Source organism: Mus musculus, chromosome 3 (genome assembly GCF_000001635.26).
Source record: "Mus musculus strain C57BL/6J chromosome 3, GRCm38.p6 C57BL/6J".
NCBI classification, from domain to species: domain Eukaryota; kingdom Metazoa; phylum Chordata; class Mammalia; order Rodentia; family Muridae; genus Mus; species Mus musculus.
In genome coordinates, this window is record NC_000069.6 from 79,633,279 (window position 1) to 79,777,457 (window position 144,179).

Genomic DNA, 144,179 nt, shown 5'->3' on the forward strand with positions numbered 1-144,179 from the left:
ATGGCTGACGTGTGACATGTGACTTCCCTACACAGAGACTGAATGATCACTGTCATATACCCGCTTTCTGCCTCTGTCGTGTATCTGATAAGCGTGCTGTGTAGTGGTGCAAGGACTCCCTTCCCTCCGAAACCTTTAAGAGCAGATGCTTTGCTTTGGCTGACGAGAATGAAGCTTCCCGCTTCAGACTCAGGCTGTACCATCCGCTGTGGCATTGCGTCTGCCTAAAGGAAAATCCAACATGGTGTCTGTCTGTCTTGAACCCTTTCTCTCTCCCTTTCCCAAATCTAATTGACTGGAAAAAAACTAGTTAACAAGTTATGTCTGATGTACCGGCTGTTTAAACAAGGCAAAGCCACCTTACTATGACAGCCATATCTCTTTGGAGTAAAAAATATGCAGAAAGAATATGAAACTCTTTATAAAGCTGAGTGCCTAAACCAACAAGTTTCTTCTTTTTATTGAAATTAAAACTGTTGAGATTATAACTATATACTGTAAAATCCACCCATCTAAAGTGTACAATCCACTGGCTTTTACTGTAATGTCTTAAGTCCCATTCTCACGTGCAATTTAAATTATGCAAACCCAGGAAGACGCGTTCCGTTTCACTGCTACCCCTACAAGAAGTTATCTCTACGTTACTGTCCATCTCTAAGAATCTACTTAATTCTTGCCACGCTATGTAAGTGAGGCCACTTAGCGTTTGTCCCTTGATCCCTGGCTTCCATTATGTCTTCATGCTATAGCATTGATCACGCCCTCATTTCTTTTAATGGCAGGAAATGGATATGTTCCACAGTTTGTTTTCCCATTCTTCAGTTGTTGATATTGGCTTTCCATATTCTGGCTCTTATAAAAAATACTGTAAGAAAAAATCTTGGTCCGGGACCCGCCGAACTTAGGAAATTAGTCTGAACAGGTGAGAGGGTGCGCCAGAGAACCTGACAGCCTCTGGAACAGGCAGAAGCACAGAGGGGCTGAGGCAGCACCCTGTGTGGGCCGGGGACAGCCGGCCACCTTCCGGACCGGAGGACAGGTGCCCGCCCGGCTGGGGAGGCGGCCTAAGCCACAGCAGCAGCGGTCGCCATCTTGGTCCGGGACCCGCCGAACTTAGGAAATTAGTCTGAACAGGTGAGAGGGTGCGCCAGAGAACCTGACAGCTTCTGGAACAGGCGGAAGCACAGAGGCGCTGAGGCAGCACCCTGCGTGGGCCGGGGACAGCCGGCCACCTTCCGGACCAGAGGACAGGTGCCCACCCGGCTGGGGAGGCGGCCTAAGCCACAGCAGCAGCGGTCGCCATCTTGGTCCGGGACCCGCCGAACTTAGGAAATTAGTCTGAACAGGTGAGAGGGCGCGCCAGAGAACCTGACAGCTTCTGGAACAGGCAGAAGCACAGAGGCGCTGAGGCAGCACCCTGTGTGGGCCGGGGACAGCCGGCCACCTTCCGGACCAGAGGACAGGTGCCCGCCCGGCTGGGGAGGCGACCTAAGCCACAGCAGCAGCGGTCGCCATCTTGGTCCCAGGACTCCAAGGAACTTAGGAATTTAGTCTGCTTAGGTGAGAGTCTGTACCACCTGGGAACTGCCAAAGCAACACAGTGTCTGAGAAAGGTCCTGTTTTGGGCCTTCTTCTTCGGCCAGGAGGAGGTCCAAATACAAGATATCTGCGCACCTTCCCTGTAAGAGAGCTTGCCAGCAGAGAGTGCTCTGAGCACTGAAACTCAGAGGAGAGAATCTGTCTCCCAGGTCTGCTGATAGACGGTAACAGAATCACCAGAAGAACAATCTCTAAACAGAGTCAACTATAACTACTAACTCCAGAGATTACCAGATGGCGAAAGGTAAACGGAGGAATCTTACTAACAGGAACCAAGACCACTCACCATCACCAGAACCCAGCACACCCACTTCGCCCAGTCCAGGGAACCCCAACACACCTGAGAACCTAGACCTAGATTTAAAAGCATATCTCATGATGATGGTAGAGGACATCAAGAAGGACTTTAATAAATCACTTAAAGAAATACAGGAGAACACTGCTAAAGAGTTACAAGTCCTTAAAGAAAAACAGGAAAACACAATCAAACAGGTAGAAGTCCTTACAGAAAAAGAGGAAAAAACATACAAACAGGTGATGGAAATGAACAAAACCATACTAGACCTAAAAAGGGAAGTAGACACAATAAAGAAAACTCAAAGCGAGGCAACACTAGAGATAGAAACCCTAGGAAAGAAATCTGGAACCATAGATTTGAGCATCAGCAACAGAATACAAGAGATGGAAGAGAGAATCTCAGGTGCAGAAGATTCCATAGAGAACATCGGCACAACAATCAAAGAAAATGGAAAATGCAAAAAGATCCTAACTCAAAATATCCAGGAAATCCAGGACACAATAAGAAGACCAAACGTACGGATAATAGGAGTGGATGAGAATGAAGATTTTCAACTCAAAGGTCCAGCAAACATCTTCAACAAAATTATTGAAGAAAACTTCCCAAATCTAAAGAATGAGATGCATATGAACATACAAGAAGCCTACAGAACTCCAAATAGACTGGACCAGAAAAGAAATTCCTCCCGACACATAATAATCAGAACATCAAATGCATTAAATAAAGATAGAATACTAAAAGCAGTAAGGGAAAAAGGTCAAGTAACATATAAAGGCAAGCCTATCAGAATTACACCAGATTTTTCACCAGAGACTATGAAAGCCAGAAGAGCCTGGACAGATGTTATACAGACACTAAGAGAACACAAACTGCAGCCCAGGCTACTATACCCAGCCAAACTCTCAATTATCATAGAGGGAGAAACCAAAGTATTCCACGACAAAACCAAATTCACGCATTATCTCTCCACGAATCCAGCCCTTCAAAGGATAATAACAGAAAAAAAACCAATACAAGAACGGGAACAACGCCCTAGAAAAAACAAGAAGGTAATCCCTCAACAAACCTAAAAGAAGACAGCCACAAGAACAGAATGCCACCTTTAACAACTAAAATAACAGGAAGCAACAATTACTTTTCCTTAATATCTCTTAACATCAATGGTCTCAACTCGCCAATAAAAAGACATAGACTAACAAACTGGCTACACAAACAAGACCCAACATTTTGCTGCTTACAGGAAACTCATCTCAGAGAAAAAGATAGACACTACCTCAGAATGAAAGGCTGGAAAACAATTTTCCAAGCAAATGGTATGAAGAAACAAGCAGGAGTAGCCATCCTAATATCTGATAAGATTGACTTCCAACCCAAAGTCATCAAAAAAGACAAGGAGGGACACTTCATTCTCATCAAAGGTAAAATCCTCCAAGAGGAACTCTCAATTCTGAATATCTATGCTCCAAATACAAGAGCAGCCACATTCACTAAAGAAACTTTAGTAAAGCTCAAAGCACACATTGCGCCTCACACAATAATAGTGGGAGACTTCAACACACCACTTTCACCAATGGACAGATCATGGAAACAGAAACTAAACAGGGACACACTGAAACTAACAGAAGTGATGAAACAAATGGATCTGACAGATATCTACAGAACATTTTTCCCTAAAACAAAAGGATATACCTTCTTCTCAGCACCTCATGGTACCTTCTCCAAAATTGACCACATAATAGGTCACAAATCAGGCCTCAACAGATTCAAAAATATTGAAATTGTCCCATGTATCCTATCAGATCACCATGCACTAAGGCTGATCTTCAATAACAAAATAAATAACAGAAAGCCAACATTCACATGGAAACTGAACAACACTCTTCTCAATGATACCTTGGTCAAGGAAGGAATAAAGAAAGAAATTAAAGACTTTTTAGAGTTTAATGAAAATGAAGCCACAACGTACCCAAACCTTTGGGACACAATGAAAGCATTTCTAAGAGGGAAACTCATAGCTATGAGTGCCTTCAAGAAAAAACGGGAGAGAGCACATACTAGCAGCTTGACAACACATCTAAAAGCCCTAGAAAAAAAGGAAGCAAATTCACCCAAGAGGAGTAGACGGCAGGAAATAATCAAACTCAGGGGTGAAATCAACCAAGTGGAAACAAGAAGAACTATTCAAAGAATTAACCAAACGAGGAGTTGGTTCTTTGAGAAAATCAACAAGATAGATAAACCCTTAGCTAGACTCACTAAAGGGCACAGGGACAAAATCCTAATTAACAAAATCAGAAATGAAAAGGGAGACATAACAACAGATCCTGAAGAAATCCAAAACACCATCAGATCCTTCTACAAAAGGCTATACTCAACAAAACTGGAAAACCTGGACGAAATGGACAAATTTCTGGACAGATACCAGGTACCAAAGTTGAATCAGGATCAAGTTGACCTTCTAAACAGTCCCATATCCCCTAAAGAAATAGAAGCAGTTATTAATAGTCTCCCAGCCAAAAAGAGCCCAGGACCAGACGGGTTTAGTGCAGAGTTCTATCAGACCTTCAAAGAAGATCTAACTCCAGTTCTGCACAAACTTTTTCACAAGATAGAAGTAGAAGGTATTCTACCCAACTCATTTTATGAAGCCACTATTACTCTGATACCTAAACCACAGAAAGATCCAACAAAGATAGAGAACTTCAGACCAATTTCTCTTATGAACATCGATGCAAAAATCCTTAATAAAATTCTCGCTAACCGAATCCAAGAACACATTAAAGCAATCATCCATCCTGACCAAGTAGGTTTTATTCCAGGGATGCAGGGATGGTTTAATATACGAAAATCCATCAATGTAATCCATTATATAAACAAACTCAAAGACAAAAACCACATGATCATCTCGTTAGATGCAGAAAAAGCATTTGACAAGATCCAACACCCATTCATGATAAAAGTTCTGGAAAGATCAGGAATTCAAGGCCAATACCTAAACATGATAAAAGCAATCTACAGCAAACCAGTAGCCAACATCAAAGTAAATGGAGAGAAGCTGGAAGCAATCCCACTAAAATCAGGGACTAGACAAGGCTGCCCACTTTCTCCCTACCTTTTCAACATAGTACTTGAAGTATTAGCCAGAGCAATTCGACAACAAAAGGAGATCAAGGGGATACAAATTGGAAAAGAGGAAGTCAAAATATCACTTTTTGCAGATGATATGATAGTATATATAAGTGACCCTAAAAATTCCAACAGAGAACTCCTAAACCTGATAAACAGCTTCGGTGAAGTAGCTGGATATAAAATTAACTCAAACAAGTCAATGGCCTTTCTCTACACAAAGAATAAACAGGCTGAGAAAGAAATTAGGGAAACAACACCCTTCTCAATAGCCACAAATAATATAAAATATCTCGGCGTGACTCTAACGAAGGAAGTGAAAGATCTGTATGATAAAAACTTCAAGTCCCTGAAGAAAGAAATTAAAGAAGATCTCAGAAGATGGAAAGATCTCCCATGCTCATGGATTGGCAGGACCAACATTGTAAAAATGGCTATCTTGCCAAAAGCAATCTACAGATTCAATGCAATCCCCATTAAAATTCCAACTCAATTCTTCAACGAATTAGAAGGAGCAATTTGCAAATTCATCTGGAATAACAAAAAACCGAGGATAGCAAAAACTCTTCTCAAGGATAAAAGAACCTCTGGTGGAATCACCATGCCTGACCTAAAGCTTTACTACAGAGCAATTGTGATAAAAACTGCATGGTACTGGTATAGAGACAGACAAGTGGACCAATGGAATAGAATTGAAGACCCAGAAATGAACCCACACACCTATGGTCACTTGATCTTCGACAAGGGAGCCAAAACCATCCAGTGGAAGAAAGACAGCATTTTCAACAATTGGTGCTGGCTCAACTGGTTGTTATCATGTAGAAGAATGCAAATCGATCCATACTTATCTCCTTGTACTAAGGTCAAATCTAAGTGGATCAAGGAACTTCACATAAAACCAGAGACACTGAAACTTATAGAGGAGAAAGTGGGGAAAAGCCTTGAAGATATGGGCACAGGGGAAAAATTCCTGAACAGAACAGCAATGGCTTGTGCTGTAAGATCGAGAATTGACAAATGGGACCTAATGAAACTCCAAAGTTTCTGCAAGGCAAAAGACACTGTCTATAAGACAAAAAGACCACCAACAGACTGGGAAAGGATCTTTACCTATCCTAAATCAGATAGGGGACTAATATCCAACATATATAAAGAACTCAAGAAGGTGGACCTCAGAAAATCAAATAACCCCCTTAAAAAATGGGGCTCAGAACTGAACAAAGAATTCTCACCTGAGGAATACCGAATGGCAGAGAAGCACCTGAAAAAATGTTCAACATCCTTAATCATCAGGGAAATGCAAATCAAAACAACCCTGAGATTCCACCTCACACCAGTGAGAATGGCTAAGATCAAAAATTCAGGTGACAGCAGATGCTGGCGAGGATGTGGAGAAAGAGGAACACTCCTCCATTGTTGGTGGAATTGCAGGCTTGTACAACCACTCTGGAAATCAGTCTGGCGGTTCCTCAGAAAATTGGACATAGTACTACCGGAGGATCCAGCAATACCTCTCCTGGGCATATATCCAGAAGAAGCCCCAACTGGTAAGAAGGACACATGCTCCACTATGTTCATAGCAGCCTTATTTATAATAGCCAGAAACTGGAAAGAACCCAGATGCCCCTCAACAGAGGAATGGATACAGAAAATGTGGTACATCTACACAATGGAGTACTACTCAGCTATTAAAAAGAATGAATTTATGAAATTCCTAGCCAAATGGATGGACCTGGAGAGCATCATCCTGAGTGAGGTAACACAATCACAAAGGAACTCACACAATATGTACTCACTGATAAGTGGATACTAGCCCAAAACCTAGGATACCCACGATATAAGATACAATTTCCTAAACACATGAAACTCAAGAAAAATGAAGACTGAAGTGTGGACACTATGCCCCTCCTTAGAAGTGGGAACAAAACACCCATGGAAGGAGTTACAGAAACAAAGTTTGGAGCTGAGATGAAAGGATGGACCATGTAGAGACTGCCATATCCAGGGATCCACCCCATAATCAGCATCCAAACGCTGACACCATTGCATATACTAGCAAGATTTTATCGAAAGGACCCAAATGTAGCTGTCTCTTGTGAGACTATGCCGGGGCCTAGCAAACACAGAAGTGGATGCTCACAGTCAGCTAATGGATGGATCACAGGGCTCCCAATGGAGGAGCTAGAGAAAGTACCCAAGGAGCTAAAGGGATCTTCAACCCTATAGGTGGAACAACATTATGAACTAACCAGTACCCCTGAGCTCTTGACTCTAGCTGCATATGTATCAAAAGATGGCCTAGTCGGCCATCACTGGAAAGAGAGGCCCATTGGACACGCAGACTTTGTGTGCCCCGGTACAGGGGAACGCCAGGGCCAAAGGGGGGGAGTGGGTGGGTAGGGGAGTGGGGGTGGGTGGGTAAGGGGGACTTTTGGTATAGCATTGGAAATGTAAATGAGCTAAATACCTAATAAAAAATGGAAAAAAAAAAAAAAAAAAAAAAAAGAAATAATACATGAAAGTACTTTTCTGAGTCCTATTTTTAATTCCTTTGGGTTTGTGTCTTGCAGTGAGATAGGTCATATAATAATTTTATTCTAAATTTTCTTTTTGTGGAAAGGCCAAATTTTCCTACAGTGATTGTCATTTTGCATAGGTACACATCTGAGTATGGGTTTATGCATATGAGTGTGGGGTCCCAAGAAACCACAAGAGGGTGTCAGGTCCTCTGGAGCTAGGGTTACAGGTTGTTGTAAGCTGACCAATGAGAGTACTGGAAACAGAATCTGGATTTCCACGAAAAGTAGCAAGAGCTCTCCCAACCTTTTTGATGCCTAAGGTTTGAACTTAGACGAAGCAGTTTTCCCCCTTTTGTTGTTCTCAGTTTTTCAGCGTGAGGAATCCATCACCAAATCCCATATCTCAAGGAATTATCCCTGTGTTTCCTTCTAAGAACTTTGGAAGTTACTTTTAGGTAAACATACAAAGTAATGACTTTAGATGGCATTTTCGTGCATGTGTGCACTGTGTTCTCACCTCCCACCCTGCCAGCCTCTGCGACTTTGACTCCTCCACATGAATACTACCCTCTTCCCCGACTCCCCTCCCCATCTTTCTCAGTACCTCTCAGTACTTCTTCCCTTCATGGTCCCCTTTGTAGTTTCATTTCACATACATTTGCATGCTCTCTCTCTCTCTCTCTCTCTCTCTCTCTCTCTCTCACACACACACACACACACACACATATGAGAAAGAGAGTGAGAAAACGAACTTATAGAATTTATCTTTTGAGTCTGGATTATTTCATTTAACATATACATAATGAAACTTTATTCAGCCACCGAGCAGGGGGAAAAAAAGACATTTTCAGGAAGATTCATGTAACTGGAGATTTCAATGTTAAAAAATAGGATGCAAAATAAACACAAAAATCAGTAGTGTTTCTATGTACACATGATGAACTTACTTCAAATGAGGTTTCTTACAGATATATAGGAAGGCTACTGAATATTTTGTCAATATGTAAAGTCTTTTCTTTCAATGAATGTCTAGGCTGTTCCCTTTTTCCTGATTTTTGGTGAACATTACAATAAGTATGGATATACAAGTATCTCTGGGTTATGTTAACACTGAGTACTTTGGGTGTATGCCCATGAGTTGACTGGCTAGGTCACATGGTGTATAGATTATATTTTGAGTAACATTATAGGGAAAATGTTGAGGTCCGTGAACTTTCTAATGGAATCTTTAGGGTCTTTTAAATGTAGCTCTGAGTTGTCTACAATAGGGATATATTAACTTCTCCATCATATTTATGGCCATTTTTTATTTCTTTTTGTTTTTTATTTCAAGCTACCACTTTGAAAGATATACTGAATAAGAATTATGTAAGTGGGCACTTGTAGGAGGCACTGCATAGAAACAGGAACATAGGCACAGGACAAAGTGTTTGAGGAACCAGACGTATTAAACATGCGAGCCTATTTCTTCAAAGGAAGAAAATAACTGACACCGGTTGCCTAGGAAGCTGGGATGGGTGTTGTCCGACAACCTAGTGATCCTTTTGCTGGGCTGTGGAGCAGGCCTTCCTGAATCCTCCCACCCCTGCCAAACCTTGAGCATTGCGGAGGCCCTAATCCTGAGTCTGTCTCTCAGTGAGTAGAACCCAACTTACAAAGGAGGCTCAAAGTCCTTTGTATCCTCCATCAGTAATCGATCATTATTACAAATCCTTCCTCCTTAGGCCTGAGCACTGTTTATCAGCCAATCCAATCCATTCTTATTGTAAAGATCATACATGCTTTGCTACTTCTATAGGGACTTTCATCGTGATAACTGTCACATGGAAACCTTCCCCTAAAGTTTTACGGTGCTTAAATGTGTAAGAAAAATAAACTCCAAGGTCAGGTTCTGGAAATTTAGGGCCAGCACCTGCAAAATTGGTGCTGATTTGAGTTTCATTCTTCACCTCATGTGGATGGTTTACCTGCTGGCCATGATGCTGCCCAGGTCTCCATCAGGCTCTCTTATCTCATTCCCTGTGTTAGAGGTGATGCCATTTCCCATTTAGTTCAGTTACTTACAGCTTTGTTTTATATGACCTTTATTAGGCTAGTTTTGGCTCCTTCAATTCTTAGTTTCCACGGGGCTTTTATTATGAAGGTTGTCAAATTTTTTCAAAGGTGTTTTGTGTGTGTGTGTGTGTGTGTTGAAATAATCACATGATATCTATCCTATGTATTATATTAGATTTATTTATTTGTGTAATGGATTAACAAAGTTACCTACCTGGATAAAACAAACTTAGTCATGGTGTGCAATCTTCCCAATCTGTAATCTGTCCCTGACTTTGATTCATTGATGTTTATTGAGAACCATTACATCTATGATCAAAGAATTGATCTATAGTTTTGTTCTTTTATTGTTTTTTTTTTTCCCTAAGGTTTTGATCAGGGCTGTGTTGGGTTTGTAGAGTGTGTTTGCTCGTGTTCCTTGGATTTTCATCTGAGGAACAGTGTGAGTAGCACTAGTGTTAGCTTTTCTTAAAGTTTTGTTTGCAGGTTGTGGATATAAGTTGTTTATATCTTCTTGATTTAATTTTGTTAGGTTACATGTGTCTTGTAACCCTTTTAAACAATCAATTGAAACATGAAGGCTTATTTCTGAATTGGATTTCATTGATCTAAATGCCATCAGTCCTGCTTCTCTGGCTTACCCCTTTGCAATATTCTACCTACCGTCCTGTTCTGTTTCCTCATGATAACACTAACTTAGAGCGAAGCCACTGGAGAACTCAGTATGGAGTGACAGAACAAATGCTGGTTCTGGGTTTATAACAAAGCTTGCCTCCCTCCTGTGTGTGTGTGTGTGTGTGTGTGTGTGTGTGTGTGTATGGGCATGAGTAATACATGTGTGTGGCAGTCAGAGGCTGGCAGTAGGTGTCTTCCTCAGTAGCTGGGCAACAAGCCTTCAGGGTCCTCCAGTCTCTACCTCCTCAGCACTGGGATTAAAAGTATGTTCTACCATAGCTGGCTTTTTAATGGTCGTACTAGGAATTCAGACTCAGTTGGTTGTGTGCGAGCAACAAGTACTTTAGCAATTGAACCCTATCGTAAGATCTGCTTTTCCAAGTGAGAGCCAGGATTTTTCGATGTGGCTGAGGCTGGCCTCAAACTTGTGACCCTTCTGCTTTTTCCTCTCCCATGTTAGGACTACAGGTCTGTCCATGACATCTGGCAACAAAGCCTCCTTTAATAAATATGCTGTGTTGACTCTCAAGTGTGGTGACTCAATGAAGAATGCAAAGGATTCATTAAGCAGCAATGTTTCTATTTTGCAAACAACCACATTTAAAATTGCGTGTGTGTGTGTGTGATGTGCATGTGTGCACACACATGCCATGGTGCGCAAGTGGAGGTCAGAGGACAGTTTTCCAGAGTCTCTTCTCCCTCTACCCTTCCGTGGGTTCCAGATACTGAGCTCAGGTCACCATGCTTGTGTAGTAATCACCTTTCTCCACCGAGCATCTCGCTGACCCCAAACATTTTATCTGATGCCGTTATCTTTGAGTATCATAACACTTTAGAGCTTAGTTTGTGCTGTTAATAGTTCAACATAATATATAGATTAAAAAGGCTCTATGTTGTGTGCTCAGCACTTTACTTCCATGCAGTGTGCATAAATGCATGCTAGAAATAGATTTCCCTTCATCAGCTATGCAAATATGTAATAATACACACACACACACACACACACACACATTGTCAGCATAATTACTTCTCTCTGTATGAACACCAGCTACCTGTCCCTACCTTGGGCCACTCTAAGCTAACTTGTCTTAGATGTCGGCATATCCCTTCATATCGGCAAATCCCTCTAGAAGCACTTCACAGCATTCTTGAGACTAAGATCCAGTTACGAATAAGAATTGAGTCTAGATGACTGAGAAACTAGCGACAGATCACAGGGGTCTGTGAAAGCGCCTGGCTTCATGAACCCAGAGGACATCTCCTGCAAGGGCCACATTTCCACCCAGATGAATGATGGAGCATATGCCTTCTGAGTCTCTTTCCTGTCAACAGACCTTCTTTGTCTGTAGTTGTGCCAGAGTTGATGGATCATTTCCTTGAAAGGTCTAGTGGTCAACGTGTAGATAATTGGGTTCAAAGCACTGTTGATAGGCAGAATAAAAATCACCACCCAAGAGGTAATAGAATCTGGAAGAGAAAGATGAAACAGCTGAGTGATGATTGGGGGTTGTAAGGCATATCTTGCATCCTTCGTCTTCAGCCTCCCTTTTCTTTCATTTGACATAATTAAACACCAAGTTATTTACAGGATGTCTTTCTGTAGTGTCAGTGTTTAAAGGAATGCCAGTGCTCTGGAGGCTTTCTCTGAATACATCAGAGTGCCAACAAAAGAACACTACTGGGGGGCATTTATGCAGTTATGACATAGCATTATGAGTCTATTTAAAGACCAACCACGCTATTTAGCATTTATCATCATTTGCAAATGTTTTAACCAACAGAAGATACATGCAGTATTTCTCAGAATATGTAGATTTATCTTGAATGAATTTCTTGTTTGTTAATGTATTTGACTTCCTTCTGTTTTCCTTTATGGCACAGCTAGGGATTGAACCGAGTGCATTGTATGTGCTAGATGAACACCCAACTGGCTCCCAGACCTGTTTATTTTAAAAGTAGGCACATTTTTAAAGTCTTGCATAAGTGTGTGTGTGTATGTGTGCATGCACATGTGTGTTCATGTGTGTTCATGCATGTGGCCAGAGGTCAATGCTAGCTAGGCTGGCTGGCCAGTGATTCCTGGGATCCCCTCATCTCTGTGCCCTCCCAGGGCTGGGGTTATTGATGTGCTACTGCACGCTTTGCTTTGCTTGTGGTTGCTAGGGAACCTGACTCCTGCTTGTGTGGCAAACATCTTGTAGACTGAGCCAGCTTTGCAATATATTGAGGCTTTTGACCAAATATTTATTTCAGTGAAATATTGTTGAGTAGATTAGCAATACAGGCCTAAAGACCCAACCAATAAGAGCCTGAGACAAGTCAGGTGTGATGGTGCACATCTTTAATCTCAGCACTTGAGGCAGAGGCATGCAGATCTCTGTGAGTACAAGGTCTTCCTGATCTACATAATCAGTTCCAGGACTGCCAAAGTTACATGGAGAAACTCCTGTCTTAAATACTGCCCTTGCCCCCCCCCCAAAAAAAAAGAGGCTGAGAAAAGTACATGGCCATTCTGAGCTATAGAATGAATGAAGCAACTTAACACGACTATGCCTCAACATAGTGGGGAGAAAGATGTAGAGATATAGTTGGGCGGTAGAATACTTGCCTAGTGTTATAAGGCTCTAGGTCCAACCCCTAGTACCACAAATGAACAACCCAAAGTACAAAGCAAAGCATTACAAAAACAGAATCCCCAAACATATTTAAATCCATCATTTTTGGGAGAATAATTTTGATTTTTTTTTTGTCTGTCTGCCTGTCTGTGTATGCGCCACATATGTGTGGGTATCCAAGGAGGTCAGAGAAGGGAGTCAGATACCCAGGAGCTGGGGTTGCAGTTGGATGTAAGGGTCCTCATGTGGGCACTGGGAACTGAACTTTTGTTCCCTGGAAGGAGAGCTAATACTTTCAACTACTGAGCCATCTCTGCAACTTCCTAAACCTATCTTAAAAATCACCTTTGCATATATATATATATATATAACTACCAAATGCTCAGGTTCTTGTCATAATACTATTGTCCCTCTTATTCTTCATAAATTGTCAGATTCTATTATCATCACCCATGTGATCAAACAAAACTAAATTATGCATATGTAGATGCAAAAATGTGAATATATACTGGATTGCATATGCAGTCATTAGGGATACTTGTATATTTTTTGATACAATATGCATGACATAAACTTTGCTCATTAACCTTTCAAAATGTGCAGTTCTGTGGTGCTGAGTACATCTACATTGTTAGCATCCCTCACCACCCTGGTCTCAGAATGTTCTCATCTTCCCAAAGGAAACTGTGCTTGTTAAACGATGTTTCCCACTCTCCCCTTTCCATCCTCTAGCAACCACTGGTCTATGTTCAGTCTATGAATTTGGCTGTTCCAGGAGTCTCATGTAAGACCAATCATAAAACATGTGGCCCTTTCCTGTCAGGGCTATTTGCTCCACACAATACCTTCAAGATTCATGTATAATGCAGTACATGCCAGAATTCCTTCTAAGGGCTGATGAGAAGGCTCAGTGGGTAAAGGTTCTTGCTACCAAGTCTGACAACCTGAGTTTGATGCTCAGAATATACATGGTGAAAGGGGAGAATTGATTTCAGCAGATTGTCCCCTGACTTCCACAGGTGTATACACACACACACACACAAAGTAAATAAATGTAAGAAATTTTAAAAAGCGCTTTCGTTTTTTATAAACCCGAAGAATGATCTATGTATATGCTTGCTACATTTTGTTTGTCCGTCAGTAGACACTCTATGATCCATGTACCTGTTTGCTTTGGTTTATTTGCCCATCCATCTGTAGACACCATACTGCTTCTGCCTATATATGCCACTGTCAACATAGGCGTGCTGATATCTATTTTAGTCCTGGCTTTCAATTTCCTTCTGTATTTACCCAGAAGTGGAATGGCTGGATTGTATGGCAACTCTATAGCTAATATTTTGCAATCTCTAGCACATTCTTCTACAGTAGCCACCCCATGCTCAAATCCTACTATCAATGTACAAGGTGTCAAATTTTTCCTCCTCACCAACATATTCACGTTATGTCACTCAAAGTAACAGCCATTGTGATGCATGTGATGTATATTATTTTACAATGCCGTGTTGTTATCTATTATGTCACCATCTGGTGCAGTGTCCTCTAGCATATGTATTGTAGGGAGAAACATTTCTCCAAGTCTAAAAAGTAAATAAATTCATGATTGGGTAATTGTTGTTGTTGTTTTGAGGTCGTTTTAAGCAGGCAGTCAATTTAAGCAATGCATACCATTTGTTTTGGTCATTTTGTTTTCACGATATAGTTTGTGTTCCTAAGAACTGTGCTATTAGGCATTTATGGAAAGAACTGAGCAGTTCCTCCGGGTAAGCACTTCACCAACAATGGAGCCAGAGTCCACACCACTCTGACTAATAATTCCTGAAACGAGTTGATGTTTAAGAGTAGTAATTGTCTTTTTAAAAAGAATAGCTCCGCACAGATTTACTCTCTCCAGGGAAAGATTGTACCTGGTATTTCCACCTGAAGCAGTGAAAGAAATTTCAGTATGAAGATGGGAATCCAGCACAGCGCGTCGGTGAAAACGATAAAGAAAAAGCGTTTGGCGAGAACCACCTCCTTCTTCACTTGCTTCTGTATTTCGGTTACTGTTACGGAGCTTTGATGAACACTGTAAAACATGCTTCCATAGGAGAACACAATGATGATAAATGCCACCAGGTTAATACCTGTTTAGACCATGAAGAACATTAGTAGTGTATGTTAGCATTCTCTTAAGACAAACAGATTTAAAAAAATGGCTTTAGATGTTACTATTAAGGCCACAGAACCAATAAAGTGGTATTTATTTATCCACTTGTTTACTTTGTGACAAGGCCTTACTGTGTTGTTCAGATGAGCCTTCAACTTGATTAGGTAGCCTAGGCTGGACACCAAAATACAGTCCTCCTGCCTCAGATTATAAATGTGTATCAGATCTCCTTCCTGGCCTCCATTTCCAATTATACAGTCTCATCTCTAGCACTACCTCCAATATTGTCTCAAAGGGTCTCTCTGTCTTTCCTCTCTGCCTCCATTTGCTGGGGGTTCTGCAGCTCCTCTGGACCCAGGCTTCCTCTCTCACCCCATCTCTTTTGTGTCAGCCACCAATACCCAGAGGCGCTCTCTACCTAGGCACATGCTGGCCAGTGAGAATCAAATAGGCAATCTTTACTCTCCTTCCTGTCTTTGATTCCAGTTCCCTAGTCTCATCCCTAGCCTAGTAGCAGACCATCTGCCTTCTTCCCTTCCTGTTCTTCTTTGATTCCACTCTCTGGAAACTCAAACAACCCTCACAGCAGACCCAGCTTTCCTCCTCCCTCTAGTTCCTTTCAGCTCCATCTTCCTTACAGTCTATCCCTGTTCCTTCATGTTAGCTCCCAAAACCTAGAAACACATTCAGCCTGGGACTCCCGGTGGCCACACCATGCAGGGGAATCAAAAGCACTCCTTACCAGGCAACCCATAGCCACCACACTCTTCTAAGATCCAGAGAGGGCAACAGAAACTGAGGAGTGGAACACTCAGCCAACAAGGACAAGACCTGATATCAATGCATAGAATCACAATGATCCCAAACCCTGATGCCTGAATGCCAGCGCAAACACAACCCCACAGTCATTAGCAGCCAAGACAATGTTTCTCCAGAATCCAGTAACCCCACTGCAGTATGCCCTTAAAACAAAAGAAGGCAATATAGGTGCTGCAAAAACAATTATTTCAAAATAGCTACTATGAATATATTCAAGGACCTCAAAGAGGATATGAATAAGTCTACTAATCAGTTTGTGAGAACACTAACTAACAGTAGAATGAAATGATTCAAGACATGAAGTAGCAATAGAATCACTGAAGAAAACCAAAACTCAGGTAAAACTGGAAATGAAAATTTTAGGGAGTCAAACAAAAACCTCAGAAGTAAATGTTCAACAGAATAGAAGACATGAAGAGGAAATTTAGGGCATTCAACACAAGATATAGAAGAAATGGGTACCCTGATCAAAGAAAATGTAAACTCTAAAAAACCCAAGCACAAAACAGGAAATCTGGGACATCATGAAAAGACCAAATCAATGACTGGTAGGAATAGAGGAAGGAGAAGAAACCCAGGCCAAAGACAGAGAAAATGTTCTCAACAAAACCATAGAAGGAAACTTCCCTAACCTTAAGAAGGAAGGGCCTATCAAGGTACAAGAAGCATACAGAATACCAAATAGACTGAGCCAGAAAAGAAATTCCCTATGACACATAATCAAAACATTAAAGGAAACCACCTAACATATAAAAGCAAACCTTCTGGAATAACCCCTGATTTCTCTCAGTGGAGACTGACAGTCAGAAGAGGCTAAATGGATGTTTTTACAAACTTTAAGAGACAAACACAAATGCCATTTCAGATTACTATAGCCAGCAAAACTTTCCAGTCAGAATAGATGGAGAAAGAAAAACATCCCCAACAAAACCACATTTATCTATGAAATCCTCTGGAGAAGTCACTAAACACTACCCCTTTGAGATTAAATCTCCCTTTCACAGGGGTCTCCTAAGGCCCGTCAGAAAACACAGATATATACATTATGATCTATAATAGCAGCAAAATTATAGTTATGAAGTAGCAATGAAAGTAATTCTATGGTTGGGGTCACCACACATGAGGAAATGTATTAAGGGTCACAGCATTAGAAAGTTGATAAACATTGGGTTAGAAGGACAGAAGTTTGTAAGCAATGGAAGTCATAAATGAGTTTCATACTGCGAGATACCCTAGCAAGAGCTGGGACCCAGGAAGGCTTGCAATGCAGGATTTCTTACCAAGAAAAATTACCACTGAATAAATCTGGGCTCCAGTACTTCCCGTGTCTTCTGAATGAAGAGGAAAGCATACTCCATTGGTGCCATAGTAGTTTTTGAAAAATTCCTTATTGCCAAGTGGAGCAAAAGCCACTATAAACCCAATAATCCAAATGAAAATCAGAACCGTGATTGTTCTGCATTTTCGAGGCCTTAAACACCGAAAAGGATACACAATGCAGATGTACTTTTCCAATGTCAGAAATGTTAAAAGTAAAACGGATACTTCTGTGGACAGAATGGCCAACGACCCCATGAACTGACAATGAACACTCTCCATCCACGGCTGTGCGTGCTTATTGTACTCTCCCCGAAACTTGAGGTCAAAGGCACCAATCACAAATAGATACACCCCCATTAGGCAGTCAGCACCTACAAGGGTCCAAAAGTTATAGGTTCAGAGAAACAGATAGTATGCATATCTTTACACAAAACATTTTAAATGACCCTCTTCTCAATATTGCCAAGACATTTTATTCTCTCTCTTTTTTTTTAGATTTATTTTATTAATATATGTAAGTACACTGTAGCTGTCTTCAGACACTCCAGAAGAGGGAGTCAGATCTTGTTGCGGATGGTTGTGAGCCACCATGTGGTTGCTGGGATTTGAACTTTGGACCTTCGGAAGAGCAGTCGAGTGCTCTTACCCACTGAGCCATCTCACCAGCCCTATTTTATTCTCTTAAGAATTCATAAGTTGGTTAGACAGCTTGGCAGTAGAGTGCTTTCTGAGCATGAATAAGGAAGAGCAGCCAGAGTTCTTATCCTCTGAGTCAACTCTCCAGCCTCCTGAAATCCATTTTTTAATTGAAAAAAAAAATGATACCATAGATTCTAATTATGCTTTCCCTGCCCCTAACTCCTCCCAGATCCTAACTCGCTATCCACCCAACTCCATACCCTTTCTTTCTCTTTTAAATAACAAAAAACCCAAGAAATACACATAGAACTAAAAAGCAACTCAAAATATATAAGCAAAAGAACAATAAAGAAAAAAAAGCCAACACAAAGCAATATGAGACCAAAGTCTACAAAAAGACCATTGACTTTGCTTGTGTTGACCAAATACTCCCTCAGGGGCCTGGCCTCAAGTGTAGTTAATAGACCCAAATGTGACTCCATTGGAAAAAACTAATTTTTCTCCAATGTGAGCGTTGACTCTCTATTTTTTTTAACAGTGTAGTTATCCTTCAGCCCTGTGTAGGAAAATTGAACTTGACTCAGAATTTTGTAGCTAACCATACAGAATTGTAGACATTTTGTGAATTTTGTTTCTCACATAGCTTGCAGAGAAAATAAATTAGAAGTCAGACTTTGCACAGTGTCTGTGATAGTAAACGTGGCCACTCACACAATGGTGGGCGTTGTAGGGCTTACTTACTCGAGGGGCTGCAGGTACACCCTCAGCTCTGGGACCCAGGCTGTAACATCCTGAAGTCTGATTTTTTTGTTTTGTTTGTTTTTCTTTATAGTCCTCATTTAATGTAATACTTTACAATCACTTTTTAAAAACTTAAAAATAAAATCAATCTCACTTGGAGACATTTCCATATTTACATATTTTAAGCTGTGAGTGAAAATTATTCTAGTTGTTCAGAGACCTTAAAAAAGACCCAGCTTGGGTCCTCTGGAAGTGTGTGCTCCAGCCCCACAGAATTTATTTTCTAGTAGCAACGATTTCAAGCCTTGTTCTTTTTTATTCAGGAAATACTCACAGCAGAGAGAAATGATCGACATGGCATGCAGCTTGTTCTCAGATCTGATGTATGGTCGCATACAAATAACAAAAATGTTTCCAAAGCAGGTAATGGCAGATACAACCCAGACAAAGACTCTCTGGATGATGCTTGCCAAGAGGTTCTCTAGAGATGAAATCCCATCCGTGTTGGGCTTACAGCTGCGCACATGTGGTGCGTATCCACAGTACTGAAATTTCTTAAAATAGCTGGTTACAAAGCGGAGACAAAATTATAACATATTTAACTTAATGTCATCATTGACATATGTTTTCAGCATTTCTTGGTAGAAAATGTATTCATATAAGATTCAGTGGAATAGAAAATATTTCCTTACCAATCTCTCATAATTCTGAAGTTCAAAATTTAACTCTTAATCAATCACTTGACTTTATAGTAAAAGCATGTGTGGGTAAGAACTACAAGCAGGCATGACGAATGCATGCTAGACATGTCTTAACATATGCATAACTGATTAGCTAGTGAACAAGAGAAGGGACTTATCCAAAGAAGCCTTCAATGGCTGTTTCCAGAATTCAGCCCATACAAACCAGTGGTTCTCAAACTGTGGGTCACGACCCCTTTGAGAGTTGAATGACCCTTTCACAGGGGTCACCTAAGACATCAGAAAACACAGATATTTACATGACAGTTCATAACAGTAGCAGTAATACAGTTATGAAGTAGTTCTGAAGATAATTTTATGGCTGTGGGTCACCACAACATGACAACTGTGTTAAAGGCTAGAACTGGTATAAACGCATGGTCATGAAGCTCATAGCTTTGCCATAGCTGATCTTACTGCTTAGCTCTTAGGGGGAAAATTAAATTCTCTCTATTTGCTGCTCCCATGGCTTTTCAGTTACAAAAGTTATAATACAACATTACATTAAGTTATTATCTATAACTACTAACCACATCCACCACTCACACTAGATTTTGAAACACGATGAAGAATTGCATGTTGGTTGAATTTTTTCATCTATAGAGAGAGATACCTGCTAGGATAACGACATCACCTGAATAAACAAGAATTGCTCTTATGTCAGCAGCAATACGAACACCACTTCCTGGGTGTGTTTTAGATACCAGAAATAAGTTCTCTAACGAACTCCATGAGATCAGTGCTAGCAATATCGTAATAGGAGATTAAGCCTTCAGTGGAGGAGAATTGTTGGACAGGAAATTTTCTAGTGATAGTAGAGATTGGAATTCAGACTGTGTCAGTCTGCCTTACAGGCAAAGAGTGGTGGCAAAACAGAAACGATCTCTATAGCATCAACAGCTGCAGTAGTAAATGATACAAGGTGGAAGTCATTTTGTGCCTTGCACACGGGCAGGGCAGTTGCTGCTATGTCCATCTGGTTGTCTGCATTTCTCTATGAGCTATGATGGGGTGGAACAGAATATAAGGATGGGTGTGCTGTTTCTTCTTGTTTAAGAGTCTGAAGCTGAACCACTTTCATCAACAGAAACTCAGTGGGTCTTGCCTAGCATAGACTCATCTTTTAGCAATAATGACTTTATCTCTTCTGAGGGGAGCCATCCTCCAGCCACAGGAATCTTGGTGGGTGTTCAGTAGAAGCCTTCCCTAGCTCAGGGTAGGCAAATACCCTAAGAGAACCCCTGAGTCTTGTTGATGGCATGCAAATGGCTTATTTCAGCAGGGCTTGGCTAAGACCACTGTTCAACTCTTGTTCCCATGATTCCTGGCCATGTCTGGCTCTTCTTTTTACTTATTTCTAGATTCTGTGAGCTGCACTAGTTTCTTGCAATAAACTCTTCTTGACCAGACTGCTTTGTTGTGAGCAAGCAAAAAAGCTTATGAAAGCTTTGTCTCTGAGGAATCTTGGGAAATAGAAACAATGCCCTGTGCTAGACTTACAGCACAAGGAAGAATACAGAATGGTTGATAAGACAGTTCTAAAGTATTGAAAATTACCACAATGTGAAGAACAGTCTAGCGCTTGCTATGATAGCAACTCAACTCAAAATATGTATAAGGTATATATATCACCAATGCAAAACCAGACACAACATATAGAATTCACAAAGGTTATCATTTCATCCACATACTTTCTCCAACCATACTCTGATATTACGGACAATTTTCCCTGAGGACGGGTTCTCCCATCTTCATTAATTTGTAACAATTATTTATATCTATTAAAAACATGTTTGTACATTTGTACATCATATATGTATATTATACATTTATATGACATATAAATGCATATTTAAAACAATAAATAATTGCTACAAATTAATGTGTGTGTTGTGTTATATTGTGTGAGATGTGTGTATATATCTGACTCATGTGTTCCATGCATGGATGAATAGGTCAGAGAATAGCTTCAGGTGTTGATCCTGACTTTCAACCTTGGTTTTGAGGCAGACCTTCTCTTGTTTGTGTCTGCACTTCACTTTCCAGGTTATGTGGCTCCCAAGCTTCCAGTTGGACTGTCCTGTCCCTGTGTCCCAGCTCACTGGAGGAGTGCTGAGATCACACACACGCCCCTTCTTCTGTGTTTTACTCGGGTACCGGGAATCTGAACTCAGGCACTTTGACCTGCTGGGCCACCTCTCCAGCCTCTTTGTAATTCTTTTATATACATTCTTATGTCCTCATCTGGTGGTACTTACGCAAAGTGTACACATCACTAGCTTGCTGGGTAAATATCAGCATCTGTGCCTGGTACCAGAGATGATGTGTGTGCTCTGTATGATTCAGTTGGCCCCTCTTACATTCGTGTTTCTTGGTATTTTTAATTTTTCCCATAAAATTTTATCAGAGTGTGGAAAACTAAAATCTGTCCGGTTAATGTCAAACTTTAAGCATTTAACTATTGAATACTGATGTCTGAGACTATCTAGGCTGCTGAAAAATCCCATAGACTGGGAATTTAAACAATTAACATTTATTTCTCACTTCCCCATGCTGGGAAATCCAAGGTCAAGGCACCAGCATATTAGATATCTGGTGAAGTCCTGCTTCCTGATACATTTTTACTATGTGAACTCACATAGTGGATGGTGCAAGAGAGATCCTCCCTCTGTCCCTTTCTCCCTCCATCTTTCTTTTCCTCCTTCTTTTCTTCTTTTCTCTCCTAAAGTTTGATACTTTCAACTTTTTTGTTTTCCCTCTTTTGTGTGTAATTCACGGTAAGAGGGTTACATGGTTATAGGGTCCCATGGCTATAGGTTATTATGGTTGTAAGCTCACATGGTTATAGGCTCACATGGCTATAGGCTCACATGGTTATAGGATCACTTGGTTATAGGCTTACATGGTTCTAGACTCACACAGTTCTAGGCTCACATGATTCTAGGCTCACATGGCTATAGGCTCACATGGCTATAGATTCTCATGGTTATAGGGTCACATGGTCACAGGCTCACATGATTCTAGGCTTACACGGTTCTAGGATTTATGAGAGGTCTAAACATCCTTTGTTGGATATTTGAAATTTCTATTCCTTCACACAGGTGCTGGTTAACTCAGGTCCTCATGTTTTCATAGCATTTTCCCCATCTGAGCTATCTCCCCACCCAGGACTCCTCCCTCTCCCCCTGTCTCCTTCCTCTTGTGGGAATCCATCAAACCCAGTGCTTTGATGTACTAGCTCTAGTCTTTCTTAAATTCATTTTTGTTTTGAGACAGGGTATCACTATGAAGCCATGAGTAGCTTTGAATTCTCCATATAGACCAGGCTGACTCCCAACTTAGCGATGCACCATCTCTGTTTCCCAGTTGCTGGGTTTGAAGGTGGTGTGCCACCACCCTGTTTTTCAATTCTCTTTAAAAGGGATACTGACGCTTCATGAAGGATCTGCCCTCAGGAGCTAATCAGCTTTTCCAGGCTTCACCTTTTAATAATACCATCACTTTGGGGTTAGGATTGCAACCTACAATCTGGAAGAGGGACACAAATACTAACCATACAGAGACAAAGTAATAGAACTTGTTAATATTTTATTTATATTTAGTATGTATATATTATATGGGGACATAAAAATTAAAATCAAGGTGAACAACAAGAAGACATCTACTTACATGTGAGAGAGATTTATGAGCGGTCTAAACATCCTTTGTTGGATATTTGAAATTTCTATTCCTTCAAGGCTGCTAAAAATACCAAGTAATAGTCAAAAGCACATATGTTAGCCACAGCATAGTAAGGCAATTATTTTTGTGAAAGACAATGCAGCAATGTGCCCTTAGTTAACATTGTTCTAAGTGAAATACTTAGTCTCAGCCTCTCTAGACACTTCCTTGGCTCATAGCCATGTATATCCTTAAAAAAATATCTTCACAGTTCATGATATAATACCTAATGCATGCTAACGAGTCAATAAATGTTTGTAGAATAAGTGCATACATTATATTCTGGACATCTTTAATTTTTCCAATGCCTTTTAAGTCATACTTTTTATCTAATAAAGAGCTATTTTACTGTAGAATAGTTAGATAAGAGGAACCGAGGCTTATCTTTTAAAGACAATTAGACATTAACAGAGCTTTTGGTGTGTGTGTGCGTGTGTGTGTGTGTGTGTGTGTGTGTGTGTGTGTGTGTGTGTGTGTTGGGAGTCATGATTAACATAGTCTAGAAAATTGCATTTGAGGGTAATCTTTGTTGTCATCTTGACACACTTGGGAAGAGGGAATCCCAGTTGTGGAAACAGCCTCCATTGTTTTGGCTAGTGGGCGTATCTGTGGTGCATTTTCTTGATTAATGATTGACATCGAAGTGCCCGCAAGCCAGTAAACAGCATTCCTCCATGGTTTCTGTTTCAAGCCTCGAGTTCCTGCTTTGGCTTTTCTCAATGATGGATTGTAACCTATAGGCCAAATAAACCCTTTTCTCCCCAAGTTTATTTTGGTCAGTGTTTCATTGCATCAATGTTCTTTTATAACAAGCTAGGAGAGATACTTACAGTAAATCTCAACTACCCAGAATTAATGGAGCAATGAATATGCCCCATACATTCAGAGAACACAAGTGCACAATTCGGTATCTTAATCTTGGTGCCACAGAGAGATGTAGAGGCTCATTTTCATTTAATTTTTAGTTTATTGACACATGATATAGGAGCAATTCTATATGTCTATAGTCCATCAAGGACTCATATATTTTTGTGGAGCTTGAAATAAAACATAATTAAAAGATACAAGAGCATGTATGCTATTAGTATTGAAGTAAAACTGTACAAGCATATACTTACAGAGACTTGAGTTTGGCAAGACAATCGAATTGATTTACTTCAATTTTCTGGATTGGGTTATAAGAAATATTCCTGAGTTAAAAAAAAAAGACAGCCATAAGTCATTCCTAAAAATTGTTTGGAGAAAGAGAATATATTTGTTGACTTTGAATGAATTTGAGATATTTACTAAAAAAATGTAGTACAACTCAAAGTATATTGAAAATTTAAATGTCAGCCCTGAGACCATAGTGGAAGACCTCCATGAAACTGGCCTGGCAGTGATTTCCTTTGGATGTGATTTCCAAAACATAAACAGTAAAAGCAACAAGAGCCAAAGAGGACCACATCAACCCCAAAAGCTCCTTCACACCATGAAAGGAGGCGACTACAGCATAGAAAAACGATTTGCAAGGCACTCTCTCATTTTTCTCTCTCTCCCTCTAGTTTTGTTCTGCACACACTGTGGTAAACATGCACTCCACCTTTGAGCCACATCCCTACCCCTGCAGAGCATCCATTGAGGATGGATTAATATCTAAAAAAATATAGGGGACTAAATGCAATTGAAAAAAGACAAATAATCTGATAAAGAAATAGACAAAAAACATGAGTAGATATTGCCTAAAAGAAGACACACAAATGGTCAACAGATAGATAAAGCAACCTCAGAATCAGTATTCATCAGAAAAAATTACTAATTTATTTATTAGAGACAGAGAATAGCTGAGGATGACATTGTATGTCACTAGATTTGGCCTTGACTTTTGAACTTCTTAACTTAACATAAAATTCTATTGGTTATACATTAGGCAGGCTGCTGTATTTTATTATAGTAGCAGAAGATGAACTAGATCAACAGCAATAAAGGGAAAGATATTCTTGTTCATGGCATTGGAAAACTCAGTCCATATTAAAGTTTACGAATTTATATAAGACATCAAAGGTGCCCAAATAGCAAAAGCAGTATTGGAAGAAAAGAACAGCATTAGGGTTCCCACAGTAATGTACAGCTGGGTAGACCAAAGAGCTCAACTATAGAGTCCACAGACAACCTGACTCAGACATAATCAGATAACTTTTGATATAGGTGTCAAAGGCATTCAACAAGGAAAGGACTTTTTTTTTTTTTTTTTAAATAACCAGTGTTGGGAAAATTGGATAACCTTGTGCAAAAGAATAGAATTAGACGCTTACTGGACCATGTCCCCAAGCTTACTCCAAAAGGATGTACCTAAAGGTAAAGCTATCGAAATAGAAGAGAATTTCATTGAGTGGATTTGACAGTGTCTTAGATATGAAACAAAGTTTAGACAAGAAAGTAAAAGATAGAAAAGTGGCAGTATGTTAAAATTAAGGAAATGTCACTCATAATAGAGGGGAAAACACATGTGAGATCTCTGTAGGACATAGGACTGTCTGTAGAAAACACAGGATACGTAAAGAATTAAAACTCAACAACTGCAAAAGGAGATCACATAAAAATGAATGAAGCACGTGAGTAGCTTTTCCCTCGGAAGACAGGTAAGTGACCAAACACGTGGGAAAAAAAATCCTCAACACCACTGTTTGCGGAGCAGTGAAAATCAGATCCTCAAAGATTCTCAGCTAAGGTGACTGTGAGCCAGAGAAGTGCAAATAACAGGTGTTGGAAGATGGTGGAAACTGGAGCCCTGTGCACCGAGAGAGATGTACACTGGCACAGCTCTGATGGGAAATACAGTGAAACAGAGCGGAGCTAGAACTACCGTGTGACCCAGTCACCTAATTTCTGGGGGTATACAAGTGGTCTCTGGTTCAGGATTTTTTTGCTTTACAACAGTGTAAAAGCAATGTACCGCTACTGGAAGCCATGCTTTAAGGGTAGTTGTATGGTTTAGCGGTAGAGTCCTTTGCCTAATATGCATTATTCATCCCTGAATACAGTATTACTGCCTTGATACAGTACTATTGAGAAAGGGAGGTACAAAGGGATTAGTAAAAAGGGGAGCTCCTCTAAGATCTTCTCTCGGGCTGCAGCTCCCAGACAGCCATCGAAACTCAACAGTACAAAGCAGATACTCTACAGTACACGGGTTCCTAATTCACAGTGGTGGAGAGAGTATTAATATTAAATGAGCTTTAAAGTGAATAGTTCTGATTTATGATGCCTTCATTAGGTAAACTTAAAGGTTGCTGTGAGTTAAGAAGGAACATAGAACCCAAATAACTGAAGGTGGACCTCCAGACATGAACGGGCACATGTGTTCATAACAGCATTATGCAAACTAGCCAAAAGGTGGAAGCAATCCAAGTGTCCATGGGCTGGAGGATGACTGCAGCCTTAAGAGCAAAGAGAATTCTGACACATGCTACAATATTGATGTACCTTGTTGGTATGGTAAGAGAAACAAGCCCGTCACAAAATAGCAACTATGGACACAGAGCAAGAAGAATGGTGGTTGCCAGGACTGGGGCTTGATGGATGTGGAATTCGTGCTTGATGGTTATGGGGTTTCATATTTGTACTAAGTAAAAAAAAAATCTATGGAGGTGGATGCAGGTGAGAGTTGAACAGGAATGTGGAAGATCTTGATGTAATCCAGTGATACAGAAACAGATGGATAACCCGAATGCTATGTATAGTTTACCACAGTTGAAAAATAAGATAAAGAAATGAAGAGGTAAGTTAATGTCTTACAATTGCGACAGCTCCTTCAGATCCTTAAATATGTTCGGTGGAAGATTTTCAATCTTATTACTTCCTAAATCCCTAGGGAGACAATTGCAAACATGTCATATTGGTTTTTGAAGACTCCATTCATTGGTAGAAAAGTCATTTGAAAACCATTTACAACTTTCCAACAGTGCCTTTGGTAAATACCAAGAGAAGAACTATCTCCCTGGTGTGGGGATTGAACTCACAGCCTTGATCCTGCTCAATGTGTGCCCTACTTCTGAGCTCCGCCTCCACATGCATGAAGTCAAGAGGCTTTAGAAGAGGGAGTGAAATAAAAGCTGTTCTATCATGAGCCAGGGATGGTAGCACATATCCCTAATGCAAACATTTGGGAAGTGGAAGCAGGAAGGTCAGAAATTCAAGGATATCCTCAACACTACAATGTACTCGAAGCCAGAATGGGTCTAAAAATCTTCTCTCTCCATTTTGTAAGTTCTAGTCCATATTTCATCCTTTCTCTTCCCCCTTTCTCCTTTTCTGTTAGAGAAAGGATACAATTTGAAGCCCCGATTTTTCTTTTGTCCGGGTTTCTTACAGTTACCTCAAAATATGTAATTTGAGGTTCAAGTTTCTTTCAGAGAGATGCACAGGCTCATACTCTCCTGGGCGGGACATATGTGTGCAGAGGGGGAACCTAACATGATGTCACCTTGGAGCTATAAAGGGCTTTCAGCAGCATGGTCTGTGAAGTGTTGACATGAGAGAAGCTCTAGCTTCTTTTAAACAAGAAAAGGTCTCAGTGAGCTTGAGTTAGGAGATTGTGAGCTACAACAGGAAAAGTGACTTCTCCCACCCACCTCCAGGGGTCAGGCAGGAGGAAAAAACAACCTGTGGGAAAGTTAAAGGCAGGAATCCTGCCTCTTTGGAGCAATTAAGCAGAACATTGTACGATGCATTTTATTTATTAACCTTACCCTGGCTTTATTCTTTGTTCAAAGCTATGTTTTCTTTATCTAACTTATCTCAAATATTTGTTTCATATTTTATTTTGTATTTACGTTTGTAAGCTATCTGAATTGTTCTGTGACCCATGGGCACATATACTGTTTGGGAAAAGGAAATTAATATTTTAAATTAATATAATAAATATTATATGTGTAACTAATATGAAGTAAAACTGGAAAAGAACATTCTTAATGCATATTTAGTTAGACTTACAATTCATCTAGTTTCTGGAGGTGTGTAAATGCATGTTCATTTAAGTAATTGATTTTGTTCTTCCTCATTACCCTGAAAATTAAAAAAAAACATGTTAACATGTGGACATAATTATAATATGATTACTAAATGTAACTCTTGAAAGATAACATAAAAATCATGAATATAGAGTACATTCTCATATTAGGATATTTTGAATAGTATGATTGATTAATATCTGGTTTATTTATTTAGGAAACACAGTCTCAACTATGCAGCCCTGTCTGGCCTCAAACTCACAATCTTTCTGTGTCAGCCTCTTGAGTGTTGCCACTACAGATGTGTGCCAACATGCCTAGCTTCAGTCTGAGTTCATTCTTAAATTTCTCAAATCTTTTAATAGGGGTGATATGAAAATATAATGCAAATCTGTGATTAGAAACGGAGAAAGACCGCTTCAGAACAAAAACTGAGTGTCTTGCAGCTATGAGCACAGGCATTTCGACTTGCCTCCTCAGTCTGAAAGGTGTATCTATCTAACAAAACGCTCCATGCACCACAGACCTCTTATTTGCTAGTGCATGGCATTAGGATGAAGTCACCTAGGGTTTTACTGCTGTGAACAGGCACCATGACTAAGGCAACTCTTATAAGGACGACATTTAATTGGGGCTGGCTTACAGGTTCACAGATTCAGTCCATTATCAGCAAAGCAGGAAGGAACATGGCAGCATCCAGGCAGGTATGGTGCAAGAGGGGCCGAGAGTTCTGCCTCTTGTTCTGAAGGCAGCTAGGAGACGACTGGCTTCCAGGCAGCTAGGATGGGGGGTTCTTAAAGCCCACATCCACAGCGACACACCTATTCCGAGGCCATACCTGCTCCAACAAGGCTGCACCTCCAAATCGTGCTGCTCTCTGGGCCATTTTCAAACCATCACAATTGCCTTAATTAATATAAGAAGACCTAGCCTGAGAGTGGGCCGCATCATTTCCTTGGAGCCCAGGACTGTATAGAAGTAGAGAGGTCTGGCAGAAGATTAAGCACACATACATTATTTTTCTCTGCTCTTGAGCAAGGAGGTGATGGGGCAAGCTGCCTTAATAAGTCCTGCCACTATGAATTCTCTGTCATGATGAACTATAACCTGGAATTGTAAGCTAGAATAAATGCTTTGTCCACTAAGTTGCTCGTTGTCAGGGTGCTTTATCACAGTATAAGTGAGAAATGGACATCTATTTTCTTCCCCTGAGGTCTAATGTACTCGTTGCAGATATTTAAATACTATGTGACATGTCTTCAAGTAGCTTTGTGCTAGCTCTACATATTTAACTCTGTCCATCACTACAAAACATTGCCACCTTCTCCCAGTAACTCTGGACCTAAACCATAGACACCTACCGGGAGAAACCCAAATGATTTTATTTTTCTGTATAGATGTTTAAAAGTCAATGCCAATGGTTATTCCTGAGAACATACATATAAGTGAGACTACATAGATTGAGCAGGTTATATTTATGAGTGGGTTATATATTTATATTTAACAAGATCTATCTATCTATCTATCTATCTATCTATCTATCTATCTATCTATCTATCTATCTATCTATCCATCCATCCATCCATCCATCCATCTATCTATCTATCTACATCTGGCTGGCTTGGGGATCACTATGTAGATCAGGCTAGCCTCAAACTCTTAGAGATATGCCTTTGCCTCTGGAGTACTAGGATTAAAGGTACTGATTTGTTTGTTTGTTTGTTTGTTTTATTCTTGAGATTAGAATTACATCACTTCTCCCTTCCCTTTCCTTCCTCATACCCCTTCTTGCTTTTCCCCTAATCCATATTCTCTTTTTTCACGGATTGTTTCATATATGTATATATGTATATTGCATATATATACATATATATATAGTTTCATTACATATAGATATTTTCACTACCTATTTATCATCTATCTGTCTATTATCTATCCACCCAAGTTTCACATAAAGGATTCATTTGGTTTGTAAGGAAGGTCAACATAACCTTAAAAAAGATAGTACTTACAAAACAGTTAAATTATTGCAGGAAATAAAAGTCAAATTTCTTAAATTATGGATACGGTTGCCTTCAAAGTCCCTACAACATAAAAATGGAACACAAATTAAATTCATAGACAAAAATAAATTGGCTAGGAATTATTTGCTACCAAATAAAACATCGTTTCTTTACATTCTGTTTACAATGATTTGTATAGCAGCTGAATATACATATATACTATATATATCTATGCTGTATACATGTAGTATTATTGCCTGTCATCTGTAGCAATAGTTAAAATGATATGAGGTTTATCATATTCCCCTTTCCTTTCTCCCTCTAATCTCTTCCATTTTTCCTTAGTTCTGGTCAAACTGCTGGCCTCTTTTTCTTTGATTTTTACTGCTACATATGCACACATATACATGCATAAATAAATACAATCTTCTGAATATATATATATTCAGCAATATATATATATATATTTCAGAGCTACCTATTTGCTATTGGATAACCAATTAGTTGCTCATCACTGGGGAAGACTAATTCTCCCTCTCTTAGAAGTCACTAGTTGCCTGTACTTCTCTAGGCGTGGGGCCCAGTGAAAGTTTCTCCTTTGGCCTCAGTGTGTTTATTAGTGATATCATTTAGTTTTGGCACTCTTTCTGCACCTTCCCCTTGTGATATGTTCTTTTAGTGACATGGGTGTGGAAGCTGTGTTGGGGCTGGGCACACCATGATCAGTTGTTTTCTGCATTTTTACAGTTGTTTTTTTGTGTTAGTCTTTCTGAGAGAATATTTAGTTCCTGTTTCCCCATCTTAAGTAGTCCTAGAAAAGATTCCTAGCAGCCTGCCATTGCTGTGAGCCATCGTATCTGTCCTTTCAGGCAAGCATCCCTTGTTCTTCACTTCAAGCTGGGGAGCTGCCTAGACATTCCCCTGGAATGCCTGTGCTGTGGGGAGCTGACATCACACACACGGAGTCTCTTCACAGCATCAGAAGTTGCCTTTTATTTCTTCCACTGCTGGAGACCAAGTGCGCTTTGCCCATAGTAGACGGATGCCCTACTACTGAGCTATATTCTCAGCTAGAATTGTTCTTACATTGCACCTCTCCTTTGACCCCAGCAGTAGGGGTATGCTAGAACTTTGCAGAGCACATGGATATCCTGCCCTCAACACTGTCCTTAGGTCTAAGGGCATCACATACTTAGTTTACTGGTTGCCAGATGGCATGAAGTTACTCAGAAGCAACAGTGACTCGTGCAGGGTAAAAGTGTGGGAGAGCTACTAAAACCTCCATGGAAAACTTGCAAAGCTCTAGAGAAAAGCCAGTGTCTTGTCAGCACCAAGGACACTGTTGGCCTTGCTTTGGGAACTACACTTTAGTCGACATTGACAGAGTTAAATATATCCGAAAGATTGGGAAGATCAAGAATTAAGGGATCTCAACACTGAATACATTGGAGAAGGTTATGTTTACTCTTGGAGAGCAACATAAAAGGAGCGTATTTGAAGTCAGGCTGTAGAATGAACAGCAGACCGCTCTTCTGGAGGAAGAGTTCTTCATTCTATGAAAGTGGCTGCTAAACGCTAAGAGAACTGTTTCGTTAGTCGTCTTGGTTCAGGCTTTTGGTCTGGTCCTGCTCCTTTTATCTTATTGCTAATGGTTATTCATGAACATACCACCAGGTGGCAGTGTTCCATGGCAAATCAAAGTATGCTCTCTTAAAGTTGCCTGCCGCAGCTCCCACCTGTAATCTCAGCAGTAGGGAGACTGGGACAGGAGGATACATGCAAGTGAGTTTAAGGCCAGCCTGGGCTACATAGTGAAATCTTGTTTAAAAAATAGTCTCGATTCACATTTTTCTTTTTGGGTGCTTAGGATTCAACCCAGGATCCTTTGCACTAAGTTAGCACTCAACCATCAAGCTGCCTCTCCAGCCGCACAGTGTCCACAATGTTAACTGTTGATCGCTTCTGTAAAGCACTGCTCGATTGTGTTTAGTTATTAAGTCTCTCATTATCTTCCTGAGTTTATTGCTCAGCATGTCTACTTTGCTGTAAATTTGGATACAAAACAGTCAACTTTTGAAAATTTCTTACAAAACAGGAGGTAAAGGAAGTTTTCTTGATTCCGGTAGGCAGTTTGTTGATTGAACTTTTCAATAGTAATTTTGGTCATTTCTTTAGGAAAACAAACAAACAAACAAACAAACAAACAAAAAACAAGGACCTCACTCTGTACCCCTGGTTACCTTGAATTTCTAGTGATCTTTCTTCTTCATCCTCTTGCTTTAGCCCCCTGAGGTTATAGGTGTGCGCCACCACACCAGGCCAAACCCATAACAGGCTTATTTGCTGACTGACTGAATGCTAACTCGTGGAATGATAGTTACTACTATGCAAAGCCACTGTGTCAACATATTACACAGAACAAGTAAGGAACTTTCTCAAAACATCCCACAGCCCCAGTGTATCATGATTAGTGCTAATCAATACATTCTCATCACTCAGAATTTAGGGATAAAACTAAACAGTGTAGCTTTCTGCATCAACTTAATAGGTGAGTGACTGACAGGGGGAAGAGGAAGTGTGACACAGAGCACGTAATGTCCCCTCCTGCTTCCTTCTTCCAGTGTGACACAGACCACGTAACGTCCCCTCCTGCTTCCTTCTTCCATATTCCAAAATACTTTTCTCTTTCAGGTATTGCATTTTGGTGAAAGTTTAGAGACATTGGCCAATGAGGGTGTTAATATAAAAATACAATAATAAAACAATGTAAAGAAACTTGATACACTAGTTACCTGGCACAGAAGACCCTTGGTATCCAATATGAGTTAGGCAAATTCAGAAAATGTAGCAGATAGATAAATAGATTGATAGATGGATAGGTAGATGGATAGGTGGATAGATGGATGGGTAGGTGGATAGGTAGATAGATAGATAGGTAGGTAGATGGATAGGTAGGTAGATGGATAGATAGGTAGATAGGTAGATGGTAGATAGGAGATAGATGGATAGGTGGATAGATGGATAGGTGAATAGATAAATAGATAAATAGATAGATAGATAGACACATAGGTGGATATATGGGGGGATAGGTGGATAGACAGACAGACAAACAGACAGACAGGGCGAGGAAGATTGACTTACAGCCAGTGCAGGCGGGGCATGTGCTGACAGAGGGGTTTGTCAGGCAAACGGGTGAGGGCATTATTCATCAGCACTCTAAAAAGGAAAGAAACCATGAAAAAAAATCACATTTTCTGGTTCTTTTATGTCTCCAGGCAAACACAGTGTTATCGTTACTGTTCAGAAACTTTGAGAACCCCCTACTACAAGTCTTTCCCACCACTTTTTCTGGGCACACCCTGCAGTACTGAAGTGCTTTGGTAGTAAGAACATTTTTACATACATCGGTTTTCCCTCAGGGAACAGTAACATTGGTCTCTGAACAAAAGCCTGCACCCTCCACAGCAGGCTGGGCAAATGAGGTGACCTGTGTCGGAGGCTTTTCCTTTGCTGAAGCTGCTGCACATGAGGGCAGGTGCTTAAGCACACATCAGTACAGTGCAATGGTAGCCTGTGCTCAGGTCTGGTCACCAACCAGGCAGACCTTTACATGGCCTTAGAGAATATGCTCAAGGTGGTTTAGCGGAGAAAGCTTCTTTCAGGCTTTAGTAATTATAAATTAATGCTACGATGCTTAAACTTTTGCTGTTTTATTTTTGTCTCTTCAGTTGGAATACTTTAAAATTTTTATTACACTGATTTACTTATTTATTGTTGTGTCTGTGTGTTCGTGTGTGTGTGTGTGTGTGTGTGTGTGCATGTGCCTGTGTGTGTGCGTGTGTGTGTGTGTGTGTGTGTGTGTCTGTGGTGTCTTGAACATGAATGACCCCCATGGATGCAAATGCTTGAATCCTTGGCCCATAGGGAGTGGCACTATTAGGAGGTGTGGCCTTGATGGAGGACGTGTGTCACTATGGGGTTGGGTGTCTCAGAAGCTCAAGCCAGTTCTCCCTCTGATGCCTGCTGATCATGATGTAGAACTCACAGCTCCTTCTCCAGCGCCTGTCTGCCTGCATTCCATCGTGTTCCCTGCCATCGCCAGTCCCAGTGGTTTCCTTTCTAAGAGTAGCTGTGGTCACGGTGCCTCTTCACGGCAATAGACACCCTAAGTAATACCGTATGCTACAGTTTGTATGCAGAGTTGACAGCCTGCAGGAGTGGATCTTTCTACCATGTAGGTCCCTGGGAATTGAACTCAGGTTGTCAGGCTTGGTGGCAATCGCCTTCTCTCACTGAGCCATCTCACATCCCTGTTAGTTTTAACTGAGTACTTACAAGAGAATAAGAGAATTTAGTCCGTAAAATGTGAGTGGGGAAATTCGACTGAGGTGATTGTCTTCAATTATCCTGTCAGCAACAAGACAACAGAGTTATGTGGGTATTTTCAGAACCTTAAAAAACAGTATAAGGAAATGACGCACAAATGAAACATACAGCCATTCCAGTCTGTGGAGATCTTCAAAAACTCCTGGCTTTAGGAAGGTTATTCTGTTATGACTGAGGTACCTGGAAAGGAGACATAACAGCAGTGAGTTTATTATTTTTGATGTTTTACAAGAAGGGTAGTAACTACAGCCATTGCTTCTCCTATACCACGTTCACCACATATCACTTCCTGCCTTTGAACTTCTAAGGGCCTATATCATTTATTATGTCATTTCTAGCTTTAAATTTCCCACAGTTGGCTAATGAATTGGTCTACGTTTTAGTGACCTACTCTGCTGTCTTCTAGATAGGTATCAGCCTGTGATCAGTCACTCAAAGGCTTTGTCCCCGGGGGGCACTATTGGGAGTGGCTGAGGACCTTTAGGAAGTAACCCTGTGTATCTCTTCAGGTCATTTGGGATGGCCTTTTCTGTGGTGTTCTTAAACGATGTCTTTCTCTTCCTTACTTTACAGCCATGAGGTGGGTGAGTGTTCTGCCACGAGTTCCCACCCCCTTGGGCTGCCTTATCACAGGCTCAGAGTCATGGAGTCAGCCAATCACAGGCAGACATCAAAAGGGAGAGTCAAGATCTTTCCTCATTATAACTTAATTATCATAAGGATTTTGTTATATCCCCGACAGAGGATTAACAAATGGGGTAGTTTTAACAAGTGTATCAGCCTATTTGTCGAAGGACATTGAATCCGGAGAGGCAGACAGGGTGTGGAAAGGTAATTAGGTGACATGAAAAACCCAGAGGGACGTGTACAACACGTGGTTACTCATTTGCAGAAGGCACCTGATCTGTAAAGATTGGGAACTGAGGACTACAGGGGGACGGAAGGGGAAAAAAGGAGGCGCAGTTAAGAAGCGTCTCGGATGAAGAAGACTGAATCTCACACTTTGAAACCACAGACTGTAAAGACGGTAGAAACAGATTTGTTGGGTAACGATCAAGAATGGGGTAGTGAGGAGGTGGAGCAAGACAGGTAGGATAAGATGCTAAATAAATAGGACCGCTGAGATGGCTCAGCAGGACAATCTGCTTGCTCCAAAACATAGTGACCTGAGTTGAATCCCCAGGACCCACATATTAGAGCGAGAAAACTGAGGTGACAAATTTGACTTCCATGCTTGCCATGTCCCACCAGTGCACCACCCCACCCCTCCCAGGCAAGAATGAAATACAACTAGAACAAAGAAAACCTAAGGCAAATGGGAAGAATGAGACGCAGGCAGGGAATCATTGGTTCACGCAAGCTTTAGATACACTTATTTGTAAGAGGCTGCTTGTAAGGATGTGGATGGATGCACGGAACTTTGAAAGTCTCTTAAAAAAAAAAGTGTTCCCTGGGCTGGAGAGATGGCTCAGTGATTGAGAGCATTTGCTGCTTGCTCTTCCAGAGGTCCTGGTTTCGATTCTCTGCATGCACATGGTAGTTCATGTGGATTCGGACTTCCACCTTGCCTTGAGAGTCTAGGGGATTTGATCCTGTTTTCTGACACTCTTGGGCACTCAGTGTACACGGGGCACAGACACACATGCAAGCAAACCATCCATGTACACAGAATTTAAAAGGAAAAAAGATGGCTTTCCTTTTCCACCACGATACTCAACTTCATACCCATTTGGATAGTTAGTATCAAAACAAACTATCTGTGATGGTTTGTATATCCTTGGACCATGGAGTGGCACCATCTGAAGGTGTGGCCTTGTTGGAATAGGTGTCACCTGGTTGGAATGGGTGTGTCACTGTGGGTGTGGGTATAAGATCCTCACCCTAGTTGCCTGGAAGTCAATCTTCCACTAGCAGCCTTTGGATGAAGACATAGAACTCTCAGCTCTGCCTGCTCCATGACAGCCTGGATACTGCCATGCTCCCACCTTGATGATAATGGACTGAACCTCTGAACCTGTAAGCCAGCCCCAATTAAATGTTGTTTTTTATAAGACTTGCCTTGGTCATGGTGTCTGTTCACAGCAGTAAAACCCTAACTCAGACACCATCCAAGCAAGGAAAGGATGAGAGTGAGAGAGAGGGTGATGGTAAGGCTGAGGGTGAGGGCGGCAGCTGGGGGTGGGGGTGGATCAAGGGTGATGGCAAGGCTGAGGGGGAGAGTAGGGGTGGGGGTTGGGGCCAGGGGGTGAGGGGGAGGGAGAGGGTGATGGTAACACTGAGGGGGTGGGGTCTGGGGGGGCGAGGGCAGGGGTGGGGCGGCGAAGGTGCCGGCAAGGGCAAGAACAACTAGAACTCTTCAGTGTTGTTGTGTGAGATTAAAATGGTGTGGAGGAAGGAGTGTAGAAGATAGTGCTATAAAGGAGTAATGGAGAAACTAGAACTCAGTGAGTGAAGGGGTGGAGATGGGAGGGTAGGAGGAGTAGGGGGGTGGGGATGGAGGTCAAGGTACAGGAGGGAGTGTGTGTGTGGGGGAGTAACTAACTCCAAAGGTCCTTTGGAAATCCATGTTACTGTAGAAACTTTCTAAAGTGTAGACATAAAAAGAGTTTGAATGGAGTCACCACACGGTGGAGGATAACGATGCCTTCAGGAGACATCATACACTACCATGTCCCCCGACCCTCGCTCCCCGTACCAGGAATGAGATATATTTTGGGGGGACTTTGGCCAGAGAGGTTCCATAGACAACAGCAAACACTAGAAGCTATTGGCAATGCTATTAGGTAGGTTCCACAATTGGACACTAACACCCTGTTGCTGCAGATACCACACCAGTGGCACAGAACATGGGGAAATCTAGTTGTCACTCAACTGGAAACTCTGCCTGCCCTGGGTGTTTTTAAAATCTATTCCCATAACAGCCGGGAGTCGCCACTATCACAGGAAAGTAGAGGGAGCCGGTGCCCAAGGCTACTCCCTGCCTAGTGACATCAAGGCTTAGCTGGAACACAGTGTGCCCCCAATCCCATGCTCCCAGCCCTCCTGCCACACTGTCTCTTCAGCACTACTTGCAGGTCCCCTGCCTCTCTCCTGACCAGGAGAACTGGTTTGGACTGGACTGGACTAGCCTGGAATGCTGATGGTGCAGGGAGCCGTTTAGCCACCAAACTTACAGTTTAGTGAGGCTGCGCAGTCCTCTGAAGGCAGAGACGCTCACGGAGTGAATCCTATTGTTTTGCAGGCACCTGTGACCAAGAGTAGTCAGAAAGAAAACAATACACTAGTGTCAGCTTCACAAGATAAAAGACCCTGGCACATGTAATCGGAGGTGATGGTGGCACACGCGTGTGCCAACAGCCTTGTCCCTGGCACCGCTGGTAAACCTCCTTAAATGCATTTTACTGGAATTAGAAATTGACCTGAGTGGAAAGGGAGAGACAGTGGGATAACTGGCCCAAACTGGCATTTTGCTGTTAAATTCTTGTGTGCTTGGGTCGGTGTTTATTTGCAAGTTGAAGCTATACATGGAAATAATATCAAGCTGCCCTCCGTGCCTGTTTCTCTGCTCAGGTTAGTGCAGCTGTCAGACCTCACCAGGGAGGAGGTTTCCTTGTGCAGTGGATTCTCAAAACTGATCCAAGTGCAGAGAACATGTGTCATGGAGCGTTCGGCTAACTGGGACGTCTCTGCCACAGCCCAGTCTAAGGCCCAGGGACCGTTGTGGAGGAGGAGGTACAAAGACTGTAAGAGCCGGGGCTGGCGAGATGGCTCAGTGGTTAAGAGCGTCGACTGCTCTTCCGAAGGTCCCGAGTTCAAATCTCAGCAACCACATGGTCGAGTTCAAATCTCAGCAACCACATGGTGGCTCACAACCATCTGTAATGAAATCTGATGCCCTCTTCTGGAGTGTCTTGAAGACAGAGTGTGCTCTGTACTTGACAGAACCACTGCTCATGAGCTCAGGGAAGCCAATGCTCTGAACAAAAGCAAGCCAGTCAATGTTTTAGCATTGGGGAGGAGAAGTGAGGGGGTCATGAACCCCTGCCCTTAGCTGGTAAGGTACTGGCAAGAGATGGTTCCCAATGGGAGGGAAGATCCAGTTTTCTTTACAAGTGTGGGCTCTGGTAGGTTAACTCTGCTCCAGTGGATGACCCCTCCCCCACCCCAAGTTTACGGGCAACACAAATTAGACTCAGTGGGTCATTAAAAAAAAACACAGAAAGAAGTCACATAGCTGGGAGAGATATGGAGGCAGGGGTGGATCTGTGGGATGAATATGATAAAAATATATTGCATGAAATTCTCAATTAGTAAAACAACTGCAAAACTTTGAAGTTGTAAAGCTACACCAATAGGAGCTAAAGTGGTTATTTAGAATTAATTTTCTAGACAAGAACTAATGCAGAGAAAAGCACGCACTGATCACATGGGCCTAAAATCCAGGCTTTTACATTTTCCTGTTACATATTCAGATTTATAAGTGCTCACATAGAAACAGACAAAAAAGTATTTGTGACATATGATACCACAAATCTTATCGCAAAGCAACCCCAAATCCTAGTAAATCGAATTGAGTCTGAGTAATCTGACACCGTAAACCTTGGTCTCAAAAGCCATTGAGACAACCCGTAAGGGGTTTAAACGGCCAGTGAACTAGACTGGAACGTCACACAGGCTTACAGAGTGACCTCGAGTCGCCCTGGACGTTTGGACTCCATACATGACTGCATATTAGAAGGAACAGGACCCAGGGCTAAGCTCTCCCGTTCCGTGCACCCGTGCGCAATGTTGCAGCCCTGTGGTTGCGAGGGACGATGAAGCAAAGATGGTGGGTCTGGAATCCACATTACTATCGTTCTGGAGACTGTCTCACATTTATATATGACTTGTTAGCAGTAAAAGAGAGAAAGCAATGTGAACGGACTTCAGTTAGTTTGATTCACAGGCATCCCCCTGATTCCACCAGAAAAACGCAGCTACGGAATTGATTCTTTCCCGTGACATGTGGTGGCCCGGTCACGTGAAAGGTAACACATCCTATTTCCTGATACACAGGGAGACTTGAAGATGGAGTGTTGTGTTTTCACCTGTAGTGAGCGTCTAGTAAGCAGCAGATTGCACTGTCTGTATATGGAGCCAAGGTGTGCCTCTAGAAACCGGGCAGAAGGTTTTGTCGTTAGGCTCTTTGGATTGTTGTTTGAAGTGATTTGCAAAAATTCAAAGGCTCATGCCTATAATTCGAGTACTTGGGATACGGAGGCAGGAGGACTTCTCTTAGTTCTAGGCCAGCTGGATCTTCACAGTGAGACTTGTTTCAAAACACAAGCAGGGGATGGAGAGATGGCTCAACAGTTGAGAGCATTAGCTGCTCTCCCAGAAAACCCAGGGTCCATTCCCAGCATCTACAATGTGGCTCACAACCATCTGTAATTCCAGTTCCAATGAATCCAAAGCCTTCTTCTGGCCTGCACAGGCACAAGGCTTGCACATGGTGCACAGATAGACATGCAGGTAAAGCACTCACAAACAAACAAACAAACAAACAAACACCAAAATGTTTTTGTGTATCTAAATGCTATAGAACTGATACCGATGCCATCTAAATATGTGGCCACCAGGGGGAGCTAGATATCAGGAAGAGTCTTTGGGCATCGGAGGATTCAGGGAGTTGCCCTGAAAAGCATTTTTTTTTAAGCTGAGAAATTCTGAAAAATAGATTGTCATTGGAGTTTTATTTTCGAACACGAAATAAATCTTTTAAAATATCTGGCACTTTAGAATAGTTTATTTTTATGAACTAATTTTTCATTTGGATTCCCTCTGGTTCCATCTATTTATTATTAAAAAAAAAAAACACCAAGTTTATTACACAGTTTAAACTATCAGAAAGACAGACAAATCTCTGACAACATAAGGCAGGACCTTGGCCTCTTGAGGATTATGCCTTTCTTTTTATTTTGCTATCAGAAGATAAAACTGAAGAATTATGTCTGTCATGAGCACATGATGTCAGAAACATGGACAGACATATTTGTGTCTTTTCACCCCGTCATAAATTACTGAATAACAACACATTTGTAAGATTTATTGTTTTTGTTGGCTGTAGTTTATAAAATAGTTCTGATAGCTCTTTACAGTAGTAGTTCTCAACCTGTGGGTCACACATCAGAAATTTATGTTATGATTCGTAACAGTAGCAAAATTACAGTTATGAAGTAGCAACTAAATAACTTTAATCTTGGAAGTCACCACAACACGAGGAACTGTAGTAATGGGTTACGGCATCAAGAAGGGTGAGAACCACTGCTCTACAACATAACCACGGCAATCACAGGTTCTTCTATTACCAATATTAACGCTTAGGTAAACCCCCAACTCACAACACACACACACACACACACACACACACACACACACACACACACACACACACACGCAGGGAATTACAGGATTATAAAGAGGTTAAGGAGGCTGTAATTCATGAGGGCTTTACTGAAGGCAGAGACAGACCTGATAGAGATGGTTAGATGAAACATAAGGAAATATAGTTGGAGATTTGCTGAAGGCAGGCACAGAGTCAGTGCTGACCGGCACAGGAATAGGAGGAGGCGAAATGCTAGATTTGGAAGGATGGATGGGAGGCAACCTGAATGAATCTTGTCAATTGTTGGTGACTGTGCTGAGCTGACATCCTTGGGACAGCTGGGAGTTCCCTGTGTGTGGGTCCCTTGGCCTAGCACAGGATGGTCAGACGACAGGTTTAGCTGAGGATGTCTCACTCTCTGTTGGTCTGGTGCTTCAGTAAGTCTGGACTTCATGCTGTGGTCTGAATACACCACGCACCCACAAATCCCCAAACAACTTAGGTGGCTTTCTTTCACTTGCACAAGTAAGTTGCTTATCAGTCAGTGTCTCACGGCTTGCGATGGGCAGGCAGTGGCATGTATGCACACAGACCTGATAGGGTTAGTTAGCTTTGTTCTCAGTACTGTGACAAAACACCCGACAAGGAACAACTTAGCAGAGGGCGGGCTTATCCTGGCTTGCAGTTTGAGGGAACACAGCCCCTCGAGTCAGGGAAGGCAGGGTAGGAGGAGCAGGAGGCAGCTTGTTAGCTGTTATCTCCAGCCAAGGAGAGCTGAGGCAGAACAGGAAACAGGCTACAAAATCCCAGTCATCCATTTCCTCCAGTGAAACTCCAACTCCTCAAGCTCCATAACCTTCCACCACAGCGCTGCCCAGTTGTTTAAGCACTTGAGCCTAAGGCGTTCAATTCATATTCAAACCACAACCCTGAGGCAGGATAACCTGCCTCTGCTTCCATACTCAAACCAGAACCAACTGCTGCTGCCTTGTTTAAATGCCCCACTCAGGGCAAGGAACAGTGCAAGGACTTAGATTCTTTCCCTTGGCAAGAGTAGGGACGGGGTTGGGAGCGTGGCTACACTGTCTTCAATCCTATAGGCGGAGGTATCACCTGGGTGTTTGGAGGAGGAGAGGGGTTTGGAGCCCTCTATCCTTCAGTCCTGATCAAGTGAGGTGATATAAACCCATTCAAAATCACTTTCTGCCGGGCGTGGTCAAAATCACTTTCTTCTAACCAGATGCTTTTCCTGATGGTGCTATCGCAACCTGCAACCTGTCCCATGGTGTCTCTCAAGCTCTGGTTCCTTCCTGGAAATAGTGGATCTTTCATTTTGAGCAACATGAGCAGATCGGAGTGCTGGCTGCTGCTGTCCTGGACTGACTGGCTGACCACTCCTGGACTAAGGTCTTTTCCTGGAAGAGCTCCCACTGGTTCTGAGGAGTGGTTGGGCTCCGGTCCACTTTTTCTTCGTTAAAAACTTTTCCTGGAAAGAGTTCCAACAATTCATGGATAAAGTTTTCAGAGGCGACTCCCACGTCAGCATCCCCTTAGATAGCCATTTGCTTGATACTCTGCTCATTTCAACTCTCATATCAGAGACTCTCAGAGAGAGAAGAACCTAGATTAGCTGCTGGTGTGTCATCCACATTGTGACGAGGCCATCTAGAGTACACCCTGAAATCTCTTCCCACAGACAGCCCTCCAGGAGAAGCTGCTTACATAGACTATCATAAGCAGAATCATGGGTGTTTTGCTTGGGAGATGGTCTTTGCAAGCAGGAGGAGGTAGCTCATGGCTGATGCTTGGTCATTTGAGGGCTATGAGGTACCAGCATATCCTCTTAGAGGCCAATCTGATGTGTGCTGTTGAATATATGTCCTGGCTGAACTCTTCGCTATCATACGTATGTGTCAATCAAGTTCACATTTTTCTGATGTGACTTTGGAAATAAAGTCTCAAACCCAGAGGACTGACAGAGTAAGAAAATGCCACCCCTTCCTGCTTTAGTATCGGCCTCAGCCCTCTTCAGGACCAGCCTGCTCCAGGCTGCGCAGTGTTGGTTATATACTGGGGATATACTGTTGATTGTAGTGTGTTTATACTAGCTCCATCTATTTCTTAAGAAAGTGCACATCTGTATTAGTACACCAAGATGAAATCAAGGTGTCCATAAGCAGGGTCCATAAGTTCCAGGATGTTTTCTTGATAGTATGTTTCAGGGACAGAGCCTCTAAGTCCAAGAAGTAAATAACTATTTATGGCTCAATCATAGAGTTGACCTAAATCATACAGAGATCACCTTGGATATTGCGGATGTTGAGAATACATTCGTGAAGCTCACCTGAAGAGAGGCAAGCAGCCCAATGCTGATCAGGGCCAAGATAGAGAGTGAACTTCCTCAGCTGAACTTGCTAACATATGGGAAAATTCTGTGGTGGTTTGGATAGGAGTGTCCCCCCCATAGGCTCACAATATTTGAATGTTTGGTCATTAGGGAGTGGAGACAGGGATTAAGAGGTGTGGCCTTGTTGGAGGAAGTGTGTCACTGCGGGTAGGCTTTGTGGCTTTAGACGCTCAAGTCAGGCCCAGTGTCCTGTTCTTCCTGGTGCCTGTGGATGTGAAACTCTCAGTTACTTCTCCAGCACCATGTCTGCCATGCTTCCTGCCATAATGACAACAGACTGAACCTCTGAAATGTAAACCAGCCCCGATTAAATGATTTCCTTTATAAGAGTTGTTGTGGTCATGGTGTCTCTTCACAGCAATAGAATATCGACTAAGACAAATACTTCATGATTTAAACATTTAAAAACAAAAAAACCAAAAAAAAAAAAAACCAAAAAAACTAGTGGTGCTGTTTAAAGCCAGAGTCTCGCACATACTGAGCAAGTGCTCTTCCCCAGAGCTACATCCCTTGCCCACTATTTAATAATGATACCGGATCTTGCTGAAGATCACCACATCTTTAAAAATTCTTCTAAAAGATTGATTTTATTTTTAGTTACACTATGGGGGGGGGGGAGTTGTGTTCATATGTGCATATGAGTGGGTCTCCCTAGAGGCCAGAGCTCTTGGATCACTTGAAGGTGGAGTAACAGACAGCTGTGAGTGGCCAACTTGGGTTGGGATCTGAACTCTGGTCTTCTGAAAGAGCAATACTCATTCTTAATTTACACACCTCTACAGTCCCTATTTCTTCTTCCTTTTTCTTTTGCACTTATTTATTATTATATGTGCACACACACACACACACACACACACACACACACACACACACACACACACATACACACCATTCAGTATACACAGAAGTCAGAAGACAACCTTTGGGAGTCATCTCTCTCCTTCCGGGGGTTGTTCTCAGATCATCAGGTTTGGTGCCTGTGCTGGGTAGTTTTATTCTACTAAATCATACACACACACACACACACACACACACACACACACACACACACACACACACACATATTCTGTTACTCTAGAGAACCCTGACCTGTTGGGGTTCACGAATCACCTCACAAACCACAGGAATACTAATCTCAGTCAGACAGGGATACTTTATTGAGCATCCACCCTAGGACTGGTTGACCAGGGTCATGGTCTAGATTTGAGAACTGAACTGTGACCCCGAGTTAAGATCCTACAGGGCTTTTAAAGCCTGAGATCTACAAATATCTGTGCCGAGTTATTCTGCCAATCTGGGTTTATAGGTAGGGGGATTTCCTTAGGAACATGTCTGTTGTTGTACCCTTATCCTGTTCCCACTGTTGGGGTATTCAGCTGTGGCAGGGGACTTGCCATATCTAACATCCACGTCTTAACTTGCCAACCAGGATGTCAGTTACCCACGTACATGTCTCTTTCTGCCAAGTAGGATGTCAGTTCTTGGGGAGGTCTTGGGAACTTAAACTCTACTTGACCACTACACAAAATGGAAATAATTTCTTATATTGGTGAAGGTGTCTGTCTTATGTTTGGGTCCATCCCAAAGGAAGGCTATACCATAAAAGTTTATACATATATTCAGCAAGTGCTATTGGGTGGTTGGTTTGGGTGGATATATATATATATATATATATATATATATATATATATACAGTTTTATTGACTTCTATCATGATTGGTTTCTAAGGGCACAAAACATAAGAGAATATGTAATCAATTTATCATTAGAAAGTTTCCTAGCAACAGCAGAAATGTATGAGAAAGTTTCCTTATAATGGCAGGGTAGCAAGGTAACAGTTACCTAGGCCTTAACATTTTACCTAGGCCTTAACAGACTGATATGATTAATATACACTGAGCCATCATGGTTGCCCTAAGTTTGACACACTTTTCTCTGAGATGAGCATTGAGCTGACCCATGAGAGGGGAAAGCAGAAATACATATTTCCGTTCTGTGAAGCATGGCGGAGGACCCACAGCACGCATGCTCCCATTTACTTAGGGAGGTTTTTCTAGAATGTCTCCTAAGAGACACTCAGAAGTTTTACTTGCAAGTCTTCAGCTAAGGGATAAATACTTTCTCGAGGTGGGAATTGTCAGACTTAATATGTAATATGATGCTGTTACAGAAGTAAACAGGTACACAAGACTGAAGGTTGACAGTAAGCCCAGAGTTAAAGTTTTCCTTACAGCTTCTGCAGCTCATGGTACTTCCTGAAGCCGTTGGGAGGGAGTGTTCTTATGAAGTTCCTCTGCAGGGACCTGAAACACACACACAGTTCAGTCTTGCTGAGTGGCTCTTCACTTTCATATCTTACTTCTCATTATGACAGTGACGATCCTGGGCTGGATTCTGAACCGGATGCACTATAGCCTGGTTTAATGATGTGTTTTGAATGAATGACTCAGAAAGCCTGACTAGTCACACTTTCTCCAAGTCAGTCTGGGAGTCTGAGCCACCACTAAACCATCTCTCTTCTTACTCCTAGCTTACTGAGACTTCCTACCAGCGTTCTGACTTAGCTTCCGAACCAAAGGCAGCCTTAGAGACTTTCTGTGTTTATATTGTGGAAAGAGAAATTGTTAACTATTTGAATTTGGTTTAATGACCCAGGTGAAAGTTTGGTGTGCTCTTAAAAGAGTGTTTATTTATCCACCCTTCTGTTCCTTCCTTCCTTCATTTATCCATTCTCTCAATAAACGCCTGTTAAACTCCCACCATGTTCTTTTGTAAAGAGCATCTCTGCCCTCTCTGTGGATGACTGATATCTAATTTATCTATAAATTAGAGGATTCTCTCAGAGAATCTTATCCCTATTCCCTAGGGCTAAGGAGGCAATTTGTTGTCTATTGCGTTTGTTCGTTTACATGTTTGTTTCAAAGTGATTATTTCAGTGTGTTGGGAATTTTGGGGGGTATCTAGGAGAGTATGGAGCTGATACATTTTCCCCTTTTCATGCGAGATTAGGACTTCAAAGACTGTGAGGAAGCGCACTTAATATCCCTAAAAAGGGGTACAAGTGAGATTCTATGAGAACCCCCAAGCACTCTTGAGTGGAATGGTTTGAATGCAGGAAGGGAGGTTCATTTAGGAACTTTCGAGAAACCTCTCTTGTAAAGCTGGATCCTTATTAGCACATGCCTAGGGATTCTAAACAAATTCTTTCTAAATGATACAAGCGAAGAGGGATGGATATTACTTTCATTGACCAGGAAAACCCCGCATACTTTCATCATGTCAAATATCTTTATATCTTGAATTTAGACGCCCTGTTTGGTTCTTCACCAAGCATTGTATACAGTGTGCGCATGTTGTACGGAGGAAGCACAAGCCAGGGCTCTCCTTTTTACTGGCTATGTTCAGGGATCTAAAAGTCAACTCTCAAACAAAGTTAACATTTATTGAGCTGGGACAAGGTTTAAATATTTATAGCTATCTGTGTTTGCTCACCTCACTCTTTAGAATTTATGTGAAACATTTTCAAAAAGCCTTGACTTCAATAAACACTCATTGGGTGATTAGCTTCTTTGATATTTTACTTACATGTGACTTAGGCCATTTCTGACATTTCCCTAGAAGAGTTGCAGCTTCAAATCTGGAAGAACGAACTTACTAGGGAAACGTGTGATATTTAGTCTTGTAATGCATTTACACTAAAGCCTAGAGCTTTTCACCCCCTCTGGGACAGAACAAACAGACTGGAACAAGGTGTGAAGTAGAGCCAGGGATCTGCAAGAAGAGTCTATATGGACAGCTGGAATCAAGTGGTTTAGTCAAAAGTAAAAGACAATGCTGTATAACTGTATTTATCGCTATGTATAGAGTCAGACTTGCAGTGTACGTGTGTGTGTGTGTGTGTGTGTGTGTGTGTGTGTGTGTGTGTACAGTCCTGATATGAATCCAAGGCCCTGTGTATATTAAGCAAGTACAATATTACTGAGTCAATACTTCAAGTCTGATAGTACTGTTTTCTTTTCTCTTCCTTCCTTCCTTCCTTCCTTCCTTCCTTCCTTCCTTCCTTCCTTCCTTCCTTCCTTCCTTCCCTTTCTTCCTTCCTTCCTTCCTCTCTCTCTCTCTCTCTCTCTCTCTCTCTCTCTCTCTCTCTCTCTCTCTTTCTTTCTTTCATTCTTCTTTCCTTCTTCAGAAATAGCCAAATATTGTAGATTTAAATCTCTGAGCATTATACCTACAACTACGAATGCCTGTTGAATATCTACCAAGCAACCTGTTAAAGTTAAATTGAAATAACAAATCTAACAGTGGTGTTATGATCGTTCCCATTTACTGGGACCTAGCCTCCCACTCTTCCATCAATCTGAAGTCCAGGGCAGGTGCCCTGAATCCACTTTATAGTTTCTTCACTTGTCTTCTTGTAGAATATGATCTTAGGTTTAGTTTTTAACTCTCCTTCCATCTCTCCTCCCTCCCCCTCCCTCTTTGCCTTCCTCCCTTTCTCCCTCCCTCCCTTCTTCCTTTCCTTTCTGGGTTAAAGCTGGCTGATACATATCTAATTTTGTATGCATACCATAATAATTTATCTACATTATTTACTGTTTCCCCCACCTCCATCCCTCTAGCATTCTTTCTCTGTTCCTTTCTTTCACAAAGATTAGTTGGTTCACTGGCAAATAAATTCCAATATTACTTGTGGGAAAATGAAAAAAAAAAAAAACAACTGAGGTTGGCTGCATCAGACTTTCATTTGGATTTTGCAGTAATTTGATGAAAGTAGTGGGGTTGATAATTCTCTCTCTCTCTCTTGTTAGAAACGAATTCGTAGAAACTCTTTCTAGGACCTCCATCAGCTTCTTTAGAGTTACCATTACTTTTTTCTCTAGCAGGACTAATTACTAGGATAGGCTGGGGAGGTGAGAAGGGAAGGACACAGAGGATGCTTCCTCTTCATCTAGGAAATGTCACTTCCTTCAACTTCCCTCAGAGAGCAAGCTTTTGTGCATGACATTCCCCTGGGTCTCAGTGTATGTTCCCGGACTGAGGTCCACTGGGTAACACCCAGATTCTGTGAACTTGACGGGCTCTGCTGCAGCTCCTTTACCTGGGTGCCAAGCATCTGAGTTGCCGTGTAGGTTGTTTGAGAAAGGCAAGACTTGCCAACACCTGTATAGTCAAGGGTTACTCTTACTGTGTCTGCGTGAACCAAAAAGCCAGAGTCACAAGATATTAAAACACATGGATGAAGTCCCCACACCAACAAAACCCAAAGCCCAACCAACTCAATAAAAAGATACCGAAGTTTCTATTTTCCATTGAGGTCTTTAAAAAAAATCTGGACCAACATGTGTGCTTGTGTGCTGCTGAAGTCTGGCTAAGTCAAATAACCTTGACTAGAAACTTAGCACCACAAATGCTAAGCTCAGCAGGACACTCTTTATACGACTCTTTCTTTTCTATATGTAAGTCTGAATTGTGTATGAAAAGATGACAACATCAATATGACAGCATCAAAATGTGATTTAGAAGTTAATTTAAATATGAAGTTCTGGGAATATTTTTTCCAATTTATTTTATTTGTTTCTCTTTATTTGTACACAAGCATACACGAAAACTTCCTTGTGTGTAATAAACTCCAAAACAGCTCTTGCAATAAGCATCGAATAAAAATTCTGTGTAATGAGAAAGCTGTAAGAAGTATTTATTTAGCCTTACCCTCCCCACCCCCCAGTAGCAATTGAAACGGATGGCGTCTTTTGCTTAGATGAAATACCGTGAATAGTCAACACTTCACAGAGTTGTTTATGAAGTAACTTAAGGTGAGGTCTATTATTTAAAAGCGTTTCAAGCCATGCGTGAAAAATTCATTATAACTGATTTAGGGAGGAAACCGTCTTTGAACCAAAAAAAACGCATTCTTAGTGATGACCCAGGGTCGGCCCCAGGGGTCCACTGCAGCACTATTCAGCCTTATTAAGGACGAGCCAATCTTTGCTACTTACATTACAGTCACATTGGAAGAAACTGATGGGACAGCTCGTAAATTGGCTTCATCACAGTCAAGTTCTAGATCTCGGCACAAACAATGCATGGGCACAGAGCCAACCACTGAACAGAGAGGAAGCGGGAAGGAGTAACAAAGTGGGGGGCCGGGTGGGAGGGGGGACGAAGAGAAAGAAAGGCAGAGCCATGAGTATTGCCTGCTATGCAAGTCTATCATGCTTTACCTAAGCACTTGGGTGAATGCTTTAAATTAAGGTTCCATTGTTTGCTCTGAATTTAAGGTCAAGACCAGGCCAGCCTAGGAGTAACATAAGATAATATACACGGCGAGGAGCCAATCCCTCTTTCCTTCTTTTCCTTTTAAAATGATTTTTAAAATGTGTGTGTGTGTGCGCTACCATGAGTGTAATAGATGTGTGTGTGTCTGTGAGTCCACGGGTGCCCCAGAGAACACCGGACCCCTTGCAGCTGGTGGTGACTGGTTATAGGGGCCTCTGCGGATGGGAGCTGGGGAGCCAGACTCTAGTCCTTTGCAGGAGAAGTAAGTGCTCTTAACCACTGAGAAACCTTTCCACTCCCATGTCAGATGTTTGTTCAGATAATGGAATGCTGACTAACGTATGGGTGGGGAAAGCAAGGAGTTTCCTGGATTTCTCACCATCTTTTAAGTTTTCCCTAGACATAGGAGATAATGAAATGGCTTGCATAGTGAGATGGACTAGTGACTGGAGCAGCAGGGGCAGAGGAGCCATCTTCCCTAGTTTGTCTATTGGTTTTGTTTTAATAGAGAACTGACATTCCATTTGTTGCAAAATGAGTGAAATCTTCTGCTTCTCTCATCAAAGGGAGAAGTGATTGTGTGTGTCTGTGCATGCGTATGTGTTTTGTGTGTGTGTGTGTGTGTGTGTCTGTGGAGGGGGAGGCTTTTATGTCCATTTGAAAGCTTCTGTTTGATAATAAGTACTGAAAGTAATAAATAAAGTCTTTGGTGGGAGACTAAATGATTTTAACCAGAAGCTAGCAAGGAGACATAAGCACAGAGTGATAGGCTTTCCTCCTTTTGAAAGGGTTTTCCCTGTACAGCTCAGGGCTGAGAGCACAGAAGCCTGGCAGCAGCTCCCGCGTGTCCTGCAGAGTTTTAAATGAGCTATTATTGTTTAAAAATAAGCAAGTATATGTAAAGCATTGCAGTTTTAGTGTCTCGGAAGAAGTCAGGAGACATGGATACACATGTTCCTGATTGACAACAGCTAGAAGTGGTTTCTCTGGTGCACCGCGGCACTGAATATTTATAGCTGTAGCTGCTGCTACGTGGTTCCCAGCACCAGGACTCAATAGATGATGGGGGGCGGGGGAAATACACTCACTGTCTTGAAAGTGTCCGTTCTACATTAAGCAGAAACCACACTGTAGGAGTTACATGGATTACAACTGCTGCTAGACTACTTAGCTTTGTGAATGGGGGGCTCTAGTAGATTCTAGACCTGTTGAATCCCATCTGTAAGATGTCCCAGCCCCACAGGATGGCCAAAAGTATCCATCCCATCCTTCATCTTCTCAACACTCAGTATCAGTGGAAATAGGTTGGGCAGAGAAGCATTCGTCCCCCAAGTGAAGTTTTAGGAGTTATTCAGACTATCTGTGACAAAAAAAATCCTCTCAATATTTTAAAACTATCTTTTGAAAAACTCCTGGATGCTGTCATGCTCCAAAATTGTACGCGTTCTGCAGAATGTGGTGACACACACCCGTGATCCAGAATTTGGGGGGCAGAGGCAAGAGGATTGTGGGTTCAAAGGCACCCTGATAATTTAAAAAGTATATTTAAAAAATGTTCATGTAAGAATTATAACTGGGTTAAAAAAGGATTACTGCACGAGCAGGTCAATGCTTATAGCCAATGAATACATAATTTCTCCCTCAAATCCCTCAAAGTTAAACTTTGATTATGTAAGATAGCATTGGCTATCTTACCTATGGTGCTTTCTATGACATTTCTCTGAAGAGGTGACTTTAAAATGCGGATTGCTCACATTCTTTCAAGTATGTGAAATATTTTTGAGCCGATCTTAGGTTCGTTTTTAACATGAGGAAAGTGTTACAACAGGAACCTTAATTTAAGTTTCACCCCACTGTTATTTCATGTACTGCTTGAGATGTTTAATTTAGCAGTTGTAATCCCCACTCTAAAGAAATCTAATTAAAAATTGAGCTTTTTTGATGTCTTCTAAGCATCAACCAAAAAATTACTCCTGTATTGATCTCGATCCATCACTTATTGTGTAGTGCCATACTTCTTGAATAATTACTTGTGACAAATCTCTTCCACAGGGTCAGGGTAGGCAAAACTGGGTTCTTTTCTGACTCCCTCTGTTTTCTCCTACTGTTTTTGCTTTACAAACTATAGTGTGAGCTATGACAGCTGCAGTTCCCTCCTTGACCTTAATGGTCTGAACTTTGGATGCAGCTGCTGATTCATTCATTCTCTCTCTCTCTTCCTCTCTCTCTCTCTCTCCCCTCCCCCTCTCCCTCTCTCTCCTTCTTCCTCTATTTTCTCTCCCTTCCTCCCTCTCTCTCCCTCCCTCTCCCTCTCTCTCCCTCCCTCTCCCTCTCTTTCATTTTGTCTCTTTCTTTCTTTCTTTCTCCTTGTTCTCGCCAGTGTTTTTGGACACAGGCTCCCACTGTGTGGCCCAGGATGACCTTGAACACCAGATCTGCTTCGAAGGCTTCTGGTGCTGCTGACTTTACGCCATTGTACCACTGGACATCTTATGTTTGACATATGTGCAGGCGTGCACCATTAGACCAAATGGAGCTCTTTCTTACGGATTTTCTTTTTTTGCTATTACCTTCTTTTGCCATTTAACAATGTCTTTTATAACTCGTTAATGTGTGTTGATGACTTAATTCTGTTAATAACTATTCTTTAACTTTAAATTAATAAAATATTTTTGGAATATGGTAAGATAGAAGATTCAATTCAATTTATTTTTGGATAGGGTTTGATGAAATTTTAATTTAAATGTAAGGAATGAAAACACATAAAATACAAAAATGAAATTACATTTTAACATAATATATTTAGTTTATGAATTTATAATATATTAATAACAATGCTATGCTTCCAAAAGGTTTTTCAGCAATATTAGGAATTAACCCTAGAACCTTATACGTGCTAGGCAAGTGTTCTGCCAGAGAGCTGCATCACCAGCTAAACCTTGACCTTTCTGATGATCAAATTATTTGACTCCCCACCTTTGAGAGGCAGGTGTGATGCTGACAAAGGTTGCTGGGCAACTGTATGACTCACGGGAGAGAAGGGCATACATTTACATTGGGGATTGTTGGTAGTCTTTTAATCTCATTTGAGTAGTGAAGACAAAGACATGGTATCAATGTGAAAAGCTAAACTTTAGATTTATAGTAGAACAACAAGGGAAAGAACACAGCAAAAGGGTCGCCCCTCCCCAAACCCTTGGTTTATGAGTAGAGTTTTGAAAATTACAGGTCCCAGGCACACATGCATATTTGCAGGATTTATTAACTAGACAAAACTTATTTAAAAGAAATTATTTTAGTACAGATTCCTATTTGAAAACATGATGAAGCCACTCTCCAGGCTTTCTCCCTCCCACACCGCAGGCACTACCTGCAAGTGCTCTGCAGGGACTGCAGAAGTGAGCTGTAGGGAGAAAGGCTCTCAAAGGCCCATTGGCGCCATGGCTGGAGACTGCAGGTGCCTTTCATGTGTAGACCCAAGCAGCTGCTCTGCCTCTCCATTTTCTTGTTTTCCCTCACTGCACTGTTTTTCTTTCTTTCTTTCTTTCTTTCTTTCTTTCTTTCTTTCTTTCTTTCTTTCTTTCTTTCTTTCTTTCCTTCCTTCCTTCCTTCCTTCCTTCCTTTCTTTCTTCCTGTCTTTTTTTTTTTAATCATAATTTTTTAAATTGATTCTTTGGGAATGTCACACCATGCACTCCAGTCCCACTCATTTCCCAGCCCTTCCGTATCCACCTTCCACCCTTGTAACCTCCCCCATGAAAAGAAAATAAAAATAAAATTAAAATTAAAAAAAAAAGAAAAAGGAAAAAAAAATCACCTCTGATGGCCAAAAGGACATTATATAAAATAGCAACCCTGACCACGGACATTGATTTTGTTTGCAATACCTGGTTTGATGAATTACTCTTAAAAACAGAATTCCAAATTGAAGTTTTCTTTCTTAAGATGCTTGCAACTAGAAAACCATACTTGACTTTCAAAAGCAAACATTTAAAATAAAATGTTGTAGCCAAAAGGTAAAAGCATGGTGTTTTACCAGGACTTCATCAAAGAGGGGCCTCAGCTGCGTGGTTACTTACAGCATTCGGAAGTTTCTGCCTCAAAGGAGTTAGTGGAAGCCAGTTTATAGTAATTAGCAAAATATTTGTCCAGTTGCAGAGACCACCCATTGTTGTCTCCTGAAAAGAAAAATTCGAAAGCGAAGAAGTTAAAAAAGAAAAACAAGCTGATATATTTTGCTATCTTGACAAAATAGTTCCTCTAAAATAAGGCAGTGAATCGCGAAGTTAGTTTGCTAATTATCATCAAGGACTGGCTACGGGTATGCGTTTCTGTCCCCAGTCGGAGGCCTGGGGTGGCCCCAGTCTCCATATTTATCAAGCTCTGTAGTAGCTTCCTGCAAGTCTTATTTACCACACTCAAGCCAGCGATGGTCATATATGCTGCAGTGTGGTATATCATTCGTTCTTCACGTTGTTTTATGTTTCCCTAAACCATCTTCATTACCTGAAACTGAGTCTTGAAATGTCTTTATTCATCTAAACTGGTTTTGGAGATATACAGACATGGATAGGTGGCTGTGGTGGCTTGAATGAGACCGGCTCCCAACCATTCATGCTTAGTGTCCAGTTGGTAAGTGGTTTAAGAACAATTAGGAGGTGTGGCCTCATTGGAGTAGGTGTGGCCATGTTGGAGTAGGTGTGGCCTAGCTAGAGGAAGAGCGTCACTGGGGGTGGTCTTTGAGGTTTTAAAAGGCCACACCAGGTCTAGTGTCTCTTCATCTTTGCCTTTGCCTTCAAATCAGGATGCAAAGTCCTCAGAGCCACACCTGTCTGCTTCCTTCCATGATGATCATAGGCTAATTCTATGAAACTGTAAGCAAGCCCCCAATTAAATGCTTTCTTTTATGAGTTGCCTTGGTCATGATATCTCTTAATAATATTAGACAACCAAGGTGGGTAGGATGATTATATTTAACGCATGAAGCAGCGGGCCAGAGAGGTGTCTCAGTTGGAAAAGGGCTTGCTGCACAAATTCAGGATCCTGAGTTTAGTTTCCAGAATCCACATTAATACAAACAAACAAACAAAACTAAGGACCAAAACCAATGAAATAAAACAAACGTGGGTGTGGTGGTGAAATACCCACAATGTGAGGACTCCCCCACGTTCAGGAGAGGCGACACCCCAAAATCACCCACAAGAAACGGTCTTGCTGCAAACTGCAAGAGGATTTATTCAAGAGTGCTCTCGGGCCCACGGTCATACACCACCCAGGGGTAGAGGACCTTGGTGCCCCGAGTAGCTGGACAAGGGGGTATTTAAAGGAAGAAACCACAACTCAAGGAGGTGGGAAGGGCGTTGTTGGAAAATACGAAAAATACCAGTTAAGAGTCACAAGGAAGTGCAAAGTTACAAGAGTCACGAGGAATACCTGGTAATTGTGAAGGTTATTTCTCAAGACAGTTTCTAAGAGGCCCTAACAATAGCACATTTGCATAGCGGGTTTTGGCAATGGTCAGGGTGACTTTCTTTGAATGAACACTCTTTGAACCCAGGAAGGGGGTGGGTGGAGGAATGTCAATATCTGTTTTATGATTAGCAGACCTTGGAGCAATGAGTCACAGAGGTCACATTCCCAAGCCTGGGCTTAAAGGCCTAGAATTTTGTTTTTACTTTGTTACACTTTCAGTGGCATGTTCTTGTGATTCCCGATTAGGGAAGAGAAGACAGAAAAAGTGAATATAAGGAAGAGAGCTGACTCGAGAGAAAGACCATACTGCAGGCAGCAGAGCTGGAGAAAGCGGCCACTGGAGACTTTTGAAGTTCAGACTGTCCCATCAAGAGCTCTAGAGGCTGGACATAGAACTGAATGATTTGGTATTTGGCTTGTTGGTCTTTGTTTCTGCTCTGGTCTGCCCCTTTCTTGCTATGAAGCTTTTCTGTTAGAATGGGGGCAGTTATTCTGTGCCACTGTATATTAAAACTCATGTGTAACTTTATAAAAGTTAAGGCATTGGCTCTAGCGTCGGAAGATGTTGGACTTTTAAATGATGTTGAAACTGTTAGAACCTGTATAGACTTTTGAAGTTGGAATGGACTCATTCTGTATTATGGGATGGCCATGAGTCTACAGGGACAAAGAACAGACAGTTATTGCCTAGCATATAATTAGGTGTCAGGCTGGTAAGGTGGAAACTTGTGGTAGTTTATACTGTCAACTTGACAGACCCCTCGGTCACTAAAGACCCAAGCTTCTGGGCATATTTGTGAGGGATTATTGGACTGGGTTATTGAAGTGGGAGGACCCACACTAGATGTATGTAGAACAACTACAGAACTAGGTTAGGGCTCCAGGCTGATTTACTGAAAGAAAGTAAGCTGAGTATAATCACTTATCACCCTCTGTCCCCTCTTTTTCTTCAGCACTGAGGACTGAATCTATTCCTGCCTATGAGGCCAATGGTCTACCAGTCACTACTCTGTGCATCTTGACTGTGGATACAATGTGACTGGCTGCCTCAAGCCTCTGTCCACTGGGGCTGCTCTGCTCTAATGAACCGTTCTCTTGAGGACTAAACCTGTGTTTGGTTAGTCACATTTGCCAGACAATTTGTTGAAGCAACAAGACCCTCCTCCTAAGACTTGCACATCCTCTCACGGAGTCCTCTGAAGCTGTGAGAGGAAAAGCAACCTTGGTTATATGAACAAGCAGACTAGGGTAGAGGACTGGTTGTGTGTGTGTGTGTGTGTGTGTGTGTGTGTGTGTCTTTGGATTGAATCTATAGTGTGTCCATATGTGTCTGTTAGGTTTTGAGGTGTGTGGCATTAGCATTTCCCCTTTTCTAGACTTGGCTGTTTGTTGACTCCTTTGTGAACATTTAGTTCTATTCTTTTAATTAATGCAGAGGCATTGAGGAATTGAAATTTGAGTTTATTATTATTAGACTTGAGGAAAGTGTTGAAATTTATAAAGTGTTACCAAAAATTTTCAAAATATATTTATTTTTCCGAGTAGCATTGTGAGGTGTTATTATGTATTTATGAAAAAAATGTGGAAATAGATGACTCACTGGTCTCTGGTGACATTGAGGGACTGCTGTTTCCTCCTTTTTTCCTCTTCTTACCCTCTTTCCTTCCCCCCTCATCCCTTCTCTCCCTCTTTTCTTTCTTCTTTTGATGTGGTACTATAGATCAACTCAGGGATTCACAAACACACACACGAGGGTAGTGCTCTACCCAAGTCTGCTTGTTCTTACAACCAAGGTTGCTTTCCCTGTCATGGCTGCAAAGATGACTTAGTGAGAGGATGACCAAATCTTAGGAGGGTCTGCAGATCTAACATTTCAGGCTGCAGAGCCTTGAGTAATTGTGGTCCTGGATGGCTGCAGCTTACCTGGTCAGATATTCCTAGTCAGAAGCAGTGTGGGGGGTGGGGCTGAGGGGAAGCAGGTGACAAGGCAGCTCTCTGGAACACAGGGCTGTTTAGTAGGTGACATTTCCTTGCTGCCAAGAGTGATAGGCATGCCAGTGACTGACACGATGTTATTTGCAGTACTTCTTTAGCAGGTCCTATATTTAACTCAGCTTTTTTACAAGTGGACTATTTTAAGTTGTCACATTTTTACTATACACTGTGGAGTGACTTAGCTTAATCGTGGGCTTGGTGCCCTTTTGTGGTTATTCGTCTCTCATGACTGCCCTCTTGCCCTTCTTCTGATTTAAGGCATGCAGTGTATGTGATTATCTTAGTTTCCTTACTGTTGCTCTGTGATAAAATACGCCGACAAAAGCAAGTTAAAGAGAGCTTATTTTAGCTGCCAGGTTTCAGCCCATGGCTTTGAGGAAGTCATAGCCACACAGGAGCTTTGTCAGCCTTTTACACTGCACCGAATTAGTTCATACCGCTACCCCAGCTCTCTTTCGACGCCTTTACAAGACCCAGAATACTTTGCCGAGGGAATGGTGTCATTCCTCAGTTAATCTAGTCTAATAACACCCCCCCCCGCTGTGGTCATGCTCAGAGGCCTATTTATCAGACAGTTCTAGATTTTGTCCCAGTGACAATTGGCATTGGCCATCACTGTGGCCTTTGTTTCGGTAATTTTGTCAAACAAGTTCAAATGGTGTAGTTACTCAAGTCTTGTTGCTTGCTCTATCTTTCTTCTTCTTCTTCTTCTTCTTCTTCTTCTTCTTCTTCTTCTTCTTCTTCTTCTTCTTCTTCTTCTTCTTCTTCTTCTTCCTCCTCCTCCTCCTCCTCCTCCTCCTCCTCCTCCTCCTCCTCCTCCTCTTCTTCTTCTTCTTCTTCTTCTTCTTCTTCTTCTTCTTCTTCTTCTTCCTCTTCTCCTTTTTTTCCTGTTATAAAATGCCCTTAGAGGGGATTTTTCTGGGACACCATCTTGGACCAGGTGGACTGTTGGGGACAAGCACCCACAGACAGTATTGACCTTGTAGCAGGTGTTACCGAAACATATGTGTCCCCATAAACTCCACCACATGCTGTCTGCCTCATAACAGGTATAAAAAAGTCTTAAATATTTACACTCTCATCATACTCCTTTATGGAGTCATGGGGTGGAAGAACTCTTCTGCAGGTGACAGGCTGAGTGTAGAGCTGACCATCGGGGAAGGGATGGCAATGGCATCTATTATTGTTATGGTTAGCATGAGTGGTATGGGGAGAGGGAGTGGGGTTGGTGGATGTTAGCGATGGGGAAGCCTGAAGCCTGAGTAGTGGTGGAAGAACTGGATACAGATGAACTAACTGCTAGAGCAATACAGGGGTCAATGAGGTAGTCGTTAACCATGGTGTTGGTGGACTCCGTGTTCATTTTGCTGAGGATTCTTCCCCTACAGCATGAGTGACTGTTGTGCTGGTGAACTTCTCAGAGGTGACATTGCTGGGCAGCATGCACCATTATGGAGGGGAATCCCTGCACATCTGCTGTTCCTTTTGAACTTCTTCCTGTCAATTTCGGTGACTGCTAAAGCTGAGCTGCTGTAATGATAAATCCATGATAGGCTCACGATAAAGTGTTGTGACTTTAAACCAATTGCCATGTCTGGGATAGTGTCTTTAACACACTGAGTGGACACTTGAGGTTGGAATGGAGCCATTCCAATTCTTTCTCGCTCTCATTCTTCTTTTCGTTCTTTCTTACCTTTCTCTCCCCCACCACACACACATACAGAGAGCAGTGGCAAGAACAGAAAAAGGTGAAGTCAGAGCAGCTGCAAGGAATTTTTGGCTAGTAGAAACAGTACAAACCTGCTTATTCTTCTTGAGATCTGGACACATATTTTATAGAAATTTCTCTTGAAATAGTAAAATATTCACAGAAACAAGCCTCTTGATAATTAGTTTTTTACCTACTTTTGCTTGCCAAGGCATTTTCTCCTTCCTAGGCTTTACTTCCTCCCAGCAGAAGGCAGGCACACAGAACACGAGACATGCGGCCAGAATTGCAAAGTTGGAGTTAGCATTTTTAAGAGAACAGCTTTTTAGTATTATGTGTTTCTATATTTTAACTCATATATGCTTGATATTTTAAGGACACACAGTTTTTTCATACATTAGTAACTATTGCAGGAATTTAATTCTCTGCTTTTTGGGGAGGAGATCTAGAGTAATCTACAGAGCACTTTATATTGAAAAAAGAGTTTGGGGGAATACTCACGAAATGAGTGGAGTACTTAGATATATGCCAGTGAAAGAAAATCCAGTCTTCTTTGTGCTAGTAGACTTTAGAAATCAAGACACTTTCAAGAACATAGACTTCTTTGTTACAGTTCTCATCTATTTTGCCAGTGTGGGGCCTGGGAATCTGCATTTTCTATAGTATGGCTGGGTTTTAAGTCAAGTTCTTGGGGAACAATTTGATATTATTGTATTTTCAAAGTGAGCCAACTCTTTGATAGTGATTGCTTTTGAGGGCAGTATTCTTCTCACAGGGTTATAATGAGGAATAAGCCTGATGCCCTACATAACAGTCCAACAGAGGAAAAGGAAACCTCAATATTACTACAACCTAGTCCTCCTTGAAGTTTGCAAATAGTTCTATTGAAAGAAGAGTAGTAAAAAATGAGAACAAAAACCAACTAACTAAGCAACAACAACAACAACAACAACAACAACAACAACAAAACCCAAACTAACAAACCAACAAATTCCACCAGTGACCTGTTTCAGTAAGTCTAAGTGCAACAAGAAGCATGAGCATCTAAGGCTCCAACTTCGATGAGCATGAATCAGATAGAATCCCAGACAAAGAATTAAACAGAATGAGAATTAGTTGTACAAAGAAATGAAAGAGGAACAGACTCTTAAGTGAATTCCAAGAGAATACAATCACATGAATGACAAGAGGAAGTCAGCATGGGATGCAAAGTAGAATTCAAACAAGAGATAGAAACACTGAAGAAGAACTAAACTGAAACATTGAAGAATTCTATGAGCCAAGTGGAAAAACTCAATAGAAAAACCTCATCCGAGCTGGAGAAATGGCTCTGGTTAAGAATGAGTGTTGCTCTTCCAGAGAACCTGAGTTTGATTTCTAGTCAGGTAGCTTACAACCACTGGTAAACCTAGTTCTAAAAGATCCAATCTTTAGAACATTATGAAAAGAGAAGATCTCAGAATCATGAACATAGACAAATGATAAGAGTTTATTGCAAAAGGCATTAGAAAATAGTTTCAATAAAATTATAGCAGAAAATTCCCTAAATTTAGGAAAAGAATGCCCATCCAGGTACAAAAGGCAGTGAGGACACCAACGAAACAAGATCAGAAAAGAATTTTCCTACATTATATTAGAAGAAGGATTAAATATCCGGAATAAAGAAACAGTGTGGAAAAATTTTAAGAGAGGAATACAGAGCCACATATAAAGACAGGCTCATCCCAATAGCAGTAGATTTTGCAAACAAAATAAAGCAAAGCAAACCAAACCTTTAAAGTAAAGAGGGCTTTGAATGATGTTATTTCCAGCTCTAAAACACAAAAGTCAACCTAGACTATTATACCCAGAAAAACTAGCTATTACAATTGAATGGAAACGAAAAAGTTGGCCACTATTGATAGTCTGCTATACTCAAAGATTGATGCCTAAGCCAATTGTCATCAAAGAGGTTTTGTCCAGGAGCTGATGGGAGCAGATGCAGAGAACCACAGTCAAATCCTAGGTGGAGGCAGGGGGACCCTTCAGAGGAGGAGCAGGAAGGTTTGCAGGAACCAGAGAGGTCAAAGAAAACAGGAGAACATGGCCCACAGAATCTACTAAACAGGGCTCATAGGGCCTCCAAGAGACCCTGTATGGTTCTGAGCTAGGTCCTCTACATGTACCTTACAGTGTGTAGCTTTGTGTTTTTGTGGGACTCCAAACAATGGGAATGGGGATGTCTCTGGCTCTTTTTTTCTGTGCTTGAGAACTTTTTCTTCCTCCTGGTGGCCTCTTTCAGCCTTGTTATGAGGGTTTGTGCCTAGTCTTATTGTATATTGTTATGCCATATTCAGTTGATAACTCTGAGAGGTATGCTCTTTTTGTTTTTGTTTTTTTAAGGGGAATGGGGGAGGAGTGGATTTTGGGGTGAGGGGAGAGGGTGGGGAGGGAATGGAAGGAGTAGAGATAAGGGAAACTTCAGTTAGTATGCAATGTATGAAAGAATGAAAAAAAACAGATAAGGGAAGAAATGAGTGAAATGGAAAGGAAAAAGACAATACAAAGAATTGATGAAACTAAGACTTAATTTTTCAAAAGACAAGTTAAAATTGACAAATCCTTAGCCAAACCTAAAGAGAAAGGGAAGATTGAAATTAATAAAATTAAATTTGAAATGGGAGATGTATCTTAAAACTGCAAATTTCATAAAATAGGAAAACTTAAAAGAAATAGATGAATTGCTAGACACATATGATCTATTAACTTAATCTGAGACAATTTAAAATGAATCTGTAAGCAGCAAGACTAGAATATGAATAAAAAATTTCCCAACTGAAAAAAAGTCCAGGTCCAGATGGATTTCCTGCTGAATTCTACCAAATCTTTCAAGAGCTAACACATTTGCTTCTCATTCTAGTCCAAAGTAGAATAGGAAATCTACCAAACTGCGTTTAGTGAAGCTATGCTGATATCCAGATAACGAAACAAGAAAAAAGGAAGAAATGATAGACCAACATCCCTGATGAGCACAGATGCAAAGATTCTCAATAAAAAAATACTTGCACATTCAATTCAAGAACACATGGAAGGGTCCTTTACCGTGACCAAGTTGGTTTGAGCAAATAAATAGACTTCAAAAGATAAAATACAAATGGTCAATAAACATATGAAAATTTTTTCCACCTTATCAGCCATCAGAGAATGTACACATCAAAACTACTTTGAGGTTTCATCTCACCCAGTTAGAATAGCAGTCATTAAGAAAACAAATAACAGGTGCTGGTGAGGATGTGAACAGAAGGGTAACCTTTTACTCTGCTTGGGGGAATGAAAAGTCATCCATCCTTATAGAAAGTACTATCAGGTCTCTCAAATCAAGAGATCTACCATTTGTCTCAGTTACACCACCTTGGGTGTATAGCAGAAGGACCTAAAGCCAATATAACAGAAATGCTTGGACATCAATGTTTACTGCAGCACTACATGCAATCACTGTGTTATAGTGCCAAGGTTAGATGTCTAACCACAGAAGAATGTATAAGGAAATGTGGTTTATGTACACACTGGAACTTTTTTAACCACAAACAAGAAAAGCTGTGCCACATGCAGGAAAATGAAGACACATTCAGATAGCATTAGTGAATTAAGCCACCTGCAGAAAGACAAATATTAAGATGTTCTTTCATATTTGGTTCCTAGAATTTATATAGATACATAAAATCACACTTGTATAAATGCTGTGAAAGTGGCAGTGAAACTGTCTAGGGAAAAAGAGTAAGGAGACAGTTGAGAAAACACAGCATGGGGGTTTGGGAAGATGTGTTCTGTGCGCAATATATACTGGTATAAAAATCTTTCAATAACACAGTTCCATCTACAATCAATATACATAATGAACATATTTTAAAGTCATATAATATATATAAAGTCTACTGAACATCACAGGTCAGCACATAGAACACTTGAGATTACTGGATTTTTTTTCCCTACTTGTGTATGGCTTGACATCAAACCAAGGCTTACTTACTGCTACTGCACAATATTATAAGATAATATTCGACATACCACTGGCTTGTGAAGTGAGCAAAATTCAGACTTCAATTTGTGTTTTTTTTTAAAAACCAAATGTATATCACTTTCACACTGTTGTACAGTTGAAAAGTTGGAGCAAACCATTGTAAGTCAGGACTGCTTACATGGGCCCCTATATACTTTGGAAGTCTGCCCTACATATTTCAGAGGTTGATTCTGGGTTCTCTGATGTTTGGATGTCTCTTTAGAGGTGATGAGTACATGGCAAGTGCTTTATAGTTGTGGGACACCCAACTCTTAATTTTGAATAATCAAAAATTGAAAGACATTCCCATTGGAGAGGAACCTAGAATAAAGCAGGCTGTGATGCCATCTTGTGTTAAATGGTCTGCTCCTTCATTAAGATGGAGGAGCACATCTGGTAGTCTACAAAGCATACACCATATTGGTTGAAGAACAAGTAGGAGTTCATTACTAAGATCTGAACTTATGCAAACCAGAGCATTCTTGGTGCTCACATAGTCATTCAACATTCAGCACACATTCTTGGCAAAGAGTGGGGCATCGTTTTTCGAATAAAGTGATTATCCTTAAAAAGAGAGATGCCCCAAACTACTGGCATGAGCCTGGGGATGTAGAGTGAGCTCAGCAGTTCGTCAAAGCAGTTGTACGGAGTCTCTGAATTTTAACAGCAACAGTAGTTTGTTGTATGGAATGAACATGCCTCTATCTGTGGTCTTAGTGACACCAGAGGCAAATATTTGAAGACCAAGGAGTGTGTCATTATCCTGGGCAGCTTTTATTGCAAACTAAGGTCAGAGAAAAGAACTACCACCCCTCACTTCTTATCTAGTAAGATTTGTTCTGAAAAGAAAATCCCATGGGGACGCCTGGTTATACCTTATGTATTACTATTAGATATTTTCTCTTGATATAGGTTTCATTTTGTTCTCTACACTGGCCTCAAATGCCTGGGTTATCTTCCTTCTTTAGTCTTTCAGGTATCTAAGACAGTACCTGGGTGCTCCCGTGCCTGGCTCTGAACAGTAGTAGATAAACACAAAAAGTGAAGATCGGGCCGATAATTTTAGAAGAGCCAAGATTTCTGGTACTTATATTTTTGAGACTACTGAATATAAAACCAATTTGTTTTGAACATAAAATACATGTGGGCATGGTGGTGTAGGCCTATAATTCCAGCTATGTGGGAGGTCAAGCTAGAGGAGACTAAGTTTAAGAGTTGCATAGGATGCAGAGTGAGTTCACAGCCAGCCTGGGAAACTTAGTGGGGTCAGGTCTCAAGATAAAAGTAAGAAGAAGGCAGGGTCATATCTCAGCGAGAACGCTCACTCATATTAGTACCTAGGATCAATTCTCAGTTCCACAGAAGATACGAATACCCAAGCACAACTGTACATCAATACCAGAATCATGACCAAGGTCACTTCCCTTCCTTTGTTTTTGACATTAAAAAAAAGACAAACTACCAACTTTAGTGTAGTATCCTGAAATGGGAACTGACTCCTGCTCACACCGCTGGGCACAGCCGCCCTCCTGAGAGCAACATAAGAAGCTTATTTTAAAAGCTATGGAATATTTAGTGTTTCTGAATTTTAAATGCAGGACAAATTAACATTAAGAGTCCTTGAATATACTTCCATTTTCTAATCCTATTAAAAATATATATCATCACCATCACACCCCAAAATAGACACTGTTTATCTAGTTCTCATAGATTAGCAAATGCCAAGCCAGCGTCAGAAGCACACTCTGGGGTTGGTGTTAAAAGTTTTTCTTTTCTAAAACTCCTTGCTCTCTACCCCTTTCCTGTGTTAGGGAGCTAGGCTTTCACACTTCTGTCATCTGAAAAAGGATGATACAGAAGTTCAGAGGTTCACAGAGGAGTTAAATGCTGGAACTTTATCTTCAAACACTAAAGTCTGACCTTTGACAATGAGTTTGCAAGCATATTAAAGAGAAGCATTGGGCTTTTCTGATCACAAAGTAGACAACAAACCTGGGCCAGAAAAGGACAGTTTAAGGGTTCCCCATTTTTGGAATCATATTTTCCACTCTGGATCTGGAGCAGGGTGGCCTGGGGACCATTGGACAATCGTTGCAGAGCCTGGCTTGACATTTGGAGCAGCAGAGTAGAAATGGCCACAAGGGCTGAGCATCAACATGACTGCAAAAGTTCTCTAGGGCCACAGCTGTCTCAGGAACAATGAAATGATGGCTTTGATGCCCAAAGGGCTAAGGATGCAGGCAAAGGAGACTGGGTGTGATGGTGTCTGTGACAGGCTAGTGATTATTCAGAGGTGTTTATGGTAGAAGATCAGGTTGATTCTTGCATATCTCAGGGGCTTTTGTGGTTTCACATGATGAGAGCCAATCAGACCTCTGTCTCTGTGGACCTTGTATCCTAGCATCACAGAGATTCATGAGCTCAGCTGGAATCCCAGTAGAAGGGAAATGGTTGAGACATTTAAGTGGTTTCTGTCTCTTGGAAGGGTGGGAAGCTTGTAATAGCAACAACCTTTGCACACAGAAAGGTTTGCATGAATAAAGATTGTTATTCATTTGGGAGTGTGAGCTGACATTCCCAGTTCATGCATAGCATAAGGCTTCAGTTTCCCCACTTGAAAGGTAATGAAACAGTTCCTGTCTCAAAGATTGTCAGGAGGATTAAAAGAGGCAAAATGCAAACTTAAACTAGTATTTTATATTTAGTAACTATGGTAAAAACATCAACTCACTCTTGCCATTTTAAACCTGGAGGTATATTTAATTTTCATATATTACTTTTCTAAGAAGAAACTTAAAATACTTTCCTTTAAAAAATTAAAAGGTTTTATATTTCATGTAAGGGGAGGCTCCATCCAATTTAAATTTTATGAACAAAAGATTTGTTTGAAGGCGAATATGATCATCATCTAATGAATAACAGCACGGACATTGTTCTTCCACCCAGGCAAAAGCAGAATGTGGGAAGCTTCTGTATTTGGACACTTGTCCCTCAAGGGTCCATGTGCTAATAGAGCCTTAGTCCTTAGCCCATGCCATTATTGAGGGGCAACAGAACTCTTAAGAACTTGGACTGATTGGGAATGTTAGGCCACTTAGAATGGTCCTTGAAGGGGACCCTAGTCCCTTTGGGCTCTTGGCCGCGAACAGTTTTCTGGCCACGTGCTCCTGTCATGACATTCTACCTTACTGTAGGCTAAAAGCAATAAGGGCAAAGTGGTCATGAACTGAAACTTCCCAAGCTCTGGTCCCAAATGAGTCATTTTCTGTTAACGGGCTGACTGACTAAAGTGTGTGTTAGTGATAAGAAGGGACCACACAAGCCAAACAATTGGGATGGGATTCTGACGAAACGGTGTTATCAGGGGACTGCGTAATCCTTCTGCATTTTCATTTTCTTTATTTATAGAATGGATATATTCCAGTATATCTAATTACAGCGAGGATGAAATAAAAGGAGTCATACGAAGGACTTATATTGTGTCTGGCACACAGAAGTACTCAGACATAGAAGATAATTTAGTTATATCTCTTATTAGATAAAATCAAATACTGCCAAGAGAGCAAGAAGAATCATAAGAAAGCTATTCAAATATGGGCTTTCCAGTGCACAGGGATGCTGCCAAATAGAATGTGTTATTAACAATTGATGTGTAGAGGGAGGCACAAAGGAGAAGCAGGTAAGGTAAAGTCTGCAAAGAGCTGAGGTTCAAGTGTTCACCATCTCCCAAAGCACCCAAAGGCTTGGTCCCAATAGTGCTGCTAATGAGATTTTTATGTGGTGGAGCCTAGCAGGAAGTCTACAGATCCTTGGGCATGTAGCCTGGGAGAGGGCTGCCATCCCTTACTTTTTATCTTTTACTTTCTGGACATGAAGTGAATAGCTGTACCCTGCTATGGGCTTCTACTTGGTCCATCAGTCATGGAACAGAACCCATGGGCTGGGCTGGGTCCAACTGGTATGTGAGCCATTTGTGAGCCAAAGTAAACCTCTCTTATTAATGAATTTTCTTAGGATCTGGGTATAGGGCCAGGAAGCTGACACACAACTGCAATAGAAATTCCATAAGCAACCATCCCTGTCTTTGCGGGGAGCTTCCCTGGTGAAGCACAGTGCAGTTTTCTCTCTGCCATCAAAGCTGACTTCTGCTTACTGATAACTCGTTATTTCACTTTTGTGTGTTTGCTTGTGAGCAGGAAGGCAGGGAATCCACAACTGAACCCACAAAGATCTGTGGTACTGCATACTAATTTTTGTGTGTGTTTGCCCAGTAATGCTATGCTACTAACCTTTCTGACTGGGGACAGCTGACTATCCAGGGCCCAGACAGTTATCAGAAAGAACAAAGAACACAGCTGTGAGAAAGGCTCATGGCCATCTAATAAGGAAAAAAAATATTTTGTCCAATTGCATGTGGAACAACCAGTCTGGATCCAAAGTTGCTTATCTATTTGGTCCACGGATGCAGGAGACAACTTTCTCTGCCTGAAACATCCAAGCCTAGATACAGGGAGAACAAAGACATTCAATGATCACTCCTACTGTGTGGAGTTCTTTGAAGTTATCCAAGGTTAGCCTGTTCAGCTTGTTTTTCCTTTCCAATGGAGGTCTCACCAAAGACTCTGGTCTAAGGCTTTCCCTTTCTCCCATCTGTCCCCTAACCACCTTGATGTCTTTCCTGGGTCCTCTATGTGGGCACCTCTGCCTCTTCTCTCTATGAGCATAAGGAATATTTTTCTCTATTCCTATCTTGTTCCTTCCTCATGGCTGTGTATTACTATTCATCCCACAAAACAAAATAGAATATCCAGAAAAACCTGTTTTTCACGTATAGGGCAACTCTGTATGAAGGGAACTTATCTTCAGGGAGTTTATGCCATGTGCAGTAAGGTATAAGGTTGAGTCACTGGAAATAGTGTCTAGAATCCAGATTGTGTTCATCTAGACTGGGACTCAGTTCTATAGAAGGAGGACCTTTTTCCGTTTTGTGTCCCCTGCCTTGACTGCTGTAAGGAATTCCTGCACTCTGGTGGCTTGAAACAATAGAAATGTCTTATGTCATGGTTTTAGAGGCCAGCATCTAAACTCAAGGTGTCAGCAGGGTCACTCACTCTGCCTGAGCTCTAGATCTTCTCTTGCCCCTTTGGGCTGTTGCTTATTTCTTTTGCCTCTTTCTGCCCATGGCTACTACACCTCTGTAGTCATTTTCTCTTTCTTGCAAGGGCACTCTCATAGAAGAAATGGGATGAAACCTCTTCCAATATATTTGGAATGGTGTACAGAATTGAGACAGTACCCAACAAAGTGGTGTGTCCTCCAGGAACCTAAGAATGTGACCTTATTCAGAAGCAGAGTCTCTGAAAAGACAATAAAGACAGGGATCAAGGCCATGCTCAGAATTAATCATTAGGATGGACCACAAGGCCAATGAGATCCTAGGTCTCGTACTTGTCAGGCAACAGCTATCATTGAGTTTCAACCCCAGCTTTCACTCAGGCATTTGATGCTATTTTAACTTTGCACATTTACTACTGAGTTGGCACTCGGTTCGAATGAACGTAACGTGGTTTCTGCATGAGAACCATCAACATTTTGTAACCAAATTCCCTTGGTGTTTAACCCAGGCTTGTCCTCCCAAATGTCTGATCGTTCTGTCTCAACAAATGAAAGGTTTCTCTGATTTGCAACCAACACACCAAATTCCTGCTCTGATGACTTTGGAGTTTTGCTTGGCTTGTACTCAGAATGTGTTTATGAAAAGTCTCAGGAGAGATGAAAACTATATTAGTGACACATGGTACAAAGAACAGGAGCTATGTGGGAACTATGTTAAATATGTGAACTTGGAGAAGTATGTTTTTTTTTATCTAAATAATTACACATGTCTAATTGTAATCAGTCATTAATTATACAATTAGGCAATAATTGTCTAATCTATCTAAGTGAATTACAAATGTAATCTCTACATTCCTTAAGTTTTTAGAAAGATGGGATTCTTTCCAATTCTTAACCCCAACTGAAAGGTTATAATTTTTTTTTTAAGTCGAGCAGTAGTAGCTCATACCTTTAACCCCAGCACTTGGGAGGCAGAGGCAGGCGGATTTCTGAGTTCGAGGCCAGCCTGGTGTACAGAGTGAGTTCCAGGATAGCCAGGGATATACAGAGAAACCTTGTCTCGAAAAACAAAACAAAACAAAATTTTTTTTTGGCTTGAATCATGCCCATGAAAATGTTCAATGGTTTAATAGTGCTTTCATGATTTTGTATCAGGTGTTTTGTTCTTGAGACTTGGTTACTGTATTTGTTACTCTTCTTTTTGTTGGGATGAAATTCCTGATAAAAATAGTATAAAGAAAGAGGAGTGCATTTTGTCTCACAGTTAGGGGAATGAATCATGGCTTGGGAGTCATGGTAGAAGATGAAGGGCGCTGGTCACCTTGCATCTAACAGTGAGAACGCAGATAAAGATGAACGCGGGTGATTAACTTGCTTTCTTCATTTTATTCAGTTTGGGACCCCAGTCCATGTTATGATAGCCACACAGTTGGGGAGGTGGGTCGTCCTACCTCAATTAACTCAGTCTAGAAACTGTCTCACAGAAGTGCCTAGAAACTGCCCTCTTTGGTAATACTAGATTCTTTCAAGTTGACAATCAAGGTTAACCACTGCAAATCTATCTCTTGGAAGCTTGACACACAAATATATCACTTTAAAGCCACTCTTGTTTTTTGTACACATAAGCTCATGACCATCTAATAATGAAAAAAATATATCTAGCCCAATTACAAAAGTCCCCCATAGTTTTTTTTAAAAACAGTTCCAACACAGTACAAAAGTCCAAAATCCGAGTCATGTCTAAGACTCAAAGACAATCACTCAACTATGACCTCCTATTATAAAAATGGATAACAGTGCACACCTTTAATATACAATGGTACAGACTAAACACTTCCCTTCCAACAGGAAAGAATGGGGACACAGAAAGAGAAGGGCAAACCAAATCAGACCAAAACCCAGGAGAGAAAACATCAACTCCTGCAGCCTACTGTTCGGCAACTAAGACTCTTGACCAAATCACCTGGGCTCCACAGGGGTTTGTTTATTAGCCCCGTTTCACCAGCTCTGCCAGCTGCAGCACACATTCTTTCTTGCGCTGCCTCTGCTCTCTGCCTGCAGCTTTTCTTGGTGGCGTCTCCAATATCCTGGAGTCTCCAAATGCAATGTAGGCTTTACCTTTGCAGCTTCGTGCAACTCTTTTTCAGAGTCTCCTTCCAGGGACTCTAACCCTAGCTAGCACATGTTGGATGGCTTGATCCACTTTTAAGGAGCTTGCTGCAAGCCTACACGACTCCCTCACTCTTGCATCTTTCATGCTTATAAAATCAGTACCACACAGATGGCTGTTGCCAAGTTCTGCTGCCAGCTCCAGGTGTAGTCTGGCTCCCTTCAACTAGGGCCGTAGCCATGGCTGTGTGCTGCTGGCTCTGAGGTAATTCTTCTTTAGGGGATTATTTTGGAGCAAAGAACCAAGCATTCTTAGTTTATTCTCTCGCCTTCCAAATTAATTTGTGTTTTACAAGTTGGAGGCTTTACTGGGTAGGATCTTGTCCAGGGCACATTTCCTATTGTTCCATTGCAGAACACGATGCTTATCTTTTATGGTGCTAATCAATTTACATGGTAAAGTGCATCTGCTACACTTTGTCCATAGCCTCAACTGTGTTGCTGTGTCTTCTCTTTCCCTGTAGATCTGAGTAAGGGAGTGAGGAGTAGTCATGCCACAGCCTGATCTGATCCTTTGCTCAGCAAATGGGGTTCATTAGAACTCCTAGTTTTTTTTATCACCTCGCTCTACAGATGATGATAAAGTTCTGCCGTCCTTCCTGAATGTTCCAAACCACTCTGCCATGGACAGACAGACAGCATCACATACCCAGACATCTTAGAGGTTTGATCAGAGTTAAGGTCGGGACGCAGGCAGAATGAAGTCAGAATCTCTTTCAAAACGACTTCTAGCCTTGTCCTTTCAAAAAACTTCAGGAGCTGGGTCTCCAATGTTCGTCTTTCCCTTGGCATTCTGATCTTTCAACTTCCCATAAGAATGGCCACTTAAACTCTGCTCACTGTGGCCCAGGACGTCCTAATCCTGCACCTGCAGACTGTCCCACATTCCTCCCACAAAACAGTTTTAAAAACCTGTAAACCATGGCCATGTTAATCACAGCAAAGATGCCACTCCCTGGCACCTATTTTCTGTATTAGTTACTTTAAAAAATTATGTGTGTGCATGTAGGCCAAGAAAGAAAAGCAGATTTCCTGTAGCTGGAAATACAGGCAGTTTTTAGACTCTGGTGTAGGTGCTAGGCTCAAACTCTGGTCCTCTGGGAGAGCAGCAAGTGTGCTTAATTACTAAGCCAATCTCTCTAGAGCCTGTATTAGTTACCTTTAACGTTCATTGCTATGACAAAATGTCTAACACAAGTGATTAAAGAAGGACGGGTTTCTTTTGGCTCACAATTTGAGGGTACAATCCAAACTTGGTGTAGCAGGAGTCTGAGCAGCTGGTCGTATTGTAATTATGTTTAGGGGAGAGATCGTCCTGTATATACATCTCACTCCCCCACCCCTTTTTTTTTCTGAGACAGGGTTTCTCTGTATAGCCCTGGCTGTCTCACTCTGTAGTCCAGGCTGGTCTCGAATTTAGACACAGGAAGGGGCTTTACACGTTTAGGATACGTGATCTCACCCCAATTAACCCCATCTAGAAACCCCCTCACAGCTGTTCCCAGAGGTTTGCCTCCCAGATGATTCTGGATCTTGTTAACGGGACAGTTTTAGTCAGCCATTAAAATTACAGACCGTACTGGATCCCAGCTCACAAAGACCTGTCTGCCTCTGCTTCCTGCATGCTGGAGTTTTGAGTTAAGCTTTACCTTGAATTTTTCTTAAGGAAAAACTTTCTCTCCCACTAAAAAAAAAGATGTTTTATTTGACGATATACTTTTAACTGCCAATGATCATTTTAAAAGTTACTGCATAGTCATCTCATTTAGATAGTCTAATATATTTTATTTTATACAGTTGGAAATATATTTAATATGGCTTCTTCAAATATGCATGAAGTTTGTATATTCTGAAAAGGCCAAATTTCTGGTTTAATTTAATTAGCATTAGCAAGAATTTACATATGGATGTCTTAATAATGAGCAGCCCTGGGAGCATAAAGATACTCAAAAAAGAAGAAAAAGAAAAAAAAAAACCCAAACAACCCACAGCTGGCCAAGGAAATGAGAACAACGGGAGTCAGAAATAACTCAAGTTCTGAGTTTTTATCACCTGACTCTACAGATGGTGATGAAATTCTGCTGCTCTTCCTGAGCCTTCCAGGCTGCTCTAGCCTGGAGAGACAACACCACCACATACTTGGACATCTTAGAGGTTTGAGTTTCTCAGTGAGCTCAGACCAGCCTGGGCTTTACGGTAGACCTTACTTCAAAACAACAAACAGACAAAACCAAAACGAGTAGATCCTGAGGCAAATCAGCTGTGTGCCAACACGAGCGAGCGAGCGCTGAATTCCAGTCTTGGTCTGGTTAGAGCAGCCAGGCCCTGCTGCCTGGGGCTCAGCCCCCTCACTCACCGCAGTGGTCCTCATCAGCTCGGTTCCCGCAGTCGTCCACACCATTGCAGTGAAGCAGCTGAGGCAGGCACCTGCTCATGTTCCCACAGGGGAAGGAGCCGAGGGGACAACTGACATCCTGTGCACTTCCGAGAGTGACTGGGGGCAGAGGGAGAGAAATACGACAGTTGGAAAGGGTAATGTAGCACCCAAAGTAGGCCCCATCAATGCTCCCACACGTTTGTCCCTGATCTGGTTAGTGTAGAAACATGGCATCGCTATCACCAGGGCCCATAGCTGCTTTCCAGTGCCTCTGCCTCACGAGGGAGCTCTTACCAGCTTCTTTTCCTAGGGTTCTCTTACCAACTCCTATTTCTTAGTCCACTGTCCTCACCCTCCTTCGAGTGACAAAGTGGTGAGGATTGAACCTATGACCTACTTCATGCTGGACAAGTAGTCTATCACTAAACTTTGTTCCCAGCTCCCAACTCTGGGAAGGTTTTCTTAGCTTCCCCTTTAATGAACGCATGTTCATTTAACTCCAGTTCTATTCCTCTCTTCTATAGAAACCTTTCAGTTGTTTTGTTTGTTTGTTTGTTTGTTTGTTTTTGTTTTGTGTGATGGTTTGTATATGCTCAGCCCAGAGAGTAAGTAACACTATTAGAAGGTGTGGCCCTGTTGGAGTAGGTGTGTCACTGTGGGTTTGGGCTTTAAGACCTTTATCCTTGCTGTCTGGAAGCCAGTATTCTGCTAGCAGCCTTCAGATGAAGATGTAGAACTCTCAGCTCCTCCTGTACTATGCCTGCCTGAATGCTGCCATGTTCCTGCCTTGATGATAATGGATTGAACCTCTGAACCTGTCAGCCAGCCCCAATTAAATGCTGTCCTTATAAGAGTTGCTTTGATCAGGATGTCTGTTCACAGCAGTAAAACCCTAAGACATTTTGTTTTTTTAAATCAAGCATTTACTGTGTCTTTCCCATGGCCTCAGAATCAAGGCTGCTCTGGTTTGAGGGCATGGAGAAGCAAGCGCCACCTGCTCATTTGTGTATCGGATGTTCCTAAGTGTGAGGCCCTGGCAAGACTGTGCCGGGCATTGGCTAACTCCCAGCTGCCGTCCTGGCAAGGGCTGTTCTCCATTGTAAGGACACAACTGAATAAGTCAATAAGTGATTCCCAAATGAGGCGCACCAAGAAATGAAACCTGAGCTCTCGTGGCATAACTGCTGGGATCTGTAAGGTGGGCTTCTGAGAACCGGGTCTGACTAAACGGAGGGGAAAACAAAGAGAAGAACCTGGGCAGCAAGAGGAGGTAGGGATGTGGGGGAAGATGAGCATGGGTGTGTGTGGAGGTGAGCATGTTTAGGCTGAGGATCAGATAACTTAACAGGTCCTGCGGAGCACAGTGGGCACATGTGTGGCCTAAGCTGAGGCTGGGGAAGCAGACAAGGGAGAAGACGTTGGTCTTTGTTCAAAATGCAAGAGAAACGGAAGGTGGACCCGGCCCCTTCAAGCTAGGGAGGGCCTGCGCTTTCCTAACATTGTTTTTGGCCACTGGAGTATGGTCATAGATCTCAAAGGGTGAGAGTGGGCTCTCAGCCACCTCTGAGGAGTCTGTGGTGATCCAACTGAAAGATGGTGGAGTTACAGGGTGGAGTCACAGTTCACACACACACAGGTAGAAGAGATAGTGGAAGTAGCTGGAACAGCCAGGGGCCAGGCGGCACCGTTACTCAGTCTCCTGGGATATGATGGGCTGCGAGGAGAATGGGTGCCACATTCATTCCCTCTCGGTTCCATCCTTCACCTGAGCCTCTTTCTTACTCAGTGCGGCTTTCTTACTCAGCATCAGATCCACTCCCCACCGTACCACCTTTTAGAGACCCACAGGCCCATCCCCCATTTCCAGCTGTACTTTCTAGTCTCGTCCCTTCTGCACTTCCTGGGAACCCTGGCCTGTCGTTTTGGAATTCCTGCCTCAGATTATACTGCCTTGCTTCTCGGTGAGATCCTACTCTTTTTTTATTTTTTAAATTTTTATTTATTTATTTATTAATTATTGGGTATTTATTTCATTTACATTTCCAATGCTATCCCAAAAGTCCCCCACACCCTCCCACACCCACTCCCCCACCCACCCACTCCCACCTCTTGGCCCTGGCTTTCCCCTGTACTGAGGCATATAAAGTCTGCAGGACCAATGGGCCTCTCTTTCCACTGATGGCCGAACAGGCCATCTTCTGATACATATTCAGCTAGAGACATGAGCTCTGGGGTGGGGGTGGGGTTACTGGTTAGTTCATATTGTTGTTCCACCTATAGGGTTGCAGATCCCCCCCCCCCCCCAGCTCCCTGGGTACTTCCTCCAGCTCCTCCATTGGGGGCCCTGTGATCCATCCAATAGCTGACTGTGAGCATCCACTTATGTATTTGCTAGGCCCCGGCATAGTCTCACAAGAGACAGCTATATCAAGGTCTTTTCAGCAAAATCTTGCTAGTGTATGTAATGGTGTCAGCATTTGGAAGCTGATTATGGGATGGATCCCCGGATATGGCAGCCTCTAGATGGTCCATCCTTTCATCTCAGCTCCAAACTGTCTTTGTAGCTCCTTCCATGGGTGCCTTGCTCCCAATTCCAAGAAGGGCAAAGTATCCACACCTTGGTCTTCGTTCTTCTTGAGCTTCATGTGTTTCACAAATTGTATCTTATATCTTGGGTATTCTAAGTTTCTGGGCTAATATCCACTTATCAGTGAGTACATATCAAGTGGTTCATTTATCGATTGATAGAAAATTAGTTACTATTTGAAATCATGTTTTTAGGAGATAATGTGTTCTGAATGTCCCAAACCAATTTAAAATTAAATGATGTATACCCCTATGAGCACACAATAAAACAACGAGGACTATGAGAACTTTGGAACTTCAAAGAGTTGGACACATTAATTTGCCCCTGCTAGACCCCGACTTAAACCAAAGGGAGTTAACCAAAGTCTATTACAGCTTGGCTCTCAAATCCTCTTATGTATTTTTTTTTTTCATTTTATGATGACACAGGAAGAAACACATTGTAACAAAGTCCCTGACATTGTTTGCTCCTTGAGGGGTTTGGAAAGGGACATGCTGAATGGGAACATTAGAGATGCAGACCCAAGGAGTAACAGTTGTCCATAGATACTTGGAAGAGAGCGTGTGGAGTAAACACAGGAACTTAGAGCCTTTGTCTTGAAGCTGGTGAAAGAGTGGAAAAGTCCAGATACTTGAGAACCTTTTGTCTACCCTATTCCGACTTTGAAGGGTAACCACATAGGAGGGTAAAGTAGATTTTATTCTTTAGAGCTGTTTTCATTGCCCAGCAAATAGAAGGGAGGGTGCCTTTCCTGTATGCTCCCACACCCACATAAGCAGAGCCTCTTCTACCAGCAGAGTCCTCCACTAGAGTGGCACATTTTGTTAGACAAGATGAACAGACATGAGTCATTGACTGTTGTTTACAGCATAGTACATTCTTGGTCTTGGCAAACGGGATTTTAGCAAATGTGTAAATGTGTATTCACCATAACTGTAATGTTGTGATGTAAAACTAGACTCCAAGACCTTGGGAGATGGCTTTGTGGCTTTGAGCACATTGCTCTTACTGAGGACCTGAGTTTGGTTCCAGGCAGCAATGTTGCGTAGCTCACAACTGCTTATAACTCCAGGTTCAGGGAGATGCAGCCAGCCTCTGTGGGCACCTGTGCTCTTGCACATTCTCCTATACAGACTACACACATGCATCTGCAGCCCCACCCCACCCCACCCCCAGAAGAAACCTGGCAGAGGAATCCTAACTCCTGTGTCACACATGACGCTATGAACAGTGTTCTCACGTGGGAAGCTATCACCAAATTAATCAGGTCATCATTTCCCCCAACTATTGATTAAACCACATTAGAAACTAAGATTTGTGTATCCCAGAACAGAGATGTCAAAAGCACATTTGTGTTGACGTTGATTTTTAATAACTTCTTAATTAAACTTTAAAATTTGAACTTTAAAGATCAAGATTAAAAAAAATTCTTTGACAACAAATTGTCAATACAAAAGTCACACCGTTCTGTCAATCACATTGTGCCTAGTGGCTCTTGCTCTATTCTACCCCCGAAAACTGTATAAAAACTGGCTGAACAGGCTGCCCAGGGTCGCTGCCTCTCTTTTGGGTGCTGGACAATCCCAGCATGCTGGAACAATAAACTCCTCTTGCTTTTGCATCAATCTCCAGCTCCACGTGGCTCCCTTGGGTGGGGAGGGGGTGTCTCTGGTGGCTAAGGCTTGTCAGAGTCTTACACCTAAAGTTTTAGCTGCATGAACATGGTTGTACATTCATGCTGCTGTTTTGAGTATTCTGAGTCACTTGCTTTGGTGACCACTATGTTTTTATGATCTTTTTGTTCTCAACAGTACCAAGGTTAAGCCCATGGCCTCCGGAATGCTGAACATACACTCTGCTGCTGAGGCAAATTCCCAGCTTATATCTTCTCTCTTAAATTTAAATTTATATTCAATGGCAGATACAGCTTTTCAATGACAGTGCCATGAAATTAGCCTGTTTCCTTAACATTGTAATTCAATATATACATTAGAAGCCTTAGCTAGTATGTTACAATTAGGATATAATTAAAATTTTATTAGATTAATGCTAACTTAGAATTTTAAATTGTCAAACTGACAGGGAACTTGCAAATTTAGGATAAAAATTTTTTATTTCCTTGAACTATCTGAGCGTAAAGTGCTCACCTGATATTACCCTTAGACACTTTGATATATATTCCCTACAAGCAAAGACATTCTCCCACAGCATGACTCAACCATCAAAATCAGATCCCCCAAGAATCCTTAGCTTCTTTTCAAGCTGTGGGTTCCAAATACCTGTTAAACAAAGGGGTCTAATTTGGACTTGTCCCTTGAGATAATTTAATTCCTTAGTTTTATCTGGAACCACTTTCGTTGCTTTTAAAAATCATTATTGTGTGTGTGTGTGTGTGTGTGTGTGTGTGTAATGTGGGTATGAGTGGGCTTGTGTGCCACAGCACATGTGTGAAGGCCAGGAGACAACTCTGTGGACATACTAAGTAGATCCCAGGAACTCATCTGGTGACAAGTGCCTTAACCTGCTGAGCCGGCTCACTGCCTTCCCTCTCTCAAACTTCGCCATGTCTGGTGTGGTAACAACCTCAAGCTGTCTTTGGTCCTCTCAGACCTCAGCAGGACCCACTGCTTTTGCATGCTTTTGGACACTGAATGATATTTCAGAATGACCTATTCTCCTTGCTGCAGTTCTATCATTTACCATGTCTCCGAGTTCTGCCTCCTTCCAGGGTTGGATCATATTTAGAAGCCAAAAAAAAAAAAAAAAAAGACTCTGGGTGTACAAATTGCTACTGGGATGTCGCTGTTCCCAGTGTCCTCAGCAGGTGGACTGGGACTGTGAACACAGACACCTGCATTTACTTATCAGTACATCTCTCAATAATGAACTATGAGAACCTTCCCTACCTGCCCCCACTCCCATGAAGTACCATAAGGCTAAGTTTAGTTTTCTCCTCTTAAGTTTATCTCCCCACTTTTCTGACAGTGAGGACCCTGCTTTCTATTCCTTCAATATAATTATCCTGACAACTTTCCTTGTCTCTGATATATAAAAATGCAAATAACCATTGTCGTTAGATTTTCTGTGGTAGAAATGAGATGGTGAGATATATTAATTATTGTCCCATGTTACTAATTGATTTTGTATGCTTTTATTCCAGCATTTTTATTGACTAAGAACCCCCCCCCCCCACAGTCTCCTGAATTTACCACTGGTTCTCTTATTAGTAAATGTCTTCATGACATTTTGATTTTATATCTGTATGATTCATGATTTTTATCTCTTATCCCCCTCAATTTTTGTTAAATGATCCTTTAACAAGCATAGGGATTTACTTGGAGTTCCAAAGCTGATATTTTGAGCTGAAGACATTTGAAGCTCAGCAGATGGAGAAATATACCTTCTCAGAGCTCATTTATCTGAGTAACAGCAGAAACTTATGGGAACTAAAGCTGGGGTTGACTCTTTATTTGGGGCCAGTCTACTTCCAGGAGAGAGTACAAAGGTAAACCACCCATTAAGTTCATTTCCTGGGGATATTCACAGCCCCTTAGTGGTTTGAATGAGAATGGCCTTCCCAAGGCTCATATATTTGAATGTTACCAGGGAGTGGAACTGTTTGAGAAGGATTAGGAAGTATGCCTTGTTGGAGGAAGTATGTCACTGTGGGTGGGCTCTGAGGTTTCAAAAGCAGTAGTTCAACATACTTGTGAAGGTGACTATTTGTTAGAAGGAGCTCAGTTCACTCAATTTAAGCTGAACTTTGTAAGTTAGAAAGTGAAGGTGATTTCCCATCTTAAAAGATTATGAGTAGAACAAGATCTGAAAACAGAAAGGTTTCAAAGGAAGTAGGCATTTAGATTTGTATGTGTAATAAACTCATTATTTTTAGATGTAAGTGTGGCTGGCACTGCTGATTTGCTGATTAAATGGTGATTCCAGAAACCCTGCCCCCTCACTTCCTCCCCTTGAAGAGATCGGAAGGAACAGCCGTCTCAGCTTTCTTGCTTTCGGGCAGCTACAATGCATTCTTCTCACCACAGAGACTGCCTGGGCTCCCTAGGAAGTCCTTTAGGAGGTAGCTTTCCTGAAACAAGAAACAGGCGGAAATATCCTTTCCATATTCCAGTCTCCAACGTGAGATGGTACACAACCGCAGCAGCCTCCTTACCACTGTGATTTAACAAGCACTGGAAAATCAAGGAAACTAACAGATGCTGAGATGCGCCTGACCTTAGAATTACCAGCCCATCACTGCTTTCAATGAGAAGAATAAACCCTTTTATTTTAGACTGTGATAGGATCAGTTTTTTTTTTTTTCTACTAGTACATTTATTTTGAATGATCTGGGTAGGTGGCACATTCCTTTAATTTCAACATTTGGGAAGCAGAGGCAGGTGAATCTCTGTTAATTTTAGGCTGGTCAGTCTGGTCTACAGAGTGAGTTCCAGAACAGCCAGAGATACATAGTGAGACCATGACGCAAAGCAAAGCAAAGCAAAGCAAAGCAAAGCAAAGCAAAGCAAAGCAAAGCAAAGCAAAGCAAAGCAAAGCAAAGCAAAGCAAAGCAAAGCAAAGCAAAGCAAAGCAAAGCAAAGCAAAGCAAAGCAAAGCAAAGCAAAGCAAAGCAAAGCAAAGCAAAGCAAAGCAAAAGCAAAGCAAAGCAAAGCAACCAAACAAAAGTACAAGTGTCTTTTTTCACCAAGTGTAAAATCTCAGATTGGCAATGTATTCTAAAAGCCAGCAGGACCATCAGGGAGACTATGGAGGCTACAAAACTGAAGTAGCCAGAGGCTGTAGAGTTGATGGGATCCTTGCTGGCCTGATTTGATCAGGAGTGATTATAACTATTACATCTTTCCTGGTACCTAGCCAGATGGAAACAAAGAGCCACTGTGGGCAGGTGTGGGCCTGGCATGCAGGTGTGCTATGTTCTGTTTAACAGGATGGGCCCCAGCAGCCTCGAAGCCTCAAGTTCACACTTCACAGAAGCTGGCGAGGGGCAGCTAAAGGAGAGCATGGACCCTTCTGCTTCCTGCCCGTACCATCCCTGGTTATGGAGGAGCGAGCTTGCCTTTCCTCTGAGGGAGAAAAGTTGCATTATGTATTAGAATAGTCTACAAATCTTATACTTTGGTTTTCCATGAATGAATAGTCACAGTTCTGAGGTTCCTTTGGTCTGATGGTCAATTTCACTTATCATTTAATTTTATGTATCAAGCTTATGCCAATTCAATATCACCAAAGCAGAGGAAAACATTTAACACGTCTGTGGATTTTATAGGGATGTTAATTTTCCACTAAAAAGACAACTGCATCTTAACTGGCTTCCTTCTGTCCCAGTTTGCAAGTTATAATCTTGCACTTCATATTAGAAAAGAAAAGCAATCTCTCTGTGTTAATACACAAGCTATTAATTGAGAGTTTGCAGCCACTAGTTTAATATTGGATGCTTAATTGTCATACAGATATTCACCTGTGTGGTGGAAGAGAAGCAGTGAGTGCTGGGATTCCATGGACTAGTGGCCCAGCCTTCATCTGTCACCTCCATTCATCTGTGAACTTAGGAAAGCCTTGACTTTAGCTCTCATTATGTGGAAAATCAGCAAGCACAGTAATTAAATGGCTTTCCTTCATGCCAAAGGTCCCTCTTCTGCATCATGGCATACATATAGTTAAATCTAGGTTCAGTATGTGGAAGACAGAAAATGCAGTTTTGTCTTTCTATCTCCCATGAGCCTCTTTTGTTCTTTCTCATCCATTTTGGCCACTTCTTCCATTCTTATCATTCTCTATATTTATGTTGTGTTTGTGTTTGTGTTTGTGTGTGTGTGTGTGTGTGTGTGTGTGTGTGTGTGTGTGTGTGTGTGTGTGTGTATAATAGTTAAATCTTGGTTCTGCTTATGAGAGAGACATGCACTGTTTGCCCTTTTGAGGCTAGATTATTTTATTTGACATGATGATCTCCAGGTCCACTCATTTTGCTGAATTACACAATGCCATTTATCTAGTTGATGTTTTTCTTCATCCATTAATGGTCTGAGACTTTACCTTGGCTGCTGTGACTAGTGTTTTAACAAACACGGAAAACATGGATGTTCAGGTATCTCTGTGATATACCGATGGTTCCTTTGGGTATGTGCCCAGGAGTACAATAGTTTTGTCATATGATAATTCTATTTTTGTTTTTCTGAGGAACTTCCACAATAATTGCAAGTTATTCCAGTTCCTATCAGCAGTAAACAGTTGAGAATAACTATTCTAATTGGGTTGAGATAGAATCTCAAAGTAATTTTTATTTTTTAGTTGCTTGATGATAATACTATTGAACATTTTTTTTCCAAAGACCGGTTAGCCGTTTGGCTGTCTTTCTTCCTCTTTCCTCCCGTTTCCTTCCTTTCTCTCTCTGTCTCTCTATCTCTTTCTGTCTCTCTCTGTGTCTGTCACTGTCTGTCTGTCTGTTTGTCTCTTTCTCTCTCTCTCCACACATACACACACACACACACACACACACACACACACACACACACACACATATTTGTATGTATATATGGCAGGGTCTCACTATGTAGCTCTGGCTGGTCGTGAATTGACAGAGATCTTCCTGATTCTGCTCTTGAGTGCTGAGATTAAAAGGTATATCATATTTATCCATGCCCAAATGTAGTTCTTTCTTTCTTTCTTTCTTTCTTTCTTTCTTTCTTTCTTTCTTTCTTTCTTCCTTCCTTCCTTCCTTCCTTCCTTCCTTCCTTTCTTCCTTCCTTCCTTTCTTTTTTTTTTTGAAAACTATCAGGTTCATTCACTTATTTGTATATATATATATATATATATATATATATATATATATATATATATATATATATTGGATGTTTAATTTTGAGTACTTTTTAGACTCTAGACATGCATCCCCTGGCAGGTATCGCTCTTGTCCTATAGGCTGTCTGCTCACTCCACTGGGTGTTTCCTTTCACAGGAGAAATTTTTTTCCTGAATCACTTAAGCCTTGCTTTTCTTGGAAGTTCTTGGAGACTGGGTAGCAGTTAAAAGAGTTGAACAATCATGTCTACTGCTGAGGAACAAGAAGCTTGGTGAGCACCAGTGCTTTTGTTTTTGTTTTGCTTTCTGTCTGAGAGCAAGTTGCTGCCATTTTTGTCTGGATGCATTGTGTCTCGGGGTCTGTGTGACCTGTGTACACATGCGGGGATAGCAGCTAGGTTCTGTGGAACTCTGGGGTCTTTTTACTGAGTGTTGGTGTGGTTCAAAGGTGGATGCTGGAGAGCAAGGATGAAAGGGCTGGAAGAAGGAACGCTGCTCTTTGCTTACTTGACTACCCTCTTGCTGTCAAATTCATCTTCATTGTTACTACTTCTTTACTCCTTTCCTGATAGAGCCAGACATCTTGGACTTCCAGAGTAGACCCAAGACCAACAGCTCTCCAAAAATTCTCCAGGCCCTCAGTGCCATATTGAGACAGCTGAGATGTTCATCTGCACCAGCAGAACAACTTCCAGATTCGTTTTATTGTTTGTTTGTTTGTTTTTGTTTTTCGAGACACGGTTTCTCTGTGTAGCCCTGGCTGTCCTGGAACTCACTTTGTAAACCAGGCTGGCCTCGAACTCAGAAATCTGCCTGCCTCTGCCTCCTGAGTGCTGGGATTAAAGGCATGCGCCACTAGATTCTTGCCCTCTAGATCTAGTGTGAGACAGCCATTGTTGGACTACCTAGACCTTATTATGTAAGCAGATTTAATACATCCTCTATCAGTTAGTAATGTTCGTCCAGAGAGCACTGACTAATATACTATCCATGGAGCTCAGACTACATGTAACCACAATTATCTATGCTGGAAAAAAAAAACAAACTTTGATTGTCAGAATGTAGAGGGTGTTACTAACATCTAGTAGGTAGAAGCCAGGGATTTGAATAAACAAGCTTCATTCACAGGACAGTTTATATGTCCTAAAATCTCAGAAAAGCCTATGTTGACTGATGCTGAACTAGGTATGGAGTCGCTGGCTGTCCATCATTGTTGCAAACTATGTGAAAAAAATCATCCTAAAACAAGGAGAGGGTGATTTGGCTCTAAGTTTTGGAGTGTCAGTCCATGGCCAGTGGCCTGTCTCACAGGACAATACATCATGGTGGAGTGTATGACAGAGGAAGGTGCTCACCTCATGGCAACTAGTCAGCAAAGAGGTCAGTGGCTCTGGAGTTCTGACACCCTCTTCAAATGCATATCCCCAGTGGCCTAGCACCCTTCCAGGAGGGTCTGCCTCTAAAAGATTACACTACTGCCTACTATTGTCACTGTCTGGGGACCAGCCCCAGATACTGCTGGGAGACCCTTTCAAACCACAGCAATGCATGATAGAAATATCCACAGACTACTCATTATAGAGCAGGTAGTTAACTATTTTCTGGCTCCTTGTCTTATTGTTTAGATTTTATAATTGGTCTCAAGAGAATTTGGAAGTAGCTGGACACTAGCAAGTAGGGGGCAAGCACAGCTGCTTGCTCTTTTCGAAGCAGTGATGGTTTCTGTTCTGGGTGAATGTCTTGGGAAAGAGACTGAAGTTTATGTCACTTGTGCCAGAGGGGCATATCCATGTTAGTGGTAAGGAATCATTTCTTAACTATGCAGATTATTAAAGAATAGATTGAGTTTCTGAAATAATTTCTGGAGGTTTCAAAAAAAATTAGACAGTTCAAGTATGTCCTGATCAAGGAAAAGACAGTCACACAATATTTTCAGGAAGCATGCATTAGCTCCACAAACCTATGAATAACATCAACAGATGCTACAGGGAACTCAGAGAATATTTTAAACTTTGTATGAGATTTTTGATCTGTTTACTGTGATTTCACAAAATACCTTGATGTGGTAAATCTTTATTGAGTGACTAAATGTCAGACCAGAATAGTAAATATTTTTGAATATGGATTTTGTTAATTTAGAGAAGTTGGAATTTATACCTAACTAGACTTAAAACATGATTCTACTTTGTGGGATTGAGGAAGAATGTTCGGCTCGGTAAAATGAGACCCTAAAGCAGCGGTTCTCAACCCGTGGCTTATGACCTCTTTGTCAAACCTCTAGCTTCAGAAACATTTACATTACGATTCATAATAGTAACGAAATTACAGCTACGATGTAGCAATGAACTAGTCTTATAGTTGGAGTCACCACAACATGAGGAACTCCATTTGCAGCATTAGGAAGGTTGAGAATCTCTGCCCCAAAGAGAAGTCAGAAGCAAGCTCAGAAGCACAAGTTCTGCTTTCTCTTGCTTTCCTGCCTCTCATCCCTATCCCTCCTCCTCTTCACTGGACAAGCCATAGAAACTGGAATTCTTCCTCGTGGTGCATCAGAGAAACAAGAACTTTCCCCAAAGTCAGTAACAAAATCTAAAAATACTGCCCTGACTTTCCCTTGTTTTTCTGTGTTGAGCACTGGCCATAAAGAACTTCTGTGACCTGCCCTTGTCCCACAGTAGGTCAGAGATCTGCAGGATGCCTTGCCCTGCTTGAGAAGAAGAAATACTAAGAGAGAGGCCAAGAAGAGCTCAAGCACACAGCTCTTCTGGATCTCCACCCCATCCACTCTGCTCCCCTCAGATCAGATCCTTTCTAGGCCATCACCTTTCTATAGAGCTGTCTATATGTCAATAAACCAATATACAAAGACAGAAAATTACAGACTAATTTCCCTTATGAGCAAGATTCAGAATTTCTCAATAAAATACTTGCAAACCAAATCCAAGAACACATTAGAAAAAGATTATCTTCTATGAGCAAGTATGCTTGATCCCAGAGAGGGAGGGATGATTTAACATATGTAAATTTATAAACTTAATCTACCTCATAAACAGAGTGAAAGTCAAAAACTGAAGTCTCTGCTCCCCCAGCCTGAAACCTGCTTGCTCAGGGGTGGAGCTTCCTGCTCAATTGTTCTGCCACGCCCACTGCTGGAACCTGTCGCTTTGCTGTTTGGAGCCATACACTTGGTCACCCTGATACTGGACTCCAAGATTATTTGGCAGGAATCGGGCCCCTCCCCCTTCCTTCATAACGGAGTGCCGGAATAGTAAAAATTGAACCTTGAACAGAAAGCTTGTCTTGGTTCATTCCTTATCTTGCACAGCCCAGCCCTTCTTCTCTTCCAGGTTTCCAAAATGCCTTTCCAGGCTAGAACCCAAACCTGTGATCTGCTGGCTGGACACAACAAAAAACCACACTACCATCTCAGATGCAGGAAAGGCCTTTGGCAAGTCTAACGTACCTTCATATTGACATACCTGGAGGTACTAGGGATAAAAGGGACATACCACAACATAATAAATGCAATTTATAGCAAGCTCACAGCTAACGTCAACCTAAATGGATAGAAACCCAAAGCATTTTCATTAAAATCAGGAACAAGGATGCCTACTCTCTCCCCATCTATTCAGTATAGTACTTGAAGTTCTCTCTCTCTCTCTCTCTCTCTCTCTCTCTCTCTCTCTCTCTCTCTCTCTCTCACACACACACACACACACACACACACACACACACACACACACATACACCCAGGATAGCCAAATAATTCTGAATAAATGAAAGAACTGCTGGAGGTATTAACATCTCAAAGTTCAAGTTATAATACAGAGTTATATTGTATTATATAATACAATATAATATAGTAATAAAAACAGCATAGTATTGACATAAAAGCAGATATATTGATCAATGGAATCTAATTGAAGACCTAGACATAAGTCCACATATCTATAGACACCTGATTTTTGACAAAGAATTCAGAAATACTGATAAAAAGGCAGTAACTCCAACAAATAGTGATGGCTAAACTGGACCACAGCATGTGGTCCAATTAGATCCATATTCTGCACAAACACACACACACACACACACACACACACACACACACACACACACACACATACACACACACACACACAGCTACCAAGTGAATCTCCAAGTGCCAGAAATGAGTTACATCTAATTGAGTTGCTGGCTAAAGAGGCCCTATGGAAATGCTCAAACAACTGAGGCTCTTGCTAGGGCTATGTGTTGCTCTCCACAAATTGATGATAAGGCCTAATTGCTGAAGACAATATTTACATATTTCGTTCAACATGGAGAAGTCAGGATGGTGCCTTACTAGAACCTTCAGCCCTACTGACTAATGTTCATGGTACTGTAAGTTACTCTCCATGTTATCACCAGGGAAAGGTAACCACCAACCTAGCCACAGACTCTGAAATATGCAACAGTATCCTGACTGTGGCAAAGACACCAGTGGCACAAACAATGTGGGAGTAACCAACCACTATCTGATTAGCTTTCAGGTTCACTCCTTGAGATGATACCCATGCCTGACACTATTTGGGTGTCCTGGAACCTATGCCTTGACCATGGGCCTTGGGGGAAATCAAATAGTGTTACTTGGCTAAAGGAAATAGCAACAAACCAACTCCTGAGAACATTCTGCTACACTCATAGATAAGTGTCTTGCTATGACACCATCAGAGAAACTCCTTGCAGTAGATGGGAACTAATACAGAGACCCACAATGGACAATGTACAGAGAGTGAGAGACTTCGGAACACTCACTTCTAAATGGGATGTCTCTATCAAACCCTCCCTTAGGGCTCAGGGATCTATGGGGAAGAAGAAGTAGAAAGATTGAAGGAGTCAGAGGGTATGGATGACATCAAGGAAGCAGAGTTTTCCAGACACAATAGTACTGACACACATATGAGCTCAGAGACGGTGGCAGCATGCACAGTGCACTTGACTGCACTGGTTCGAGTCAGACAGAGTTCCATCACTTAGAGGGGAAGTGGACACAAGCCCCCATCCCTAACCCCAAAGCTGTCTCCAATTGATATCATCTTGCTAAGGGAAATTAGTTTTTCCCGGGGGAGTCTCACTGGTTATACATACCACACTTAAGGGTAGACCCCATGGCCAGCAGTGGATGGCTAACAAATATTATTACTTTTTGAGTTTTTTCTCATAGTACATTGCTTGGGCATTTAAAAAAATCTAGCTAATCTTCTGTTTGTGTGTTTTAACGTCCAATCCTATGTTCCTATGTGTATTCGTGTATGTGTGGTGTGTTTATGCTTATTTCTTGCTCCGTTTTTTTCCTCTTTAGGTGTGGTTTCTAAAGAGAGAGATCAAGAAGGCAAGATAAAGAGTCAAGCTGGGCAGTGGTGGTGCACGTCTTTAATCCCAGCACTTGGGAGGCAGAGGCAGGCAGATTTCTGAGTTCGAGGCCAGCCTGGTCTACAGAGTAAGTTCCAGGACAGCCTGGGCTACACAGAGAAACCCTGTCTTGAAAACCAAACCAAACCAAACCAACCAACCAAACAAACAAAAGTTTAAAAGGTAGGGAGGTGGGGAGAAGATGGGAAGAGATGGGATAGTGGAAACAGCGATCAGAATATATTTACGAATTTTCAATTTAAAAAAAGAAAAAAGAAAAAAAAAGGTTTTTTCCCCCTCCTCTTCCCATTTCACTTAGATCTTTATTTCTTTTTTTTCAGATAAGATCTTTTTTTTTAACTTAATTTATTTTTTTATTAGATATTTTCTTTATATACATTTCAAATGCTATCCGGAAAGTTCCCTATACCCTCCCTCCACCCTGCTTCCCTACCCACCCACTTCTGCTTCTTGGCCCTGGCATTCCCCTGTACTGGGGCATATAAAGTTTGAAATACCAAGGGGCCCCTCTTCCCAGAGATATGAGCTACATATGCAGCTAGAGATATGAGCTCTGGGGGTACTGATTAGTTCATATTGTTGTCCCACCTATAGGGTTGCAGACCCAGTGAAATGTGTGACAGAGTTCCACACCAGTGTCTCTGATAGACTCCTGTTGGCTTAGCTTTACTTCTGAAGTTCCCACAATTTTCTGAATGGAATATCCACCTTATGGAGTAGTCCAGGATGCTTTTAGGCCTAATTGATTTCTATTCTATGTCCTGTGGAGTTCTGTCACCTTTTGTTAGCTTTTCTCCCCTGTATTTTCTCCAGCCACCCAGTTGGGTCATTAACCTGTCTGGCTCTGATATCATCGCTACAGTTACGACCTCTTAATATCTGAGTCTGCTACAGCTGAAGACATATTCTCATGGCTATTAGTCCTCTGTGTAAAGAGTGAACAGAAATACTCTGAGTGAACACAAGTTACCTTCTCTTTTCTTTTTTAATGCCTGTGATGTTAAAAACCAGTTTTTGAGAGTTTAGGATGAAAAAAAACCCTTCAATTGTGAGATGTCTTACATATTAATCCGGGTTCACTATTTGTTCAATAAACACATGACTGCACCCATTTTCCAATACAGAACAGCTGAGATTTCCGTGCTTTGTGTTTATGTATTTCTAACATGTCACAGGCTATGACATTCTTACACCACCAAACAGTCTCATTCCATTTCTTCTCTCTGATGTGAAAATTGGCACTTTCACCAATTATCCTACTGGAGCAACCAGGAAACCAAGGGCACTTGAGTTATATTTCTTCTCAATATCTTTTCACTTAATACTTAATTTCTACTCTTAATGTCTCGTCCAGCATTCCAATCTATGCTATTTCATGTTCAGGAGACAAAACGGTACTGTCTTCCTTTTGTTTACTACTTAGCCTTATGGTCAAAGTCTCCCTGATCAGCCATTGCAACAACTTTCTTTTTCCCTAAGGAGTGTGTCTTCAATAAATTATCATTAAATTATTAGTATTGCTATTACAATGCTGGAGTTTGAATCTGGAGCCTTTGCACATCCTAGGCAAGTAGCTGGACTAGAGAGGGCCATGCTTTAGAGATGATGCTGTGGGCTGTGGAGACCGCTCAATGAAGATTTTGCCATGCAAGGATGAAGAGTTAAGTTTGGATTCCCAGCACTTACATAAAAAAGCTTGGTGTGATAGCTTATGCTTGTTACTCCAGCAGTGCGGGAGATGGCCAGAGACAGTGTGTCCTCACAGCCTCACCTCATCATCGAATTCCAAGTTCACTGAGAGACCTTGTTTCAAAAAATAAGGTGGAGAGTGAGTGAAGAAGACACCCAACGTTGATCTTTTGTCTCTGCATTGGTAAACATGTGCACACGTTTATCTGTACACACATGTACACAGAAACACCATTCACTCCACAAATAATTTTGAAAGCTAGACGAGATGCATGATGTTTCACAGTGAACATCGGCTGAGAACAATTCGAAGACCATGGACACGGAAAACAGGACCTCCCATGAACCATAGTTCTAAAGGTAAACTGAGGCAATTGGGAAGAGTTGGCTAGAACTCAACATGCAGTTTTCCTCTGACTAGTCTTAGGACAGTTTTGCTGTGTTTTTAGCTCTAAACTGTCTCTACAACCTCTGAACAGATTCTTAAATGTGTATTTTAGAAATAAGGTTCAATACCTCCCAGGTATTAAGTGTAGTCACGTGGAATTTAGGAGATTAAGGAGCTACTCGCTGCTGCCTTTTTCTGAGGACAAATGTTGACTACCTCTGACCACCTGCCTTAACTTCTTGGTTAGTTATATTGTAACTAAAATCACATTTCAGGGGCTCCATGGCCAGCAACCCACCAACCATCCATCCATAACATAAGGACCATATGTTAAATACCTGCTGTCACACATATGGTCCACATGGAAGGAAAGGGCCTCTTTCCTACCACACATAGAGATTATTGACATCTTTGATCTTGTCTTATAAACATATATCAGGAACCAGCCAATATTTATGCTCTTTGTGAGGCGCCTCCAAGCCTCTTCTGATTGCCCTGTAATGAACATGCCTTCTAGCAAGCACTCAGTTTATGTTGCTGGCATCATCGCCTTCTTTCTCTGTCCATGCTGCCACCTCACATTAAGAGTAACACTTGGGATGGAGGTGGTGGCTGATTCAGGTCACCAGGTTAAGCAGTGAGGGAGGATTTGTTTTCTCCCCTTCTGCTGTACTTTGTTACAGCTGTTGCCATCTGGCCTTGCTTTGTGCGACTGCCTGCTGAATACCCATCTGTATCCAGCTCACAAGATCATTAAGTGGGTTAGACACACACCTGTGGTAGGTAAGCCCAGCACCATCCCTCTATAGTTAGTTATTAGGGAGAGGAGATCTAGATTGCTACATATTCTTTTGTGGGGCAGGAGATTGCTTTTCCAAGACAGTAGTTCTCTGTATAGCCCTGGTTGTCCTGGAATCAGCTCTGTAGATCAGGCTGGCCTCCCACTCACAGAGATCCACCTGCCTCTGCCACCGGAGTGCTGGGATTACAAGTGTGACACCACTGCCTGACTCCATACTCCTTTACGGTCAATGACTGGCTTTCCTCTGAGTCATTTTGCCTCCTCTTATTTTTAGGGTTAAGCAATTCTTTTTCTCACCTTTCACCTGGTTGTCCAGTGTCACAGAACTTTTGTCTACAACTGTTATTAATGTGTCAACTCTCCATCTCTACCATGTTCCAAGTGTGGCTAACCAAGCTGTCTGAACAGGAGTCTTTTCCTCTTCAGCATCTGGCTTTCTACTCTGCCTCTTGCCAGCCTGGCCATCAAACAGCAGCTAAAAGAGTCTTTAAAACCTGGGATCACAAAGTGTCCTGATTCCAAAATTCTCCTGGGACCCTACTATCCTTAGAGTAACATTCCATCTTCTCACCTTTACCCTTGTATCATCTATGAAGAGGTCACATCTGTCCATTGGCTTGCTTCCTTTCTTCTTTCTTTTCCCCTTCTTTTTAGCACTGTCCACTCTGGGTTCTCAGCTTGGTCTCACTTCCAGGTCTTTGAATCAGTCAGTCCATGTGTCTGAATATCTGGATTATCGCTACCTGGCTCCCTACAGAGCAAGGAGTTCTTCTCATAAGTAGCGGTCCCTTAGAAAGACTGTATGATTGCTAAAATACTGCCTTGATCTGGAGCTTGGCAGGTTAGGCCTGGTTAGTACTTGGATGTGAGACACAGTTTAGGATCATTCTAGCTAACGTTCCCTACATACCTTGCTAGTTACTGTTCTACTCCATTGTGTTTCTTTTCTTTAGAACCTATTACCATTGGGAAATTTATTTATTAGCATGATGGTTAGTTTTGATTTTGGGCTTGATACAATGTAGATAAAACTAGGAAGAGAGTCTCAATGAGGACTTCTCTAGATTAGGCGGACTAATGGGCATGCATGTGAAGAATTTTCTTTCTTGAAGTTGAAATTTTGTTTTGAGAATTTCATACATGTCCTGTATTTACGTCCTGTCCATCCCTCCATTTCTCCTGTTCAAATCCCCCTTTGTCCTCCCACTGAAATCCATTACCTTCTTTAGATATTATTATGACACTGGGTTAATTGAGGTGAGGAAGGCCCCTCCTGGATGTGGGCGGTGCTGTTTCATGGGCTTGACCCTGGACTGAATGAATAGGAGAGGGGGGTCTGAGCACAAGCGTGGGTTCATTAATCCTCTGGTTGGCTGTGCATGGAATGTGACCGCTGCTTCCGGTTCCTGCTGTCTTGACTTTCAAGCCATTGCAGCCCAGCATTGTGAGTCAGAGAAGCCTCTTCACCCTTAAGTTGCTTTTGTTAGGATATTTTATAACAGCGACAGGAAATGAAATTAAGACAGTCAGTCTACCTTCTGTTAAGTATCACTTCTAGAATGTACATTCCTATAGGTGAAGGGCCTTTGTGGAGTTGTCCCCGAATGATTTTTTTAAATGACTTCATTGGTGGTAGGCATACTGTAGTAAACTCAGAGTTGAAGGAAGGGAACATGAACAGGTGAGTATTTGTGCACTTGAAGCATTTAGGACAGAACTTGACAACTGCGCTGTGAAGTTCTCTGTAGTATTCATGGAGGATGAGTAAAGGGAAGATAAGGGTGGAAAAGAGATAAAAATGAAGTATTTTAAATTCTGATGAGCTTTTGAATAAAGCCAGTCATGGCTTCACCACAGTTGTGGCTGTCATCAAACGATGGCTAAAAATCCCAGAGGGACTGGATTTTAGAGTTAAGAACATCAAGGGAACAAAACACAGTTTTTCTGGATTAGCGTGGTTCCTATAAATTAGAGTAGTACTTGTGGTTATGAGATATGCCCTGGTCTCAGTATTCAAGGCTCATGATCCCTAGTTGTTGGTTGTTCAGGGAGGATTCAGAGGTATGGCCTTGCTGGCAAAGAAAATGTGTTACTGTGGGTGGGTGTGGTGGTTTGAAAGAGAATGGTTTTCATAGGGTCATATATTTGAATAGTTTCACCCTAGTTGGTAGAACTGTTTGGGAAGAATTAGGGGCTATGGCCTTGATGTGTGCCACCAAGTGTGGACCTTTAGGTTTCAAAAGCCCACATACTCCCCAGACAGCTTGTACGTACTCTCTCTATCTCCCTCTCTCTCCACCCCTCTTCTCCTCTTTCCATCTCTGCCTCAAGCTTGTGTTTGAGGATTAGGCCCTCGGCTAGTGCTCCAGCACCGTGCCTGCTCATTCTTGGCCATCTTCCTGGTCTTGATGTTCCTGGGTTCATCTTCTGAAACTGCAAGCCCCAATAAACCCTTTTATAAGTTGCCTTGGTCACAGTGTCTCACGACAGTAGAAAGGTAACAAAGACAGTGGGCTTTGAGGTTTCAAAGGACTCCAGCCATTTCCAGTTAGCTCTCTCTGCTTCCTGTTGGAGTGAGATGAGAGCTCTCAACTGCTGCCCCATCTGCCAGCCACCTGCTGTGTTTGCTCCACCATCATGGACTCTAATCCTCTGGAATGCCATGGTATTTTAACACAGAAAAAGAAAAGTAGCTACGACAGTTATGTACTATTTATAAGAAATGGTAAAATGGTGTATTCCCCATTTAGGAAATTTCCTTAGCCTGCCTGTGTGAACTTTATTACTGGTTGTGTCATTTTGAGATCCTGCACACAATTTGCAAGTGTGTCTTTCATTCATATCAGCAAGCAGTTTACCCACTAGAGGAGCATGGCTTGGTTCAGCTGAAGGCGAGACCCTAATCTTCATAAACATATCGAAGCAGCTCAGACATCTTCTAATGAATCTGTATTTTTGTCCAGTCACATCAGAAGCTATAGTCAATGTCATATAACGTATGCTGTATTCACAAAAAGGTTGTTTTCAGATAGACTTTGGCTACATTATTAATTTCTTGTAAGAATTATATGATGCCTTTTTTTATTTTGAAGATTTCCTTCAAACAAATTAGTTCGCATGATTACAGTTATACAGCTTTTATGGAAATTAAAAACTGTGCAGAGTGAGAGTGTTCCTGGCACATTTCGAATGGTGCAGCTTCAGCTTTCAAGGCCAATTACATCCCGCTCTTACAGGAGGAAAATACATTAAAAACATAAAGAGGCCCTACGAAAATGTAAGACCAGCAAACGAGTAGGTTGATCTACTTTTCCAGTGACTCAGTGAAGCCGCCATGCCTCTTTCAAGGAGTCTGTAAGGGCTTCCCATTCTAGCCCATTTTTCTCTTCACTCACAAGAGCCACTTCCTAAGGCAAACATTTCCTGATACCATTCTGTGAAAACCTTCTGTTTCAAATATTTACTGCAGTCCAAATTCCGGAGCGTGGTGGTCAGAGGCCTTCACGATCTGGTATGCGACAATCCTCTCCCGCTTTCTTCAAGCTTGTGTTTCAGCCTTTCATAAGCCACTTGTCATCTCCTACATCTGCCGTGCCCCTCCCTGTCCCGGAAACTTTGAAAATGCTATACCACTGCTATTCGTGTAGCGTCCTCCTCCTTCTGGGGGAGTAATACCTGGCAGATCTGAACTGACTGAAGCTGGCTGGATCAGCTTGCTCATCTGTATATGGGAACAGGAGTACTGGCCGAACAAAAGACAGATCATGCATATAACTGGACAGCATGGCTTTGGGGTTAGCATGGTGAACAGAAAGAAACACCCAACTTGGGAATTCGGAGTTCAACTCTGAGGATTTTTGTGAGCCTTTGACCTATACAAGTTCACATATCTCTCTGAAACTGTGTCTTGCATTAGGAGAGACAAGGCTAAACTACCTTCCATGGTTTAACTAAAGATTACTTGCGTTGTCCTTTAACTAGAACTTCAATAATGTATCTGGCTGTACTACAACTTTAGTAAGGTCGATAGTTCACACCAACAACCAAAGTGCAGTGACATTGACCTAGCACGTCTGTGTACTTAAGTACATAGAATAAAGAATATTAAAACTCATATTAAAAACTTGCTGTGATTTCCCCAGTGCAAATGTTAAAGTAGAATACATTCCTCGGTGACTAATCAGAGAGCTCAGCTTCCAAGCGAAAGGAGATTACCATATCAGATCATTCTTTGCTCCTTCCAATTATGGATTGCGCATCTTACTGCTTTAGGGACTTCATTGGAAAAAATTGTATAATAAAGTTAATAAACCTTGGCCATTAGGATTTTTCTATATTTAGAGTAACATTTCTGTATTTTGCTATTTTATTTTTATAATACTGTGAATAGTATTGTTAGAAAAAAGGAAAAAGCATATAAAATGCACATGTTGTTTTCTTTATGGTGTCAATATGAAACGCCCTTCCCTGGGTTTGTGTTTTAGAGGCTTGGTCCTCAGGTGTTGGTATTATTGGGGGAGGCTGTTGAAGTGTTGGGAGGCAGGGCTGGAGGAAGTATGTCACAGGAGAACTTTGAAGTTTATCCTGGGAATTCAGTCTTTTAAATCTCTGCTTGCTGACTGAAAGGATGCGATGAAGCAGCTCTGATACACAGTCCCATTCCTATGGTATCCCGTCCAAGCACAGGGGACCAAGCACCTATGGGCTGAACCACCTGAACACGTGAGCCCGTGAAATAATGCCTCCTCCCAAGGTCTTCCTGACATTGTAATCCACACAATACCAAAGTAAAACTGACGCAGAAACGGGGGAATGGGAATTGAAAATAAAATTTACATGCAAAGCAGGTAGCTGTAAACAAAGATAAAGCAAAGGGAGCCAGTTTTGGACAACTGTGGTGATTTGAATGAGAATGGTCTCCATAAGATTATATATATTGGATGCTTGGCCCCCTGTGGGACTGTGAAAGGCAGCCCGGTTTCTGGTTGAGCTAGGTTTGAAACCCCAGTGACCCTACAGGTGACCCTGCAAGGGACAGTAGGCATTTTGCCACGCTTCTGGACACCAGGCCCCTGACATGAGGCAGGAGCTTCCCATAATTCTGTGGCCATCAGTCACGTAATGCCAATGCCCCAAGCCCCTCCACAGGTAGTGGACATGACCACCAATCACGTAGCCTCAAGACAGATATCCATTTTAATGAGGTTCCTAAAGGCGTAAAGGTCTTAGCTAATTACGCACTCTGCCCTGCAAAATGTATTTAACCTCAGGCCCACCCTGAGAAAGTGGGGTAAGGTTTTCTCATCACAACTCTCCACCATGACAATAAACAACGCCTTAAAACCCTGGACTGTCTCTTTTCATTGGGATCCACCATGGGGAGCAACGGAATCGTCTAGAAAGCTGCATCTAGTCTCCTGCAGAAGACCTCTCAGTGCTCCCAGCCATGGCCTCCACCAAGCCAAGCCACCCCCTGGACAAGCCAAGAACTCCTCCCTGAGGGACCCAGCCAGAGCTCCTCTCTTTTCCATTTCAGCCTGGGCTAGACTCAGCCCACGGGGGCCCCCACTTCATTCTTAGCTCATCCGTGGCTCCTAGCAGTACCTGGGTGCCCAAGAGTCTGAGAATCAGACGGTCCCGACCTCTCTGCAGACCTGGGGACCCTCAAGTCAGCTCCAGCAGTCCCTGGAGACCTCAGACTGCCCTCCCCAGCCCCCAGAGCAGGATCCTGCAGCTTCCTGTAGTCCAACGCCCACCTGGCTCCAGCATGGGGGAATTCGCAGTCAAAACTTCCCGTGTCCTCAAAGCCCTGAACGGACCCACATTCCCCAGTTAGTGGAAATGTTTGGGAAGACATAGGTGGTGTGGCCTTCAGCCTGGTCTACAAAGTGAGTTCAGACAGCCAGGGCTACACAGAGAAACCCAGCCTCGAAAATACAAAAAAAAAAAAAAAAGTGTGGCCTTGTTGGAGGAGATATGTCATTCTGGGTGGGGAAGGACATGGAGTAACAGTTGTACTAACATCCTCTCCAACGTGTGTGTATTCCTTGTTTAGTACCCACTCTGGCTCTGAGTCTTGGACTGCCATGAGGCCTTCTTTTATACCCTGGGGCGTTCTCTGTGCCTACAACTGCTCAAAATATCAGTTGTCTTTACTCATTTCTGCATTCTTCATTTCTCCTTCCTTCCATAGTTCACTTTCTTGCTCAATTTCAGTTTCCTTCATCAGTACCATACTTATTCATTCATCCATTCTTATCTCTTCAGGGTTTTGTGTGTGTGTGTGTGTGTGTGTGTGTGTGTGTGTGTGTGTGTGTGACTACGTTATAGCTAAACATAGGGGGATGTAATAAGGATGGCATCTGGCACTGGTCTATCTCTCTCTTCATGCTTTAGTAAGTCAAGTTTGTGTCTATTTGAATTTCTCTATTATTGATTAAGGGAACAATAAGACTCTCTAATTCTTTTTGTGTGTGCATGCACCTCTTCCTACTTACTAAATACTGAGAGTAATTTCGGACCTGCTCTACATGTCAGCACAAAAACTAAGCAGATACCCAAGAGCCGCTCAGAAGTAGAGAGTGCATCTTTCCACATTAAAGTGGATTTGGTGACCAAATGCTACTACATTGCTCTGGCCAGGACTGCGGTGAATTCAGCTGTCCGGAATATTGTTGAAACCAAAAATGAAATCAATCTCTTTTTCACAGACTTAAATTGGGCTGTTAGCTTACAAGGTCAGGGGTAAGAACTACAGTCAGAAGAGCAGAAATAAAAAAATAAATTTAACTGAGCCACTGGCAACTTCTTTGGACCTTAACACAAAGAGGAGAGATTAGGAGAAGCTGGCAGAAAGCATGCCTGATCCACATCATCTTCCTAAGTTTGAAATGTGTGAGAAAGTAGAAATATTTATATACCACCAGGCCATTTGCAATTTCTAACAAATTAGCCACAACTGGGAAAGTAAAAATGCCCAGCCAATCTTCTGGACCATTCAAAATGCACCAAGCATTAACAGTCCACTTTGGGAAAACACATTAAAGCATTCACAGCCAAGAAGCCATAACAAATAAAATAGCAGCAATGAATGAGAAGAGAATGTGACAGAAAGGCAAAGGGCCAGGATTTGTGAGGGGACATGGGGACAGAGATTTGTGCTCAGTGCCTGAAGCGAGTGCTTGATGCACCGAGAACTTGATCAGCTGCTTTCATTAACATATCAAATATATGTGGCCTGGATGGAAACTCTCAGGAAATCACTACATGACAGCTTATTTGATCTAAGTAGATCAAGACATGTACAGTTTTTTATTAAGATCTGTAAGCTCATATTCATTTTTATCCCATAACATTTTAATTTCAAACCCATGAAGTCAAGTTTATCTGTTTATATGGGTGAAGCTACAGAAACCTGAAGGATAATAGCTTCCTTATATGTTTAGGAAAGATGGTGGAACCAACTTAGCCCCAATGTTTATGAATTCTGATAACGTGTATGTGTGTATGTGAGTGTGTGTGGGGTATGTGTGTATATATGTCTGTGAGGATGTGTGTGTGTATTTTGTGTGTGTGTGTGTAGCTGTAGGTATGTGTCACACAACTCTTCTGTGAATTTTGAATGTATGAGATGAGCAGGTTTTGGAATCAACTGAGGAAAACACATCACTGTGGATACTTTGTTAGGAGTCACAGCAAGACTAAAGAAAACAGTGACAAGTTGAGACAGAGAGGAGAAGCCAACACTACAGGAACAAGAAGACATGTCTGATCCTTTTAACACCCATAATCTGGGCTTCCTGGAGGTGGCAAAGGAAAAGTACAAGCACACGCAACAGCCAGCAGAGTCCATGTTGGGGAGAAACGAGGAGGGACAGAACTCACAGAAGAAACAAAGTGGAGGAGGCTAGAAAGTAGCCTGGGATAACAGCTAGGTTTTCAAGTGCCCATTTTATCCCAAAGCTTGTATCTCAAGTGCAATGACAGTCTTACCCTGTATAATGAATAAGAAGTCAGGTGCCTCTGAATGCATAGTCGACTACCACTGTAGGATTAACAATGTAGCAAGCCATGGCTTGTTAAAACCTGAGGTGGCTTTCCAGCACAATGATGGCTCATTACATGCTCCTCAAGCACTTTTACTCTGTATAAAAGAGAAAGCACATTACCTACCTCTGCAAACAGGGCTGGAAAGGCAACTAGAGGACCAGAGTGGGTTTACGGTGATGCTGTGAATCAGCAGTACCTCTGTTGTCCTAACTGTGTGGTACCAGAACAAGTGGGAGGGCAGGAGGTGGCATTCTTTCTGCAGGAAGGAAGGCCCTGGGAGAACTGGGATACACGGGAGAACTGGGATACACGGGAGCTCAGTGCGCATGCAACTACTGAAACTGGGAAAACTAGTGACTCGGGGAATTGGAGAACAGAGCTGCCATTTCCATCAAAGGTCTGACTGTAAATATGGCACTGGGGAGGTTGAACCAGAGCCTTTCTCATTGGCTGTGAGAAAGGTTTGAAGTGTTTCTTTACCAGGCAGGTGCAAGACGAGTGACTACATTAGGGTAGCCTATTGGCTAAGTCTTAACATTTGAGGCTAGGATTTAATAACTTCAGTCTATATTATTTCTATTTTTAGGCAATATTCTGCCCTTTTGTTATTTCCTGTCCTTTATGGGCCGTGTATGCAACTGGAGAGCCATGTTTAGAAGTGAGCCAAGATAATGAAGAGAAAAAGCCTTAACCCCTTTCTGTGTCAGAGATGAGTGTTATCCTCTGAAAGCATTCTCTTTCTGCCCATCTCAAAGAAGCTTTACTTTTATAAAACTGAAATTAAAAAAAAAATTACTTATGAAATCGCCTAAGGTTCACTTGAGATTTAGGCTCCAGACAGCAAGGAAGGAATCCTCACATTATTTCTTCTTAAGTGAATCAAATGAGAGTCCAGGGAAAAGATGATTAGGAGACCTCCATGTAACAAGATGCTATAATCAGCAAAATTGTTCATAGCTATGCAGACTCTCAGTTCAAGTGCCCACACATTCTCTAACGAACCCATCTAATCACTTTAAATGCTGACTACCTTTAAAAAACAGCAAATCTCACCTCTGAAGAATGGGCCAGAGCCTCTGCTGCCCCTTTCTGTAGTTAATCATGAGGGTGACTTTTGGCTTTCACTGGGCACCCTGACTAAAGGTGTATGTGCAACTGAATTTGGGAACAGGCTGGGGCCAGAGTTCTACACTGTTGCATGAATACTGCCTTTCCTGAGATAGGATTTGGGGAGTCCTGGAGAACCATGTGGGGAGACAGGCAGGAAGGGACAGGTGCCACAGCCAGAGGTTGGGGCGCTGCATGGCCCCAGACAGCCAGTGAGAGAGTTCTGCAAGCCCTCTTCTCAATGATGAGCTCTCAGGAGGTTTTTAATTATTTCCAGAAGATATATTCATTATTATAGAAATGTGAGGAAACGAGGGACTTCAGTTAACTCAGATAAATATTGAACCAATTATGAAATGAAATCCATTTCACGATAGACACAATACTATAGAACATAACAATTTAACAAGAAAATATCATTTTTTAACACAAAGGAGAGAAGAGAATGCTTTATATTGTCCTCTTCTTGTTACTTGATTGTGTGTGTGTGTGTGTGTGTGTGTGTGTGTGTGTGTGTGTGTGTATGATGTTGGAGATCAAAACCTAAATCTTAAGTTTGTATAACTTGCTGTTGTCTATGAGCAAAGAAGAAAAGGGATTCCTGGTGTCAAGGGTGGATTCTGGGTGTTCAGATCAGGGCAGTTCCTGGAGCTGGAAACAGGAAGAGGAAGAGATGGCTTTGGATCTCTCTACATCAGGAAAGAGATGGGGCTCCCAGGGCTGTGGAGCCAGTGAGGGAGGGCATAGCCAGGGAGGAAGGAGGGACGAGGGAGTTGACACAGGAATTAAGTTAATGTTGACAGGTACTTGCTGTATGGTCAAAAACAAGTTGTTGATATATGTATCCTAATCCATTCGTTACTGGTATGCATTAATTGGTATATAGAGCCTCGCACCCATCTGGAAGAAGAGATGTGTGGTCACTGAGGGTGAACTGGCCTGACCTTATCCTACGTGGTAGAAAACCTGGATTTCTGGCTTTGAGATCCTGGGCAGCTCAGGTTCTGAAGTGGGCACTACCTAATATGTGTGACACTTGTGATCAAGTGAGCCAGATCAGGGTGTCTGAAAAGTACCTTTCCATTCTAAGATACTGTTATTTTGGAAGCATTAGAACCAAGTCACACTTTGCTGGAAGAGTGTTGTTAAGGAGACAGACTTGGATTCAGGTCTCTTTTGCAACACTTTTTAGAAAGTAGAGCCAAGGATGTATTGGAGAGAATCCCACATTTTCTGTTTTCTACTTTAAGGTAGGACTGGACATCTCATAAGTAATGGGGGAACATGAGATGTTTGTGGACATTTAACATGACTCCTTGTTCATGGAAAGCACACAGCAACTGGAAAAAATAAAAACTATTACCACAAAGCTAAAAATTAAGTTGTTGAAATGCTAATAACCTTTTTTTAAAAAAAAGAAAAGAAAAGAAAAGAAAGCTGGGCAGTGGTGGCACATGCCTTTAATCCCAGCACTCGGGAGGCAGAGGCAGGCGGATTTCTGAGTTCGAGGCCAGCCTGGTCTACAAAGTGAGTTCCAGGACAGCCAGGGCTATACAGAGAAACCCTGACTCTCGAAAAACAAACAAACAAAAAACAAACAAAAAAAAAATAAAAAGAAAGAAAAAAAGAAAAAGAAAAGAAAGAGAAAATGAAAAAGAAATAAAAGAAGGAAAAGAGCAAAGTTAACTGAACTACCCACCGACAGGCACGTTAGTCGAACAAGTTTGTTTCTTGTGTGAGATTATGCTTGAGTGCCTACTCACTTCACAGACACAATTTGTTACCCTTTCTTCAGATGGTAATGTATTTATACAGATTTATTAATTTTTTTATCTGGTTGAAACTTAAAAATCTGAGTCCAACTTCAGAGTAGGAATAGTTCAAACCTTAGCAAACCAACCTTCACAAAATTGACTTAGAACATCTTATATCCTGTAGTCTGTGTGCATTGGTAAATTTATTCTCCCAAATTTGGACATGGGTAAATATGTCCATGCGTGTCTGTTTTAATGTCTTCATCAAGGTTGTGTGGCTTTTGTGTGATGTCTGTCTTTAGACTGTAGACTGACAAGGACTTTGGAAAATACCACTTAGAGAGAAGGTAAGAAGTTACATTGAGCAGGGGATGGCTCTAGGGCAAAGACCAGGCAGTCCTCTGCTAAGGCTCCATGGGGTTCGGCAGCTTGAGCTCTCAGCATCTGAGCTAATCCTTTAGAAATTCTGAAGTGGATCAGCCTTGTTTCTGAGGACCTCTACTTCCCTCTCTTGTTTTCCTCCTACCTAAAGTATTACATAAAAATGCTTATTTTGCTTGAGATATTATTTAATAAGTAAAAAAAAAATCTCTGAAAAGGACTTATGACACAACACATTCTGAGGATGTTTTTAAAACGTGTTAATTCTGAAATAACCATAGACTGACAGGAACTTGGGAAAATACCACAGTGGGGTCCCCGGCCCTTGCCCAGCTTCCTCTGACGGCATAACCTTACATAACTAGATTAGTATTAAACTACAGATTAGCTTTGGTGTCTTATGACTCATGGCTATGGGTAGAGGAGTGAAGGATAAAAGACCAGGTCTTCAGGCCCACATCATCTTTGGTGTGTCACTGAATGGCAATTCTGGGTTAAGGCTCTGCTGTGGCCACTCTGTCCCTTCAGAGCAAGGCTGGAGCTGCAGTTACACTTTATCCTATGCCTGTGCTTTCTGGAATTCACTTGTGTTTTGGGCTAACACATGACTAATAGCCCTACGTCTATAAGGAATTTTGCTGTTTTCAAGGCCCAGTTATTTGTGCCACCCCTGCTGGGGGTAATCACTGTTCATGGGAAAAAGCATGAATCCAAATCACTCAAATCTTGACATTTATTAGTGTGAGCCCTGTAACAAGGCACATAATATCCTTGGGTCTTGCTGAATTGTTTCTACATGATTGTCATTGTGAAGATTTAATTTTCTTTCCTAGCAAACCCTGAACACATGGGCCCTGGGAAGTAGACAGGATAAACTATTTGGTTCAGATTTTCACAAATTAAGGTTCAATGATGGTAAGTTAACTGCTGAGAATCATGGAACAAGGACTTAGCTCCACATCTGCACATGGTCAGATGGTGTCTTCCTTGATATCACGTCACCTTTCCAAAGTACCAGAGGTCAGGATCAACCCAAAACACCCAAGCACAACACTGCACAACACCACACCACAATATAGTATAGCATAACACAATACAACAACCAAACAAGGCAAACAAAACAAACCCAGCAAATAGAGCATAGAATCCACAGCTCAGGGCAGCACTGGAGGGTGAGCAGCCTGGCCCGATGTGTGGCTGTTGATGGCCTTTGCTGATATCCTTTGCTGTATGCACAGAAACTTAGATAGAGTCGAGTGATGGGCTACAATAAAGGTGGACTGAGCTTATTATGAGTTATTATTTGGTGGATTCTGCAAAAGTTCCCCCCAGTTGCCCAGATATTACAGTAGTCTAGAATTCTACTGCTCATCTCTGTGTTACCAAGTTGCCCTCACCCCAGTGTAAAGCATAGAATGTTAAGAATTTGGAACGTACAACTATGCAACTATTTACACTGTTTTATGTTTTGTTTTGTTTTTGATTTTCTTTTTTAAACCTAAAGAGAACTTCAATGTAAAAGGATGGTTCTGGCATTATCATCATCCTTATCACTTTCAAAGTTTTGATTATGAAAATTTATTGCAGGGCAGTAGTGATGCATGCCTTTAATTCCAGCACTCAGGAGACAGAGTCAGGTAAAACTCTGTGAGTTCAAGGCTAACCTAGCCTATAGAGTGAGTTCTAGGACAGCCAAGGCTACACAAGGAAACCCTTTCTAAAAAAAAAATACATTAAGAAATTAATTTAACACGAGGAATTCTTATAGCCTGGAGCATCTTTGGTATCACATCAGTCAACATTCCTTCTTATCCTGCTCTGAACACTTTTTATATACATCTTAAGTTCTTCCTACTAGATCATCTGTTGTAGAATATTCTTTTGGGTCTCTCAATCTATGCACCTCCTTGAGATTGAATAGGAAATGTTGAAATTGATCATTAATTTCAAAGAGCTTTTGCTGCAAATGTCAAAAGCTCAGGTATAGCTCGTGTGTGTGTGTGTGTGTGTGTGTGTGTGTGTATTTATAGCCCTGATACCTTAAATACTGAATTATAATTAGAAAGACCCAGTCTTTTATTATGATTTGCAGTTTGAGATTTTCTTACTTTAGATAAAGTATGAATGTCACAGTTAAGATTGAGATATAGAAAATTAGGAGCCGAATAGTCTCAGGGATTCTGGGTTATTTCTCTAGTTTTGAAATTGTCTCAATCTTTAACTATTTAGTTGTACTGTGGTCAGAGGGAAAAAGAAAAAAAATCATCAAAATAGATGCTATCAGAATTAAGAGATTCAAGATGGACTGTGACCCTGAGAAATTCAGTAGAATATCTCAGTATAAACACCATGTTTGTAGAATTTGAGAGAGAGAATATAAACATGCTTGTGTTTTAAATTTGATGACACTCACAACCCCCCTTCCCCTGCAATCCTAATGTATTAAAGAGACTTAGAAACTTTCATTCTGATCTGGGGTAGGATTATTTCATTGTTATAACAAGCATACATGTTTTCTTAACTCAGAGAGACAATTTAATGATGTATAATGTATAACAACCCTTCCCCTTAAATTTTAAATAAGATTAAAAAAAAACCATGGCTTAATATACAAAGGAAATTTGCCATTATAATAAAAGTAAAATGACTTTTTATTTTCTTGAGTCCCTGTGCTTTACATTTCTTCATGCTTTCCCTTGCTTTTCTTTCAAGGAACAAGGCAAAAACCTGGCAAAAGAGTTACATGGCTACATCTCTGTGTGGATGTCCACCCAGACAGCACCTCACAGGATGGTAATGTGCTTCAACCACATCGAAATAAACAAACAAATATTAGGACCACTCTGGGGTAGAGCAACGGGCATAGTCTTTGCACAGAACTTACAGACTCTCTTTAAATATTAAATTTTATCAGTGATAAAAGTTGTCTGTAATAAAGCATAGGCTTATAAAATATGTTAGTTTTGCTTAACTTTTGACTATGACAAAATATTCCAGTACAAATATCAGAAATATCCTAAGAAGAGTGATTCTAAAGTGAGTTTGCAATTTTTATCAGAGCATGCATTTTAGGTTAAAAGCATGAATGTAAGGAATGAACATTTGTACTTGAGACTATTTCACAAAGCACTAAGGCACATAAAATTAGACACCGAACATACTCACAATATTTTCCAATAATGAAGATGCAGAAGAAGAATGGACCAGATGTCATTTCCTTCTTTCTGAGCAACTGATTAATGAAAGATAAAACGTGGTCTTGGATGAGATGAGTCGCGCACAGCTCACAGTGGTTGTGCTATTTCTGTCTGCAGTCTTAGCAGCTATAAGGCAGCTCTCTCTCTCTCTCTCTCTCTCTCTCTCTCTCTCTCTCTCTCTCTCTCTCTCTGTGTCCCTCCCTCATTCCCTCCCTTCCTTTATCCCTCTCTGCCCCTCCCTCTTTCCTCTCTTGAGTCCCTTCTATCTTTCTACACACACACACACACACACACACACACACACACACACACGGGGAGAGAGAAAGAGAGAAAGGAAGAGAGGGAGAAAGAGAGAGAGAGAGAGAAAGAGAGAGAGAGGTGGTGAGGAAAGTTTCTGAGAGCACATAGGCTCTGTTTACACTAAACATTTTGTTTCTATGCTCTGACAAAGCCTTCACATACATATATGGACATTGACCACGATGTTAGAAAGAACTTGACCTGAGGTAAATCCCAAGCATGGTAACATTTTACCCCCTCTATGAATGCTTTTGTGGCACAGCTATAAAGGAGGGATTAAGGTGTGATTGCAGTGGCATTTTAAATCTGTTTGGAAAGTTGAGCATTAGATATGGCTCAAACAAAAAAACATAAAAACCACATAAAAAATCCTTTTATACTCCTAGATTTTACTTTAGTAGAGACCTTGATATACTGTGGCTGAACACTAAAGTCTTCCTGAGTCCAAATCTTAGGGATTCTGACACTTTGGGGCTGGCACCTGTTATCTGAACCTGGTTTTCAGGAATAAGATTCCTGTTCAGCAGGATGGCTCTGGGGCTCCACACAGGGCACACTGGATGTGTGGCACAGGCCCTAGTGCACAGCAGGTAACTACCAAATGGCAGCCACTCATGTGACAAGCTTCAATCTGGCTGGCATGGGATGAAGAAAGTATATGAATTCAAACCACACTTCTACGAGCAACATTTTGCCTTAGCCAGAGTATACAATTCTTATTTTTGACTTAGTAGTGTATTTATAGAATTATGGTCATCACAGTCACATAAGGCTTTGAAAGGGGATGGAGAAAGGAGGGGGAGAGGAAATGTCAGCTAAGGTAGAATGTGCATGAAGCTGCTTGGGAACCCATGATCTTGAACCCCAATACAAAATATAATAAGTGTGGATTTTGGAACACATGTTATATATAACAATTGGGAGGGTGGGTGGGTGCATATATTACCAGCCAAAGACTTAAGCAGGGATGAGAGCAGTGGGTAAGGGGACGGAGGGATAAGGGCCGTGTTAACCAAATTAAGAGTATATGAAGAACGCTTAAGAAACCCACTATATTAGTTTGAAAATGAATTTAAAAGTATAACCAAAATCCCGGCAGTGGTGGCACATGCCTTTAAGCCCAGCACTCAGCAGGAAAAGGCATGTGGATCTCTGAGTTTGAGGCCAGCCTGGTCTAGGGAGGGAGTTCCAGGATATATCTATCCTGGAGTTTAAACAGAGAAAACACACAGACATAAAAATGCTTTCCCCAGAGGACATGAGTTTTAAATGAAAACCTGTGTTACCCAAGGCACAGGTTATCTCCCTATAAATTATTGGTCAGGAAAACCCAGAGGCACTCAAAAAAGTATAGGTTATTGCCATTGCTCTTGTAACTAGATGGTAAGACTCTTGCTTGAAGACACCCACACTTTGGTTGTCGTACCTAGAAAGACAGATCTTTCTGACCAAGAAACATTTATTTCTTATAACAGCAACAGCTGTGAAGGCTATTGGGGGAGAAAAGGCATAAATAGTTTTATCCAGAACCCTGTCTGTGGCAATACTGACCTGCCAGACACGATGTGCCCATTGATGCAATGGTGGCAAGACTATTTATGAGAATAATCACCCACTCTCTGATTGTTTTGAAATCTGTTACACAGAAGGGAACTCATACCTGGTAGACTCAGTCAAAACTCATGGTCATAATTCTCTTTCTATGAAATAAATTACTTCTACAGGAGAGAAAAGACAATTAAAGTGACTTTTTGGCCACTATTTACAGATAGGCTTCACATATTAAAGTCGGTGAAACAAATTCTTTTAGAGTCTATTCTCTTTAGACATTGGAAAAGGCTCCTTGGGTGCAAAATTGCCTGGAGTGGAGAATTACTGTATTTTGGTTGTATATTCTATTAAATAATGTTTAGACATTGTTTTGTTTTTGAGGCAGGGTTTTTCTGTGTAGCTTTAGCTGTCTTCGCTTTAGCTTCACTCTGTAAAGCAGGCTGTCTCTGAACCTGGAATTCTGCCTGCCTCTGCCTCTCATGTTCTGGATTTAAAGGTGTGTGCCACCACTGCCTGGCTAGACTTGTTTTTAAATGTCTGATTATTGACATCAAATTAATTTCACATAGACTTTGGATTAAAGTGAATTTTCTTGTTTTGCAATTGAAGACAGACAGACAGACACACACACACACACACACACACACACACACACACACACATTGAAAAACAAAACTGAAAAGAGATGGAGTAGATTCTTCCTCCTTTTTGTGCCCATGCTGGTTGACTATAAACATACTTGAGTGGTATGGAAGGATCCTTGGTGCCAGAGCCTCTGCATGGCTAAGCGTTGTCCTGGTTTTCCATCCAGATTTGGTGCTGATTTAGGCTAATAGAGCTGTGTCCTTTCTTATCTTGGGGATTTTTATGAAGCCTATAGAAGCACTGTGAGTAATAGCAAAGCCCTCTGCTTGAAAATTACAACCCAGGGAGTCAAGTCAGGAAGGCATTTTGGCCAGTCACACTGCCATCTGTTAGATCTGTGAGACTGCATGACCTTTTCATCCCTTCTCACCTAAAAGCCATCACCAGTTTGTCATTACCGTGTTCAACAGTAGAGATAGCCATTTTGTTAATGCTTTTTGATTGTAGACCTGAGTTTTCCCAAGGCCAGAAGCTCACAAGAGCAGAGAGCCCATAGTTCACTAGCCACAAATGAAGAACGTTAAGTACACCCCAAGGACAAAAGAAGCAATCTGTCAAGCTGCTCGTCCCGTGGTTCCAGTTCTATCACAGGTGACAGCTGCCAATCAATTAAGACTCTCAAAGCATTCATCATTCGCAAGTCCCACCCTAAGACAATTTTAGCTCTCTTAATTTAGCACTAATCGAACTATTCCAAAATGAGATGACTTCTGGAGAATGATATTGACAACATTGCTGAACATGGAATTGGGTGGCGTAGTTAATAGGCACAGGTATTTCTAAAGATGTTTTATGAAAAAATCAAAACAAATTTGTCTTTGATGCAAAGTGACCAGAAACATTATTACTGCAGAAAATTATCCAGTAAGTGGAAAACCCAGTCCCAACTTATGTATTGACAAATTTCCCTTTGAGGGATATAGCATGGAAGTAGAATTTAGTATTCTGCAGCAAAATTGATAGTTTTAAGAGGAGGAGGGCGGGGCTAAAAAGTATAGCTTTATCTCCCTCTGCGTGTATTTGGATGTGTATAGAAGCATATATATATATATATATATATATATATATATATATATCATTTGAAAGTAAAGAAAGTAAATGGTGTTTGTTAAGTACAAACTCTCGGAAGACCTTAGGATTATTATCTTTGTCTTAATTGGCTTCCTCATTCTCCTATTGTAGTCTTATTCTACTTAAATTATGCTCATCTGATTTGAGTACAATAGGATATTAGTCTTGGATATGACCATAAGCAGCAATATGGTATGTTGACTGGGAGCCTCCATCCAAGATGGGAGATTTTAATCTCAGAAAAGTTGCTACACAAAGCTAAGCTGTTGTAGTTTATAGTTTGATGTGACTGTACAATGTGCAAACAAAAGACGTTGTCAAAAATGACAGTCTATGTTTTTCTTTGAGATACCTTACTATGTACTCAGATTAGCCTCAAACTCGTAAACCTACTGCGTCACCATCTCCAGAGTCCTGGTATTGCAGACACGCACCACTATAATGGACTAAGAGAATTATCTTTATTGTATTTAATTATAAGATAGCTTGATTTTAGAACAGGGATGCCTTATAAAAATAAATGTGAGCTATAGATACAATTTTTAAGGGTTTTTAGAACCTAGATCAAAGAAGTAAAATAAAAGTCAAAGGACTTTAGTTTGAAGTATAAATTTTATTAAGATCAATATACCCAAAATACTAACCTTATACTGAATGCTACATGGTTCTTAGAGGCTCATGCGTTTGAGTACTTGGTTCTCAAGTGGTAGCACTTTCTTTGGGAGGTTGTGAAACCCTAATAAAATGGGAAATAGTTGAAAGTAGTTTTTCATGAGATAACTACAAGTATAACTTGAGGGTTATAGTCTTTCCTATTTCTGTCTTATCTGTTTTCTAAAATGCCCAGATGTAAAGGATGTGAGCAAGTGTTCATTGCTACAGGTTCGAGGGGGTCTCCTTTCATTATATCTTTTCTGTTGTGGGAGACTGTACCTTAAACCATGAGTCCAAATAAACATGTCCCCCTTGCCTTCCTTCTTGTAAGGTGTTTGGTCACCGTAAGAATTAAAAATAGCTAAGATACAAAGAGGAGGAGGGAGAAGTGACCATGGCAGCTCAAAAATCATTACGTGCATGTCTGAAATTCTCAAAGAATAAGTGAAAATATTATACTGAAAATCAAAGTAATGAATACACAAAATTGGTACCAGATATAAAGCCTTTGCTCTGACTGCTTACCTCACTTGTTTGATTTATAAGCCTTTGGAACTAATTTGTGGGAGGAATGTGGAAGAGTTTAGACTTGCCGGCTAGAGAAGTCCTAAAGTGCCGTAAGCAGAGATTAACGGGCCATTAAGGAGGAAACTCAGAAGACCAGGATGCTGATAAAAATGTGAACAGTAAAGACTGGTCATATAAAGTTGGAGAGGAAAAACAAAGACTCTATCAGGAACAGGCCTAGCTGTCAGTCATGCTACATCCTGACTGCATTCTGTGAATGTCCCAAAAACCCTCCGGTGATTTTAAGTAAACTTAAAAGTAATGGACTAAATTTGCTTAGTGGAAATTCCAAGACAGTAAATCATTCAGCCAGTGGCATGGTTTCCACTGCATTTACTCAGATTTCAGTAAAAGAGATTAAAGAAAATGGAACAGAAGATATGAGAAAGTTTTTGGTGAAGAAAGGATTTAGAGTTGTAGGCAGGACTTGTGCTGACAGAGACTGTATTTTTAAAGCGATTAGTGCAGTTCAGAAAACCTCATACTTTGACGCAGTCAATGAAGACCTCCAAGGAGTAAACACATCTACAGAACATTTATTTTAAAAAAAAAAAAAGAGTGCTTGAACGAAGAAACTCTCCCCTAAGGGCATCCTTGTCAGCAGGACTTCCTAGAGAAGTCTTTTCATAGGTCATCTTTGAAAACACATAGAGTAGTGCTCCAACAGGGCGAAGGCATGTGTCCAGCTATCAGCAGAAACTGACAAAATCCATATGGTACTGATTTTATAGGCATGAAAACTGTAAGAGTTGGAGGGCTATAAAGACTTTCATCAAGGTTCCCAAAAGCCAACAAGGTTAGGTGATAGGAAGTAAGGTGTGATTCCCCTATAGAGCTTCTGAGACAGCGACATGGGAAGCTGTAAGGGTGAAACAGAGACCCCAGTGCACTGGAGATGCCTGTAAGAAGCTCGTTGAGGCGAGCTCGGTGTATCAGAAGGAACTGGACTGAGATAGAGAGGTAGGTAGGTAGGTAGGTAGGTAGGTAGATAGATAGATAGATAGATAGATAGATAGATAGATAGATAGATAGATACATAGATACATAGATACATACATAGATACATACATAGATAGATACATAGATAGCAAGCATGTGTGTTGCAGGCAACAAAAGTGGAAGAGTGAGCAACCCAACCCTACTTGCAGTCCAAATGAGGCCATCACTATCTCACAGATGCCAGATATGGGCTTTGAGGTTTGATTATGTCCTTTTGAGCTTTGCTCTGATAGTCTTTCAAAGATAATATTTAATCTATCCTATTATATTATAAATACATAAGTTTATTTATTTATTTTAATTGAAAATAGGTTCTTCTCTCATATAATACATCCTTACTACAGTTTCACCTCCCTCCATTCCTTCCAGATACCCCTCACCTTCCTTCTCCCACGGATGCATTTTGCTCTGTTTCTTCTTCAGAAAAGAGCAGGTCTCTAAGAGACAACCACCAAACAGGACAATACAACCAAACAAGATGCAATAAGACAAGACAAAACCCTCATATCGAGGCTGGACAAGGCAACCCAATAGGAGGAAATGAGTCCCATGAACAGGCAAAAGAGTCAGAGATACACAGCTGCTCTCTCTGTTAGGAGTCTCACAAAGACACCAAACTATCAGCCATAACATGTACTCAGAGACCTGGTAGAGACCCATGCAGGCTCCAAGCTTGCTGCTTCAGTCTCTGCAAGCCCATAGGAGCCCTGCTTAAATGATTCAGTGGGCCATGATCTCCTGGTGTCCTCCATACAATCTGATTTCTAGAATATTTCTTCCCTTTCTTTTGAGAGGAGGTACTCAAAGGTGATCTTTCATTTAGACTCTTTCTGTGCATAATGCCTGGCTGTGGGTCTCTGCCGCCAAAAGAAGCCTGTCTGTTGATGACTGGATAAGGCACCAATCTGTGAGCATAGCAGATTATCATGAGGGATCATTTCATGTATTTTAGTTTAGCTTAGGTTGTTCTGTTTGGTTCTACCCTAGGTTTCTGCCCTAGAAATCTCCTGTTCCTGACCACCCATGCAGTATGAAACATGGGCTCCCTCTTGTGGAGTGGGCCTCAAGTTAAACCAAACATTGGTTGGCCACTCCCACCAGTTCTGCTCCACCATTGCCCTAACACATCCTTCAGGCGGGATAGATTATAGGTGGAGAGCTTTGTGTCTGTGTTAGTGTCCAGGTTTCCCTTTCCATAGCCTGTAGAGTACCTCCCTGCACCAAAGAGACCAGAATGTAGGGTGAATGTTCCATGCAGGCACCAGCCAGACCTCTCAACCATCAATGGGCTATGTGGAGTTATCCTGGTAAGGGGATCCCACTGTCAGTTTTCAGAGATCAACCCTCTGTCCTAGCATCAGCCTGGATTGGTTGGGGATCTCCACAGGACCCCTTGGCCAACAACTCAACCTAATGTAACCCAGTCCCACCACTGGGAGCCTTGCCTGGCTACAAAAGATGGCCAATTCAGATTCGGTAAACATAACTTATTTTTGACAGAAAAAAATTCATGTGAGACTGGCTTGAGTTTAGAAGAGGCTTCGGACTTTTGTATTTTATGTGCATCATTTTATAATACATCTTATAAATAATGTCATCTAAATGATAACACACCACATCTAGCCACTGTCTTTGCCATCAGTTAGCATATGCTAGGCTGGGACACACTGACAGCCACCCCCGCTTGAAACTTATTTCTCTCATTATGCTCAGTCAGAGAGACTCGAGCTGACAAGACTCTGGCTGGCTACACAGTCCCAACAGTTCTGTGTGTGGGGGAAGGTGACAAATAATGCCAGAGGCATAAAACCCAGAGGCGATTGTCTAAACAGAGTCTGTGTCTCATTTGCATTCTAATTAAGCGTACAACACCGTTTCTCTTTACTTGAAAAGTTTACCAAACAGTATGCCTAATAATCTTTTCACAGCTTATTTGATATAATTTGTACACAAAACCCTTTTGCTTTATGATTACACATCCATTCAAGTCTCTTCCTTTGTAGCCTTTAGTTTCAAAGTATATGGGAAGTTTTATGATAAAATATCACATACTAATAAATATTTCTACAAAACTTTGGAATATCTTTGAAATACTTCTCAAATATTGCTATCAGTAATGGAATATGCCTCTGTATTACATCTTTTAAAAAGCATTTTACTAGTTCTTTAAGAATTTCATACATGTTTCGATTATTTTCATCTCTCTCTCTCTGCCAAATCTTCAGATATGAAGGGTTTTTTTAAACTAATAGCTAATAATAATAACTAAGTTACTGGCTTCCCAGTCTGGGACAAATGTATCTTATAATTTTTCACCCGTCACTGCTAAACATAATTCTCACTATGAAGAGAATGAGAGAGGAGTTATTTTGAGCTAATGCACATGGCAATGACCTGGAAGCATGGATACAGACAGGCTACTCCCAGTCATGTGTTCCAGGATGGAGGCAGTGATATGCCCTTCTGTAGTCACCAACAGAAAACAGTCACAAATCAAGATATTTTCTAAACCCATTGAAGAACATTAGGGAGGCAGGTCACAGCACAGTGAGGAGACCTGTGTAATCATCTGGTGACAATCGCAGCTTCTGGGGTAAGAGTTAGGTGTCTGTTAGTACATTCCAAAGGCTTGTTGAAACGATGGTAGGTCAGACAGACACAGAGGTGCCTATTAATGGCTACTGAGATGGATAAAGATGGATAAAGATGACCCAAGGTAATGTGGCTTGGGATCTGCAACATTCTAACTCCCATATCACCAGAGTTGTAATCATTATCACTCATTCCTGAAGAATCTTTTGGAAAACTACACTTCATTACATTTGTGCACATATGTATGTGGGAGGGGCTTGGAGTGTAATGGCACTGTACATATGTGGAGGTAAGAGACAACTTGAGAAAGTTGGATCTTTCCTTCCGTGTTACACAGGTCCAGCAGATGGAACTCACCTGGTCAGGCTTAACAGCAAGTACAGTTATGGAAACTTCAGTTCAGTTTCCTCTCCAGTCAGCAATGCTCCCATGCCAGCTGCTTTACTGTGTCTTCTTCTTCTTCCCAATTCTGAACTAGTTGGATTAACTGGAGTGCAGGTGGCAGGAATCCAGCTCAACTGAGGTCCACAGATCTACCCCGACTCTGCTTCTGACCTCCCCATCCTGCACCTCTAGCTTTCCTCTCCTCATCTCTTCACTTCCTGTTCTCTCTTAGCTTAGAAAGGCTTTCACTGTGCGCTTGGCTAAACGGCTGCTGGTGAGCACTGGGTTTTTCCCTTTTCAGCTTCATCGGAGGAAGGAAGCACCTTCAAGGTTCTCAAGAGCTAGCGGCACTGTTCTGTGACTAGGTTACAGTTTTAATCTAAACTAAGAATTGTGTTTAGGGTCTCATGAGCTTGCTGATCTGAGACTATTATGAACCGTTCTTGATTATGGGACACAGCTGACTAATAGACTAATGGCCAAAAAGTTGAAGGCCAAATTTATGGTTTAACCACTGTACTGAAGTCTCCTAGGCCAGAATGTGTAAAAGGAAATCATACGAGGCCTGAAGAAGACATGGAACATGTTATGAGTTAGTGGAACTGGGTGTGTTGATTCTCACTTGCAAACCTAGAACTAGAGATGTTGAGGCAAGAGGATTATGTCTTTGAATCCAGCCTAGACTTCACTGTGAGCTACAAGTCAGCCTGGGATAGATAGCAAGGCCTTGTACTAAAAACTAAACGATACAGAGTCACAACAACAATAAAACAAAACAAAACAAGGTAACAGTGGGGATGGGTAAGAGAAGAGTGAGGTGGGGAGAGGAGTAGAGACCAAGGGAAAGAAACTGTCAAAGGAAAACCCAGATAGCAACACAGGAATCATCAGTCCAGTAGACTAAGACTACTGTGAGTCAGTGTTTGTCACACAAGGAATGCACAACCATCCTCACAGTCTCCATGCAAGTGCTAACTATGTTATTATGTTATTAACTATGTTATGTTACTAACTATGCAATTAGCGTATGTTATTAACTATGTTAACTATACAATTCAGCTTATGAGTTTTCCACGTGAAGATAGATAGGTTCTGTTATATTTCTTCTGTTGAGTGAAGACTCACCAGACTCTACTAATAAAACAGCTTCTTGGCATAAGCAACCCTGGTGGTGAGGACAAAGACATGTCTTTTATTTCTCACTTAACCTTTAGAATGAATAGTTCTAACTGGAGATCTTAGGATATTTCATCTGTGTCCCAGATAACTTTCTATTACTCATGTTTGGGTATCAGGCAGTAGCCATAGAAACCTCTCATCTACTGTTGCTTCTAGAGGTTAGCGGACCACGTCACACAACTGCATCTGATTGTGAAAAAGGTAATAAAGATAGATTCTGGGTCCCTTGTTGGTATTATGGTCTCAGGATGCTCGTCACTTTCTAAAATACAAAATGACATCCCCCCAACACCCCCGCAGCCTGTCTATCTCTAAGCACATCAACTAGTCACATACCTTACCATATTATTTATAAGGTTGTAAGATTCATGTAAGTGTTGGAACCAGGTGAGGCAGGGAGGGGATGACAAGCACCCAGCAGCTCCAGTCATACCACGGACAGGCAAGTCATGGAATTGCTCCTGCAAGCTACTTCATTAGTAGAGTCTGTAATAGAAGAAGTAATAGAATTGTAGTAGAATGTAATGTAACAGAATTGATCAGTCTTCATGTAGAAAATCATGAACTTGACTGCATAGCTTTATGCTTTCTTAGCATGATGGTGACCATTGTGCTGGTTGTGGTTACATTCCACGTGTGGTGTGACATAAATACCACGTGATTGGGGGAAGTCAAACCAGAAACACCATGAGAAAAACTGATGAACACTTAGAGTGTTGGACAAGAAGGATAGATGGGGGAAGAATTGAGCCCCATAATGGGGGCTGTCTGGGTTGATTTAGTGTGCAGAGCCTCTTGCATTTGAGGTTGTTTTTAAGCAGCTGGTGAGATCTTGTGGATAGCATCTGAGGTTGAGCACTCAGAGTGGTGGATGTGGAGGAGAGGAGCTGGAGAACATGGTGCTGTAGTACAGGATTAGGAAAAACAGGTTGGTTATATGATGACGGATGTAGGTGCTCCGTTTCAGCATACTCAACCGATGGGCAACCCTACCCACTTTCTTAACTATAGTGACTACACACCTCACTCACCTTCATGTTAACCAGCAACTACTCACAAACTCCAACAATTTATTCATTTTGTTAATTTTAGCCAAATAGTTTGTAAGTCCACACTGCACAGTAGTACTTTTTATATTTTTCAGAGGAAGAGAAAGCATCATCAAAAACACATGTCCTGGTGGGGTTGTTGCTAAGAGCATGCCTAGTTATTAACTGAAACATTAAATCCTAAAAAGCAAATTCATCCAAAGATATGTCACAACAACAAAAAATTCTTTGTATCTTATTTAACCAAGCAACTGAAGGAATTAATTTCAGAGAGTCAAATACTGGCAGGCAGCAAAATAAGCATGAGCTGTCGCTTCAAAAGAAAAAAAACCACCCTGCTTTGGTAAATATAAAAATATATGGAGTGTGAAATCAATTAAACCTAAATTCAAACACACATACTTAGTAATTTGCAGTTTCAATCCTTCATTACTAAATGAAAATACTTCTTTTGCTGTTGATGTTCACCATGTAATTTATGAAACTAATATTTGGTATAATTATTGCAATGATAATATTTTTTTACTTTCTGTGTAGTAAATATTTAGTTCTCTCAGGTGTATTAATTTTTTTTAGTTATTATGCTAGAAATGGTAAGGGATACTTTGAGCTGTAAAATTTAACATGTAGTTTCAGCTTAACAAGAAGAAATTATACATAATTGGTAGAAACCATAACTTTATTATTATTAATCTCCTTAGAAAAATCCACTTCATATATAATGCATATTATTTTTAAAGTTTTGGGAAAATCCTTAAATATGTGTGAAAAATAATTTAAGACAAAATCTTATCTATCCTAGGCTGGTCTTGAACTTGTGTCCCTCTAGTCTCAGCTTCTGAGTACAGGGATTACAGGTATAACATACACCACACCTGGCTTTGTGAAAGGATAATTTAAATGAGTTTTTATTTTAATTCAGTATAATTTCTTTAATTGTATGGTACATTGAACCGAAAAATTCACACTCTTTCCAAAATTGCCAAGCTAAAAATAAGTGGCTATGCCTAAACTTCTAAATATGAAGACAAAAAAGCGATTCAGTGTGCTGATGCTAGGCAGACGTTTGATGTTTAAGAATGCATACTGGGGCCAGAGAGATGGCTCAGCATGGAAAAGTGCTTGCTGAACAAGCCTGCCAGCATCAGCCTGAGCTCCGGAGATCACAAGGTAAAAGGACAGAACCAGTTGCTAAGTTGTCCTCTGATCTTCATACCACGCTGTGATGCTCACAGTAACTATCATAAATAAAATAAAAATTAAGAGTCGTAAGAACAAAACAAAACAAGAATAGATACTTATGTGACTGTTACTCACTAAAACTCACTTAAGAAAACTCATGAGGTCAGAAGATAAATTTTACTGTTAGAGGTATGAATGTTTTCATTCTATTTAACAATCACTGAAAAGATTATTTATTTTATTTATTCTCTCATGTATTACATTCAGACCCAAGTTTCTCCTCTCTCCTCTCTTCCCAGTACTTTCCCCTTCTCCTCCTCATAATCCATTCCTTCTCTGGTTCCCTTCAGAAAAGGGCAGGCCTCCCAGGGATAGCAACCAAATAGGGTATATCAAGTTGCAATAAGACTAGGCACCTCCCTCATCTGAAGGCTGGAGGAGGCAATTCAGTGGGAGGAAAAGGGTCCCAAAAGCAGGTAAAAACTTCAGAGTCAAACTCCACTCCCACTGTTAGGAGTCCTACAAAAAGACCAAGCTACACAACTGTAACATATATGCAGAGGGCCTAGGTCAGAGCCATGCAAGCCCTAATGTTCAGTTTAGTCTCTGTGAACCCTATTTATTTTTTTTTAAATCACAGTATTTGTTCCCTTCCTGGATCTATCTGCCGGTTATTACAGTTGTTTTTAGAGAAGCGATGGGCCCAGTGGTGTGTGGCTTAGCGATCCCCTCTGGCTAGTCACCATACTCATTCAAGCTTGAGAACCACTGGCATAGAAGGGTTTGAGAACTTTCTGACTTTGTTTCTGTGATGAGAAGATGACAATGTTTTTGTCTCCATATTTAGACTCTGCTCTTTCTTAGTGTAGAAAGAGTCAACCTGTTAAGGGATATGTCTCTCCCAGATCATTGGAAAAGCATGAATGATGTCCTTGAATTGCTTTGGAAATCTGCGCTTTGGAGATGAAACCACAGTGATGTAAGATGATGACAGGGTCGATATGTGTATTTCATTTCCAGAAAAAGATAACTTGAAAGCAGTTATAAGTGATCACTGGCTTTGCATCAGATGATACAAAGAAATCAAAGTGGTTTGGTACCTCATTTTTATGTCTTTTTATGTGCAAACATTGAACCACACATAATAATGTCTCTGGTATGAACCTTTAAGATCTGCTTACTTAAGTGATTTCAAATATTCAGTATAACATGGTTAGACATACTTGCTGTACTGTATCCTCAGTCTTCAAAGCTTATTTACCTTGTATAACTGAAACTTTGACCATCACCTCTCTGTTCTCTTTCCTGTTTCCAACTCTTATCATCACATTTTTCTGGTTGGATAAGTTTGCCTAGTTTAAATTCTGCATGTGACATAATATAGAATTTGTCTTTCTGAGTTTGATTTATTTCACTTAACGTGCTAACCTCTGTATTCATCCAGACCATTACAAATGGCAGACATTTTTAAAGGCTGCTTATTAATCTCCCACTAGACACATATTTCAAATTTTCCTCATCTGTTTACCCATCTAATAGCTTAAACTCTGACTTTATGCTATGTGAGTCTGATGAGAGATGGAGAAGGTGTGTAAGCAGAAGAGATACATCCACATTTATGTCTTCCATCCCTTGACTTTCCCTTTGCCTATAAACCTTTGCAAAACTCAACAGCCACAGAGATGCAGCAGACACATGATGCATGGGAACTAATCAGAACCCAACGGGAGCACAAACACAATGTCCCGTTTGTGATGAACTGGGGAGTTGATTACCATGAGAGGTTTGCTCTCCCTTAGAATCGGAAATGTCTCAAAAGTGGACGACGGCATTCTAAGAAATAGCAATAGCCACAAACCACCACGAGCATGGTGTTCCTCGCTATTCTTGCTGCTTCTCTTTACAAGCTAACAATTGGAAAATCATGACAGAAGAGAAAATGAAAAGCAGAGCTATATTGAGCAGGATGACACACATTTCGAACCATCACACTGGGAATAGGAGACCGGAGGACCCCTGGAGCTAGAGATGGTCTAGCCAAAGTGGCATGCTCCAGGTTTGATGAGAGACCATGTTTTAAAAAAATAATGTTGGGCACAGTTGGAGAGATGGCTCAGCAATTAAGAGTACTTGCTGCCTTTGCAAAGGACTCCAGCTTGGTTCCCAGCACCCACATGGTGGCTCACAACTGTCTATAATTCTAGTTCCAGGAAATTGGACACCATCTTCTGGTCTCTGTGGGCAGCAAGCAGGCATGTAGTCCACGTGGGCAAACAAACATCCTGTAAATGTTAAAAAAATTTAAAAGAAGAGGGAGAGTGAGAGATTGAGGAAGACACAGCATTGAGTCAGCCTTTGACCTTTATATGGGCACACACACGTAAGTGTCACACAAACATGGACACATACATGGACCAAAGGGAAGACGTTCCTAGTTTCTTGTTGTTTAATTCTTTCCTGATTTACCAGTAAGCCAAAGGTCAAGGATGCCCATGGACTGTAGTAAGAAAGGAAAAGTAACAGCAGGGGTTCACACAATGTTTCCTTTGTTTTTCTAAGAGCAAAATAAATATTCATGTGTGAACCATGAAATATGAATTTTGTAATTTTCATGATCTTGCATACAAGGTAAATGTTCTTATATTTAAATTTTAAAACTGGACTGGCATAATAAAAAAATAATGCCAAAATTCATGTTAACAATTTAAATTTTTAATTTTTTTCCTATGATAACATTAGCAGACAATAAAATTACAGTATTATAATAGAGGCATACAGAGAAGCTACATATATTAACTTTGTATATGATTTTATAATGTATTATACAGACTAAAAATGGAAATGTCCTCCTGTTTTTTGAAAAAGAAGGAGCGAGCTTTCCTTTGGCACCTGGTCTGCAGGGTCCATCCCTGGCTCTGTGCCAGCATAAGGCAGCACAAAAATGCCAGATTTCCATCCTTTCTTATGAGTTCATATAGGAATGAGGCTGTGACTGCTGCTTTGCCTTTCCATACAAAGCTGAGAATTGCTCTTTCAAGCTCTGTAAAAACTTGTGTTGGAATTTTGATGGGAATTGCATTGAACCTGTAGATTCTTTTGGCAAGATGGCCATTTTCACTCTTAACCCTACTGATCCATGAGCATGAGAGACATTTCCATCTTCTGATGTCTTCTTCAATTTCTTTCTTTAGAGACTTGAAGCTCTTGTATACAAGTCTTTCACTTGCTTGGTTGGAGTTACACCAACATAGTTTATATTATCTGTGCCTATTGTGAAGTGCGTTGTCTCCCTAACTTCTTCCTCATCCTGTTTATCATTTTTTATAAAGGAGGACTACTGATTTCTTTGAGTTAATTTTGTATCCAGCCACTTTGATAAAGGTGTTTATCAGCTATAGAAGTTCTCTGGTAAAATTTTGGTGTCACTTATATGTATTATCATATCATCTGTGAATAGCCATACTTTGACTTCTTCCTTTCCTATTTGTATCCTCTTGAACTTCTTTTCTTGTCTTATTGTTCTAGCTAGAACTTAAAGTACTATATCAAAGAGATAGGGAGTGAGTGGACAGCCTTGTTTTGTCCCTGGTTTTAGTGAACATACCACTGTTACTAAGAGTATTCATTTTAGACAAACCTTTAAACAAGCAATATATTGAATGGGTAAATCACATAGCGGTCTACCATGCTCAAGAGCCTGTGTTCTACACATAGCAACACACACACACACACACACACACACACACACACACACACACACACACACAAAGAGAGAGAGAGAGAGAGAGAGAGAGAGAAGAGAGAGAGGTGGTAGTGGTAGGGAGGGACAGACAGAGACAAAGACAAAGACAAAGACAAAGACAAAGACAAAGACAAAGACAAAGACAAAGACAAAGACAAAGACAAAGACAAAGACAAAGACAAAGACAAAGACAAAGACAAAGACAGCTAAGCAAGCAGCTTTAGTTTCTAAGCTCTCTGTTACAAAGGCCTTGAACTGTTGTTACCCATTGGTTTACCTTATCATCTGGTTCATTCACTACCTCCACTTGCACCTCAAAAAATAGAGTTTGAGACTTTCCTTTTGCAGAGTTAGGGGTTGAGAAATAAGGCCTTGCACACGTGGGATAGTCACTCAACACTAAATCACTTTAAATGTTTTAAAATAAAATTCAAATGTTATGGTAAGTGGAAATGTGAAATGTTTGACCCTAAATGACATTTCTTTTAGCTTTGTAATTAATTTAGGACAAATATTAAACGTGGCTTTAATAATAGTAAGGAAATGTGTATTTTCAGCAATGATTTTTTTCTGTGACTTTGAGGAATAAGATATTTAATTGGAAATGAGTTAAAATTACTTCTGTTCTTTTTGTTTAAAGTGACTAGTAAAACAAATTTCCTTTTTCTTAATGGACTCTTACAGTGCCTCATTTAAGCACCCCAGGTGCCTTTTCAGTGTTTGGCTTGTTATGAAGACACACTCCTCTGTATATTTTAGGAGTGGTTAATAGTGTTGCATCTTTTCCTTTTCAAAGTACAGTAAAAGGATGATGTCTGTTAAAAATAATTACTAGTAACAGAATCCAAGACTGCACAGAAAGTTTGTTAACTTAATTTGTTTGGTGACTTTGTTGCTGAATTCTGTTTCTCCTGCATCTGTCTCATATTCCACAATGGCCCCATGACTCTATTGTTACTTGAAATATAAGGAAATAAACTGGAGAATTTATTTCTCATTTGTTTATTTAGCCATCCAATAGGAAATATTTAAGGATGAAATTTAAAAATTTTAGAGAGTCTTTAATGGAAGGCACTGCATCTTTCATTGAACATCTCAACTAATCATTCCTTTTGCTCCAAACACTCAGATTCAGGGTTCCTGCCCATAACAGGGGGTTTCCTGGGGGAGATGCAGGAGCATGGATGGATGAACCAAGGGGTCAGAGAGGGCCTCACTTGAGAGTTGACTGAATGGTCACATGGACTTTCTCCTACTTGAGCGGTTTCTCCTTTCTTGCTGGTAACTTCCCGGCTTCTGCTTCGCTTCTGCTCCTGCGTTAGGAATGTCATAATCTTTAGAGCATGCTTCCTGGCTACCTTCACTTCAATTCAAAATCTCTGGCTCAAAACCTTTTTGAATAGCAAACTTTTGGGGCTTCAGAGAGTACCGGCTGGATGTTGGCACTCCGTTTCCTCTACTTGTTGATTGGGCTAGATGTGAGTGAGTCGTTCTGTGCTCTTGCCGTCACTACCTGTGACGGCAAGCTGTGACTGCTGCCGTGCTTTCCCTGTCATGACCGGGTGCATCCTCACACATCAAGCCAGACTAAACCCTCCCTTCCTTAAGTTGCTTCTTGATGGGTATTTGATCACAGCAACAAGAAAAATAACCAATACAGAAAATAGGTTATTGAGAAGTGGATGGTTGTGATAAATTTGACCAGATGGTTGACTGGCTTTCATATTAGTTAGTGAAGATACGGGTGTGTGTGTGTGTGTGGGGGGGGAGTTAGAACTGTGGGCTGAAGAAGCTTTAGAATGCTGTAAGCAGAATTAAGAGAATATCCTGCTGGAAGTTTGGAAGACCAGAATGCCAAAAGAAATGTGGACAGTAGGGACCTGCCTTATGGGATTTTGAAGGGGAACACACAGTGCTGGGGACCGATAACCTGACAAAGAGCTTGCCTCTGCCTCAAAAACTTAAGTGAGGCTGAATTTGAAATTCAAAGACTAAGCTGTTTGGTGGGAGAAGTTGGAAGACAGTACAACATTCAGGCTATTGTGTGGTTACTGTCCTCTGACCTCAGCCAGGCTTACGGTAAGCAAATGGAACAGAATGACTGGAAAATGTGAAATTTGTTGAGGAAAAAATATGATTGAGTTAAATGTGAAATCAGTCCAAATGAGTTTACATATGTTTCTTGAAGCAGAGCTGGAAAAATGGGAGGCTCTAAGTCTGATAGAACACAGGTAATGGCATCAGGAGCCTAAGATAGAGCTGAATACAGATTTACAGTTTTATGTGTTTTAGGCTTTGGTCTTGCTTTAGTCTAATCTTCAATTGCCATCATCCTATTCTTCTCACCTGCAGTGGGAATATTTACTCTGTGCCACTCTACATTGTAACTATGTGACTCATACTTACTTGTAAATTTGAAGATATTTGGTTCCCAGTTGGTAGAACTGTTTGGAAAGGATTAAAAGGTATGATTTATTGGAGGAGATGTGTCACTGGGTGTGGGCCCTGATCATAAGCCCATATCATATCCTCTCTCTCTCTCTCTCTCTCTCTCTCTCTCTCTCTCTCTCTCTCTCTCTCTGTGTGTGTGTGTGTGTGTCTGTGTGTGTATGCCTTGCACTTGTAGACTAAGGTGTAAGGTCTCAGCTACTGCTCTGACAACAGCCATGTCTGACTCCCGTGTTCTCTGCCATGATGGCCACGGATGTATTCTCTGAATCTGTTAGCTCCAAATAAACCATTTAATAAGTTGCCTTAGTCATGCATCTCTGCACAGCGATGTAAAATTAAGTAAGAGATGGGTGTGGTGGTACATCTCAGTACTCAGTAGACTAGGCAGGCAGATCTCAGTGAGGCTGAGGCTAGTCTGGTCTACATGGTGAGTTCTAGGACAGCCAGAGATACATAGTGAGACCTTGTTTCAAAAAGAAAGAAAAGAGATGAAAAAGGCAAACAATAGTCTTGTATAACTTTTAGAGGATTAAAAGAAACTTTTAGTTATTCACAGTACTTAAGTGGGTCCATGGAACGTGAGTGGAGGTCCCTCGTTACTTTCTTTCTGTTGTCAGTTTCAGCCACATGAAGAACTCAGTCTTCTCTCCTTAGCCCAGCCCTAGTGTATTTTCTTGCCAGCTGTATCCATTGCTTGTCCCAAAAGCATTGCTTAAGAAAGTATGAGAGGAACTCATACTACTTCTGTTCCCACTACATTTTCTCTTCTCTTCCACCTCTGAGTTTCTCTTGCATAGTATATCTTCAGGAGCAGCAGCAGCATTCACTGGGGTGGAAGCCCATGCCACTGGCCACATCTGTGTCTCTGCCTGTTTATGTGGGATCAAACCCTCTTCCTATTCCCAAGAGCCTTCCCAGCTCTCCCTCGCCCATCCATCGTGCCCCCTGTTCTGCAGCTTTGCTAATTGTTTCCATGTGGATCTCTCCTGCATGTCTTCAGAAAGAGGGACTAGTACAGTGACCCCAAAGGATGTGATCAATGTTTGGAAGTTGTTCAGAAAAACAAGTCCATTTGCTGATTTGGGATTCCCAGTGAGTGCCGAGGGTCAGTCAGTTCTCAGTAGAAGGAAGAGTCCTCTTTCTTTCCCTAAACCTCTCATGAAATATTAAGGGTTAAGGTAGTATCCCATTGTAATTTTTCCCTCTAACCTGAAGCCAGTTATTAAATTTCTCATTGCCTTCTCATTGACCAGTGAAATTGATTCAGTTTCTTTAATTTCCATATATTTGCATATGTATGACTATCCTTTGCATCTTTCCAATATTTTTCCTCATACATTTTAATGTCTAATTTCAAAGTAGATGTTGAATTTTGGTAATTTTGTCAATTCCTCAATTAAATGTTCTTTTGGGGGCTCTTGTGATGGAAAGGAATTAGGGATTAGGTTTATATAGAACACAATTAGGCAAAGACATTTCAGGCAATATTACAGAATGTAAAAATAACATGTCACAGACATCAAGTTTAGGGAATCAGTATATATGGGGCTGATAGTGGTAGAAAAGTGTAAGATCAATTGTCAAGCTGAGTTCTAACTGTATGTAAACCAGTGTTTCTGAGGGTGCCCGAGAAAGTCTTAATTAGAAACGATTAGTCAGTGAAGGAATATACTGCAGAGACAAACCCTTCAGCCTTTTTTTCCCTTAGTTCTGATTGTTATTTGTGCAATAATGAGCTTTTTCTAATTTTCCCCCCGCAAGGAATGATGTTTAGGTCTGACTTTCAGCTTCCACAGCACTTCTAATTTCCTTATGTTCCCCACAAGATTTTATTAAATCTAGGATTTCAGGAAAGATTTAACAATGAAACATAAAATCATCATTATGGGTATTATTTAAATAGTGCAATGTTTAATGGTCTGCAGAAAGGCTCTGACGTGAATTGTTCTTTAGAAGGGCATTACGGGGAGAGCTATAGTATTCTGCAGATAGTGATGATAAGAAGGATGGGAGGAAGCTTTGGGGCACAAAGAAGAGCTTCATTTGCAGAGACAGCCATCATGGATAGTACGATGGGGTTCCTGAAGGGAGACACAGATGCTTCAGTGTCAGAGAAATAAGAGAGTATCTTACATTTATAGGTGTCCAGAGAAAAGGGTGCTCTAAGATGAGACACAGCTTTTACTAGAAGGAATGTGTTACTTAGAGGCATTGCTATTTGGAGGCATTAGATGAGAACTAAGGCTGTAGCTAAAGGCTATCTATTGGGCTGGACAATGAGGTAATGTTTGTCTGTAGAGGCTGAGATGGAGCAGGGGCCCTTGTTAACATTTGCTGCTGGATCTGTGAAGAGTCAAGTGCAGGCATAAGTAGGTGTGGTTAGGTTTCTTCCATGATGTCATATCTTCTCTCTTGAAATGGATGTGTCCAAAGTCACAGGTCCTGACCTAAGAGAAGATTATGAGTAAAGTTATGATATACTTTTTATTGTTTATATTCGCATGTCAAAATTCAAAATGTTATCTCACCATAGGCAGGATTTTGTGTTGCTATCTTTGTTTATTGTTCCTTTCTTCGTGTATGTTCTTATCTGTGTCTTCGATTCCTTTCTGTACCTGTTGTTACTCTGTGACTATGGTTCCTATATGTATTCATGATCTCATATATATCTAGTGTTCCAATCTGTGACTATATATTTTTTGATTTTTGTTTTTAATATTTTTATTAGGTATTTTCCTCATTTACATTTCCAATGCTATCCCAAAAGTCCCCCATACCCCTACTCCCCTACCCACCCACTCCCCCTTTGTGGCCCTGGCGTTCCCCTGTACTGGGGCATATAAAGTTTGCAAGTCCAATGGGCCTCTCTTTCCAGTGATGGCCGACTAGGCCATCTTTTGATACATATGCAGCTAAAGACAAGAGCTCCGGGGTACTGGTTACTTCATATTGTTGTTCCACATATAGGGTTACAGTTCCCTTTAGCTCCTTGGGTACTTTCTCTAGCTCCTCCATTGGGGGCCGTGTGACCCATCCAATAGCTGACTGTGAGCATCCACTTCTGTGTTTGCTAGGCCCCGGCATAGTCTCACAAGAGACAGCTATATCTGGGTCCTTACAGCAAAATCTTGCTAGTGTATGCAATGGTGTCAGCGTTTGGAAGCTGATTATGGGATGGATCCCCGGATATGGCAGTCCTGTGACTATATTTTCATCTGTGCCAAAGGTTCCTATATATGTCTATGGTTTCTTTCTGTACTTATATTCCTCTCTGTGTTTCTTTCTATGTCTATGTTCCTATGTCTATTGTTCCTATCTGTCTATGGTTGCATTCTGTGACTATGGTTTCTATCTCTGCCTGTGTTTCTATGTGTGTGTATGTTTCTCTCTGTGTCTATGGTTCCTATATTTGTCTCTGTTATTATGTGTGTCTACTATTCCTGTCTCTGTGTATGTTTTTATCTATGTCAATTGGACCTATCTGAATATATCTCTTATCCATGTCATTTGGTTCTATCTGTGATTGTTTTTGTCTGTGTCTATATTCCTATCACATAAATAGGAGCATAGATAAAAATAGAAACATGGACAAGGATGGAAACCATAGACACAGATAGAAACCATAAGTACAAATGAGAACATAGACACGGGAAGAAACCATAGATATAGATAGTAACATATATGTGGGGTTGGCGTGTGGTGGGATGCAGGAAGTTTTGACTGAACTTACCCCATGCGGGCATCAGGTGGGTATTGAGCTATGCTAAGCTTCGAGACCCCGCTCCGGGGATGGGGGAACGCAGTCTGAGGTCCCAGGACTTCTGGAGCCAGCTTTGGGGTCCCTGGGCCTGCATGGAGTCCAGGACTGTCTGGTTCTTAGGCTCTTAGGCACCCCAGATGCTGCTGGATGCTGCAGAAGAACTGAGAATGGAGTGGGGTCCCCCCTCCCACCCCCCCCCCCGCAGGCTGAATCTAGTCCAGGGCCAAAGGGAAGAAGAGGGGAGGAGAGTCCTTGGCTTGTTGGGGGTGGGGGTGGGGAGTCTGTTTGGTGGAGGCTGGGAGCGCTGAGAGGCCTCCTACAGGCGATTAAAGTGGCTCTTTAGGTTAAGACCTGCTCCGTTGCTCCCCACTGCGGATCCCAATGAAAAGAGACAGTCCATAGTTTTAAGGCATTTATTGTCATGGTGGAGAGTGGTGATGAGTGAAATCATACCCCGCTTTCTCAGGGCGGGCCTGAGGTTAAATAGCTTTTGCCAGGAGGAGTGTCTGGGAAGAGGAGTTTATTGGATACACCTCCAGGCCTTTAGGTATCTCATTATAATGGAGATCTGTCTTGAGGCTACATGACCTGTGGTCACATCCTTTACCTGTGGAGGGGCTTGGGGCATTGCCTTTACGGGACTGATGATCACAAACCCATGGAGAGCTTTGGCCTTGTACCAAGAGCCTGGTGTCCAGGAGCATGGCAAACTGCCTACCATTCTTTGCTGTGTTATCCCCTGCAGGGTCACTGGGGTTTCAAGCCTTGGCTCAACCAGAAACCAGTCTGCCTTTCACAGTCCTACACATAGACACAGATAAAAACATACACACAGATAGGAACATACACAGAGATAGAAACAGACACAAGTAAGGAGATAGACACAGATAGGAACTTAAGCATGGATAAGAATACATAACACAGACAGAACCCGTCGACACAGATATAATCACAGACAAAGAGGGAACAATAGATAAATATAGGATCATAAACAGAGATAGGAACAATATATAGACACATGTAAAAGCATAGATATTGACATAGATAAGAACAATAGACATAGATAGAAACCATAGGCAAAGAAAAAAACCATAAATACAGATAAGAACATAGATTATAGGAATCATAGACACAAATAGGAACAATATATAAATATAGGAGCATAGACACAGATAGGAACACATGGATAGGAAAATGGATACAGAAAGGAACCCTAGACACAATAAGAACAAGGGACTCAGACAGGAACGTAGATACAGATAGGAACATAGACACAGACACATATTCAGATAGGGAAGGTGTAGCAGATTTAATTGTCAACTCAATGAAATTATATCTGGAACTAAAACATCCAAAATAGAAATCACACCTGTGAATGATTTTTTGCTTAATTTGAAGTTAAGAAGATCTACTTCTAATCTGGATCTTTGAGCTGGGATAACACAGTTTTAATCTAGATCTTTAATCCAGATCTAATCTGGGCCATGCCTTCTGCTGGAAGCCTATATAAGGATATGGAAGAAGAAAACTTGCTAGCAAGTCCATTTCTTCACGGGCATTAGAACTTGCTTCTTTGGGATTCTAGCATATACTGAGCAACTACTGGATATCTATCTATCTATCTATCTATCTATCTATCTATCTATCTATATAGATATAGATATAGATATAGATATAGATATAGATATAGATATAGATATAGATATAGATATAGATATAGATATAGATATAGATATAGATATATGAGAGTGAGTGAGAGAGAGAGATTCATTCTATAAGTTCTGTTACCCTAGAGAATCCTATTATAGCATTCAAAAATTCTTCCAAAAGCATGGTGAATAGGCACAGTCATTATCACTGTCATTTTCTACAAGAAGAAAACATTTAGTGAAGTTAAGAGACGAGGATAATACAATCCTACCAATAAGCAACTTTGCAATCATTTTGTGTATTTTCGTTTAAGGGTCAATTATTTTGGCTCTTTTATGGCTTTATTATTTTAGTCATTCCTGGTACCATAGAAAATATAAACTTCTTATATTTGAGGCCAGATAAAATTTTTATTTTCTTTATAAGTCAATTTTCTTAGACTATTAATTACTTTCCTGTTGTTGTGATAAAGCCTTCAAACAAAAGCAGCTCATAGAAGGGTTTCTTTCAATTTGTGGTTCCAAAGGGATAGTGTCCATAATGGTAGAGAAGGAATATCATGGCCTCAGGGGGCAGGGAGCTGGGGATCACAGGTAGCTGGGGGGGGGGGGGGAGAGGGGCTAGGTTAGAAAGTTTCAAATCTACCCCAAATGATGAACTTCCTTCAGCAAGGTTGTCCTTCTAAAGATTCTATAACTTTCCAAAAAGAGCCACCAACTAGGAACTAAGTGCTCAAGTACATGAGGTTATTGGTAAAGTTTCTTTTTTTTTTTTTTTTATATAGTAAAAGAATTTATTGATGACTTACAGTCTGCAGCCCAATTCCCAACAATGGTTCAGTCGCAGCAGTGGTGAATAGAAGTCCAAGGATCTAGTCGTTACTCAGTCTCACACAGCAAGCAGGCAAAGGGCAAGAGCAAGACTCCCTTCTTCCAATGTCCTTATATTGTCTCCAGCAGAAGGTGTAGCCCAGATTAAAGGTGTGTTTCACCACACCTTTAATCCCGGATTACCTTGAACTCAGAGATTCAATCTTCTGGAATCCATAGCCACTATGCCTCAAGATCTCCCTACCAAGATCCAGATCAGAATCTTCTATCTCGAAGCCTCCAGATAAGGGTCACTGGTGAGCCTTCCAATTCTGGATTGTAGTTCATTCCAAATATAGTCAAATTGACAACCAGGAATAGCCACTACACCCTCTTTTCCAAACCCTCCCTCTCTTCTCTTCCCACCCTCTACTTCCCTTGATTATTTTGTAAGTAGGACTGAAGCATCCACTCTTTGGTCTTCCTTCCTCTTGAGCTTCATGTGGTCCGTGACTTGTATCATGAGTATTCCACACTCTTTGTCTAATGCCCACGTATCAGTAAGTCCATGCCATGTGTGTTCTTTTGTGACTGAGATAGCTCACTCGGGGTGATATTTTCTAGATCCATCCATTTGCCTGTTAATTTCATGATGCCATTGTTTTTAAGAGCTGCGTGGTACTCCATTGTGTAAATGTACCACACTTTCTGTATCCATTCCTCTGTTTAGGGACACCTTTTTTTGTTTTGTTTTGTTTTGTTTTGTTTTTTTTCCCTAGCTTCTGCCTATTATAAATAAGGCTGCTATGAATATAGTGGAACATGTATCCTTATTAAATGTTGGAGCATCTTCTGGGTATATGCCCAGGAGTGGTATAATCGGGTCCTCTTATAGTACTATGTCCAATTTTCTGAGGAATTGCTAGACTGATTTCCAGAGTGGTTGTGCCAGCTTGCAATCTCATCAACAATGGGACTAAGTGTTGAACATGTAAGAGTGTTGCTTCTCGGCCATTAGTGATTGTGGCTCCCAGTTGCTATTGATGTTATTTTTATGTTTGTGTGGTTATCTTCTATTGTGTTTGTTGAAAGGAGATTACTTTCTTGCTTTTTCTAGGGTATAGTGTCCCTCCTTGTATTGGAGTTTTCCATCTATTATCCTTTGTAGGGCTGGATTTGTGGAAAGATATGTGTACATTTGCTTTTGTCATGGAATAGCTTGGTTTCTCCATGTATGGTAATTGAGAGCTTTGCTGGGTATGGTAGCCTTGGCTGGCATTTGTGATCTCTTAGGGTCTGTATAACATTGGCCCAGGATCTTCTAGCTTTCATAGTCTCTGGTTAGAAGTCTGGAGTAATTCTTTTTTTTTTTTTCTTTTTTTTCCATTTTTTATTAGGTATTTCGCTCATTTACATTTGCAATGCTATACCAAAAGTCCCCCATAGCCACCCACCCCCTCTCCCCTACCCACCCACTCCCCTTTTATGGCCCTGGCGTTCCCCTGTACTGGGGCATATAAAGTTTGTGTGTCCAATGGGCCTCTCTTTCCAGTGATGGCCGACTAGGCCATCTTTTGATGCATATGCAGCTAGAGTCAAGAGCTCCGGGGTCCTGGTTAGTTCATAATGTTGTTCCACCTATAGGGTTGCAGATCCCTTTAGCTTCTTTGGTACTTTCTCTAGTTCCTTCATTGGGGGCCATGTGATCCATCCAATAGCCGACTGTGAGCATCCACTTCTATGTTTGCTAGGCCCAGGCATACTCTGACAAGAGACAGCTATATCAGGGTCCTTTCAGCATAATCTTGCTAGTGTATGCAATGGTGTCAGCATTTGGAAGCTGATTATGGGATGGATCCCCGGATATGCTAGTGTCTACATGGTCCATCCTTTTATCTCAGCTCCAAACTTTGTCTCTGTAACTCCTTCCAAGGGTGTTTTGTTCCCACTTCTAAGGAGGGGCATAGTGTTCACACTTCAGTCTTCATTTTTCTTGAGTTTCATGTGTTTAGGAAATTGTATCTTATATCTTGGGTATCTTAGGTTTTGGGCTAATATCCACTTATCAGTGAGTACATATTGTGTGAGTTCCTTTGTGAATGTGTTACCTCACTCAGGATGATGCCCTCCAGGTCCATCCATTTGGCTAGGAATTTCATAAATTCATTCTTTTTAATAGCTGAGTAGTACTCCATTGTGTAGATGTACCACATTTTCTGTATCCATTCCTCTGTTGAGGGGCATCTGGGTTCCTTCCAGCTTCTGGCTATTATAAATAAGGCTGCTATGAACATAGTGGAGCATGTGTCCTTCTTACCTGTTGGGGCATCTTCTGGATATATGCCCAGGAGAGGTATTGCTGGATCCTCCGGTAGTACTATATCCAGTTTTCTGAGGAACTGCCAGACTGATTTCCATAGTGGTTGTACAAGCCTGCAATCCCACCAACAATGGAGGAGTGTTCCTCTTTCTCCACATCCACGCCAGCATCTGCTGTCACCTGAGTTTTTGATCTTAGCCATTCTGACTGGTGTGAGGTGGAATCTCAGGGTTGTTTTGATTTGCATTTCCCTGATGATTAAGGATGTTGAGCATTTTTTCAGGTGCTTCTCTGCCATTCGGTATTCCTCAGGTGAGAATTCTTTGTTCAGTTCTGAGCCCCATTTTTTAATGGGGTTATTTGATTTTCTGAAGTCCACCTTCTTGAGTTCTTTATATATGTTGGATATTAGTCCCCTATCTGATTTAGGATAGGTAAAGATCCTTTCCCAATCTGTTGGTGGTCTTTTTGTCTTATTGACGGTGTCTTTTGCCTTGCAGAAACTTTGGAGTTTCATTAGGTCCCATTTGTCAATTCTCGATCTTACAGAGCAAGCCATTGCTGTTCTGTTCAGGAATTTTTCCCCTGTACCCATATCTTCAAGGCTTTTCCCCACTTTCTCCTCTATAAGTTTCAGTGTCTCTGGTTTTATGTGAAGTTCCTTGATCCACTTAGATTTGACCTTAGTACAAGGAGATAAGTATGGATCGATTCGCATTCTTCTACATGATAACAACCAGTTGTGCCAGCACCAATTGTTGAAAATGCTGTCTTTCTTCCACTGGATGGTTTTAGCTCCCTTGTCGAAGATCAAGTGACCATAGGTGTGTGGGTTCATTTCTGGGTCTTCAATTCTATTCCATTGGTCTACTTGTCTGTCTCTATACCAGTACCATGCAGTTTTTATCACAATTGCCCTGTAGTAAAGCTTTAGGTCAGGCATGGTGATTCCACCAGAGGTTCTTTTATCCTTGAGAAGAGTTTTTGCTATCCTAGGTTTTTTGTTATTCCAGATGAATTTGCAAATTGCTCCTTCTAATTCGTTGAAGAATTGAGTTGGAATTTTGATGGGGATTGCATTGAATCTGTAGATTGCTTTTGGCAAGATAGCCATTTTTACAATGTTGATCCTGCCAATCCATGAGCATGGGAGATCTTTCCATCTTCTGAGATCTTCTTTAATTTCTTTCTTCAGAGACTTGAAGTTTTTATCATACAGATCTTTTACTTCCTTAGTTAGAGTCACGCCGAGATATTTTATATTATTTGTGACTATTGAGAAGGGTGTTGTTTCCCTAATTTCTTTCTCAGCCTGTTTATTCTTTGTGTAGAGAAAGGCCATTGACTTGTTTGAGTTAATTTTATATCCAGCTACTTCACCAAAGCTGTTTATCAGGTTTAGGAGTTCTCTGGTGGAATTTTTAGGGTCACTTATATATACTATCATATCATCTGCAAAAAGTGATATTTTGACTTCCTCTTTTCCAATTTGTATCCCCTTGATCTCCTTTTGTTGTCGAATTGCTCTGGCTAATACTTCAAGTACTATGTTGAAAAGGTAGGGAGAAAGTGGGCAACCTTGTCTAGTCCCTGATTTTAGTGGGATTGCTTCCAGCTTCTCTCCATTTACTTTGATGTTGGCTACTGGTTTGCTGTAGATTGCTTTTATTATGTTTAGGTATGGGCCTTGAATTCCTGATCTTTCCAAAACTTTTATCATGAATGGGTGTTGGATCTTGTCAAATGCTTTTTCTGCATCTAACGAGATGATCATGTGGTTTTTGTCTTTGAGTTTGTTTATATAATGGATTACATTGATGGATTTTCGTATATTAAACCATCCCTGCATCCCTGGAATAAAACCTACTTGGTCAGGATGGATGATTTCTTTAATGTGTTCTTGGATTCGGTTAGCGAGAATTTTATTAAGGATTTTTGCATCGATATTCATAAGAGAAATTGGTCTGAAGTTCTCTATCTTTGTTGGATCTTTCTGTGGTTTAGGTATCAGAGTAATAGTGGCTTCATAAAATGAGTTGGGTAGAGTACCTTCTACTTCTATCTTGTGAAATAGTTTGTGCAGAACTGGAATTAGATCTTCTTTGAAGGTCTGATAGAACTCTGCACTAAACCCATCTGGTCCTGGGCTTTTTTTGGCTGGGAGACTATTAATAACTGCTTCTATTTCTTTAGGGGATATGGGACTGTTTAGAAGGTCAACTTGATCCTGATTCAACTTTGGTACCTGGTATCTGTCCAGAAATTTGTCCATTTCGTCCAGGTTTTCCAGTTTTGTTGAGTATAAGCTTTTGTAGAAGGATCTGATGGTGTTTTGGATTTCTTCAGGATCTGTTGTTATGTCTCCCTTTTCATTTCTGATTTTGTTGATTAGGATTTTGTCCCTTTGCCCTCTAGTGAGTCTAGCTAAGGGCTTATCTATCTTGTTGATTTTCTCAAAGAACCAACTCCTCGTTTGGTTAATTCTTTGAATAGTTCTTCTTGTTTCCACTTGGTTAATTTCACCCCTGAGTTTGATTATTTCCTGCCGTCTACTCCTCTTGGGTGAATTTGCTTCCTTTTTTTCTAGAGCTTTTAGATGTGTTGTCAAGCTGCTAGTATGTGCTCTCTCCCGTTTCTTCTTGGAGGTACTCAGAGCTATGAGTTTCCCTCTTAGAAATGCTTTCATTGTGTCCCAAAGGTTTGGGTACGTTGTGGCTTCATTTTCATTAAACTCTAAAAAGTCTTTAATTTCTTTCTTTATTCCTTCCTTGACCAAGGTATCATTGAGAAGAGTGTTGTTCAGTTTCCACGTGAATGTTGGCTTTCCATTCTTAATGTTGTTATTGAAGATCAGTCTTAGGCCATGGTGGTCTGATAGGATACATGGGACAATTTCAATATTTTTGTATCTGTTGAGGCCTATTTTGTGACCAATTATATGGTCAATTTTGGAGAAGGTCCCGTGAGGTGCTGAGAAGAAGGTATATCCTTTTGTTTTAGGATTAAATATTCTGTAGATATCTGTCAGGTCCATTTGTTTCATAACTTCTGTTAGTTTCACTGTGTCCCTGTTTAGTTTCTGTTTCCACGATCTGTCCATTGATGAAAGTGGTGTGTTGAGGTCTCCCACTATTATTGTGTGAGGTGAAATGTGTGCTTTGAGCTTTACTAAAGTGTCTTTAATGAATGTGGCTGCCCTTGCATTTGGAGCGTAGATATTCAGAATTGAGAGTTCCTCTTGGAGGATTTTACCTTTGATGAGTATGAAGTGTCCCTCCTTGTCTTTTTTGATAACTTTGGGTTGGAAGTCGATTTTATCCGATATTAGAATGGCTACTCCAGCCTGTTTCTTCAGACCATTTGCTTGGAAAATTGTTTTCCAGCCTTTCACTCTGAGGTAGTGTCTGTCTTTTTCCCTGAGATGGGTTTCCTGTAAGCAGGAGAATGTTGGGTCCTGTTTGTGTAGCCAGTCTGTTAGTCTATGTCTTTTTATTGGGGAATTGAGTCCATTGATATTAAGAGATATTAAGGAAAGGTAATTGTTGCTTCCTGTTATTTTTGTTGTTAAAGTTGGCATTCTGTTCTTGTGGCTGTCTTCTTTTAGGTTTGTTGAGGGATTATCTTCTTGTTTTTTCTAGGGCGTGGTTCCCGTCCTTGTATTGGTTTTTTTCTGTTATTATCCTTTGAAGGGCTGGATTCGTGGAGAGATAATGGGTGAATTTAGTTTTGTCGTGGAATACTTTGGTTTCTCCATCTATGGTAATTGAGAGTTTGGCTGGGTATAGTAGCCTGGGCTGGCATTTGTGTTCTCTTAGTGTCTGTATAACATCTGTCCAGGCTCTTCTGGCTTTCATAGTCTCTGGTGAAAAATCTGGTGTAATTCTGATAGGCTTGCCTTTATATGTTACTTGACCTTTTTCCCTTACTGCTTTTAGTATTCTATCTTTATTTAGTGCATTTGGTGTTCTGATTATTATGTGTCGGGAGGAATTTCTTTTCTGGTCCAGTCTATTTGGAGTTCTGTAGGCTTCTTGTATGTTCATGGGCATCTCTTTCTTTAGATTTGGGAAGTTTTCTTCAATAATTTTGTTGAAGATGTTTGCTGGTCCTTTGAGTTGAAAATCTTCATTCTCATCCACTCCTATTATCCGTAGGTTTGGTCTTCTCATTGTGTCCTGGATTTCCTGGATGTTTTGAGTTAGGATCTTTTTGCATTTTCCATTTTCTTTGATTGTTGTGCCGATGTTCTCTATGGAGTCTTCTGCACCTGAGATTCTCTCTTCCATCTCTTGTATTCTTTTGCTGATGCTGGCATCTATGGTTCCAGATTTCTTTCCTAGGGTTTCTATCTCCAGCGTCGCCTCACTTTGGGTTTTCTTTATTGTGTCTACTTCCCTTTTTAGGTCTAGTATGGTTTTGTTCATTTCCATCACCTGTTTGGATGTGTTTTCCTGTTTTTCTATAAGGACTTCTACCTGTTTGGTTGTGTTTTCCTGTTTTTCTTTAAGGACTTGTAACTCTTTAGCAGTGTTTTCCTGTTTTTCTTTAAGGACTTGTAACTCTTTAGCAGTGTTCTCCTGTATTTCTTTAAGTGAGTTATTGAATTCCTTCTTTATGTCCTCTACCATCATCATGAGATATGCTTTTAAATCCAGGTCTACCTTTTCAGGTGTGTTAGGGTGTCCTGGATTGGGCAAAGTGGGCGTTCTGGGTTTTGATGATGGTGAGTGGTCCTGGCTTCTGTTAGTAGGATTCTTACGTTTACCTTTCGCCATCTGGCAATCTCTGGAGTTAGTTGTTATAGTTGTCTTTGTTAAGAGATTGTTCCTCTGTTGATTTTGTTACCCTCTATCAGCAGGCGTGGGAGACAAGCTCTCTTCTCTGAGTTTCAGTGGTCAGAGCAGTCTCTGTAGGCAAGCTCTCCTCTTTCAGGGAAGGTGTACAGTTATCTGGTGTTTGGACCTCCTCCTGGCTGAAGGTGAAGGCCCAAAACAGGATCTTTCCCAGAAGCTGTGTTGCTTTGGCCAGGAAGGTGGCCAGTTGTCTGGAGTCGAAGATGTCGCCGCCTGAGAAGCTCTGTGGCTCTTGTCCAGAAGGAGGCCGGCCGTCTGGAGCTGAGGATGGCGCTGCCTCAGAAGCTCTGTGGCTCTTGCCGGGAAGGTGGCTGGTTGTCTGGAGCTGAAGATGGCGCCGCCCAGAAGCTCTGCGACTCTCGCCCGTCCCAGAAACGGCTGGCACTCTGTATTCCACACGGTCACCCGTGCAGCCTGCCCTCCGCGGAGTCCCGGAGCCAAGAAGGCTACCGCCGGCGCCTGTGCCACAAACCTCTCAGGCCGGGCAGACCCCCGTGCTCTCACCAGGAAGGTGGCCGGCTGTCTGGAGCTGAAGATGGCGCCGCCCAGAAGCTCTGCGATTCTCGCCCGTCCCAGAAATGGCTGGCACTCTGTATTCCACACGGTCACCCGTGCAGCCTGCCCTCCGCGGAGTCCCGGAGCCAAGAAGGCTCCCGCCGGCGCCTGTGCCACAAACTTCTCAGGCCGGGCAGACCCCCGTGCTCTCACCAGGAAGGTGGCCGGCTGTCTGGAGCTGAAGATGGCGCCGCCCAGAAGCTCTGCGACTCTCGCCCGTCCCAGAAACGGCTGGCACTCTGTATTCCACACGGTCACCCGTGCAGCCTGCCCTCCGCGGAGTCCCGGAGCCAAGAAGGCTCCCGCCGGCGCCTGTGCCACAAACCTCTCAGGCCAGGCAGACCCCCGTGCTCTCACCAGGAAGGTGGCCGGCTGTCTGGAGCTGAAGATGGCGCCGCCCAGAAGCTCTGCGACTCTCGCCCGTCCTAGAAACGGCTGGCACTCTGTATTCCACACGGTCACCCGTGCAGCCTGCCCTCCGCGGAGTCCCGGAGCCAAGAAGGCTCCCGCCGGCGCCTGTGCCACAAACCTCTCAGGCCGGGCAGACCCCCGTGCTCTCACCAGGAAGGTGGCCGGCTGTCTGGAGCTGAAGATGGCGCCGCCCAGAAGCTCTGCGACTCTCGCCCGTCCCAGAAACGGCTGGCACTCTGTATTCCACATGGTCACCCGTGCAGCCTGCCCTCCGCGGAGTCCCGGAGCCAAGAAGGCTCCCGCCGGCGCCTGTGCCACAAACCTCTCAGGCCGGGCAGACCCCCGTGCTCTCACCAGGAAGGTGGCCGGCTATCTCTTGGTAAAGTTTCTAACTCAAACCATCACATGTTGCCTCTCATTCCCATGTGGCTATCTCATCATACAAAATGTATTTGTTCCAACTTTAAAAGTCCCCATAGTCAACCACCAACCAGGTAGCATACACCAGCTGATATGAGGCCCCCAACACTGCTGGGTCTGGGTTCAGTCAGAGAAGATGCACCTAACCCTCAAGAGACTGGAGACCCCAGGTAATGGAGAGGTCTAGTGGGGTGGGGGTGGGAGGTAGGGACATCCTTATGGAGACAGGGGAGTGGGGAGGAGGTATGGGATGAGGAACAGTCAGAGGGTGTACTGGGAGGGGGATAAAATCTGGAGTGTAAAAAATAAATTAAATAATTTTTTTAAAGTCCCCATAGTCTTTAACAGTGTCAACAAAGTTCAAAAGTCCAAAGTGTCTTCTGAGGTTCAAGGCAATCTCTTCATTGTTATTCTCTGTAAAATATAAAAGCAAATTCTGTGCTTCCAACATAAAATGACACAAGACTATTATAGAACCTGGACCACAGTTACAACAGTTTCTGTACATAAAAGCAAGTGCTTTCTTGGAGCAGGAAACCACTTAGGGTCTCTTTCTCACCTGGGTAGGGTCTTGTGCACTGTTTCAGTGTAGAACAGGTCTCTGATTTTTAATGATGCTACCTTGCCTCTATTATGTAGCACATGATTCTGTTGTAACACTGATTCCCAGTGCTCTCTTTACAGACTGCACACTTAAAGCTTTTCTTTCTGTGACATTTGTAGCTATTTTTCCTTATGGACCTGCATAAGAATAATCAGAGATAACTACACCACAGACTCAACATCTATTGTCTTGAATTTCTTTCATCAGATAAAATAACCCATTATATTTTAATTTAGCCTTATGTAAAATTTTCAAACATGGGTATAATACAGACAGATTCTTTGCCAAAATATCACACAAATGGGTGCAGCCCTTGCCCCCACTTTGGGATCCTCTGAATCACGTCTCTGCTGTTCATATTATTCTCAGCATGACTTTCCCCAAGCTGTTACTACAATGGTTTGTTAAGCATTGCACACAGCATTTTGTTGTTTTTCTAATACTCCTACTTGCCTGGTATCAATTTTTGTATTACTTACTGTCTTAGTCAGAGTTCTATCACTGTGAAGGGACACCATGATCATGACCAATCTTATAAAAAAAACCCATTTAATTGGGGCTTGCCTAGTTTCAGAGATTTAATCCATTATTGTCATGTGGGGAGCATGGCTGCATACAGGCAAACATGGTAGCTGAGAGTTATAAATTCAGACCCAAAGGCAGCAGGAAAAGAGTGTTACAGGGCCTGGCTTTGCTTTTTGAAACGTAAAACCTACTTTCAGTTACACACTTCCTCCAACAAGGCCACATCTCCCAATCCTTTGTAAAAGTGCCACTTCATGGTATCTAAGCATTCCAATATATAAACTTATGGGGGTCATTATTATTCAAGCCACCACACCACATTCTACTTCTTGGACCCCACAGGCTTGTAGCTATATTATAATGCAAAATGTATTTAGCCCAGCCTCAAAAGTCCTCATACTCTTTCACAGTTTAAACACAGTTTCAAAGTTCAAAGTCTTGTCTGAGACACATGACAATCTCTTAACTATAACCTTCTGCAAAATCAAAATCAAACAGCAGATCACAAACTTCCAATATACAATGGCATGGAAGATACGTTACCATTCCAAAAGAGAAGAAAAGGAGTGCAGTGAGGACATAGCGGCCCAAAGCAAGCCAGAAAATGAGCTGGACAAACTCCAAAGTCAGCTTCTCCAGGTCTGATGTGAAAACACTCTTCAGATCTCCAACTCCGTTTAGCTTTCTTCATTGCAACATGCATGCTTCTCTCTCTTGGGCTGATTCCATTCTCTGTTCCAGATCTCCTTGGATGGTATCCCACGACTCTGGCATCTCTTGGGATCTCCAATGAAATCCAGGCTTCACTTTCACAGCTCCACACAATGGCCTCTCTAGACCTTCATGCAGGGACATCCTGACACATGCCTGGCCTGAGTGGCTTTCTTAGCAACAGAGATTGCACAACCTCTTTCTTGTATCCTTGACTCTGAGGGCAGAACCATGTGGCCAAAGCTGATGAGTTCTACTGCTTGATGGGGCTGGGACATGGCCCCCTTGCTCAATTTCATCAGCTTTCTGTTTTCATCAGCTTTCTGTTTTCAATGGTCTCTTTTCCTACTTAGGCTTCCCTTTAATTTCTTTCTTTCTTTTTTTTTTTTTTTTACAAATTGGAAGCTTAGTTGGGTGGAATCTTGCCATGAGTTCTCTATTCTCTTTTTTTCATATAGCATCTGGCATTGATTGTTTTCTTTTCTCATTGAGTACAGGATTTAACTCCATAACACTTCTTGGTACTCTTTCCCCCTCAAACTATGCATCTTTGTTTTTTCTTGCCTTAAAACATGGTCCTTTCTAAGACCACATGATACAGTTATTGTAAGATAATAATCTTGTGACATAGGCTGTCTTGAAATCTCCTTTCCCAATGCCATTAATCCCAAACGCTTCAATTTAGCCTCAGGGAGATATTTAGAACAAGCGCAAAAGCAATTATATTATTTGCCAAAATATCATAGGAATGGTCTCTAAGCCACTTACTTATTCTTCTCTTTAGAAATCTCATAATCCACACCATTGTCTTCCATGTTGCTTGTAGGATGGCCCATTAAGCTCTGCTTAAAGTGCTCCATTGCTTTCCTAGTCCAACTTCTCAAGGTCCACATTATTCCAACAAGCAGCATAGTCAGGCCTATCACAGCAATACCTTACTCCCTGGAACAAACTTCTGTCTTAGTGTTTTATTGTTGTGAAGAGACATCAGGACCATGGCAAGTCTTATAAAAGAAATGGTTTAATTGGAGCTTGCTTACAATTTTAAAGGTTTAGTCCATTATCCTCACAATGGGGAGTGTAGCTGCACAGAGGTAGTCGTGGTAGTGGTAGCTGAGAATACTAAATCTGTATCCAAAATCAACAGGAAGAAAGAAAGCCTTTGGGTCTCACTTTACTTTTGAAACCTCAAAGCCCACCCTCAGTGACACACTTCCTCCAACAAGGCCATACCTCCTGATCCTTTCAAATAGTGCTACTTCCTGGTGACTGAACATTCATTCATACATGAGTCTCTGGGCCATTCTTATTCAAACCACCACATTTTTCCCCTATTGCTGTGATAAAGCATTCTGACAAAAACAACTTAAGGAAGAGTATATTGTAGCCTATGGTTCCATAGGGACAGAGTGCACAAGGGCGGTGAAGGACTGACACAGTGGCAGCAGTAGCAAACAGAGAGGCCACACACAAGACACAGAACAACAACGATGGTGAGGCTATAAACCTCTGAAGTCTGCCCTTCCCCCCCCCCCCCCCCCCCCGCCCAGTGATGCATTTCTTCTACAAGGCTATATCTCCCAAAAGTTCCATAACTTCTCTAAACAGTGCCACCAAATGGGGATCAAGTGTTCAAATACATGAGTCTGTGGAGTATATTTCTCAGTCAAACCACATTAGATATTTTATTATATTAGATACTTTGTTGTAGTAACAGAAAATAAACTAGCATAACACACACACACACACACACACACACACACCCACACACTTCTAAAGCCTTTAAAAAAATTCATAGATTGATTCTATGAGAACATACCTCTGGGTGCAGAGCAGATTACTCTTTGCCCATGTCCACCTGCAGAAGCTGCTTTTTAATAGGCACTGTAGCTGTAAGGATGTGGCCTGTCTCCTACTAAGAGTCTGACTATAAAGCGCTATCCCTCCCACAACTCCCAATTGCTCAGCTTCTAGGTGAATGGCTGGCTCATTCTCAGTCCACCAAGAGAGTCTATAGACCTCAGGTTGCCAGATTTCCTAGGACATTAGAGTGTCAACACATGCCCTACTCACTTAATATGTACACATCAACTATCTGTGTCATTCCCTTGATTCTCCATATATTTTTGGATACACATAACATTTCCCTAAAATTTCTTTCTTTCTCCCTTCCTGGCTCCAGCTCTTGCTGAGAAACCTTTCCTTTTTCTGTGAGACCTGTAAGAAGAGACCCCTAGTCTGCCTTGTGGACTTGAGTAGTCCTGCCCTGCTATCTGTCTTGCTATGGGGCTGGGGCCTGAACTCTCACTGGGGTCTCCACCACACTGTTGTCTGGCTTTCTCTATATATGCTCACAGTGTTAATAACTCTTCTAATGAACATTTTACCCCAAAGGAAATCATCTTCAGTGCCTCCCTTGAATTTCAATCCCAAGACCATGGAATAATTAAAAATTAATAAATAAGGATAGCTGTATGTGTAATATAAGCCATGCTTTTTCATGATTCTACATTAACTTCAAGGCGACCTCCAGGGCATTTTATGTGTGTTTACAACAAGAAATGGCTAGTTCTGTTTCTTGCTGAAATCAACAGAGTTGATATAGAGTCAAGGTGAACTATCATTAGCTCAGAGCTTTCACTGTGAGACCAATGCTTGTTCTGTCTGTATTAGAGTTGATTCAGTCAAATGAACATGTCCATTGTTCATGAGAAATCTTCAAATTCTCAGGTAGATGTCATTTGCGTTGGGCCCCGCTCTCCTGTGATTTGCTATGCTCATTTGTAGTCATTGGCTGACCCAAGTAGACCATACTTTCAGGCCTTGTGAGAAGGCCTGGTTTATGCTCCATCTCTGTCTGTGTGAGTTAGATCTGCTCTACTCTGGGGTTGGTTGCACACAGCACATCTGAAGCCATACAATGAGAAGTATTAAAAAGCAGATGGTTTTATTTACTCTGACTCGGAGACTCTTCTGGAACTTACCTTTAACCAACTAAAATCTTCTTTATTGGGAGAAGATAGAAACTTTAAAGCACACAGTTAAGGATGGTTTTAATACCCATGCAGCATATAAGAGAATATGATTTTCTTTTCTTCTTGTCTCAGAATTGTGGCTAAAACCTGAGCTGAGAACACATGGCACTAAGATTCTTTAAGCCACTAACGGCCATCGGAGCTTACTACATGACAGTTGTCATTACTTTTCACTAGTCACCCCAACCACCCCATTTCTTCGTGCTTTCCCAGAATTTGAGGGAGGGTAAACATTCAAAATTTATGGCTGATGCTTTCCTTGCCTTGCCTTTGGAGGAGCATGTAGAGCTCTTCTGTCCACAGAGCCAAGTGACTCAGTCTTAATAGCATCCTCATGTAGCTTGGGGCCATCTTGGGAAAGCAGAGATTTGTCAGCCTCTCCCTCCAAATATTTACTTAGGTGCAGAATCTTGAAACATGGTCTGTTGCTGGATATATGATTTACTTCTCCACGTTTCTCCTTCGCTCGGGGACGAGACGGGAGAGTGTAGCTGTGGTTCGGTATGTCTTGGCGCACACTTGTGGTGAGGTAGGAGGTAAGCTCCTCTGTGGAGGCACTCCTGGAGACTGAGAAGGTTTCAGACACAGAAAGGCTCAGCCTGAGGTTTCACACGCACATCACTGATGCATATACTTCACGATGGGAGGTGGTCACAGTCACTGAAAGTCAACCTGAGCCAGGCCAAGAGCAGGGATGCCTCCTAACCAACACCTCAGACACAACCACATAGGGAGAGCTCCATTGCGCATCTGTAGTCCTGGTCTCCTCTGAATCCAGAGTAGCAAACACTTGTGGCAAGGGAGAAATGACCTTTTAGATACGATGGTTGAATGGGGTGACAGAAGGGGGTGGTATCTAAAGGAGCTCTGAACTAAGTATGACACCCAGGTTTTAAAAAGTGTTAATATTCGAGTCTTAGTTATTGAAAATGGAGGGTTGCAAAATAGCTGAGGAGTCATCCTGGGATATTAAGATACCAGTGGCCCAGCTATGGAGGCTAACCTATTTTAGCAGTGTTGGCGCTTACACTAGGAAGACAAAGCCATTTGGCACTTAAACTACAACAAATTGTGATATGTTGATGAGCTGTGCTTTTAAAATGAACCATTTTCTCCAAGCTTCCATGACATTTTCTTCATGAGAAGGACTGTAGTTACTTTTATGTTATCTAGGTCATGTCTGGCCCATATAAGCTTTGATTATAAAGGATTGAAAATACTTGGTATGTGTGAATATAGCAATATACTGTATTGCTATAGTACGGATGTGGGATGTCCTTCAAAGACTCATATGTTGTTAGTAACATCTTGGTCCCTAGTCCACAGGACTGTAAGAAGGTAATAGAAACTTATTTGGAAGTCTTCCGGTGTTATGGGAAGCCCATTGTCTAGTAGCTTCCTCAATATCCTTGTTCAAAGCCTTAAAGTTTTAGTCGTCTAGACCTTTCATTTCTTTGATTACTTTTATTCCCTGGTAATTTTGTTTTTATAGTTATCATGAATGAATTTCCCCCTACCCCGATTTTCTTTTAAGTATGTTTGTTATTGGCATATAGGAAGGTTATTGATGTAAATTAATGTGTTAATTTTGTGTCACTTAAGAGATTTTGGTGGAGTTTTTATATATAGAATCATATCATCTGTAAAAAGAGATACTTTGC

General features: G+C 41.5%; 1 protein-coding gene across 4 annotated transcripts, besides 1 other annotated feature; it reads right to left on the bottom strand.

Moving 5' to 3' along the window:
• Positions 1-8,321: 8,321 nt before the first annotated feature.
• Positions 8,322-104,673, bottom strand: Rxfp1 (relaxin/insulin-like family peptide receptor 1). Of its 4 annotated transcripts, XM_030252662.1 has the most exons (19): positions 104,468-104,673; positions 72,297-72,434; positions 53,522-53,620; positions 49,163-49,268; positions 48,265-48,356; positions 45,398-45,469; positions 37,569-37,640; positions 34,504-34,575; positions 34,345-34,416; positions 33,151-33,225; positions 30,019-30,090; positions 27,990-28,061; positions 26,793-26,864; positions 24,134-24,205; positions 22,965-23,036; positions 18,890-19,119; positions 17,136-17,546; positions 14,795-15,013; positions 8,322-11,739 (listed from the first exon to the last, which is right to left on the bottom strand). In XM_030252662.1, exons 10-19 carry the CDS (start codon positions 33,216-33,218, stop codon positions 11,438-11,440), a joined length of 1,590 nt encoding a protein of 529 aa, XP_030108522.1. In that variant the 5' UTR covers positions 33,219-33,225; positions 34,345-34,416; positions 34,504-34,575; positions 37,569-37,640; positions 45,398-45,469; positions 48,265-48,356; positions 49,163-49,268; positions 53,522-53,620; positions 72,297-72,434; positions 104,468-104,673; the 3' UTR covers positions 8,322-11,437. The 4 variants fall into 4 exon arrangements, with proteins under 4 accessions (XP_030108522.1, XP_006501692.1, XP_030108521.1 ...); XM_006501629.2 differs by lacking the exon at positions 48,265-48,356 and having other exon boundaries at positions 22,965-23,033; NM_212452.2 differs by lacking the exon at positions 48,265-48,356 and having other exon boundaries at positions 8,333-11,739.
• Positions 56,250-57,849: an enhancer, noted in NCBI's record as "VISTA enhancer mm1650". NCBI's record gives its function as "enhancer in: heart[4/6]" and the evidence as "EXISTENCE:transgenic organism evidence [ECO:0001131][PMID:17130149]".
• Positions 104,674-144,179: the final 39,506 nt, after the last annotated feature.

Coding starts and splice junctions, on each gene's coding strand:
- Rxfp1 (NM_212452.2), bottom strand. CDS start 104,516: ATGACATCTGGTCCATTCTTCTTCTGCATCTTCATTATTGGAAAATAT. Junction 72,435..104,467: donor CTTCATTATTGGAAAATATT/GTGAGTATGTTC, acceptor CTCTGCCCCCAG/TCACTCTCGGAAGTGCACAG. Junction 33,226..34,344: donor CTAAATTCTCTTATTCTCTT/GTAAGTACTCAG, acceptor TTTCCTTTTTAG/AGTGCTGATGAATAATGCCC.